The sequence below is a fragment of the Diuraphis noxia genome, unplaced genomic scaffold (genome assembly GCF_037042655.1).
Source record: "Diuraphis noxia isolate RWA-SAM2 unplaced genomic scaffold, SU_Dnox_SAM2 contig0001, whole genome shotgun sequence".
Lineage (NCBI taxonomy): Eukaryota > Metazoa > Arthropoda > Insecta > Hemiptera > Aphididae > Diuraphis > Diuraphis noxia.
In genome coordinates this window covers 43447355-43591533 of record NW_028301711.1, presented here as the reverse complement: position 1 = coordinate 43591533, position 144179 = coordinate 43447355, and the positions used below count along the sequence as shown (strand labels likewise).

Here is a 144179-nt window from a genome sequence, read left to right as displayed (position 1 = left end):
GTCAATTTATTGTCTATATAGACACCGTGTTGTAAAATTTATTATCATGCTTCTATATCAAATATACGACGCGTGTTGTATTTGATATTTATAAAATTAATATTGCTAAGTAAAAAAACGAATTTGAGTAGAAATAAAAAAAAAAAATACATTCAGTTATTCTATCATTATACGTAATACGTACCCACTAAATAACTGCGCACTGGACCACAATGCCTTATCCGTAAACATATCCGATAAAAACCATTATATAAATTATGGCTAATCAAAAAAGAACATACCGAAAAAATATATAAAAAAGTGCACCGTGTAATTCACGTTTACATTTAATTCGTAAAATATGTCACTGAGAGTAGTGAGAACGGTTCGCAACACGCGTTACTATTATGTATGCATTCGGTCTACGGATAATGCCCCGGTACCTGAACGGAACTTTATAAATGTTTTAATTTTTATGCCGTTTAATTTTTGTGAAAAATACTAAACTATAATATGTTTATATTGTGGCACATACACAATACACATATTAAAATATGTATTTGATTTTAATTAATTTCGTTATTCCGACGAATACCGATAGTATGATATAGGTAATATAATTCCTACGTCCAGGCCGCACGTATAGTGCACACGGTATAGATACACAGACACACACCGAACACTCTTTGCTTGATACATCATAAGATTTTTTATACGTATTACTTTTGTAGCTACAGATGAATACAAAACGCGATTGTAAACATTGAAGCAGACGGCGTCGTTTTCAATATAGGTATTTAGGTATACGTATTGAAAATACGTAATATACATATTATTATGATCTGCTGCAATCATCAACGGCGACCTCCGACCTAGATTTTTGATTTTCGGTAACATTGAGTGCTATCCAACGTCGATTTTCGATGTGGAAAATATAGCCAATCTACACGCATGTAAGCAATCACGTACATATTCCAAAATTAATTTAACGTAATATTATGACGGCAGAAAATATTTTTTGAAACTTTTTCCTATTTCGACAACGATTCCTGATTTTTACGATAACAAAGGACAACTGAATGTTTTGTTTATGAACAATACAGGCACCTTTTAAAATATATTATTAAAAACACGATGAGCGACGCACCTAATTATATTGCTATCTATTATTATAATATTATATGTATACATTTGCTTTATGCACGCCAATCTCGTGCAGAATAACAGAATAAGTGATAATATATATAATTATTACATATGATATGATAATATGATATGTATGTATGTATTGTATTGTGTAAACAAATATAATAATGTGGCGAGTATCGTCAAAGTATGCGATTACGTTTCTTCAGCAAATTGTTGTAGGACTGAAAACCGTATTGTGATAACATCGAAATACTATACACACGGCGAAAGAAAACGAAATGTTTTTCCTATATCTCCGTCTATATAATAATATAAGGATATTATCACATGTATTATAGGAATATCATATAATAATAATAACATAACGTATACTTATACTTAGTTTATCGATATTACCTTACATTTAAAATAAATGAAGTAAATGCGGTCTTTCTGCGGTTTTTATAATATATAGGAATTCCCATTATCCGCACTGGAACCCGACGTAAGATATATAGTGAAAGGTATTATTTCAATGGGGTGGTTCATATATATTCCTTTACACTGGACTGTCTCAAACAGAGGTCGTTCAAAGCTCTCAAAAGGACAAAGGTCTTAACAAGGTTTAGTCGTATCGTATTTTATAAACAAAAATGCGTAAACAACATTCGATATTTATTTTCCCGCGAGTAAAAGGGAAGGTATAGCTCGCAAAAATTCCATAAAATTCCACTTAAAACCGTCAACTTAAGCATTAATATGTACCTATAATATATTAGTTAATACCTATATGTATTATAAATATTAATACTTACCAAAACAGTAATAACAAATAACAATATTATACAATATATACTTCACTTATAATATAGATATAGTTGGTTTATATAATAATAAGGTATAATAATTTATAGTATTATACAAGGCTGGGCAAGTTAACGATTTTTTTTAACTCGTTAAGTTAAGTTAATATAAGAAAAAATAAGTTAAGTTAAGTTAAAAGTTAACTACAGTATTTTTTATAACTTCGTTAAGTTAATAATTAATGAATAAAAAAAATTAACTAAGTTAAAATTAACTTAATTAAAAATTTAATTTTTTTTGAATTTATAAGAAAAATAGGTGAAATGAATGACAAATTTGGAATTTGGGTCAAGTTTAGATTTCTGGGCTCACGTGGACAACCATGTAGTATGCTTAGCAATATTTACTGAGGATTTAGGGTGGGCAGTTGATGATTTATCCAATTCACTCCCACCCATTAAAGAAAGGGGGGGGAAGTTAAAATAGTATAAATACACAAATGATACAAGTTATACTATTAGGCATAAGCTGCTACACATAAATATTTGGGATATCCATATAAATTATACAGTATAAACACAATCAGTAAAATAAGAGACAAAAGTATATTGGATATGACTTACATAAGCACATAATATAATTTATTGATAAATGCATAAATGGTAATATTATGTTTGAATAAATAAAATAATAATTTAAAATACAATTTTTATTTATATTGATTGTTGTTTTTTTATGAATAATTAAAGGTCAATGTTCTTTAATATGTTAATAAAACCTTAGTAAATAAATAGTAAATATTGTAATAATAGTAATTACTGAATTACAACAAATAATAATAAATAACTGTGTTAACCGAACTGCAGTACCTACTGCACTCGCACTTTAGTAATGAAACAATGGCTAATGGGGAATGAGCAGTATGAATGAGAGGTATAGCAGTCATCAAAATAACATCACCGTGGAGTTTATTTTTATATTTATTTTTAAATATACTATAAACCCTGGAGTATAAATACTTTGAATCGGAGCGTTAACAAATATTTTGAGAAATTATTTTTTCCCCATGAGTTATTTTAATAATTTTAGGTAATAAGTAATATTGTAATGACGTATTTCTCGGGATGTGTGGCGTATGAGTTAAAATGTCATTAGGTTGATTTATGCCTTGGTTTACAAGAAAACTAATTGAGTACACAAATGTCGCGACCCGTATCGTGTATACAATTATATTATTATTTGTTAATTAAACAATTTCCCATTTATTTTCTATTATATCTAATATTTCTGAAGTCAACAAAGTTATAAATGAATGAGTTGTATCAAATTTAAAATTTAACTTAATTTTAAGAAATCTGTGTATAATTAACTTGAAGTTAACACGTTAAATATGTATAAAAATTAACGTATTAAGTTAAAAATTAGTTTCAAAAAAAAAGTAACGAGTTATTTAACTTAGTTAATATTAACTTAACGTTTTAACTTAATTTTAATTTTTAACTCGTTAATGCCCAGCCTTGGTATTATAATAGGTATCACAAATTATAAAAAAAACAGTGATAGTAATGTATAAAATACAATACTAGCAGATTCAATTATGGATTATGAATTATGGACAATACAATTTTTTTAATAATTATAATACAGTTAAACCTCTTAATAACGGAATCGCTTGAGACCAGGCATTTTTCCATTATAAGGAGTTTTCCGTCATGGAGTGGTAGAAATTGCATATATTATTTGCACCGGGACTATTGACATTTTCTGTTATAAGGAGGATTCGATTTAATAAAGGGTTTGTTATAGAGATGTTTTACTGTAATAATAACGCAAAATTATCGACATTTTAGAACAAAAACTAAAATATAAAATGTCTAAAATTGATTCAACTAGCGTCATTATATTTTAAGAACTTAACCATGGGCAGAAAAAGCTAATTTAAATATTTGGTGAATATTAAAAGTATCAACAGTTATTGTTTTTAACCAAAAAAACAATGATGATTTAGTCAAAAATTGGTTTTACATAAATATCATTGATTTTCCAAAATAATTTTATTTCTGTTTCCCAATTATATTGTAAAGTATGTACTGAAAATGTTTTACTTTTGAACTTTCAAACCACTAACAAGATCTAATTTGCTAAGAAAAACCGCTCTCAAAGTTTTAAATCTAAGCATTTTTACTGCTAACTTATGACAGAAAAAAAAATTGACGTGATTTTTAAAAACTGTGCAATACAATTTAAGGAATGAAACTGAATCATTCAAACATTTCAAACAAAAAATCACAATTATAATATAATATCCAAAGTTGTATAAAGTCCTCTTAAATTTGTATCAACAAAATAAATTCAATTTAATTACTATCTATATTTGTTTAGGTATATACTATTATAGCTGTTCCGGCCAACACTGTTCGTAGGTACCAAAAATTAATTTAAAATATATATAGGTATATATTATATTTGTTAAAAACAATAAAAACTGTATATGCCACGGAGTAGTAGGGAATATGCTTTGTAATAAGCACTAATAACGTATAGGTATAAGTAATATGCCGCGGTTTTTTGTAACTAAAAAGTGTAACGTCGGAAACCATATTTAAACTTAAAGCGTTTAATAATAGTTAGTTACATAATGTAAAAATTGATTAACGTTAATTACCTAGGAAGATATAACGAATTAACGACAGTCTTTCAAATATTTTATTAAAATGTTGTTATTATACATAATCTAATATCTCTTTCTGTACATCAAGATCAAATGTTTAATTGGTCTTTCGGTCTTTACAACTTGAATTCGATCTGCTTATTCAGAAAGTTAGTTGTAACTCTAGTATAGTAGTATATGAATAATGTGGCATTAAAAAAATTTTCCTGAATCTGAAACTTTGATCACTACCTAAAATTCTTAACTCCTTGAAAAATTAATAATTCCATTTTTCTCATATTGTTTAATAATGTCCTCAATTCACCAAAATAGTTTGAAAAAGGTAAATTAACTGAAAAATATGCCTTTTTATGTTTGTAATGGATTTGTATAAACTCTGATAAGTAAAGTCATCAAACTGATATCTTAAATATGGGGACTTTATTAAGGCATTTGAAAAAAGTTAAACATTCGATTTTACTTGTACGCATATCCGCAGTGGTTTATGATGTTGATTTCTAATCATCTGATGTTAACTAGGATTAGGTCATATTTAAGTGACAGGTTTCCAATAGTTAAAGTCAGTAGAATTTTGTATAATCCTTTTCAATTCCGTCCGGATTCCCTTAGGGAATAAGACATAATCTCTATCATTTACTTTATTTAATAGTTACTACGGATTGTATGTTTTGCTTTAGGTTTTACAAACATTAATTATTTACTGATGATTTAAAAGATAATGCTATAGGTACAATAGTAGTTAGTATCAGTAGTACCTACATCGCTTTGTAAAAGTGATATAATATCAGGCAGTATAATATGTTGTTGTACGTGTAATATAAGGTACCCTTCTACAACAATAATAACTAAATTTAATTATATTTTATAATACCCCCAAACAGGAATAATTTTCAGTCCTAGGTAATAGTTATACAATCTGATTTGTTATCTTTGTCTCAAATTCTACATAATTATACACTGCCCAACGCATTAAAAACCTTAAGGATTTATTAAAAATTCTATAAATCTCACTGTAATGCTTAAAGAATGAAGTTATTATGTAAAACATCGATCAATATTCATAGTCAGCGGTCATCGTGCAAGAGTGTTATATTCTTTAATACTATATTATTATTAAGAACTAATACATTACATTGTTATTTTATATAATATGTACAGAAAATAAATATAAACGTGGCTCGAACAAAATAAGATACTTTAATATTTTTCAACGACCCCGTCATCGGTAATACCATATTTGCATCCTTGGGGACTGTTACAAATCCAAAATCGTTTTATTGTGTTAACTTTTTTTTCCTCTCGGTGGCATTCAAAGGATATTGGACAATTTTATTTTTATACTTATAATAGTAAATATACGTCCTGCTCAATACATATATTATGTATATTATATTCAATATATAACATATTCGTATATTAAATAGAGTAAGACAGGTAGTTTTTGGTAAAACGTATTTAAATTACTTATCGTATACTATTCTAGTATTCTAGTTACATAACCCGATTTCGCCCTGAAAAAAAATAAACCAAAATAAAAATAAAATAAATAAAATATGTAAATCACGATTTTAGTGTACCAACCTATCTCAGTTCATCCGTGAAAATGTTCGTTGGCGTAGGTAGATTGCTTTGTGAAATAATTAGAACGAGATTGGCAATCCGTCTGTGGTGGTTTGGATATAGCGAAATTGGTCGAGTAGTTTATGAATTTATAAGCTACAAATATAGTACATTCATTTTTATATGTATATATTGTGTGAGTTACAACAAAGTAATCATTTATATCTGTGACCAACAGCAATCCTTTAATGCAATATAAACAAAACAATATTCGTTTGTCGAGAGCAAAAATGGAATGCACGTGTCAGTTATAAAATGAAGCTATTCGGGTCTGGAAGAATGTGATAGTAAAATTTAGTGTCAATTTCAGTAGTTTCCAAAGTCTATAAGTCTCAATCAAATGTACTTTCATAATCATATGTATATAGATAAATAGACGGACAGAAAATAGTTTTGTATTGTTTTTTAAAAGAGTAAAAAATTACTTTATGATGTTAAAATGGTTTTAAATCCATAATGGATACTCGCATTCTTACTGATGGATGGTTTGAGTTATTTCACTGTTATGTTTCTATAGTAAAAATACAAGTATTCCATTGATTTGTAGTTCTAAAATCAATTTTAACGTTCAAAACGCAGTAAAAGTTACATATTACTATTATATTAGCAATTAATAATTTCACAAAACTGCAATTGTAATTTTGAAATTACAAATCCTTACCTATATAACGACTTTGTTACTAAATAACACACCGATAATCCAACTAAAATAAAAATGCAATTAGGTACCTACTACATCAATTTTAAGTATTGAAAAATCTATTCAATATAAACAATGAAAAATATTTTAAAAAGTGTTTGAAATACATTAGATAAAATTACAATATTGCATACCAATATACCTACTACAAAACGGACAAACGATATACATGGCAGACATACAAATTATGATGGACGTAAAATAATATGTGTATATGCATTAGATAGGTTGGTCAAATATTGTTAGTTGGATACCAAACTTGTATAAGAACAATACTCTGACCAAACCAAACTAATGAAATACCGCACTACTCAACTAAATCTAAGACTCTAGAAAAATGGCATGATCCGGGCAGAACCATAACTATATTATAATATTGTACAGCTGAAAGCGACGCACTCGATTTTGGAAGATGCACAAAAAAAATATCATCAGGGCAATAAAAGAAAGATAATAATATGTAAATAATATTGTCTTTTTAAAATACACCAATTAATTTATTGTTACTATAGGTAGGTATTCAAAAAAACAAAATAAATAAAAATATGTTAACTATTTCGGTATACCGATAATTTAATATAATATACCTAATCAAATATGTAAGGCACTCAAGATAGATTTATGGAGAAAATATTATTAGCTCAAAGCGTGTCGTGCAAATTGAAATACTAGGCTTTCGAATTCGCGCTAAAAAAAATTATAAAGTTATATGTCTGGTATCTAAACTATAACTATATAAAAACAATTTTGATTTTATAACATCCAATATTTTAACAGATGTTGTTAGTTATTGAAGATTAAGTTAGTTTAGCTGTTTTTTCAATACATTTTTAAATGATATATTTTATCACCCAGATTATTTTCTTATTACTATATTCTTATGAGTTATTTCATTTCACAAGTCAAAATTCAAAACAATAATGTTACTGCTTAAATTATAATATATTTTCTGATAATCTTATTGGTAAAACTACTAAAACCTAATACATAAATAAAGATACTGTCGTAGAAATTACGTTAGTTTATTAATTTGACATTTGATTGAAAAATTATATATTTTTTCTTTATTGAGATTTTTACAATAAAATTATTATATCTCGATACTTATCTTGTATAACAATGTAAAATGTAGCTCAGTAAAAACATTTGTAAAGCTCACACTCCATTTTTGAACCGATCCTAAAATATAAATTTAATTAGTTAGGTATACCTGTGCTAATGCTTTTATTATATAGGTACTGTCTGTCTGTCTACAAGATTAGTAGGTAGTAGGTGATAATTTAAAACCATGAGTGGAAACTGCAGGAAAAAAAGATCTTTAATTGATTCCTTTGCTAGGAAAGTAATGAACAATTAAGTAGTAAATATTGAAATTTCAATTTCAAAATAACTTTAAAATTATATTACATAAAGTGAGATTAGTTTAAATTGCGAAGGGGAGTGCATAATTAAAACTTTTCTTGGAAATGACAACTTTACAAAACATATAATAATATAAAATTACATTTTCGTCAAATTATAAGGTCAATACTCTCATTCGATTGATTGACACGCATAAATTAACTCAGGGAAGGATCTTTGATATTTTTATAGCGAGAGGGAGCACATATAAATTGTATAATTTTAATTTTAATTAATAGCTAATGGTTATAACTTATAATTATAAATAGGTTTCGATAAGACACTAAAACTGTAAATCCTGTTTTATCAGTTTGAACGCGGATAATGATTATAATAATTAATAGTTAATATTATTCTTATTAAGTGCATTTTTTTTTTTTTTTATTAAACAACTATCCGCGGCGTCTATGGCCATTGGATGTAACAGTACATTATCTATTAGTATATTTACATATTACATTAATATTTAAAAAGATATATACAAAGTAATTTAGTATTTAAAACAAGACAAAGTAGTAATAATTAGGAGTTAAGTGAATAGTACCTATTATTTACAATTTAGAGTTTGTTTATAAGATTAGTTTGTTTGAGAAATAGTATGATCTTGTGTATATTGTTGGGGTCCGGGTTGAGTGCTTCAGCAAGGTGGTTGGACATTTGATATAGCCTTCTCTCTTTGTCGTATATTCTGCATTCGGTTAAGTGCATTTTTCATTTATATGATACTCGTAATTACTTTAAAAAGTTGTCGTTGGAAAATTTACAGTGGAACGTGGCAACGTGCCCCTATGCCACTCCCCTGAATCCGCCACTGAATCCATACGGTCCGTGTTCAGAATTTTCTTGTTATTCGGCGAATGAAATAATATTGTTTGAATAAAGCGATTTCACTGTCATTAACCTACGGTTGAGTAGTTGAATATTTTCAACTATTTAGTTTATATTATGGTTACGGGTTATCCACGAGCAAGATTTATACGGAGACAGTGATGTAATATATAGTATGTTTATGTTAGTTGGACTTTTACGAGACTAATAATTATCTGATATAAAACATTTTCGTATTAATGTCATAATTTACCTACGATTTTCTAAACAATATTACACTAAAATGGTGTGGTATAATGTGGCTCACGTAATATTTTGGAGTATCAGAAAGCCGTGAGTCATACACAATTGGACGGTTTTAATTTCAAATAAAATCTTATTATTGTGTTTCACTTATGGCGAGGGCCGGGGATACACCAGGCTCCCATACAAAGCTTCATCTTCTTCTTTTTTTCTTTTTTTTTTTTTGATAAAATAGCGATCCTATATTATTGTATTGCTTCTTCGAGCACTTGTATTGCAGTTATATATACAAAAGCGTATTCCAACTTCTCACGCAACTCTGAACGTAGTAGCGGATCGTAATCGCGAGGGACGCACATCTGCTCACTATACTAAAAATGCCGTCCGCCATGCACTCGTCGTATTTTTTTTTTCACCCTGAACACGACTTTTATATCTAACTAATAGAGATATATTTCAAGTGGCAGCGTCGCCTTGGACGACATATTATATACACCAATTATTAAGCTCTGTCGCGCGAGAAAACATTCGAATTCAATCACCTCTGATGACGAGTTTGCTATTTTTGGCGACCCAACCACGTGCAGGACACAGATCGATGTAATATATATTATTATTGGACTCTAAATATTATACACAGTACACCAGCTATATCGTATAGTATATATATATATATAAATATATTATATATATATATATATATGTGTGTGTGTGTGTGATATTAAACGAATCGCATGGAGACGCGTATGTCTGCAATCGAAAGATATTAGGTTATTACTTATATTATATACTCGTCGTCGTCGTAATAATGCGCGCAGACTGCGAGCGACGAGACTATTTGGATTCGTATAAAGTATATTATTATTATACTTACGTCGGCGAATAGGATTCAATCGTTGGCGATTTCGAGGCGCGGACTGCTACAGCTGCAGCATTGTATAAATATATATATATATATATATATATCGTTTTACGGTCCGCTGGAAAAGCGTCGCGGCGCGGAAAAGATGAAAAAACCACCCTCGCGCGTGGCCTAAATATATAAGTACGCTTGAAAAAATAAAAATATATAATATAACTGGTGGCGGCGGCCATACAATAAAAATCCAATCTGCCGCTGTCGTCGCCGGGTGGAGTATATATATATATGTATATACGCACACACGCACACTGCACACTGCTCACACATGCAGTCACACAGAGTGGGCCGCGAAGTGTTTTCTCGACCATATAGCTTTTAATATCACGTATGTTGCGTAATATCGCGTATATCTCAACTCGTCCTGTACACATAATATTATATATATATATATATATTTTTTTTTTGTGAGTGGGTGTGTGGGTGTGTGGGTGCGTGATGTGTTCGGTTATAATATATAATGACGACGGCGGGAACTGCTGCCACTGCCACCGCCAACACCGCCACCGCCACTGACAATTCAGGCCAAAGCCAGTGACGTCCGAAACCATATTTTTGTCGTCAACGCCATTGCCATTTGCCACTACTGCGTTCGGCCGCGAGAGACCTGACACGTCCCGTTATCGCGTCGTCTATGATGGTATATTATATTATACCGCAACAAGACACGCATAAAGTGTATAAAATATAATATTATTATTATGCATATATTATCATATTATACTACGGAATATATCGATCGACCAACCGTATGACATTAGGTATATATATATATATATATATATATATTATTAGTGTGGCGGTCGAGCTGTATATAGAAACACGATGCGTACAGTGACGCCGAAAACAATATATACATATATATATATATACATATATATATATATGTAGACGATAAAATATCGTACAGAGGATAACAGACGGCGGCGGCGGTGAGAAAACATACGACCGATCGCGTGGCGGCTGCAGAAACTGCGGCGGTTGGCGGCTTGCAAGAGGGCCCATCACGACGACCGCCGCCGCCGGGTCGAGTTTATGGCGGTTTACGTGTATAATATTATATTGCAGGTATGAGGTATGACCGTATCAGTGTTGAGCCGAGACGAGAAAGGCTGAAAAAATAATTTACGTCCGATATCATGACATCGACGACGACAACAACAATCACACCGACGACAACGATCGACCGGGAATGTATAAATATTTATCATTAATATAATACACAGACGTTGCTGTCTACCGGCCATCGTATTATATAGACCGAATATTCGTCCTGACCCGAAGAGTTTTTGTTTAAAACTTCAGCAGTGCTTATTTTCATATTGCGTATAGCTATATTTATTATTATTGTAGTATGAATAATATGATTGTTTTGCTTTCGAAAGGCCACTGCATAGACACTGCAGACCTGTTTAAAGTATTATCCGCTCGGTGTGTTCAATTCCCAATGTATTACTGCCGTGTGCCGCGTATAAAGCTTTTTGACCTTTTTAAATATATACACACATATATATATATATATATGTAATCGAAAAACAGTAGCACACTGCGTCGTTTTAAATGCAAAACCAATAGCTATAGCAGCTGGTTCGCACTGCCAGTATAATTTAAAAGTTAACCGCAAAAAAACAAAAGCACAGTCGGCGTGCAATTGGGATGCAACCTCACTCCTATATATATATATATATGTGTATATATTACTCGCTTTCTCATCTCTATACCAGTTACCATCATTCAGACCAAACGCACTTCGTATATGTATTTATAATATATTTTTGTCTGTCGACGTGAATAATTAACATTATCAAATCTTTATGTAATACTATAAAACATGTAGGCGTATCATCGACGTATATGGATTATTGAAGTTCGACTTCTTCACAACGCAGGTCTGATGTGAGAAAAATAATTAGATCATGTGACCGTTACGTTTGATCGCGTCTGCTTGTTCGTCCGTTCATACCGGTAGCAGAGATGTATTAGGTCTAGACGAAAAGATTCAGTCATGCAAACTGTTTTGACGACAAAATAAAATAACCAATACAATTTCTATGCTGCGGAGAAACAGAGCAGATAGACTCTCATCACATGGTGGATATAATATTATTATACAGGTAGGTACTGCCACCTCGTGCGCATATCATGCCATATAATATACGAATTTATATCATTATCATAACGACGTCCGTAAATTATGCTTACGAGTTTTTAAAAACGCTGTTTTATAATTTTGTTTTTATTTTCCATCTAATTTATTCTCATTTCATTATCATACATAATATGCAATTCCGCAAACCCAACAGCAGCATTTTATCCATGCGTACTTGTCACACGCACAATTTTTGTCCATAATCATCTCATTGAGCACCTACAAACACACCATTATAGCACTAAATAATCATCTATGAATTATTATTGGTAATATCAATGATTAGGTATAATAATATAATGTCGTTAATGGTCGAAATGTCTACAACTTCACTACTTGTAATGTATATTTAAGCAGTATACTTAAGGTATAGTTTCACATTTCGTAAACGATATGCAAAATAATATATTACAGTACGTATATAACATAGTCAATTATTCGCCGTTCTCCGTCGATGGGAAAAATAAGACCTAGCAAATCAGATATATTGTATAAACGCTGTATTATACTACTTAGTACTTAAAAATCCTAATATCAAGTGAGTAAACCAATATTTTGCACATTTAATGTTATTGAATTGTACATAATATATTATAATCATTGTCATTATTGGTAATTTATTAAATTTAGTAAAAGATTCAACCATATATAGGGAGACAACTGATAACCTGAGAGCCTTTTATCCGACCCGCGCTGCTGTGCTAAATATAATATATATATTTAGAATTTATATAAGATTTAATAATGAGTATTAATATTATAAATCGATAGCCGCTGCAATGATAATTATTTTGTTTAATCTACAAAAATATGATTCACCTATTATGTTAGACCATCAGTTACTGCTGTCAGAACACCAGCCTTTGCAGTAGCCTTGTTAAACCGTCGAGTGATTATGCCGTTCATTGCGAATTGTATGGAATTTAACGCTAATAATAATATGCGCGAAGTCATACCAAGGAATCTGATGTTAAAATTGTTTTAATCATTATTATTTGATTGGTGCATAATATTTGAAAATAATAGGATTCCATTTGTCCACGTGCTTAATGCCACTCGTCAATCGTCATTTGAAGTAATCTCATTTTAGAAGAAATTGGACAAACATTAAATAATATACTAACTGTATCGAAATAACGGTTTCAGAGAAAACGATCTGCAGCGACAGAAAGCGCAAAATTGCAGGATAAACTGCTCGTTCGGTACATCAGAACTCAGCTAGGTGCCGTCCTCTAAATTTAGACGAACGAATCCCAAGTTAATTATAAGATTCGTTATAAATTGTTATATAATATACTGCAGATAGACGATAGTTATATAATATACAATATGAGTATTCCTAGAGTACCTTCGTGGTTATGTTATGTTCATAATAAATATAACAAACATTTTTAAAACAAATATAAGTAAAAGATCAAGACTAAAAGAGTTGAAAATAGTAATTAACTAAGTTATAATAATGAACGTTTTAATTTTCCTATATGATATGCCTACAGTGACTCATAATACTTCAATAAATTTTATTTTCAGGTTAAGAGTTTAAGACGGTAAGTAAATTTATTTCCTAAAATAAAGCACATAGATTTCAAATATATGCTGTTTTGTTGAATTTATCGTTTAAAACAAAAAAAATCATAATAATGGGACATAGATATTAATATTAATGTTATAACGTACGTACAACACAAGGCTCGGAAGCTGTTGCATTTGCATTTATTTTTCAGTTAAGTATTAGATTTATTGCTAAATAAGTTTGATTTCGACATTAGTTTCAATATAACATGGAATAAAATATTCATAGTTTATAGTGAACATACTTAGTGATTATTTAGATTTAAAGCCTTAAAGGTATTTATTTCTTAGGCTTACAATTTTCTAGAGCGTATTTAATAACTAGAGATAAGACCTACAATTTAAAAATTCATAAATTAAAAAATATTCATTTATTTTGATGAAAGACCTTAGTTATCATTCTATTTTATTAAATCATGTTTTTCAATTGCCTAATAGCTAGTTAAAAGAAAAAACAAATAAATATTATAGTTTTTACATCTCCAATGTTTAACTAATAATAATATTTAAAAAAACAAAAAATTAAGGATATTTATAACTTCACAGTTATAATATACATAATATTTAAAATTTGCAATCTTTGAAATAGTTTGAATTATACCTAGATATTTATTTTATTATTCATGTAATTTTATGGGCGAAATAACTAAAAAGCAACATTAAATTAATTTAATCTTTCTTAGTATATTAACTGAGCTTCACTGCTTAAAATTTTACAGAATATTTCTAAATTTTTAAGCGCATAAATACATGCATATTTAGTTATTTTTAAGAGCATTAATTTCCAAGCCCTTCCTTTTATACTTAATATTTGTAATGTAAATACATTATTACTTAATTGAAGATTTTCGAAATATATTAAATATACACTAGGTAAATGAATACAACTACTCATATCAGTTTATGTATACAATTATAATCTCAGTACCTACCTATCTCACCATAACATATTATTCATTTCAAATCTTACAACAATAGCAATAGTACTACCAGTCAGCTGATAGTACAGTTTGACGTTTGAAATGACGCTTTCGTACCACGATCATATAAAAATTAACTAACCAATATTAACCTGAATAATTTATAGCTTCAATTGCCTGGTGAGGTTTCAATTGGTATAGAGCTCTATTATTGGTAACGTCTCTTTCGGACGTATATAATTGTTTCTGTTATCTATGAATTATTCTCTGTGTATATTATTTGCACTACGTATATTATGTTAGTGTTTTGTTGTGTATATCACCGGTGAAGTAAATAATTTACCTTGCGTGAGTAAAAACTTCCAATTTTACAAACACATAAATGTAAAATATTTATGGAAAAAATCAAACGATTAGGTATACTATAGAAACATGCAATGTTTTTATCAAAACATAATTACTGATTTACATTTACGCATTAAAATTTGATCATGAAAATTTTAACTCTGGAGTTGATGTTTATTTTTGGAAATAATGGTCTATACCTACATGATAATAATTATTAAATGTTCCAGATTTTTTTCCAGGAGTTATGGTGGGTGATTCATGAGGCGTAAAACACTCATTATTTATAAAAACTATTTACTTTTTTTTAAATTTTAGACACATGTTGTTCTAAAACTATATAAATTTTTAATATTTTTCACCCTTATATTTATTAGGTAAACCACTATCAACTTTTGATTTTTAAATGGCAACCTATATTAAAAATATCATATTTAATAAGGCTATTTTTTAAAATAAATTTTCACGTTTAAATTTTCATTTTTCGTGAATCCGTTAACGAGATATAGTCTCCCAAAATTGGATGGTTTTGGGGTAATGTTTGTGTATACATGTGTTATACCATGTCAGTACCGCGGTTGCACCAATTGGGATTTTTGTACTCTAGCGTAAAACATAATACACTATTCAAATAAATTCAGTAAGTACGATAGTTAAGCCTAAATTGTACCCCAAAATAGGTAAAAAAATTTACACAGGACAAACACCACCCCAAAACCATCCAACTTTGGTAGACTACCCATATCTCGTCAACGGATTAACGAAAAATGAAAATTTAAACGTGAAAATTTATAAAAAATAGCCTTATTAATTTATGATATTTTTAATATAATAATATGTAGGTCGTTATTTAAAAATCAAAAGTTGATGGTGGTTTACCTAATAAATATAAGGGTAAAAAATATTAAAAATTTATATAGTTTTAGTCTTTTAGAACAGCATGTATCTAAAATTTTGAAAAAAAAAATTTAAAAAAAGTAAATAGTTTTTATAAATAATGAGTGTTTTACGCCTCATGAATCACCCTGTATAGGTCAGAATCAATTTTTTTTTTTTTACAAGATATGTATATTTTATTGTATATTTTACAATATATGTATATAAAGGTACGTACTTTTATTCAAGCATCATATAGATCAATTCACTCTAATATTAAGCTTTAGTTTCTGCTTAACCTGAACTCAAATTTCCCTTGTAGTGCATGGATCAGAGAACAGAGAATGAAAAATATAATGCGTCGACATTATCTTAATTTATATTAAAATTTATATGATACTATTATCATACCATCCATCACGATCTTCAACAATGACATTTATATTTTATAAAGACATTTAAAATTTAACATGGATAAAAAAAAGTATTAAAAATATTATTAAATCGAAAAAATCAGATTTTAACATTAAATTTGACGCTTAAAGATTTTTACATAACGTATAGCGAGTTGATTTCGCTGTAGTTGGGCATTTATGAAACAGTACAAATTTATAAAAAGTAGTGGAAAATTACTCATTTTAAATAAATTTTTATATAATATTGATGAATCTTATAGCAAATTTAATTGTATTTTTGTTTACATATATTACCACTAAGCCTCACTATAATAAAATGTCCAAATAGTCTGCATATAATATTATACAATTTTAGAAGTATCTGCATGATAATAAATATATTTTTGATTCAGCTAGGCCTATATGAAGTCACATGCAAGAAAATTGGTATACAAATATACGTTCTAGTATAAGTTTGTTAGATATATTATTGTATAATAATCGATAGAACTGCCGATTTCGATTGAAAGTCTCTTATTCTTATGTTTACTGAAATCGAACCACCGGTAGTAACTTGAATATGGTATTTTTTCAGTGCATTCACGTGGTATCCACTATCCAGTATCCATATTACAGCTGTATAAATAAATTATATACATTATTCAAATTATTGTGCGACCGATAAGATGTATTCGACCATCATCGAATCGGCTTTTACTTTATCATATTATAACGATATAATGTAATAAATATAATAATATTATACGATCTAAAACATAATATTAATATCGTCGAAAATAAAAAATACGAGTGTTAGGTACTGTTAAATATACGGCTGGATTCCCACATCACGACTCGTTTACACAACCTACCGTCGAGTGTACAATTTATTATATGGGTACGGCCGTATGTGGCGCTTCGATGTGATTTTCGATGGTGAGGAGGTTAAAGGGGGTTGAGCATCCATTAAAACGGTCTGAGGGCCTCAGAGCATTCCTAGGATTTATTCGATTAATTTTAATGTATTTTTTTTTCGGTTGAACCTCCGACCCCACAACGCCACAACCTAGCTATATCATTTTAATTTCGCAGTGGTCTCGTAACTACTTTCGGTCGATAATATCGCAGTTAGTGCCACCGGTGCTGCTGCTATTATATGTGAACGTCCCCCGAGATTTTGAAAACCCGACGTGGCTGCTTGCATGCGCACCGCTCCGCTGGTAATCGGAGTCTTGAGGCAAAGACGACAATTTAACGTAGGTATGAGTATTATATTATACAACATATAGTTATATAGATTATACGACCAAAACTTATCATATATTCATATATATATGTATATAGATTAGTGTCGCAGTATTTATATGAATGACATAATTACTATGTTTATTTCAGTCATGTAGCCACCTGGTTTTAAAAAATGTGATGATAGTGGCATATTTTGGGATTTTTTTAAAGGTTGTCCTGATTCCTTGGAATAATTTTTCTCCACATACATTAACATAAAGTATAAACATTTTAACTGAATATTATACAAAAACTAATTTAATCCATAAATTTTCAATAATAATTTTGTATTCTATGAGAAAAATAATAAATAACGATAGCCAATAATACAGCTGTCCCAACACGATAATACAATATTCTATAAGAATTACGTACCTACCTAGTAGTTCACCATTTACTGCAAGTTCAAATATCATTTTTCTAGTTATAAAATCAACGCTAATTCCTATTATCTGGTATAAGATGAAAAATACATTATTCAAAATTAAAAGCAGTTTTAAAATATTTTGTCATTCGTCAATCGTCAACAATATTTTGCGATACTTCAGTAATGAATAAAACTAGAAAAAAAATTGAGGGGAGTAATAACCCCCTGGACACACCCTAAATACGCAACTGATTATCCTAGATGTCGTAAACTTAAACACCTCCGTCTTGAATAAAATACTTTTTCATATGATGCCTTTAAATCGATGGTCAACTAAATAGTTACTTTCCATAATTGACTGATTATAACCACGATTCGAGTGATAAAATAAAAATATTAAAGTTAAAAATTACACTTACCAATATGAAAAGCCGAACTATTATTGTAGAAAATAAAAAAATAAAATTCTTCTGTCTATAACTCATGAAAAGAGTTCGATCGGATTTTAAGAAAATTCATGAAACCTTTACATGGCTGCAAACGTAAAATTAATAATCTATAAAATATTTGGTAAACTATCTTCAGGAAAAACAATTGTTGGAGAAGGATTTTGTATCGTTATTGTTGGATAAGTTTGAATACTTACCTCAAGAAATCGTAGTAAATATGATTAAAAAAATAAAAGTATAAAAAAAACTGATTGCCGGTATACTAAGACAATTAAAGAATTTGCTTTAACTTTGCATTTTTATTCTCCTAAAGTTTATGAATATGCTAGATTTGTACTTTATTGGTATATTAATTTATACTTGTTTCGAATAATATTTTTTTTTTATTTATGCTTCATAAAGATTTAGCATAAATCCAAGATGGTTATTTTATAAAAAAGTATTTAAAAACATTTCGGCGTTTAAAACTTTTGATTTGGTAACGTCATTGATTTTTAAAGAATTTTCGATATTTGTTAAAATTCAAATTTATTTCTTGTCAATCAGTGTTTTGTTATCATTAAAGGTAGGTAATCAATAATAAATACATATATTTCAACATGACCACGTGATGAATACCACCAACATTAGCCAAATAGACCTGTTACGCACAGTACATGCGAATATGAAAGGTATATAATATGTGAAACAGTCGCCAAGATCAAGATCAATAATGAATTATTTTGGTACTGAGATAATGATTATTGTTTTTAAATTTCATTAATTGTTTACATTATAGAATTGACATTTTAACTGGCGTAATAAACAACAATCATATTTCCATCATTTGAAAATTCGCAAAATTAAATTTAACAATAATTGTATAGCGTGAGTACTGATGTAGTAATCACCTACTCATATAGTTGACAATCGTTCAGAAATGATGAACATCATCGTTTCTCTACCGTTTTAGTGTCACGACCCCCCAAAATAGGTATAAAATATGGCCCCCCTCCATCTATACAAGGTAAAAATTTGAACAGTAAAAATGTCCTATCATTATCAATATCAATTTTAAATCAGCGTTTTATTATTTTTGACCTACGCGACCCCCTGGCTGAGAAACGCTGCAGATGTACACGTGATCATAGCAGAGGTCTAAAGTCGTGGAAATAGGCGAATCGGAATTTAAAAGTAGTACACAATATATTACATTAGGTATATAGTATATGATTTAATCTTGGGCTTGACGATTTCTAGCCAATCGATGAGTATTCTGTGGACGGTGCCGTATCGCTTGATTCGCTTCTGGAAACTGGATTGAGTGTTTAATATGTGGAATGTGTAGTTTAAAAAATGCAGTGACGCATGCAGATTGAATTAAGCCACTCTCAAAATTGATTCTAAATCCTAAAAGAAGTTAAATTTAACCCAATCGATGATGTCCAGTCATCAATATTAAGATCAACAAAAATGCACACTTCAAATATCTAATGTTCATGAAAATGTAATATTATGTGACAAATAAAAATCCGCAGCTTACAGCGGGAGCAACTATTACGGCCGTATAGGTTTGCATTATATTATATGGTTAAGGTAGGGTTAGGGTTAGGGTAGGGTTCATTTTTCAAATATATAATATATAAATAAAAATATACCATAATAATATATGCATTTTTATAGTTTGAAATTCAAAACAATTCATTACTAAAAATTAAAACGTGAAAAATGGTTTTACCGTTACATGCGTATACGTACCTAACTATACATAACACAAACGAAAAAAAAAATGTTATTAATTAACGTCATTTAAAACAATTAATCATATTTAAGATTTAACCAATACTTCAATATGTCATAGTGCAAATTAAAAAAAAGTACCAGTTTTACCAGATGATTAGCCTTACTTATAAATTAAACACCTAATATATTTTTTCTGCAAATATACAAGTAAATTGTACGTATCTGCCTTGGTCCATGACGAATTCGGCAATCGACTTTCTATTCATTTTTTTTTTTTAAGTTCACGACGACGTCTACCGATTATCAACGGTGATTCAAAATATTAATTTAGCCAAAAATATACTATCTCGACGTGTGTACAAATTTACTATTTAGAAGTGCAGTAAAAAAAGTATTTCAACATTTAATATTAAAATATTCACTGAACATGACTAAACGATAATAATATTATAATACAATAAGAGTAGTGTAATATTATAATGTTCGTCAGGGCAAGTCTCCATCTTGACTACAAACGATAACGTTCACAAGGGTTTTTCAACTTATTATGATATATGGTTGGCGGTCAATAATATTGGGCCCAAGTAGGATTCCTAATTTAAAATTGCAATACTAGTAGTTGTGTGAGCGTGTTTAGTGTTTGTGTGTATGCGTGTACTACAAAAAAATTGAGTAACACTGACGTACGTACAACAAGCATTGTGCCCCGAACACGAGTGTACCTATAATGATATTATAACCTTTGTAGTGTGTACAGACAATTTTCGCGGAAATATGACACGGCACCTGCATGATATATGTGTCATACGACCCACTTCACACATAGGTGCACACCGGACGTCTGCACGTACGCCCGCTGAATATTATATATATTATTACATATTTTATTGAAAACTACTATTGTAACGCATCAGACGGAAAACGTTTCGCACCGCGCCCTGCTGCAATTATAGCGTCTGCGCGACTCCGTCGAAATTACAAATATAAAATAATAATTGATATCGGAAAGCGCTGGCAACTTCACGATAACGTCGGCGCCGAAACGGTATAATAGTAATAATAATAATAATAACATACTAGCTATATGTATATAGTGTAGAGGAAATCCAGGGTTAGGTGCCCCCGCCGCAAACCCCCCACCACCAACAGCTTCGGCAGATCCGATGTCAACAATAGGGTCGGCTTTCGCTCCCGCTGACATTTTGCGTAACCGCACACGCACGCACACACACACACGTGTGTGTGTGTGTGTATATATATGTACATAAGACTCGACATTCCCAAAAGCGACCTTTGTCCCGGGCCGATATATATATATATATTGTTCCAATATCTATATCAGCCGCTCACACGCAAGCACATAATATATATACTTACACACAAAAGCACATTTATACGTACACGCACACACTTCATGTGCAGTATCCCATATATACATAATAAATAATATATACCTATATACCACGCGCTCGACGACGTCTCTGGCCCGCCTCCTTCCCCTCTTTTCCCTCGCTGGCCTCACATCCGATATCGAAATGATATGCACGATGAGGTGCCGTAATAATATAATATAACGTATAATATATGACATATAGATACTATATATATGTCATTAAATTACATATATGTATTGAGTACGGCGTGAATGGTGCAATGTGACCAAACGTCGAGACGAACACGTATTGTAATAATTATAATGCATTACGAAGGTACGGCATAATACGCCATGTCTATACGTCATGTTCGTTGTACTATATAGTCCATCATAATATAATATAATATTTTATTGTACGGGACAAGAGGGCCGTTAATATCGCATTATTTTTCGTTTGACTTCAATAACATACATATATTATTATTTTTATTATATAATATGTCCCGGCACACCGTTTTGACTCTTGCCACGCGTACTTGCGATTATATTAAAATAAGAATTTTATTATATTGCAGTGATACGGTTCGCCAAATCTAACGCCACAGTGACAGGCAAAGATCATTGCTTGATTTGGTTACAAATTAGAAGTGGGACACAAAAATGTGTAAAAAAAATAATGAATATCTAAATATTTTATTGATTAGTATACCTATAATCATTAATAGGGATAAGCAGCTCGTACGTATACATTTTTATCCACGCCCCCTCAGTTGAAGCATGTGCACGACTCACGTGATAGACCCTGCAACGAGTTACTATAGGTACTTACTGTCGTAACTAGTGCAACACACCTCCTTCGTCTATCAAAACTAAGTGGTTGTCGATATTTATACCAAATCCTATCCAGTTAAGGAGTAGTTGGTTAGCTATTCTTACTACACGAACCGGTCTTGAGAACCTGGTTGTTGGATCGATACAAATAAAGTTTCCTAAGTTATATTTTACAGGTCCTAGGAATTTATGACCTGAGTTCGTAGACTAACACAATGGGACACGATATAGTAACGCAAAACAAGATTTATTAAATAACTAAATAATAAATATATAGTATATTGTACACTATCACCTGAGTAACCCTGTTCTTGAGGGTAGTATATTGAAGATCACAGGAATAGCGGAGCACGAGCTGAACAATTATTAAATGATTTTTACAAGGTAGGCTTCAATGTGTGTTTGGACACGACCGTGGTTTAGACTCGACTGTCTGGCTATATTTTATAATATACGTATATGCTCGTACTCTACGTTCCTGTGTTCTGTTAACCTAAGCTAAATCGGCGAGCGCGACATAGATGATGAGTCAGTAATCTGTAAATCGTTACACTAGTTTGACTAGATTTTGATAGATAATAGTAATACAGTTAATGAATTTCCAAGCGCATCTAAATTCTAAAGCAGTTAGCACTGAGCGTCCTGCGTCTCCGCGTCTCTGCGGTCGTTTGGTGATGGAATCGCATTTTCATACTTCTGTATTGAATCAGTCGAATCAGAGCTACGTTCACAACATATACATTATAGGCTCATTGATTATAAAATTATGTACTTAAAACACTATTTGTCCGTCAGCTACAGTTGATGTAGACTAAATAAAGTTAAAGCAATCAATAGCTACAGTATAATATAATAAGCCTCTCCACATACGTTGATATTATATATAACAAAAAAATAAAATGTTACAAATGTAGGTAAAATTAAACTAGGCCTTATAAAAATCTAATTCCGAATCAATGGTTGAAGAAGATATTTTCAAAACCCGTTTGAAGGTATACACCTTGGACCGGCCCAAGTTAGGTTTGCACTATTACTATAGGAGTAACTTTTATGTAAGAATACTAATTTAAATATTTTTAGCATTATAGTTGGGATTAATGTTTAAAACAAACATGAAATTGTGTAAATATTTATATTTTAAACTTAGCGATGTCTAATGGTATAAAACAGAATGTAATAAAAATAGTATAGATTTGTGAAATGAAACTGAGATACCTAGCATTAACTTAGTTGTTGAGGCTTTAAAGTAAAAAAAAAAAAAAAAAAAAAAAAATTAACGTATTACATTCAAAAAATACATCTGCTTAGTATAATTGTTGTTATTTATTATGGATAAATAATTACAAAATACTTTACCAAACTTCTGGGTTTGCTTTAACAATCATGTTGATAACTACTTTAACGACTATACAAGCTGTTAGAGAACTTTTAAAAAGTTAAAGTTATTATAAACGTACTTATAGGGTTACAATCGACTATTTCAGAAGAACATTATCAAGCTTCAGAATTAAATCAGAATTGAAAATTATATTGATTCAAAATTGAATGTTGACAAAATTATAAAAAATTTTAACGATTTAAAATTACGAAAAAATATTTTTAAGATAATTTAGAATAACAGCTAACTATTATCTATTAATGAAATAATAATGAAATATTTAATAACTATGTTCATACATGATGAATATCACCTAGACCTAGTCTGATTTAAAGATCATACTCGTATATATGAATTAAATATACAGATTCTGATTTGACCGTGACCGCTAAAATCAAGATACCCCTATAATCTATACATAATTCATATAGTATACTATATTTTATATTTGTTTATTCATTATTTTCATAGGAAAATTTTGGTAACAGCTAATAATTATATTTATGGACACAGTTATAAAAAAATGTATTGAATTTTGCATTCTTGCACTTACTAAATATAAGTGATATATAAACAATGATTGTATGTACCTATAAATTATTTAAAACAGAACAAAAAGTATAAAAAGCCCCTTTTAATAGGTAATGTTCTTGGTGTTTGATAATAAATACAGCCAGCTCTGTAACAATCCCAAATAACAGTTTATATACGGGACGAGTATATAACAGAAAAATAGATGATTTGGTAATCAGATCCACGCATGAGCTTTTTTATAAAAGCGATTTTATGAAATAATTAAATAATATTATTTTAGAAAAAGCTTAAAAATATAATACTGTTGTTCATATCCATAAAAAATGTATTTATTTAATTTTAATACATAAATGAATTTAATATAGGTAGAACAACAATAATATATATTAGCTCTGTATAATATTATCACAATAGTATACACAGGATTAACTACATCATAATATAGATATAATTACCGATCTCATCGTTACTTGTTAAAAGAACATTAAACCGATAATTTTCAGCTGTAAAAACATATCCACGCAAAACAAACAAAACAGCATTCGCCGTTAGTAACACACACATGGGGTAAAAATATATCCATGATAGTTATATATAACTGCTGGTATTATTGATATAATTTCATCGAAACGTACAAATATTTTTTTAGCTCTCTGAAGATAGTTTATCAGTAGGGCTAGGATAGTAGGTATAGGATTTTTAATTTTTTTATGATATACAGGATTATATAGCTTTTCAAACACAAAATGTGATTTGGTCATCTACCAGTAAAAATGAATAGTTTTTATTTTGTGTTTGTTTGAATTTTTTCAATTTTTAGAGCATTTCTTATATTTATTAAAATCAAGGTATTATTTTTATTTATTTTCATCTACGCTCGTAACAGAAATAATATCGTAATTTTCATAAAAGTGGTTTGTTAAAAAAATACTCGCTATCAATAATAAAATGAATTATATAAGTAATACCTACAACAATGATCTTCGATACTGTCAAATGAATAGATTTTATTTTGTATTTTTTGTACTTTTTGAAATTTCATGTAATCTTTTTATTTTTTGCTCGTTTTTTTAAAAGTAATTTTTTTAGATCATTTTATAGGTTATTTTATGGTCAGTTTTTAGTCATTAATATTCTTAGTCCTACGTTATTAGTTACTGATAAGTGTCATTGATGCCACTCGTAAATATATGTTTATAAGTTGTTACATGTACTACTACCCCTCGTACAGGACCTTACTCGCTGTTCTAGCTTGTTGTAAAACACTGGTTACGCGCAAAAAAATATACATATAAAATAGACATAACTCTAGTCGAAAATAATGTGGAGGAAAATGGAAACCAACCTTTTTTTTTTGTGGAGGAAAACGGTATCTCGATTTTGGAGGGAAATGGAACCACCCGAAATATACTGTGTCCGCCGACCACCACCTATAAAGACGGCATAATTCCACGTAAACTCGACACTTTTTCAATCCAACTGAAGCCTGAAGAGAAACATTATGGCTGTGTCATTGACAATGCTACTTCCTCGGACATGTATATCCAAACTGAGTTCTTCCAAGACAAGTGTGAAAAACTTATTTTTCTGGGGTGGCAGCGTGAGTATATTCTCGACACAGTATCGCGCCGCGGGGGCACGCTTGAGTATTCCGGCGTAGGTTTTCGGACAAAATCCCGCCATAAAGTTTATAAGGAATTTAAAAAAACAAATTTTACAAAACAGTTTAACGAACTTATTTCTCTTGTGGCGGTATTTTGTCTGAGCCGTACCGCGTTTGACGGAATTTTATCCTATAGACTCTTCGTGCCATAATTATGTCTGTCACGGCCACCGCATATTCGAGCGTTTGATATAGACGCGACACCCATTTCGGCTTCGTAAACATTCTTCAGCCTTTAAACGCACACATTCGCCAACGGTCGGTCCTTCTTACCAGTCTTTTTCCTATCTTGCGTTGTATTCGGTTTATCGGCGTTTTTCTTTGTGCTTACACTATAATACCGGTGTATATAGCATAATATCGTATATAATTATGCATAATTATATAGGATTGAAATTCATGAAATTAACGATAGTAATATATATTTGGATTTATGGTTTCTATCAGAATAATATGAAAACAAACTGTAAGCGAATATAATATAAATAGGTACTATTAACCATTCATCGTAGGAATGAAGTTGAAAAATGCGCTATGCTAATCGTACTCGTTTGATGTAGGTACTGGCCCTGAGCACTTACTTCAACCGTTATTTTATGCGCATATTATGCACACGATGCATGACGACCATAATATTATATTAGGCGGCGCGTTGTGCCGTAATTATAACATTTCGCGTACACAAGGGATATAGGTACCTTCTGTACCTAGGTAACCTCCAAGGCTGCAACTATATACCTTTTAATCATACCTGCTGGTAGGCTGCTGCAGCTACTTGCAAGTTGCAGTATAAAATGTAAATGTAGCACAGTACCATATGTGACCATTGACATCGGGCGATGAACACGACGACGTGTACACCTATAATACTATATACATACATAATATATGTAAATATATAATGCTAACTGTGCGCTGTATAATAATATGTGGTGTGCGCATAATAGGTATAATATCAACGGGCGAGGCCGTTTATTATTACGGTGTTATAGATAAGGTGTTTAAATACGTTAAGTAAATTGACGATAAATTAAAATGCCACCGACGCCTACGAGGAGCATCGCTGGTAAATATTATTCGCCCGTCGTTTTTGATAAATATTCAATTTCGTTAGGTCGTTGCATCAACGATCAACCTACAACGACGACGACGGCAAAGATATGACATATATGTCTATAGACGAAGCGTTCTTTACACTCCTACTGTGCGGCGTCTGCGTACAGACAAAATATTGTTATTAATATTATTACTATTACTATCCCGCCTACATTAATTATTATTATTTTTCTCCATTATACGTTTCCATCGAACAATATTATAATATACATATACGCACAACGAGAATAATATATTTGAGTACACATTTTATAGCATTGGCCACGTGCATAAAATATAAAGAGTGTGCAGTAAATGTATAAGTTAGATCCGTGAGACGGTTTATTTGTCAATAATAGTTGAGCTTTTTTTTTAGGTTTTTCTAAAAAAATTTTTTTTGTTTTATTATATTTTATTCAATCTGTTTCAAAGGAAAACCATAAAAATTATTGATGATAGAAGCTAAGATAAATATAAAAATAAAAATAAAAATAATATATACAATGGCAGATTTGGCGGATTGTAGAGGCCTCCCAGTGGAGGTACTACGACATGAGTGAGATTTTCTTAGGCTAGGTTATTTTTCTAAAAATTAAAAACATTTTATTAAGTTAGTTTTAACTATTTGACTCGACTTTTAAATATTTAATTTTTACTATCTTTTCCGATTTTTATTGATATAAGATTAATAAATAACGAGTTACTTTTAATCAAATCCAATTTCGTTAATTTATAAACAACTAAATAATAAATATAATATAATTATTATGGATGAAAATTTACTTTTAATTATTTTAAACCATATAACCATTAATTTTAAACTTTATAACATTTTTCTATCAAATTACCTTAAATCAATCATACATTATTATTAACTTACCCAGGTTTGCTAAAATACATATGTATATTTAATAACCAAATATAATACCTACGTATAATTTGTATTTATTTGCAGTTATATTTTAACAAAAATATAACTATTTAAATATTATATTGTGTAGAATTATTATTATATGGGCACCTATATTGGTTACATGAACGGTTAATTGATTTTTTTAACCTAATTAAGTCTTAATGTTTTTATACTAACAGATTATCAATAAGTATAATTAAGTATATAACTATTTTTATTTTATATTTGGGTGTTTTTGTATTTTATCATGTGGTGCATTTCCTTATACTGTTGTCAGCAACGATACTTCTTTACTTCATGCATGTCCTGCAGAATTAGATATTTTCTAGTTGGCATTAATGGCATTATCTTTCACAATTTTTAAATACCTCTGAATTTTATATTTTACCGTATTTCCCATCTTCTTGTAATTTTGCACTTTATTTTTTTTTCTTTCAATCTTATTTCATATAGAACAAATATTTATAATTTATATATCTTGTGCTTGATAAAGTCTATAAAACATACTTAACATCCACAAAATGTAAGCTGATTTCCATTTTTCGAGTCTTAAAGCCATAACACTGTCCTTAAGACATATAATTATTAGAAATATATACAATATACATGAACCTTGGTTTTTGTACAATGGAGGATTGTTAACCCACAGATCAACCCTCAAATCGTAGGACTTTACCACGTGGACCACTGAAGGTCAACCTACCGTATTAATATTAACAAATTAATTACTTATACCAATTAATAAATAGATATATAATATAAAATATTTCTTAGAAATATTGACTGATAGATATCTATATATATAGTCTTTGCTCAAAACCATTTTCCATACCATTCAATGATGTATCTTTGATTTTAAATTGGACGTATCCATTACAGTTCCTTGTTCAATGACAAGGTATATACTCACACTTACTGCAGGTATAGAAGGTAAGCTACTTTCAAGGTTTTTCATAGGTAAGGTCATTCAAGTTCTGGTTTTACAAGCAATATTTAGATATCTACTATATGTATTATTTATTTATTATTTATTTATTTAGGTATATTATTTTAAACATTGACTAAAATGTAGCACATCGTTGATTATTGAATAGATTTTCAATTATTTAAATTTTTAATACCATTTAAAAAATATTGTCCAATGACGATACAAACTGACAAACTGTTTTTTTCAAATGAGAACTGACATTTTGTTTTTTTACCAGGACTATAATTTAATAGTATAAAAAATCCAAGTATTTGAAAAGATATTCTATTTAACAACTATAAGCTCTAAAAATCAAAATTTGAATAAATTCATCGTTAAAGGAAAAATATAGATAAAATACTGTGTACCTATAATTTTGTCTCCGTCGTGAACTTCACATGTAACTATACTATAGCTGTCATACGATTTCATGCAAATTTAATTATTAAGTGGAAACTAACAGATTTTTTATACAATATAATGTGATTGACGTGTTGAGGACTTATTAAAATAACAAATCAGGATTTGCAACAAATAAGTAAGTTATTTATAAACCTGACGGCGAGTGCACGATAGAATATAGTCATTGTCAACGTCTTAGCTTGAGAAACGCGCAAAGTATATTTCACCGAATTCGTGTTCTCAGCTACTCGAATGAATAAATTCAACTTTTAAACTATCGTTCGTCATTCGTTAATGAGAGAATCGTCAGTTTATTCGGTGACTCGTGTAAAAATCACAACTGGATAAAATACTTGTTGCAATCTGCTCTCCTAAACTTTTCATACTTTATGTATTCACAGAAACAAACAATGATAACGGTAAATAGTAAAATAATGTTTCAAAAGTATTGTTTTAATACTATATCAAATACGTAATTTACGTAATTATTAAAAAAACTTTTCGATAGATAAACTTTATAATATACAGTCTAAAGAATTAAAGACATGTCCCTATTTAAGTATCTGGATCCTATACTATCCTTATCCTATTCCTCTCTTGGGAAAAAATTTAGTTTTTCAATGTTTTTGTTGCCAACCATTCGTATGCCATTAGTGTGACACGTTTTACTCGGAAAAATTGATTGTTCATTTTTTCGAATTTACCCTGCCATAGGTATATGAAAAAATTAACATTTTTGGAATTTATTTTTTTGTTTTATGCATTTAAGATTTTTTATTTAACTTGGCTTTTCTTCTTTTGCTATTAGCTTTTTTTCAATTTGCCTTTTTTATTCAACTTGGAATTTTTTGTGCAGCTTGAATTTTTATATTCTTAAAATTTTAAAGATTGTTTCAAGTATAAGGGTGTCACACATTCAAATTCTGAAAATAATCACACAAATTCACACTAATGGCGCACTAATGTATAGCAGAAAAATAAAAATTCAATGTGTAACATTGGAGTGTTTGTTAGAGGTTATCTGTTTGATAACATTAGGCTTTTATTGTTTTTTCGTTGAATTACTAAAAATTATTAGTTATTTCTATAAAAGAAATAATAATGTTTCGATACTGATAAAGTTCTTCCCTATTCCGTTATGGAGTTTTGATAATTCTATTAAAAATACTAAGGGAGTATTAAAGTTGTTCCGCGCGAAACAGTTTTTACTATAATGTGCATATTTTATAAGATAGAGACAACAAATTTCGGTGTAGGCCATAGGGTCCTCTTGAATGTTTACAAAAAATATTTATTAAAGTTTTAACTGTTTAAAAAATATTAATTTTATATTATTAAATTTCATCGCATAACAATATTTAAAAAAAAATATTATACTTTATAGGTACTCACTCATGTGATACTATTCTCTCTCATTTAAACTTTAAATACTATTCGGTGAAACCACTAAATACCGGACACTATTTGAAAGTGTCCACTATTGAGAAATGTCCATCAAGGGAGGTTAATCTGCAACTATTAACTTTACTATAACATTCAGTTAAAAAATTTGATTTTTATGCATAAAAGTATACTCCAAACAGTCCAAACCAAACAATATTTTATTTACATTAGGATTATAAAATTAATTATAACACGTTAATCGCTGAAAGATTTTCTCACGATCTGATGAACATCATAATTAATAATATAATAATATACAGTGGGTTTGTATGTTGTACCTAATATCGTGCACATCACCGTTTGCCGACTATACATAAACTATAGGTAACACATATTATACTTTTCTACGCCTATCAAATATGCATGTGAATTTATCTATAACATTTTTATTTGCTAATAGCTTTAAGTTTAAATAGTAGTCAAACAAATACATAGACTTAATTTCTTCACCGCAAGTTGGGTGTCATTACAAAGACGTGGCTGGTTTATATTACGCAACATTATGATTACTGATACGATTTTTAATTGCATATTATGAGGTGGTAATCTAGGCAATTTTAGGGAATTTAAAAACTCCATTGGATAGTTGACAGCATATTCTTGATTAGTGACGGAATCAATCGATTTTTATGTTATTAATTCGCCAGCTATCTTATTTTGAATCTGAAAATTCATTTCTTTGACATCAACGTTTTTTACATCCAATACAACTATTTCGATTAACCATAGATAATCTTTGTAATTTTGAGCAATTTTTAGAAAAACCTTCTCGATGAATTCGGTCTTAGTTTCAGTAAAGAGACTATACATAAACTATAGGTAACACATATTATACTTTTCTACGCCTATCAAATATGCATGTGAATTTATCCCACTATTTGAATGCAATTTTGAAAAAGAAAGTTATCGACAATTAATAATAGGTAATATGAATAATGAGCACCCTACAGTACACAAATAATAGGTATATTACGAACACAAATTTTCATCGTATATACGCTATTAAACCGCACAATTATTACCTCAACCTGCAGCTGTTCGTGATTTATTGATATAGCCAATAAAGGTATTAGATATGGTATATACCTATAAATTATAATGTTGTAAATTGTAATGTCGTCGTACGATTTACGTTTAATCGTGAAATATCGTTTATGGTAAAATGGAGAATCGTATTTGCATTCCTGACGTAATGTAATTATGGGATTTTTGTTTCTAGTATAAAAGTACAATTTTAACAAAACCAATCTCACTCGGTTTTCGACAGTTTGTTTGTTTGGTATGGATAGATAATAATTAATTTTTATAAAACTTTCTCGTATTATTATTATTATTATAGGCACTAGACACGGAAAACGCGGAATAAGACAGACTGTCTTAGACAGTCAATTTTATTTGAAACAAATGATTATGACATGCATATTTACTGCATGTCTACATATACCTATATATTATAATAATAGTAGGTATCATGATTCATGATGTGATAGCTATATTATTTTGAAATATGGTCGATCCGCGATAACTCGAAAAACTTAACAACTTGAATTTTTTCTTATTCTCATAGAAAATTTTTCCCCTATTAATTAGTTAAATATCTCTAATAATATATATGTCGAAGCGAGTTTTTATTCCTCTTCAACTTCGAGTTATAGCGACTAGAATCTATAAATATGTTTATAGCCATTTATTTGCGAGTACATCGTTCTGCATGTGTCATTTAAATACTTTATATAGGTTCGTTCGTAGTTATTTCGTTAAATTATTCTTATTTACTATTGCTGTGGGCCTTTTGACATATATTTGTGGTTCATGTATATATACTGACCGTAACCGTATACATAATATTACGCGGGTTGGTTTTCAGTACCTATTTAAAGCGGTATAAGTCGATGGTTCTTGTTGTATTATACAACCCAAGTATTTATTTTGGCAACGTGGCGCTTTCGAAAATAACTGGAAAGCTATTGAAATGCTAGCTTATGAAAATAATATCAGGCCTCATTTGTTACTTCCATACTTGTTGAGCTGATTGGTTGCCAGTTTTTTCCGCAGCGAATGGGTCGTTGAAAAACTTCTACGTGCCCCTTTCCGTGTAATAAAATTTGCTTTAAAACTCTGTTATTTTAGAATAAATTAACGATATGATTTTTAACCATAAAAACCCGTGAAATTGTTTTATCTATATATATAAACATATGTTTATTGTTTATATATACCAACGAATAAATTTAAAATTACAAAAAACTGTTATTATAGTATAATAATTTCTTTTGATGTACATCATTTCCACATTCATGAAATTAGTTCGCATTAAAAATAACTAAAATGTGTCCTCTCTGATCTAGCTTAATATATAATTACCCAACTTTACCAAATATGCGATTTTTAGCTTTATTAATGCGTAAAGGGTATGTAGTGTTATAGACAATATTATATATCGATAATTGTTGATAACAATTAGCCATGAATTTCGACAGTCCGGTTGGCAATTATTACTCGGGTTATGGTTCCTACATTCTTTATATAATATTATCTAGAATATAAAATTTGTAGAACAAACAACGTGTTTGACATTTACAGTGTTTGTAAAATACCCTAACCTAACCTGGAAGTTAACTACCCTACAGCATCTATAAAGTGAAGAACAGAAGAGAAAAAAAATGTTAATTGCCTCGTAGATGAAAAAAAAATAATGGGTTCTGCACGACTAAACACCGATAGATTTGACATCGAAAGAATGACGTGTGCTCATAAATTATGAGGTAAAAAGTAGAAACTCGTTAGAAAAATATTCAGTCTACTTGACTAAACTTCAGTGATAAAAACAATAATATAATCATGATTCATGACATTTTATTTTATTTGTAACGTGTCAATTGTTGCATGAGCAGCATCTATATAGTATTATATTATAGTTCCACATATATTAAATACATGTACCTTATAACATGTGTGTATACAAAGTATATAGTCAAGGGCGTTAACAAAAAATTGTCGAGCTATCCTTTTTTATTATTATTATTATTCGACGTCACGATTAGTCAAGTTGAATATTATAGCTGCAGGCATATAAAAGTATCCATATTGTATATTAGATAATGAGATAAGTATTTATTATTTGCATTACCAGACCTCCTGCAAATGCTACAAACTACAAACAGCCGCAAACTATAAACGAATTCGGAATTGACAACTTTGTTAAAAATATTTTACTTTTCCCGAAGAACATGTTTAATGACCGGACAAAATACATATAATAAAAAGATAAGGGAGATGTGAACTTGAACAATCATTAAGGATATTAACAAATTAGTTAATAATAGGTCGGTATAAAATCAAAAAGAAATGTGTTTAAAACCACAATATACCTACTTAACGAGAAAACACAACAAGCATAAATATTGTTAAGCTATAAGTATTATAAGTTCTGCTAAGTTTTGGTAAAAAGAAATTATGATATAATATATTAAAATTATTATTATTATTATATTACCGTGTAAGTAAAAATCACGATTTAAAACAATAAATAAAAAATTACGATTATAAGTAGTACCTATCAAACAAAATTGAATCAGATAATATAAATAGTTTTTTTTTAAATATTAATAGCTAATGTTTCATTGTACCTATATGGCTATATGTATTATTGTACAATTTCAAACAGATATTTGAATCTGTCTAGTTCACAAAATATAATTATAAATATTGAGTGAATGAATTGTTTGGAATTCTTATTACATTTTTATTTGCTAATAGCTTTAAGTTTAAATAGTAGTCAAACAAATACATAGACTTAATTTCTTCACCGCAAGTTGGGTGTCATTACAAAGACGTGGCTGGTTTATATTACGCAACATTATGATTACTGATACGATTTTTAATTGCATATTATGAGGTGGTAATCTAGGCAATTTTAGGGAATTTAAAAACTCCATTGGATAGTTGACAGCATATTCTTGATTAGTGACGGAATCAATCGATTTTTATGTTATTAATTCGCCAGCTATCTTATTTTGAATCTGAAAATTCATTTCTTTGACATCAACGTTATTTACATCCAATACAACTATTTCGATTAACCATAGATAATCTTTGTAATTTTGAGCAATTTTTAGAAAAACCTTCTCGATGAATTCGGTCTTAGTTTCAGTAAAGAGACAAAAATTGGTAGAAAATATGATGTTTCCAGACGATGGTCAATAGGTATTTTGCCATTACCAATATAGAGCAATTGTTCTGACGGTACACGTGTTACAACAGACCAATACACACGTGTATTACAGTCTGACACTTATCACATGTTTAGCTTCCAATAGCAATAACCCGAAGTTCACCGCAATCAAGGAGTTATGTCTTTTTGATTAAGGCCCCTCACCCCCCCCTCCCCCCCACACACACACACAACTAATGTAGGCAACAGCATCCACGAGATCATCCGACATGACGGATGATCCTGATACCAACCCCCTCTCTACTCGTCCAGCCTCAGACAACCAAACACACAAAAAAACCTTTGCAAAAACCACTACAAATGCTTCTTTCCCCAAAAAAGACCAAGCTATAATTTTCAACACGATCCAAGATGTTCCACAAATTGAATACATTAAAACATTCAGCCTACTTACGTCACCAAATAATATAAAATTCGCATCACGTGTTTCGAGCAATAGGTTCTGCAAATACTCCTCAAGCAAAAACCTCGTCGATCAAACATCACTAAACAACCTTACACGACAATAAATAACACAGAAATACCGTATCACCATCTTATCATCCTGGCCAAATGCATAATTATATCTAATGTTCAGCCGATAATTCCAAACAACATAATCGCAAATGCAATTAACAACCAATCCATTATTATGTTATCCCCAATACATCTATGAACGCCAGATTCTCTAATGACGAGTTCGGTCATCATATAGAAAGCTACAGGCGACAAGTACAGATACACCCTGAGCATAATGACGAAATTCCGAGCTCTATTTTAATACAATTCGACCAAACTGAATATCGTATATTCCTGTCCGACGGCTCTGTGGCATGTTTTTCATGTTAACAAACGGATCATACATTGAACCTCTGCAAAAACACAATAGAAAATAGAGCCGTATCAATCCTCTTTAACAATTCAAACACCTTTCTGATTAAAAATTGCACGGATAACAACGAACAGAAAGCACAAAACACAGATAGCGCCCTCGAAGATATAAATATCGAAAAAGTTCCAAAGTAACAATTATTAACTCACCCGCCACATATAGGAACCAGTCGTCCAGGAAAAAAGAACCTCGCCGCCAACATCTAGTTCTAGCTGCCAGGATAACATCTCTAACGCTAAAAATAACGACAACGCTAAATGATCTACCTAACCAACATCAATAAAAACATGAACAATTAAAGGTGCACTCCCAAACAAATTAAAAGACTCCGCCAAAACTCCACACAAAAAAAAAAAACCAAAACACTCAAATTCGACTGAAAAAGTAATAATGATACTAGATGAAGCACTACTACCTGCAAAAAATTATTTTGAAAACATACCAAACTTAAAAGTTAACTTAAACCAACTTAAATATATTATCGAAAAATTACTTACCGAGCAAAACACCTCCAATATCTTAACACCATTCAACTTTACATCCATGGAAATGATCGAGATTATTGAAGCATTCCGCCCGAAAATTAAAACCCTATGCGTCGAGAATAGACTCAAGACTTCAAGAGGCTAGCCTATTTACTTCATCAAATTCATTGAAAATCAAAGCATTATTTCTACTAATTATTGTGAAGACATACACAAAAAAAATACACACAAATCATTCTATATAATCAATACATTCATTGCTACGCTCATAATCAAAAAGATAATGAATTATTAAAGTCTCTTTTTGTAATTAATCAATAGATACACTCGTCATTAACAATTTCCCTATTGGAATATTCTGTACATTACAACTATAGAGTGTAGACAAAATTGTCTTTGGAAAAAGTAATGTACTATTGTTTTTAGATTTCTATAAACTATATAGATATAAAATGCTTATCATTAACTATTAAGTTAATTAATTGATTTGGACCAAACCAAAACCAGATAATATTAAACTATGGGACACTCAAAAAATAGATAAACCTTTAAACGAAAGCCACACTGTCGCCGCAGTATAAATCTAAAATATATGTACAGATAAATAAATATATATAAATATTGCTTATATTGGCTAAAGAAACCAGATGTAAAAAACGAATATAAATATATGAAACAAAATAAATAATTTTAAATATCTTTAAAATTAGAGTCTGAGAGGTTATCATGAGTAATGTTAAAATGTTTGTAAAACAAGGTGTAAGAAATATGTTATTATAACTGGTGTATATTATTTGAATACTATTAATTTATATATAGTAAATTAGTAAACATATGTACATAATATGATAAGCTTTTTAGCACATTATTCTATATTATATTTGTGTCCACTTTCCAACACATATCAATATATCACTCATGAGTACTTAGTGTGTCTATAAATATTTTTCGATTTTCTTTTTCTACATTATATCCATATTATGATTTACAAATAATAAAAATGAACTATATTGTTTAGTTATAAAAATTATAGAAACCCAGAGAAAATTGTTTAAATTCTATATAAATTCTACGAAAACTTACAATGATATTGGTAAAATGACACTCATATTTTGAAATAATATGTTATGTTAACATTACATGTTGATCTACATAGAATGTCGCATGTCTTAATAACATAATATTTTGTTTTATTTCGTAGTTAGGGTAGTAATCGTTCCGATTATATTACGGTTTACACCTCACCCTCATCGCCAACGACACAATGTTGAATATCTGATATTGAATATTTTATTAGCATCATATTATTGAGCAGCCCAAATTGTATTTTTTGGCCGTAACTGTTGTTTTCTGATGCAACCAACACACGCAGGTATATGAGTAACTTTTATTTTATAGACTCGTTAAAATGTACGTAGATATTTAGGTTATATGCACTATTTATAGAGTTTGTGATAAACACTCCAGAAACATTGATTTGGTGATTAACGTTTTAAGAGCTTTTCATCTGCCATACTCAGGACAGTGTTTTTGGATCAATGTTGTTCGTTTCAACGTCAATCTCACCTGCAGCCATATTATGTTGTCCTCGCAAATCCCATCGTCAAAACCTTTCCCAATTCCATGAATTATGTTTAATGTTATCAGTCGTTACTTGTTTCACTACAATATTATCGGTAGGTCAACCGTATCTATCTAGATAGCCATTCAATTATATTATGCCATGCGGCATGCATCTTCTTATTATTCCATACAAATTATTATGATATAATATTGTCGTCACTCGTCAGATCTCTCTCGTCTTGAATAAAATGCTTTGAGTTAAAATTATTTGAATCATATTTGCTGACTGTAAATCTGTGTTGTCTTTGGATGCCTATAGGTACTATACTGATCTGATTAAATGAATATTATCATCAGTTAAAAATAAAAAAATAAAAATAAAATTTATAATTGTTTAATGTCTAATGTTATATTATAGATAGGTATGAAGAGATCTAATTCGCAAAATTCATTTTACCTCACATATTTGATGTATATACTATTGCAGTGTGTCATGCACTCCGTCGAATTTTCATTTCGTTTATTTCCATGGATTTTTTTTTAAAGAAGCAGGTCCGGACACCTGGACCTTCCCTCCAGCCTTGGCATTGGCTATAAATAATACATATATATACTTAATTATAAAAGTTAATGGCGAAATATGTGTAAAAATATTGTGATCAAAAAGACGTAATCAAAGTCAACCCAGGCATCGTACTTCGCGCATTGTTCTCCACATCTGAAAAGTCATAAATGGATGTTTATTTTTTTTCCTTTTTGCAGTCTGAAACTTTTTCAGTGAAAACTCTTCTATTAATAAAAACATATCACATAAACGAGTGCTTATGACATATTATTGCATATTCTTATTAGCCGAGAAACACTAGCTGATATATGTATAATATCTCTAAAGACTAGTATTATACTCATGTCCGTATTATAATAGAGATAGAGCGAATAAGATAATAATATAAGGACGTGTATAGGTACTATGTATACTATACAGATTACATCAGACTTTTTTTTGATAGATAATTTTTAAGTCTTGACTGTATGTTATACATATACCTATATCATTTATACTTATATATAAAACAATTAACCAGTCGCGTTTTTCATAATATATGTGTAAAAACATGTTTCAACAATATTCTTACTCTATTTAAAAATTTAATTGTTTCACTTTAGTCATTTGTTCAACCATTTTTCACGTTTTTAAAAACCACAATTTTTCAGCTGCATTTATTATAAATCTTAGAATAATTATAGACAGCACGTAAAATTAAGGTCATCATATCTGTACTTATATAACCAACATTTTTCTGCGAAACTGATCACTAATAAAACGTTCTTTTTAACGATTTGAATGTAGCAAATGTGAATGGTATGTATGGTTACAATGATTGAAAAATGTCCAAAAGTTTTTTGCAGCACCTATCTATAGTTTGGAAATTGAACAAAAATTGTAATTTAGCATTAAAACTTTCATGTCATCATGTCGAATCAAAGTTGAAAATGTTCGTAGCCAAGATTTTGAATATTTTTAGTCCCAATACATATAAATATGTAATAATATAGGTATAATGTAGGTAATAATAGGTAACATAAGTAATAAAAAGAATAAAAATATCTAATTTTAAAATTGTATATAATTGTACAATATATCCTACAATTAAATTAACATTATCATAGGTAGTGTTACCGATATGAAATTGCAATTGCAAATCAAACATTGATTTATTAAATTCAATAAAATTTTTAAATTCTTAGTACTCCGTATAAAATTTTACGATTTAATAATTAACACACATTTCCCACTGTTTTCCATACTAAATTTATAAATAAAAGTATTAAATAAAGATTTACAAAGCTAATTAAATAATAATTGCAGTGTTTTAAAAGCGTGTTTGTTATTGTGAATCTTGTCAATAACCGTATTCTAAACAATGCAAACATACAAATATATAATTGTATTATTCTATCGGTAACAAATTATAAGTATTCACTTAAAGTAAAACTTAAATTAAGTTATTTACAGTGTTCACTGTTCACTTTATTTGTCCTCTCCAAATTTCCAACATTATAAAACGTGAGAACGAAACGTCTTAGACACAATAATTATTATGATATTATTCTTGTATGAATAGTTTTAGCTAATTTTTGTCATTTCAATGGACCTTGAAGCATAGTAGGTATATGATAATAATTGTTATAATATTGTTATCTACCCATGTCTGAAAGTGATAATAAATTTATAGAAAGAATCAATGATTAATGTGTAAAAATACAAACAAACGATTCGGAAACCACATGTAAACTAACTAGTGTTTTGCACTTTTCCTATATTCTAGAATTCCAAACAGTATTACATATCTTAACATTACAAATTAATTACATAGGTACTACATTTAGACCTAAATATTATAAAATGCAATATTGGTACCTAAGTACCAATTTAAAATCACTTGACTTATTGTTGAACAGAATGTAACTTAGTAGCTTCTAGTAAAATATTGTCGCATGGCAAAAATAAAGAAATCGAAGTTAAATTTGGTTTGGAAAAGTTTTCGCCGTGATATCACCAACAAATTGGTACGGAAACGAAATAAGTGAATGTTCTTAGACGTCGATCGAGTTGCCTACATTTTACTCCTTAATCAAATATCAAAATTCCATTGTACATACTAATCATAGGTGGACGAGAAATAAATTTAACAAGCAACACCGTCGGACGACGTGAAACATTATAAATGGAAATATTTAAATGAAGGTTGATTGAGGTAAAAGCTCAAAAGTTTACCAAAAATTCAGTATTACGAAATAATTAGAATATATAGTTGGACATTCAATTACGTATCGAATTTTTGTATTTAAAAAAAGGTACTTTTGAAACACGACATCAAAAATAATATCACACGGTGTACAAAATATTAATATTTTTATGGAGGCGACCAATAATACACTATAATAATACGCCGCACAGAGACTGTGTTTGTCCCCGTCGTCGTCCGCGCATCGCATTATATTATTATTATATTATTATGTTATGGTCGCTAGAAAACGGTGGACGTGTGATATTATATTTTAATATTATAATATTTATTATTGTACCAGTCGAGTCAATAAGTCTAACGATTTTATTGTTTCGTTACGTCGCAATAAAGCCACTTCGTATAATATCGCACGGACGTCGTAAAATTATTTTTATAATCACTATTGCCGAGCGCGCGGGTGTGTGTCCATATATAATAACAACGGCGGCGGTGGCGTTCGGTGAAACGCGATTGTGAAATACGATTTAAAAAACGAGATGACGCTGAAAGAGCGTCGTTTCGCGTGACGCGCTCGCGGACAGTGTTAATTAAAGGAAAAAGTAGACCTCAACGGCGGCGGGTGCATCATGATTCGCGGGTGACGGGGTGCGGCGGCGGAGGGGGTGCCAACTTCACGTACGTACCGGTGCCGCGTCGATAATTTATTTTTGTTATTATTATTATTCCGTATGACCGAGACCGTCATAATAATGAGATAAAAATAATAATAATAATAATGATACAACGCATATAACGTCGACGATGACGACGAGACAGCGGTTGGCGTGTTGGTCGCGTACTCGCGCCGATAACCGATAAAAAAGACGACAGTTGTTGTTGTTGTTGTTGTTGTTGGTATATTCCACGCGGGTGTTGTATACTACACAGAACGTGTGTAATAATAATAATAATAATAATAAGCGATCGGAAACGCGATATTACATTCGCGGTGGCGGCGGACGGGTATTATTATAATTTTTTTCGGTCCAACAAACACAAAAACGACGTTGACGAGTCACCCCCCCCCCCCTCACCCAATACGCGTTATATGCTATACTATACACGTATATAATGTTATTATTACTATTATTATCGTCGTCGTAGTTTGTGTATTATACTATTATAATATACGATATGGCGCAGCGGAAAACGAAACTGTACGCACGAGACGACGACAAGGCGATAGAATAATAATAGTGCATCATATATTTCGGAATATTTTCGTCGGCGGGCGAAAATATAAAATAAAAATGAATAGAAAGGAGGGAAAAACACAGAATTCCTCCTGTATACTCTACCACCGACATTGACATTACCTACGACGCTGTACGCGCACCTTGTCGGTGTATTTCGCGGTAGATACTTGTCTGTTCACTATTATTGCAGCTACTTCTATTTACTAGTTCTACTACTAGTACTACTACTGCTATTACTGTTACTACGACTACTGCTGCTACTGCTCCGACTACGATTACTATTATTATTGTTATTATTATTATTATTATTATTATCATCATCGTCGACCGAGCCATTTTTATTTTATTTTTTTCGTGTGCGTGCGTGTGTCGTACGTGTCTTGGCCGTGCACACACACTCGTGCAAACAGCCGCCGCGCGTTTTATCGTCGTCGTCGCCGTCGTTTCTTTTTTCCTCTCTCTTTATTATTTCTTCTTACTTTATTTTTCCCGTACTCGGCACCGATCACCGCGACCCACACATAATACACACACCCGCGCGCACCGTAGGACGGCTGCGGCCGCGCCACCGCTCCGTCCCGCCGGGCCCACACGGCCGCCGACGGTCGCGTCACCCCCACTGGCACCGTCGGCGGAGGCCGTCGCGTCGTCTATCGCGCGAGACCGTTCGTCCGGACCTAAAAAAAGAAAGAAAAAAAAAAAAACCTCTACGGCGCGTTCGATACCGTCGCGTTGCATTGTTTAGCGGCACTCGAAGCGCGCGCGCACCCGCGTACGTGTGCGTCAGCGTGTGTGCGTATGCGTTCCGCGGAAAAGGAGGGGTCCGTCCGCTGACGGTCGTTTTACGACGACCAAGACGTGAGCGGTGTTTTTTCGAGTGGCGACGGCGAGGCAGAGTAATAACGTGCGACACGGTGGTGGACGGCCCGGTGCGGGTTAGGTGAGGCGGCAGGTCGAAAGTCCTCGAGCCGGTAGCGAAACGAGAGAGAGACAGAGAGAGAGAGAGAGAGAGAGAGAGAGAGAGAGTGAGTGAGAAGGAGTGAGAAAGGGCGCGGAGACAGACGAGGATATTGTCACGGTGACCATCGCGGGATAGGGACCGAGGGATCTCCTATATTATGCCACGCGCGCGCACGCATATACATTGTGCAGTATATACGTTTATGGTGCGCGGCCGCGCAACTTTGGAGGCTATAGCGAAGGCCACAGACGTCGGTCGGCACGATTGCGACCGTAACGAGGGTAGCCCTTAGGGGGCCACTCCGAGGTCAGGTCCCAAGATGGGTCGAAACGGATTTTAATACATTTTTAAATCTCTTATCGTCCTTATTCCCATGTACGACATTCGGGCATCTTAATCGCGGACGGGTTTTGTGTGCAGTGCGTGTACTCGGTACAATATAATATTTAATAGGATCAGCGTCCGCGTGGAAATAATATTTAAGGCCGCATTAACATTTAACGGCTATAATATATTATTATATACTAAAATAATGGGCGTGTTTTGGCAATGCAGTTTTACGCAACATGGTTACCAGCTCGGCTGACTATAAGTATTCGTTTGTTCGCTCAAACTAGTACACACTTTGCAGCTCAAAACTGCATCGTCAAAACACGCCTATATGCTATAATACCTATTGAAACTGTTAGATTATTGTTTTACGACACGACATCGACCTTCGGGATAGAACTTCAAAAACGATTATAATAATTATTAATCGTTAATTATTATTGTTCAATTAAATATCGTGAATCTTAACGTATCGTTTGATCCCAGAGATTACACAATTTGTATGCAAGTGCTACGTTGGATGTTTAGTTAAGTGATTGGAAAAAATTAAAAATAACTTCTAAAGTTATCGACATTTCATAATGTGTCTAATGCAAAGATATGATCTCAAAAAAATACCATTTACAATCACTTTATGTAAAGTTTACAAAAATCGTAGTTTTGATATCAGTGTATTATATTAATTAATTAATTATATCTTTGTAATTATAACTCCTTGTGTCATGTGACTGAGTATCATAGGCATAGAATGGGTGGACTAAGGGTGCTATAGCCACTCTTGAATTTCATTAAGCCCTCTCCATACATTTTTTTTTTAATTACCATTTTTAGAATTTATGTTATATAGATACCCAAAACATTGTAGGCGGCTATAAAGTCTTCCCATTAAAACTCATTACGTTTCGCCTATGCTGAGTAAACCATGAATGACATAATAAATTATATATTTGGAAGAATTTTTACCAAATAATTTATATAACATTTAAATTTCAATAGATTCAATGAGTTAAACATTTTTTTCATCAACAGAAATCAAAGATTAAAATTTGGTTTTAATATTTTTAATCTATGGCTTTTATCGATCAGTAAAATGAATATGAACAATAATGTTATAATATTTATAAAATGATATGGTAATAAACTGGCCAAGCTCAGGGTGTGTTTAACAACAATTGAAGTACCTGCCTATATCATTTAAGTTAGTTGCTTTTGATAATTATTTATAATATTATTAAGCCGGTATAATTTTACAACGCGTGTGTCTAAATCAAAAATTTCAATGGATTTACTTGATACTTTAATAATATAATCCAAATGGACATGCCATAGTAAGGGTTATAAGTTGAAAAATAGTGAATCAAATAGCCCGAAATATCTGTTTCCCCTGAAAGAATTTTCGACGAGACTCTGCGGGTATAAAGACGTTGACGTTTGTTCGTGTAACCGTTGGCACGTCTACTTATCATAATATTCCGTGCAACCACCTGGCAACCATACTAACCATCGTTCAAACGTCATCAGATGGCCGTCCTAGAATATCCCAGGTATACGGTGCACCATAAATACATGATAAATATTATTATTATTATTATTATTATTATTATTATATTATATGGCACATTTTGCCTGCGGCAGTAATACGAGTGTCGGGCGGCAGCCGGTGCAGTGTACCGAGGTGACGGTGGCGGTGTGCGCTGTCGAGACAGATCGCGTTCCTCTGCCAGTGTACGTTATATAATAATATGAGGAAAAAAAAAATAACGCATAATATGAAAAATAATAATATATATAATATAATATAACGAGAGATGCGCGTCTGCGACGTCGTCGTCGGCCCGGTTAGGTTAGGTGAGTGAGAAAGAGGGCGACGTGCGAGCGAGAAACACCGATGTGTACGGCGGCGGCTCGTCGATCGTATACAATAGTGATAATAATATTATATTATATACTTGGGGAGCGTCGTCGTAGTGTACATAAATATATTATATTATATATTACATCAAACATATATATTAAATAGAAAGGACGGCGGGGCGCGGCGGCGACAGAGAGAGAAATAAAATGGAATACGCACGGACGCACGGTTATATATATATATATATATATATATATATATATTATAACCCGTCGACGCGTAATTTTCTCGGTGTCGGCGGATATTCAAACGAACCGGTGGACGGGCGGAAAGTGGGAGGGCATGTGAGTGGCTGCGCGCGCGGACATATAATAACGTGTGTGCGCTCATCGTCGTCGTCGAGCGGGTGTGTGCGTGTGTGTGTGTGTGTGTGTGCCCGGTGTCGGTCGACGGGGCGGCGGAGAGAAAGCGGCGCGTTTGTTTGGTTTTTGTTATTCGTCGCAGGCCGCGGGACAGAATTATTTGTGTGCGCGACGAGGGATAAAATATAATAATAATATACATATGGGGAATAAAAATAAAAATAATAATATTCCGAGGTTCGTTCGCCGCGGGCGTCGTCGTCGTCGTCTTTGGTTTAACGAGCGCACTCACCTGACGACGAAACGGCAGCGGCGACGGACCTATCGCCATAACAATAATATTATTATTAATGCACGCGGACCGCGACGTGCGCCGGCCCGCGATATTTTTATTAACTCCTTCGCTCCCACTCGCCCCCCCCCCTCCCGCAGCACCCGCCGGCCGCCAACCAATCATACTCGACGCGCAATCCCTCCGATTATCTTATACAATACTATATTCTATCGACGTAACGCCGCCGCCGCCGCCGGGTCACAGCCGCCACTTGTTGCATTGTTATTGTTTTTGATTATCCGATGAGATATGCGCACACGCACACCGCATATCATAATATTATCATCCGCATAGTATAATACTATTACTATTACTATTTTCATTATTAATATATTGTATTCGTGCCATTATTATGATTTCTCGCCCATTTCAAAATATTATTATTTTATACTGCACGTCAGCGCCTCAACCGTGCAGATGATCGTCGCGAACGCGATTCCGTTCGTCGGTGGTCGGTCGTGCCGCCTGTATAATAATATCAGACTTGTTTAATATTATAATGCATTCGATGTGTACGCGACGGCGACGGAAATCGCTTTGCGTTTGATTGGCGCGACGACGACGGTGCAACGGTGAGCCCAGCGGTATGATGATATATTATAATAATGATATTTCCGCCGCCCATGTCCCTCGTTCCGCTTCGGTTTGGGCCCACCGTATATACGCACGCACAATATATTATAATATATAATATCACGCGAGCACGAAGACGAAAATCGTCGCCCTCCGTCGTCGTGTAACGTTATAGTATCATATTATATACGTATATGCACACCGCGTTAATAATAATAATGCACGCTACGCTATGTCGCTGTACACCGCCGCCGCCGCCTTCGATAATATAATAGAAGCTACACACATTCACGTATGCAGTAATAATAATAATAATAGTACGTGTGTGTACCCATATAACATTAATAATAATAATAATATATAACGCACGGTAGGTATAATATAAGGATATGTATACCGGAGTGCAAGCAGGACGTTACATCGGACGCATATATTGTGTACGCGCTCAAAGTTAATTACGCAATATTATCGAAAACTTACAACGCGAGCGCATAATACCGACCATGTAATAATAATATTATATTATATCCGAGTGGCCCGGAACCGCTTGCAAAAAAAAATATAACAATCTCGTAACGACGACGTTTTAGAATATTGTGCGTGTCGTTGCGCGAAAAATGCAACGGGCTCTGCAATAACTGAACGCTTATAATATTATTATTATTACCCAGTACAATATTATATTTTACTGTTTTCCGTCGTAGGAATAATAATGATATTGTATTATATGGGCGGGTACAACACGACACATTACACATTGACGTGTGGAACGAATATTACTATCGTGGTATATCTGAACTCTACATGTACCTATACAGCGACGACAACGAGTCGTTGATTTTTATGGTCATTTTTATTCATTTTTTTTTTTTTTTTTTTATTAACATAAAGGCTTCAATTACTAGGATTATTAGCCTATAATTACAAAATGATAGTTATACAATATAAAAGTTGACATTGTCTTTATAGATTATCTTATTATTATTATTATACAATGTAAAATATTCTAATATTTACAGTTTTTTGTCTATATCTATTTGTTTGAAAAATTTAAGAATGTTGTCGGAGTTATGTTGATTGAGAGCTTCTTCGATTGACCTTGGATTGTTGAGAATAAAACGTGCGGTTGAAAATGTGGGGCAATCCTTTTATTCATTTATTTCCCCGATAAAAACACAGTTTCGTCAGCATCGCTAAGCAATATATAACTGAAAATTACAGTTCATGTTAATATTTTCGGTGCATTTATTATTGGATCGATGTACACGAAACACTGTCCGACGAGCCGCACGACAAATGTTAATAATTGGGTGAAAAATAATAAATATGCACATCAATTAATAAGAGTAGGTAAGGACGAAAAGGAAAAAAAGTTGAAGATTGATGTCCGGTTTTATTCAGCTATTTGTGGAAGTTTCGGTGCATAATACATTTATATATACATATATGCCGAGTGTGTTATAAATTATAACGGAAACCGGTTCGGGCCCGAGTGAAATATACGCTCGGAGAACATCGTATATCCAAATAATAATAATAATAAAAATAATATTATGTGCATTATATGCACATTATATTATTTATATTATATTATATCAAGTGGGTATTATAGCTATATTATGGCTTGTGTACGTGTGTGCTGCACCTTCAGCACGGTTAAAGTTTAGGCGACCGAAACGATCGAGAAGCCGATAACCGCCGCCACGCCGTCGCGCCGGTCGACGACTCTGACGCGCGTTGTCGTGTATATTATATTACAAATAATAATAATAATAATGTTGTGTGCCCGCAGTTTCGGTCGTCGGACATAATAATATTATTTTAAATTCGGTAAAATTATAAATATTCCTCGTTTCTATGCTATTATATTATCAGTATATATGATACGGTCCTGTGTAGTAAGTACCGCAGCATAGGTAATAAAAAACCATTCGGACAAGAGCACAAACGGCCGTTTGCATGTCGTCGACTGTGGATGCATCGCGCACGATGATCGCGACGATAACGCCGAAACGCAATAAATAATAACGAAATAAGAAGATATATGAATGAGATTCTTTCAACGAATGGACGAATAATAATGATTGTTTTACGCTCGCGACGACGTCGATTTAATAATAATCATCAGTCACGACCGAATGACCGCGATGAGCTCGCCGCTGGGCCATCTCTGTTATTGCTGTGCTCATATATTTTATATAATAATATGGCGACGGCTGCACGCATGACCCCACACTCGCAAGCCCCTCTATTTATATTAATATTGTGATATTTTATTTCGATCACGATCGCGGTCGGGGTCGGTCATCGCGACGAGTTTCGTAAACATACCGCGGGGTACGTCCTTTGCAGGTCCGCGCTTACTTAGGTTCCATAATATAATAAAATAATATTTATTTATTTCCATATTCGATATTATCGTAGACGGTACTGCTCAGCAACAATCGTCAGACGCCGTCTGTATAATATAACATCCACCCCAGCTATGATTTTGGAAACGGTCGATTATTGATTTTGAAAACTATCCGCCGACCAATAGACATTTTATTGTACCGCAGTTGTTAATAATATTGTCGACGCAATGACAGCTAGGTGTCATCAATTAAGAAAAAAAGATATTAAATATCTTAATATTATTATATACGGTTAAATAATTTTAGTGCGCACTGCACTAAATATATTTGTAAATGGACCGCGTAATAGTGTCCGGTCATTATTGTTGATCCCTGATTATTCCGAGGAGCATTTATATTTTAACGGTATTTATGGTCGGGCGTACTAGGTGTTATGTTTTGACGACGATTGTATTATTTTTATAGCATAATATAATAATTTTCCCCGAAACTTACTTCAAAAACGTGTTTGATCGAATCGCGTCGAGACACGATTTTTACGGCATTGTACCCCACGACGCGTCATAAAACAATTTATGTGTAATGTGTCGACCGGTGCGCGAAAACCGCTTTTCGAGTACGCATCTGCAGGCTCGCCCCGGTTGTACATTATAATAATATACGCCACACAACGTGTTCGACTGCACTTAAAATCGATCTAGGCCCGAAGGTTCATTCGTTGTATGTATTTCACATTCATTATTTTTATCTGCAACCTCCCCTGCCGGAGTAAAACTCGCGCCCGAGGTACGCTGCAGCAGACATGCGATGTATATTTATACAATATGTAAACGCGTGGTACTCGTACGTATATAATATGCACATTTTATTATTATGATTATGCGTACCAATGTAAAATAGTGCACAGTTGACGGACGAGTGTAGTGGCTATAAAGATATCCAAAAATAACGATTCTGATTGAACCACCTGCTATTATTTCATGTCAACCGCGTACAGGCGATCCAGGAGGTAAATAATATTAATATGTTGTTCGAAACAAACTATATCGGTCCTGGTGGTATGTTATTGCGAAGGTACCGCACCCGTAGCCGACCCCGTTATTCTGTTTATTTACTTTACTTGATATCTTCCAACAGCCCTTTTCTCCAGGCAAATATATTAAATAGTCCATTGATGTGGGAGTATCCACAATATTACGAATTAATTTGAAGCATGTTAACTTTTATTCTATATTATATTAACACTGGATTACCTTACCTATATGGCTATATACATACAATATATCGAAAGAATAATGGTATTAATCGCGCGAGTATAGTTTTTGCGATCATAGAAAAAGCAATGCTTGTTTAAAAAACGATGAAAATAAAAATTAAAGTTGTCGTGAGTTGCGTTATAATCTCAATATTGCAGTCCAATAATTATGCTACTATATTAGAGCAATTATTGTGCAAATACAACGACATTGGGAATATTTTAACACGGCTCAATGGATATAAAATAGTATATAAACCTACATAAAATTTAATATTACATTGTACACCTAACCAATTATACGCGTACGTTACCCCAGCCCCCCCCCCCCAATTTGATTTTTGCGAAATTGTGTTTGATGTTTAATTAATTATCGTCATTTTCAATATATAGCTAGGTTACGTGAGGTACATTATAAAACATATATATTATATGTACGAAATATACACGTTTTACATACTCGTTTGATGAACCAAATAATGAACATTTTATAATGACGTACCAGATCCCGATCGCGGTATTATATGTATGCATGGCCTAAACACAATTTTTAGCACCTTTGCATAAAACATACCTAGCAAACAAAAGTTATAATATATTATACAGGCTTATACATAATTTTGGCTCGACCATTGGGCCAATCGAAACATCCGTTTTTACGGTGCGTCTAAGGTCTAAGGTGTTGCCGTAATAGAATCGTAAAACATTGGGTCAATCTGCCGATGCATATATTATTGTGCAAACAGGTCCCCACGTCGGCCGGTGTTAAGTATTTGCGCCGGATTTCATTGAAATTATGCACACGTGGCAGATTGATCGTTTTCTCAATTTCTAATTTTATTATTTTATTTTTATTTTTTTATTATTAATATATATTTATTTATATATTTTTTATTTTTCTGTGTAAGTCTCAAGGTTCAAACACATGCATACGATATATAGAATGCGAGTGCCTCAACTAACTCTAAAACTTAACCCTAAACGCTTTGGCAAACGTGGAATTGGTTCCCGGGTCAATTAAAGTGTAAGAATTGGTTCCCGAATACTTTCCAGTAAACAACTGTTCGAATTGGTTCCTGAATAAAATTACCTATCAGTTTAACAGTATACAACTCATTGTTACAAGATATACCTACGTGTAGTATGTACAATCGATAATCTTATAATATATTATTAGGTTCTAGGAAAGTTTATACATAGAATTTTATATTTAATAGGTAGATTATAGTTAATTAAATTAAAGTAAAAAAAAATTACTGAAAAGGAAAAGTTTATTGATAAAAATATTTAAAAATTTAAAAAGGGCCAAATTTCGAACCTATAGTTAGTTAAAAGTGTGTGTTGTAAATTCATGTCACACTAATTTTTTTCTAATATTATTTAGGTACCTATTATGACTTATTTATTATAAGCACAATTATTATAATTGACAAATACGTATGTATCGTATATTATGTATATATATATATATATATATATATATATATTAATATATTATACTGAGCAACATTTTTAAACATACCTAGGTATTCTAGATAGTGTTTGAAGTATTCGAACTTATTTGAATTCTAAACAGTCCTAAGTCGGAAGGAAATTGTTTCTGGTTGAATGTATCATAATAATTTGAAAATAGAATTTAACAAGGTTGCATTATCATGCAAGTTTGCGGGAACCAATTCATATGTTACCTACAGACAACCCGAGAACCAACTCCTATACGTTACCTGTAGACAAGCCGGGAACCAATTCGTAGTCGTTCGACGCTTTTTTTAGCGTTTTGGCACTTCCGGATCAGCAAATACGTACAATACTGTGAATATGCAGTAGGTACTTCATACAGCCACATGAAAAATAGCTACAAAAACAAATTTGATGGATTTAATAAAAGTGATTATCACAGTGATATTATTATATTATTATAATGATATTATAAAAATTACAAATACTCATTAAGTATAGACACTAATTGAAAAAAAATATAAATAGAAGACGCTGAAAACCATTCGTAATATATACACGAATAGAAAGTACGGAGAAGTGGAGAACGTAAGTATTAAAAGTCCTTTTAATTATTTTAATAAAAATCTAACAAATACGTGAAATACATAATAACTTCGGTCGACTATCGCAAAATATTTTGTTCAAGTGTCATTGGCCCGTGCTTGCTCGAAATATAATAGAAATATAATATATATTATGGTTCCGTTAAAAGTTACAAAATCTAGTTTTATTAACTTTGGCGGAGCTGCAGCTGCAGAGGGTTGAAAAGCGACAGGTCTGCAGGGAATTACAAACTTCGTTTCCAGACCAGTAAACCAACGCTAGAATATATTATATTGAAAATCATTCTAATAAAAACGATTCTTATACAAAAAACCTTTGCTATATTTGACCCCTTTTTTATATAACAACTAACAAGATATCTACAATTTTCTAAACTCTGTTTTCAACTGTAACAATCTGTTAAAATGGTATATATACATTGGTTTTGTGGACAATTTGATAGCCCAATACTCATAAATATTGAAATTACTATTGCTTTTATAATTAAATATAGGTACCTATCATCAACGCACATAATATTATGATATTAATCAGTATCGATTACAAATGGTACAGTTTAGGTACAGCTTAACGGTTATAAACAACGTTGTAGAAATTTAAATTCAAATAATTAATTAACGCAACTCCAACTCCTCTCATAACTGTAATCATAATCGTAAGAGTGCTATAGTTATATTATAAAGTATTTCGTTTTATATAACTGTTAAAACAAAAGCCATTGCTAACATTTTAGTAATAATTCTATAACTGTAAAGTATGTGTTTGATTTTCATATACGATTTGAAGTTGTTATACATAAAAATATTCTTTTACTATTTTTATCGTAATTTTGTTTTAGATTCTTATAATAAGCAGAACGATGAATGTATTGATTTTAAAATTGTGTATGTATACAGTATGCAGTATACACTTTCTGATGGAAAAGTAAATTTAGTTGGTACTTTAGAAAAGTAAAAAATCAATGGAATTTCTCCAGAAGTTTTCAAAAGCGTTGGAAAAAAACAAAAAAAAAAATTAACGAAAAATGCATGTGTTTTTACGCAAAACCACTTTTCGAAAAAATCAATTTAGTTTTTTTGATATAACTAAACAAAAAAACAGATGTTTATATTACTAATTTCTATACCCCAATAAATGTTCAAAATATGTAGACTATTTTTGAGCTATGAGAAAGTTTCAGTTTTTATTAGTTTTTTAACTATAGTCCATGAACAATTTTTCGCTCCTTCAAAATACTTGAAAATTTAGTAAGTTGAGGAGTTAAAATTCGTCAAAATCACGTGTATATTTTGAATTCGTAAAATTCGTTCGATTAATATTTAAGATTTGCAAATTTAATACAATATTCCTCATGAGTTTTTCTATTTTTATAAAAAAAAATTAAGTATTATAGAAGCTTATATTTTTTCGACATTTTCATCCATAATTCAACGAATTCTAATCGAACGATTATCTTATTTTTTGTTGTAATTCAAAAATGAATTACCGTAGAATACCTACTAAAAATGTTATATTATATTTTATGCATTATATGTATATACAATACATACCTATATGATATTATATCATTGTTAAGATTAAGCTAGGCTCTACATGTGGGAACAAAATTGGTTCGAATTAAAATGAAAATTTTTATAAAATGTTCAATTTTTATAACCAAGTATTTAATATTTAAGTCACGATTCCACGAAAGCATTTCAAACTGTTCCCAAAAAATCTTCAAAATCTATTAAAAACAGTTTTTTTATTGCTATTTTTTGTTCAAATTTGAAATACAAATTTTTTTCGCTGGAAATCGATATTACCTAACGGTAGTGTTTGTTTTTTAATCGTATCTTATAATTTTAATTTCTGAGCTTATCCAAAGGTTTTTTTCCAAATAATTTTCCTCGACTTAAAAACTGGTATTCGATTAGTTTATTAAATTGCAGCGAATTTACAGTTCTAGAGTGTTATTCTTGGAGTCCACTCCAAATTCGACTTCACGTCTTAAATAAGGTGTAGCGATGATTGTCAATCTACTGCACAGGCAGCCGATTAGTGTAGGTCAAATTTACAGTAGCCTAGTCATCTATTTTTGAATGAATAAGGATATTTATATAATACTAACAGTTTATTGTTACTTTTAGCTTGAGTTTATGTCTTGATTCTTATATCGTATATTCATACGTACTACATACCGCTTCTTATTATTAGTTGCTAATTAATGTTTGTATTACTTATAACTCATTATACATACGATTTGGAATGGTAACGTTAAATCTGTAGTAACATATTTTTTTAAGGGTATACGCGAAGATTTGAGCCAACATAGTTCTACGACATAATTTTCATGAAATGATGATTGGATTTCGCAGAAAAGCTTGTTGTAAATATTCATTAGAAAATAAATGGGTGATTTTTTCCGAAACAGTCAAATTTTGGAAAATTATTATAATAGAGTTTAGTTATCAATCTAATAAACATCTCAAAAAAATAAACTTTTGATATCATAAAAATTATATTTGCCCGAAAACTAATGTTATTTCCACAACTGAAAGCGCTACTTGTGTACTTCACATCAAACCTTTTACCTCCCCTCCTCCAATCGTACGCGCAAGCAATCAGTAAAAACACTATATAATATATGCTTTTACCTTCTCCAGTTGATTCTTACAATTTTCCCTTTATTAAACTCACCCGTTCTTGATGAATTGAAATCTTTGATTAACTTAACATATAATTGGCTTCTCTTCTAACCACTGTCACCATACAATCAACTATAAATGTCAACAAAGGTTTAATATCAATATCAATATACACTTTCTTGAAATGTAATTTATAAAAAAAATCTAATCCAATCAGCATGAAGTAGTAACCCCTTCCACCATCACACCCAGGCATTGTAATTCCCACAAACAGTTTACTCTTATGTTATTTATTGAATTACATCTTACATTTTATTTATAAAAGTTAATATAAAAAATAAAAGATAAATAATTATAAACGTACGTACTTTCACAAGGTTTGTGCTGTGCAGACCGTACAGAACCTTGTTAATTGTATCCAAAAGAATAAAATTAATTTGACACTGCGATTTGTTGAAGATTTTATGGAAAATCGACATAAAGCTTTTTAAACACCGTGAAGTGTTTGGCGTTAATAACCTAGCTAATTTCACAACTATAAATATTCAAATATATGCATTATACTTTAATAATTTTATGATAAAATTAATATACTTAAATGCAGGGCAATAAAAGATGAAAAATATCAATAACGCTATAGAAAGTTTTTTTATAAAATAGATGATTGTCCCGTTTTCAGTTTTTGTTAATGTTTATATGATCTCTGAATATATTCTAAAAAGCATTTTTCTGTTCTTATTTTATTTTTGTTTCTCTTTTATAATAATATATTTTTTTTGCCTCCTCCATGCAATATTATATAATATCTATATTATAATATGATCATCTCATAAATGGCAGCTGTTTGTGGTGGTCGATGGACACCACGGCTGTAAATAGTTATTTTAGCTTATATATAGGCTTTATACGTTCGTTATGTTCGTTAATTTTCCCCTCTATGAGCAAATTGCTTGTTAATATTAATAGCGAGGGACGAAAATACCGACTCCTCAAAATATCGTGTACACTAATGGCAACTTCATCGTAGGAAAATTAAATTTGAACTTGGACAATAATATATGTATATAGGACAGCTGCGTTCACTGGGGATATGGCGCATTTTCTTTGTTGATTTTATTATGTGCTGTATATACTGATTTTATTTTACGCGATATACTAAAAATTATCAAGAGGTTAACTGCTGCAGTTGCGTATAAAATAATATTAAATTTGAAGTGTTGCATTGTTTAAAAAACACATATATTTTTAATCTCAGTCTGCCGACCACTTTAATTTTATTATTTTGATGAATAAATGTCACGTTTTCGACTTGTGTTACGCCAATATAATATCAGATTCATTGATGGTTCAAAATATCAGATCCTTTGTCCGAACTTTTAGATTATTATGAGTACCATCTTTTGCGATGATTGTTATAAGAGTTATAACGTATAAAGTATAAACCTAAACACAAATTCCAGATTACCATAAAATGTGTATGAAGAGAAAAAATTAATATAATAGTTATGCTTAAAAAAAAACCTATAACAGTAAAATGTTTATCAATCTAATTCATATTAAAAATATAACGAATAAAATGTTAAAATAAAATATTATATAACATCGTGTACACATACACTATTAACATTAAACGTAAAGCATAAACATATTGACCTTGTATTCAATTTTAGTTTTTTTTTTTTTTAAGTACAGGACAATTATTTAATAAAATAAATTTTCAAATATCCCGATTGTGTTTAGATAGATTTAAATAGACATAATATGCCACGTCGTTTATCAACTATAGGCATTTCTTTTTTATATCTTCGAATTAAAAGTTGCCAATTTTATAGATGTTTGTCTGATTAAGTCTTTCATTTTTGAAATGTAATCATTACATTGTTCGAATGAAAGTTAAAATAATATAGTATTTAACTGTAGGCCCCTAAATATTTTACATTTATAATATGTACATATTTTAGAGGTTTTGCAAGAGTATATAATTATCTTTCTATGATCTGTAAATTAATATTCTTTTTAACAGAGATTACGTAAAGTAGATATTTGAATAAATAATGTAACATTTATTTTTATATAGTTTTAGCAATGACTATGAAAAATAATTACAATAACTAAAAATATTTTATACTACTAACTGGAGACATCTCATAGTGCATATTCTGCTGTTACCGCTGTTTTAGTAAATTTTACTGTACGAAGTTTTAACTATTATAATATGTATAGTCGTACAGATATTAAATAATTAACCCAACTGTTTATTAACACTTAACACACTTAACACACTTAACACTCAGTTGATGTTAGCCATTTCTAGTTCTATATAATATTATATATTTACGCTAAGGCGATTTTTATGATTACCTAAACCTAACTATATATATTTTTTAAATCTTATTGATTTTGACACTGAAAATTATTTATATTAAAATGCTAGTGTAAGAATAATTAAAATAATATCTACTTATAAATAACAGCATTTATATAATGTAGTACCTACCTAATCGAAGTATTATGTACAAATAAGTTGATACATTAAATTGTGTGATAAATGTCATATTTATATAGTTACGTATATTATATAAATTTATATTATATTAAATTTATACACCAACGCTTTATTCAGATTCTTCGTACATTTTGACATTTGTTGAAACTCTTGAAATCGTATTAGTGTTTAAAAGATCAATAAATAATATTGTAGAATGATAAACGTTACCTGCGAAATACATATAAGAATCATATATTAACATTATACACATTTACATATAAATATAGATAATAAAATATAAATAAATACATAATACATGTAGGTAATAACTAATAGTCAGTACTCTACAGTACAGCGATACAGCTTCATAAATATACAAATAACTCAAAATGGATCTGTTTATAGTTTTGAAATTTTATTAAAATACATTTTAATGAGATTATGCGACTGTTGATGTTTTCTTAGCGCATCTGCTTTAAATTAATATAAATGTATAATCCTCCAATTTGCGTGCTTTGAAAAGTTCTCCATAGTATTTAGCAATTTACAGGTTTTATATTTCTATAAACTATAATCGATATTAAATAAACTAATCAAAATATTTCAAGTTAAATCGACTTTTTTCTAACTATAATTGTCAAATGAAATACTATAATAAACTAAATGTTCAACACTAGGCATAATATTGCTTCTGAATATAATACAATATAAAAATGTGTATTCATTTGTTACCTGTGTATTAACTAAAAATTTGTTAGCTTATGAAATTTAAAACATTTACAGATACCTACTTATGATGTGTTTATATTTTTTAATATTAATTTGGTGCAATTTAGATTTTTTTTTAAAATAATTCTCCTTTTTTTCTTTGTAAACAAATGAGTAGTTCTACATTTTAAAAAATGAGCATGTTACAAAAATGTTCGTTATTATTATTATTTTTTTCAACTGTGAGTTTATTAGATTTCTGAAATATTATTTAGGTTTATATTACTCGATCTTGTAAAGTTGTTTTACAGCTCTATGACGTTCTTAGTTTCTTCTGCTATTTAATTTAACTTATTACATAAATTATAACTACGTTTATTATTTTTTACTAGTATAGAAACAAATAAATATTTCATTATCACATTTTTATCGATAACTAATAGATCCAATCAGACTAAGTAATAGGTACATTGAAGATGAATTTCAGGATAAACTCCTAAAAATTAAAATATAAAGTAAAAATAATTCAAATCGACTAGATTTTGCTTCAGTGTTGCCTGTTATGTTAACCAAAATATCTCATAAAAAAATTTTTAATATTTTGTGTTACATTCATATTCTAAATAAAAATAATAATGATCAGCCAAAATTTAAAAATATATTAATGAAAATGTACGGACAGGATATATTAGAGCCAGTTAACTAGATGTGGCATCACTATTGTCACGCTTAACTCACCTCTCGTCAGTTATGATATTAATACGAATGATAAATTGTTTCAATTCAAATAAACAATTCTGATTGGACCTCTATTTACATTACATTCTTGAAAATAATTAATCTGTTTTTCATAATAATTTAATATCATCACTTGTATTATTATTTAATTGTCATTAATGTAATTGCGTCGAGTAAGAAAATAATTAAACAATAACAAAACTATTACCTATATGATATTTAAAAAAAAAAAACACCATTTATACGATTCTTTTAAAAGACTTTATGATGCATACTATGTATACGTTTTTAACATGACATGTGGTCTTAGAAGCAAAACTGTATCAATTATCAACCCTCAAAAATGCTCGGATGCTATCAATTGTTAAAATATAATGATTTCGAAAACAACAACATTTAATAAACAAAATTAACATTTTCCAAGAATTTACAATCATCATGTCATTCAATCGATAAAGTTGTACGATTCTAGAAATAACAGTTGGTTGTAAATAGTTTTTATGTTAAAAAAAAGGGATGGAAATACATTTATGGATACATTTTTTCACTGCCTATTTGAAAACGTTAAAATATAGTTTTATGAACATTTGCTACTAACCTACGAGAATAACGTCATTATAATACAATTCTTCAATATGAGACCGTTATAACTTATGTATAAAAAGTTTGTAGCTTTCATTTCAATTCATATAATATTGAGTATAGTATAGTAAATATGTTTATCTCGAATTCAAGAGAAAGTAATACGTATGAGTGGAACCTGCAGTGACCCGTTTTGTTATACTCCCTTGCATATTTCATCTTTTTTTTGAGCGAAGAAAATTGATTTTGTTTTATTCGAGTGTGACCAAATAGGACCACATGTGTTTTCAATTGTAAAAGTGTCTTCGCTGCGGCATCGGATAAAAGAGTATAATAAAAGGTCGACCAATGAGTATATGATGCATATTATAATATCGTAACATATATAGTGAACCTTATACCCAAATGGTGTGGTACGTGTGCCAAAACGTTTGCTGGACATTAAAATGTGTATGCAATATAATAATATTATTATGGTATGAATAAAAACCCGAGTTTGATCCACGCGCAGTGTTACCAACTTGTCGCGAACACGTCTCGAAATTTCCATCCAGCTGCAACGACACCTAATATTCTGCACCAGCAGGAGCCCCCTGCACCGAAGAGCACTGTCTACAATTGTGCTAAAATATTTATTGAAAAACTAAGCAATCTTTTGGATTTATTATACATATTATTGTTAATGTTGTATATTTGACTTTCAACAGTCTTTTCAAAAAATTGTTTAATAGAAATTTTGATTTTTTTTTTTCTAGTTAAATCATAAGTAATATACTATCACAATTTATGTATTATACCACTTAATTTAAACAAAACTTTCATTGTATATTATATTTTCTTTATGTTATTAGATGTCAAGGTTATTTATCTTCTTTTGTGAAAGGGCTTGTCCCGTAAAATTGTTATAAATAAATAAATAAAAATCGATGTGCACACTGAAAACACACTGTTGCAGCTTTGAAGGTTAACACTTTGAACTTTGAAGACCTTTAAAAAAAAAATATTTAATCGCTATTTTTGACTTTCGTAAATTTAAGTATTCAAAATTATTTAAAATTAAATAAACATTGAATTATTTTCAAAACGTATAATAATATTTTTTCAATTAATCAATAAATATATTTTATTTATCAATTAATATTGTATTATTTAGCTTTAAAATAAAAGCTACGTTTAAAACGCTCTTGGATTTATATTTACATTAATCATTATTAGTAATACGGTTATACTTACTCAAAAGATGAATAATATCAATGAAATAGATCAAAATGAAAAAAATGTATTATACTATATTATGCTCTTTAATTTGTATTTTGTGCATTATTCTAGTGATGGAGGTGCGTATCATACAGAGTATTGTAGTCCTGCTGAGTGCGATGTTGATGTAAATATTGAAAAGCATAAGAGCACAAGGTACAAATAACCAAGTCTTTTTTAAAGTGCAGCTGAAGATATTTTGGAAACCTACGTATGCAGTCTGGAAAGCTAGATAAGCGTACCTACTTCAAAATTAATTTGTCCACAATTTAAAGTGTTTATATATGATTGTATCGTGCCGGTTTCGTCAGAAATTGTATTACAATATGTTAAACTATAACAATATACTTATACAAAACTATTTTTTTTCATCAATATTTAAAACTGATAAGTACAAAATGATGATTATATTATATATTATTATATTATATTATATATACGCATATAGAAGTATGCAGTGGTATGCAGATAAACATTATAAGATCCGATTTTATGGTTGACAATTAACACCCGAAAACATCAGGATATTGGTGTCTAGTTTAATTTGAAATTATGGATCACTTGAATTAAAACAGAATTCATATATTGTAGCATGTATATACAGGGTGATTCTTTTATCAAACAACACTCATTATTTCAAAAACTATTGAATTTTTTCAAAATTTTGGAACCATCTTGTTCTAGAACTATATATTTTTTAAATATTTTCACCCTTATATTTATCAGGTTAACCATTATCAACTTTTGATTTTCAAATGACAACCTATACTTAAAATTTGATAAACTAAAAAGGCTATTTTTTCAATGAATTTTCACGTTAAAATTTTCATTTTTCGTCAATTCGTTTACAAGATATAGCCTCCCAAAGTTGGGTGGTTTTGGGTGGTGTTTGTGTGTTATAGGTGTATGTTAGGTGGTATTTACACACAAACACCATATAAGTGTGTTTGATAAAAGAATCACCCTGTATAAGCACAAATTGATCTACTAGATTTTATGGAATACATTTTGGGAGGGAGGGAGAGAGCTTAGCACCCTTATTAAAAGTACAATGAAAATGCCTTTATACCTTTCAGCTACTATAATGAATAAATCAAACATCGAAAAAAGTGCTCACATTATTTTCAATATAAATGCGTTTATAAACAAATTTACCATAATTACCAAGTTGAAAAAAAAATTGTATTGTGGACATAATTATTATATTAACTTTATTATTATTATAGATGGTAGGTTACAGGTTAATATCAGTATCACTGATTTAGGGGTGGGGGTGTAGGGGCTCTATCCTCTAGTCTAAACTATCAACCTTACAACTAAAATTTTAACAAAATATGTATTTCACCTGTCTTGGAAACTATTGGGAATAATAATAATTAATATTGATAATTACTGTTATTGATTTGAAAACAGATCAAATTCTAATATTTATATTGAGTAAACAATATTTCATTGTGATAACTTATTACATTAGTGTGTAAAAAAAATAAATTTTACTTATAATTCATAACATCCGCATGAGTGCATAACCACACAATGATTATGTTGAATTGTAGACATAATGTTATTCTATACTAAATTATTTTTAGTACCTATAACCATAATAATAATTACTAATTTGCAGGGCGAAGTAACGTGATTACTTGGGCTTTATATTAATTGTCATTCGTGTGTTTTTTCAAAAAATATTTATATTACATATCCAAAATGTTCGAATGATTGTTTCATTATTTACTTACTCCGTAGAAAAATATTTATATTTATATTTAATCATCAATAGAGCAGAGTGCTTGGCTATTCTTATAATATAATATGTACGAGTGTACGATCAACATTTCATCAGATATATTATATATGATTTGAAAAGGTATAGGTAAAATGAAAAATTTGTACTATCTTGTCTATCTTATAGTATTTTTTCTAGACCAGCGGTCATTGCTGAAGTGAATGACAGTGTATCCTTTCGAGACACTATGTATAGATAATACTGTTGCGTCCAGGGACTTAATGAGATTGAGTTAATTAACTCCCGAAGACATTGATATTCTCATTAATTGGTTTTATTGACGTATGAAATATAAAAGTGATTTTGTGTTGTTTATTTCATTAAGTGCTTTTCGTGTTTTTCATTATCTTGCAGTTATAATGTGTGACTCACACAGTGTGAGTACTTATACATAATTTATAATGAGGAAGAAATATCTTATATAGGACGTATAGGACATAGGTACATGAAAACTTCTCATTTCACATAAAATGTTTTATATAAGTTACAACACATATCATAATATTTTCACATTTCTGGATGGATAAGTTATACGATGATGTATTAATTTCTTTATCTTACAATTCTGATGATACTTTTTGACAAGAAAAACCCTGTCAGTCGGTTTTATGAGAAAACTGCGTACGGCAATGCTGTTATTTGAATTCCATAATTTATTCAAAATTAAGAGACAGTCTTACATAGGTACATTTTAATGTAATTGCATGGGTTAATTTGTCATCCGTCACGACTCACGCAATGCACTAACGGCGATTCAAGCATCGGCAAATGATGACAAACTGTTTCATCGTAGCCGTCGTTGCGGCTTAACTATATAAATAATCTTGTACATTACGGCACGCCACAGGCGCAACTATGGTCTTTTTTTTTTGGGGGGGGGGGGGAGGGAGGCTAAAATTTTATAAGTTACACAGAACCACTAGTAAAAAAATTCGTAAGTCATGGCTTACTTTGTAATTTACATTTGTACCTATTATGTGGAAGGTGGACAAATATTTGTGAGAGCTAGACAAATATTTGGGGACTAAGCTCTCCCCCCCCCAAAAAAAACCTATACATTTATTAAATACATAATAAATACAAGGATATATGTTATAATTATATGTATATATCAGATAACGAGAGAAATAGAATGAAATTTACGATCATGTTTCAAACTACGGGCAGTTTTATATAATATCATATACATAAATTTATTTCTTATTTGTATATAGTTGTAGAATCGATGTAGTATTATGCAAGTTATAAGTTGACTTTTTTTTTATTACCTATTTATATATTTTGTTAAGTAAATACATTTGAATTCTTTATATCATATATATAATTTTAATTAGTAATTATAACTATATAGTTATATAAGTACCAGCTAGTAGGCACTCGAACATACTATACAATATTTAAGTGAAGTTGAAATTTTCAAACGTGTTTAAAATTGCCGTATACGCTGAGTGAACTTTTTGAAATTGAAAAAAAAAATGAAGTGCAAACAATAACAAATCACACTATGAAAGTACACAATATGAATTTTTTTTAGTATTTATAGTTTTAATTATGTATTAAAGCGATTTTTATATCTTAATGTCTTATTAAAATAATTAGCATAATAAAGTACATTTGTAAAGAAAATGTGTCTGATCGGTAATTTGTTGTGCACTTGATTATCAAAAACATTATTTCAACACGTGAAATACCATGCAATATATCATTATCACTTACAGTCTTCGAAATTGTTGTAACTAATTTGATCGTTTAAATTAGTATCATTATAATGACGCCTGAGGTAGGGGTGTTAAAAAAACCACTTTGTTTTCGTGTTTAAAGTTAAACGAAATTTAAAGTCGAAAAAGATTAGGGTGAGACGGGTTGAAAAAAAAATAAACAATAAGGAAGAAGAATGTTTTCCCATTCACACCGACCCCATTTTCAAAGTTTAAACGTAATTTTACATAAAACTTTTCAACCGACTGTATAGTTGTATAAATATAAATAGAAAAAAAACCTCGGAATTCGTAATATTCGTTTACAAATATAAAACAGATTATTAAGCACATTATTATGTTTTTTTTTTTTTAAATACCCTCACTAAATTTCATCACTTTAATAAAAGATTTTATACATTTAAAAATGTTTTTTATTATTATTATTATTATTAGATTATTAACAGAAGAAAAGCGTATTCATAAGGATAACAACTGTGCATTAAATGTAATTGTAAGTGGGTAATGTTATATTATAAAGCTATTATATTTATTAGTCAATTCATAATTTTTTTTTTTTAAACGTTAGAGATATTTTGCGCATGAATGGAGTTGCATAATATTATAAATTAAATATCCAACCTAAGCGTTTTTTATGTTGTTTATTGTGTAAATCAGTGGCGTTTTTTACCAGTAGATTTTTTGCCGTTTAATACGACACTGTATAGGAAAGCCACAATGAATGCCGTATACATATATAGCTCGCTCAAATGTGTGTACGGTTGTATGTCCATGATACAATAATTTTCCTATTATACGTTTATAATACGGAAAAAACGACAAATTTAATACACTCGTCAAAATTGTGTTACGTCTTGATCGATTTTTATTTTTTTTTTTAGTTTAAAACTACGACAAGTGATAAGGACGTATACAAAATATATACATTCATGATTGTTTCCGGTATGAAGAGATAGTTATGCTGCGGTATACATCGTATAATATGTGTGTGTCACGATATTTCTGGGGGTCGTAAAACGACTAAATACGACGGCGAGTATAATATGTAAGTACCTACGGGGTCGTGATTAAGGTCGTGCAAAAAAAATAATTCAACAACATTGAACAAATATATAACCACGCTGTAATAAGCAAAAGAAACATCGGCAATATGACATAGTCATCTGCAGAGTATATCCGTATATTAGTACGTATTATGATGTAATCATGTTTTTCGACGACGATATTACACTAAGTGCATCGATGACATTTTCTCTCATATACAACACACACACAGGATTAGACATAGTCTTGCATAAATGATTACCGTAAAATAATCGAGTCCAATTTAAGGCATTTTTAAACTTGTGGCGATGAAAAAATGTATTATTTTCAAATGAAAACCTCAGCCACTGTTTTTTTTTTTTTTTTTTTTTTGGAAATTTATAATGTATATTATCGAAGATGACAAATGAGACGTGAGCATGATGGTCATTGGTCGACGAGTCGGTCTGTGCACAATATATTTTTATATTTTGCTTGCGTTCGTTTTAATTCAAAAATTTATATCGCATTGTGGGATCGGTGAAGTGGTCCCGAATCGATGCGAAATGCATAATGTTACGGGTTCGTTAAACGATTTAATAATAAATTCACGACGGCCCGCACGAGAACGAATTTACCACCATCGCCCGCGCGGTACATAGCCACGCCTGCACCTGTACCAATATATATGTATATATTATACGGATTATTACGGACATCTTACTTATCGTGATTATATCCTAAACATTATGTCACGTATTTTTTTTACCTATACACCTAATTGGTATTTTTTACATTGTACTTTATAATGATATTGCAGACCATTATTATAATATTTGCAACTGCATAATATTTACGATTTATTTCTGCGTGGGGTAGTGATGATCAGAGAAAAATTCAGCCTGTGTCAAACGGTCGGGGGAACTCAACTTTCCTCTAATAATAAAAAAAAGTAATAAAATAAATACATCGTCGCAAAACCGCAATACATTCATCGCTTCGCTTAGAATCTAATAGGTTTTTGGGGGTAGATATATATCAGTATATCACCCGAATCGCACCCCGTAAAAACACGCCTGCAGCAGCGTAATATACGGAGCACGGCCGTGATTTCCCGATTTTCCGTTCTCCTGTACAGCTCAAATGAGAAAATGCGACCGGAAAGCACTTTATAATAATAATAATATATAGGCTGGCGCTCGCGGATACACATAAGTATGAGAGTATATTACCCACCGTCAGGCGTCAAGACGATGTTATATATATACCACCTATGCGCAATAGTTTAATACTTGGCAGCAGAAACTCGTATTTAGGTAGTATTATATATAATAAAATCATAATTCCGTATACTTATCGGATGTCAGTCGTCGTGGATTAGGTAAGTCATGTATACGTATAATATATAAACGCGTCATATTATATACATACATATATATTATTATGGAATTTGAATTCGAATATCTGCACACCGCGTGCTGCAGATATATATATTATATTATATTACGTAATGTATGGACTACTGGACCAGTTAAATGATTGTAATCTGTATTTTTCCACTCCTCCCCCCTCATGGTATCGCTTACGAATATTTAATATATTTCATAATACTTATAAACAGTGTGCATATTTTCAGTTTCGAGATTATGCGCATTGCTATCTCGCGAATTCTCGACGATACGCGTAGGTTTAATGCATTCCGATGATATGCACTTCTTGATGTACAAGCATCGTTTTTATAAATCGTCTAAATGGATAATATGTCTACACGTCGCATATTCCTTAACAGCTATATATTTGTGCGCATATACGATAAGCGATTTGAAAACCATCACGCGCGATAAAAGTCACAGAATACAGAGCGCGTATTATTCTGTGAGAATTTTTTATGCTCGCAATAACACACATATAGAGATATTATTATTATATTATAATATCATAAAATTCATAACTATTATGTGATGCGTCTGCAATGTAAGTGTGTAACCGAACCCGTGGACTAGAGAGCGGAACGCGATTCATGCTATATTATAATGATATGATATTATTGTAACGCGGAAAATAATCGGAGAAAACAAAATTTAATCAAACGGCATATTATCATACAAATCTGGTACATGTATATCAGACGTCCTGTTGAAAATATTTTTATTTTTTATTCATTTACATTAAAATGTCTCAGCATATTACATGCTATTACAAGTCAGTTTACAAATTACGATTACATGATTCTATTACTAATTATAATTAGGTTAAGATTATATTGTGATATATATGTATACAAAAACTATTAAATTATTGATTTGTATTATGCGTATGATGTTTATTTTTATTGTATTTGAAAACAAAACAAAAAAATACAGTACATTCGTCAATATTTCCCATAGCAATTGAGAGTATAAAATTGATTAACATGTTTCAAGCGGGAAAACTATATGTATACGAATGAAAATTTTAAAATTCAAAGCGTTTTATCAATTCATAAAATGTTTGTTCGACATTTTGAAATTCTTTATTTTCTCTCGTTTCGATTTTTTACGATATCTTAATTTTTAAATGAGTCATGACTCATAACTTATGATATGCCTAATGTATAAATATTAAAAAATGCACATAACTCATTTAAAAATTTAAAAAAAAAACACACACGAGAGAACACAGAAAATGTTCTTACCTAAAAGTTTGATTATTGGTCAGTTTACTCTAATATCAAAACTAACAGCATACTATTGAAACTAGTGATCGAACATTTGTTATGTAGTACCTGCAGCGTAAGACGGAGACAACACTGCAATATGCGTTTGCAACGTATTTTTGATGAGACATATCAACATAAAGTATTACATTTAAAACATTATGTATATAATAGGTACCTGTGCAGAGTGACGTTGTATTGTTTTTATCAACACTTATTATTTGATTCACATCATACTTACGCCGTATTGAGTATACGTATATCGCCATAAATTTACACCACAAAAACCATGGCCCGCTACTTAGGGGGTGGTTCCGCCCCCACAAACATCCGTCTTAATTACTCATCACACATATATGCATATTATAATATGTGCTATTACCACCAACGATCATTGTATATTAACTGAACGATCCGTAAATAAATCGAACAACTAAATATATTATACAGAGACAGTTTAGGACGTTAAGCTTCGGTACGGCTCGTCGACGCGTCACCAATCATGCATCGACGCATATTATACCTTTAATATTGTGTGTTTATTGTGAGACGGTCTAATGCAATTAACAATAACATACGTCACCGCCATATTATAAGCTTCGTTAATAACAATAATTCTTATTTCGATTGCGATTATTGCTGTGCTCGCGCGTGTCGGCGCCTGTTAAATAACATCAACAAAACGTACATGTTTAACACGGTTGCGGCGTTCGAATATACATATTATAAATAGGTACAATATATACCTATGTGTATATATATATATACGTATTTGAGTGGTATATTTATATAATATTATAATAATATCCCAACGACACGCGTTCAGATGACGCTCATTATTATTACGTCCAAATTGTTATTATATTGATTTTGTGTATTAGGATTTTATAATTACAGCGACGACTAGTGCAAATATTATCATACAACAGAAATAATGGTGAACAAATTCAGTTCAATGCATTTCACTCAACCGGCGCCGGCGAGAGACTTCAAGTACCTGCATAAGAATAAAAAATAATAATAACGCGTAACCTGCGTATATGTATAGTGTTTATCCGTATATATATTTATTATAACGTCAAAAACGGTCGGATGTATAAAAAATCGTTTTTTTTTTTTTTTATTTAATATTAAAGTGACGTTGATCTATCCACCGGAAAGTATAGCGGAATAATAATAATAATATATAATATTAAATTCAAAATCAACGTAGGTGGGTACACGCCGTCCCCGAATAACGAAACTGATGAAACTATAATATAATAATATACTGTCAAAAGAGCAGTCGTTGCATTCGTATAATACACACAAATATAATGTAAATTATATTTGTGTATGGGGTATGTCGCTTCTATATAGACAAATAAACTTTCGGTAAACGAAGTTGCAGATTCTCATCCTATATACATTGCTTTTGAATTTCCATATTCATTTTTAAAGTTTCCCATCGCCAAACGAATACCAATTTACCTTTCATGTTCTCTGCAGTTTTTCATCTACTTACTAATTATTACACTCTCCATTAAAGCGTCTTGTGCTGCGCATTCCAAACCCATGCCGTTTTTCTTTTTGAACTTTTAAATTGCACTTATTTCAATTTCAAATTATTAGCTATTATAATAGATGTATATTGTCCATATTATCTTATATATTATACTTATTTCTTGTTTCAACGGGTTTTGGTCAGTTCAGCAGTTTTATAATAAATTACCATGTATGTACGCATCGTCGATGTTACAGGTAATTTGAATTTCTCAAATTCTTCGAGCGCCGTCCAAAAGTTGAAGTATGGACTACTGATTAGTTATAGACTTAATAATGTGTATTGTAGTATAGAAGAATTATTCTAAGGAGAATTTAGATTGATATCAGATACACATCAGTGACATCACTAGCACACCAATTCTTTCACACGAAAAACTGTTTATACTTAACACTTATTAATATAATGATACTACCTTTGACTTTGGCTTAAATCACATAATATACCTGTATCATATAGGCTATATATGTATACATTACATATACATATAGTCGACCCTCAAATTTAAATCCCAACTTGTGCTTAGTAATTTTTTTACTGAATACGACAATCGAGTTTCGAGGAAATTTGTTTTTCGTTATTTTTGTCTTTATTTTTGTACTCGCTATAAAACGACAAGTGAAAAACACTTTACGATTAGATTTTATGGCGCGCACGATCTATACTACACAATATAATGTATATTATTTAATGTATTTATACTGTTTTTGATGGATGAAACTCGGAGCGTAACACCCTTTGTCGTCGTACATGACACAATAATAATATAGAACGAAAATCTTACGTAATAAATATTAAACACTATTATAATAGTTGTGAGTATTATACAAGGCAGTAAAACTTAAGCGTCGCGATCGATTACTGGATCGACAGTCGTGGGACACAGACGAACTGCTGCACTGGTCGTTTTGCTGGCGAAATCCTAAGCGCTACGGTAAGTAAAATAAAATAAGAAATTTTAATATTATGTATAATTATATAGACCAACAGACTTCGGGTTGCCAGTTTATGTCGACTTTTTCTGCTGTTATTTCTGGAACAGTTTTCTCCCAGTAAAGTTTTTTTTTTTTTTTTTGTAGTTGGCTGGCTCTTTTAGTATCTGCGCTGGGTTTAGTTAATTTAAACGATCGCAAGATGAATGTATATATCATATATATGCATGAACAAGGAACAGTAAACGCCAATAAAATTACCGTAGAAATATTAAATCCGTTATACGCTGCTGTTACATACGGAACTGCAGTTAGTATAATATTATTTGCTGCAATAAGTAAAACGCCAGCATAAAATTAGACTGATGATTCAAATATTATGCATAGAAAGATAATATTTTAATACGTTTATGAACCGTTTATTATAGCCGCTCAGACGACGAGCAGAAAAAATATTGTTATTTTTTTTGGCAAATTTATTCAAAAAACTATAAAAGCAGTATAATATCATAGTCAAACAAAACCTAAAATGCGTTAAATATATGTACCACCACGTATTAAGCTATTGTAATAATTAAGTTACCAACTTATTTTCGAATTCCTGTCCGTATTATAAAATATATGACACGGCAGTTCAGGGACTCATCGTATATAAACTATCGACTATCGGCATGGATATGATGATAATAATATTATATCATAATACTTTAGTGATAATAGGTAGTCACGACGAGTGACGAAAGTCTCGGATACATTTTAGAACAATTCATTGAAATAACAACGAACGCGCTGAAACGTTGACACTCCACAGATAAAGGAAATACAGAGTGTAACAGAAAGATATGACAGATTTGTGTAAGATTTACATGAAAATCTGTCATATCTTTCTGTTACACCCTGTATAAAAAAAAAATAGACGATCACCGTCTGACTTTTACCCATATTATACTCAACTATATACGTATACTCGTCGTTACGTAATACCTGCACTATAATACCATTGATTATAAATTAAAGGATTTAGAATCAATGGTAATACGCACAGCAATATTATTGTCGACTGTATTATAATGTAACGATAACATACGAGTCGACATATAGCTATACAGGGTGTCCCGCGAGGATTTACCCATTGCGATATCTCACGAAATAATGGAGATATCGAAATTGTGGTTTTATAATATGATTTACTAGGATAAGAACTACAATTATTTCATTTTTTAATTTATTTTAATGTTTTTGTAAAAAATGTAAAAAATATATTTTTTTATTTAATTATTTCCAAAAATATTAAAGATAGCCATTTTGTAGAGTTTATTTTTCTGAAAATATTGACGTTTCAAAATTTTATTTTCATTAATTTCCTGATTTTTAATATTTTTTCTAGTTTTGAAGAAATAAAATATGATTATAATGTATGACTATTAGGAACACGGAAGGTATTCGGCCGGCCGTATGGGAATGTGCGCGGCGCGGCGGGTTGATAACATTACGGTGTTAAATGTTAATTATAATAATTCGAAATTTTTCTCAAAACTAAAAAAAATATTAAAAATCTGGAAATTAATGAAAATAAAATTTTGAAACATCAATATCTTCAGGAAAATAAACTCTACAAAAATGGCTATCTTTAATTTTTATGGAATAATTAAATAAAAAAATATATTTTTTAACTTTTTTACCAAAACATTAAAATCAATTAAAGTATGAAATAACTGTAGTTCTTATCCCTGTGAGTCTTATTACAAAATCAGAATTTCGATATCACCATTATTTCGGGAGATATTGCAATGGGTAAATCCTCACGAGACACCCTGTATATATAAGGCGTAAAAATAATAATAACGAATACCAGCCAAATATAATACCTACCTATATAATGCATGATATTATAGTGATCGGTGGCGGTGGCGTAGGCTTGGAATGCATATATATATATATTATGATAATATTAATTATTATTGTATATATAGGCAATGCGTATTATATATACGAGTAGGTCGTCAATACTGGTGTAACGAGATCGAAATTCGAAAAGTATAAATTACATTGGACCACGTATTATGTTGTCCTTTCGTCATTCGTCATGTGCAGTATGGCCAGTATGTATATATATATATATATATATATAATGAACTGAATATTGTTACTACCTATCGTGCCGGGACAGAGGCGATGGCTCGCTGCAGTACATAGATTTTACAAACTTTAATAATATTATACATGACAAATAAGATAGGTTCCATCACAGTTATTTTATACCCTCGCTCAAATATTTCTCCACTTCACCTATATATCGTATAGTTCTCCACTTCTTATTGATTGACATTGTCATTGACGCTTATAAATAGAAAATGTTATAAATTTATCAATTCAGTGTAGATCAAAAGATAATTTACTTTATCACCGTAATTCGTAAATTATTACAGATTTATTTCGTGTAACTACTTAGCTACTTATGTCACCGAATAAAATATAATGAGGTTGAGGTGTATTGGAATGCTTAGTTTGTTCAAGAACGTTTATTCGGTTGAATAATTTAAATGTAACATTTCTCTGTGGCAAAAAAAAACACCGAGTAAAAATAAACTTTTTAATTTTCTTATTTATGCAGCATAGTACACAATATAAATTAATAGTTGTTATACTTAACATTTTATTGAACGATCTAAATGCCTAATAAATTATAAAATAAATATAATCCATAATAATTATTGTGAACTCAAAAAATCAAAATTTTATAATACATTAATAATGTCTGATGATGAAATGCGGAAAACAAAATCAACCACGGAAGTGGAGAACTGATACGTGGGCCGGAGATGAGGGAGATGCGCATGCTGCGCAAAACTAGTACAACTGTGATGACACCAATCTAATTTGTCATGATATTATATAATATATATATATAGTATATTTAATATTATAGGTATTATGTTGTACCTTGTACGTATATAAACACGGCAAAAATAAACCAGAACGCCGTCGCTATTATCTTTGGGAAACTCGCTCGCCATCGCGCCATGCCAATTATACGTGTAATTTTTACAATATATAATGATATAATATAGGTGTAACATAAGTATCACTATCGTTATTCTTGTTATTGTCGTTTTGGACAATACTTATCGTGTGCCGACACTATAGGATACGAGACAAAATTTAGAGTACACGTGCGATCGTACAGGCCAGGGAAGCTGCGTGCGGAATACAGTCATATAATATGTTATATACAATAAAACGATGGCTGTTGCATCATAAGCCCAACCGACGGAATTGTTCGCTCTCGACAGTTTTCGACGTGTACCTGTAGAGACACGCTTGTAATAATCTACATTTTTTATGATGGTCTAGAAGAATACTGATGGAAAAGTTAACCGTAAAAATGTGGTCCATTAAAAAGTCACGCTACCACCGCATTCGAACTGCATAGACGAACGTAATATTAAACTAACCTAACCTTATTCGTGTCTTCGTGTTGTACAATATTATTTTCTCGTGTTCATCACTCTGTTCCCGTTTTTAGGCGATGTTTCGTTGATTCTGACAAAGTCGAAGACAACCTGTATACCTAATAAGCAGTATCTTATTAGTCATCATAATTTTGAAAATTTAAAACAACATAGGAATAGTTTGTCATTGTTTCAATTTAAATTGATTAAACATCAATTTGTTGTATTTCAATTTAATAAAATATTTTTTTTTATTTTTTACCACGAATTATTATATTATATTTAAATTAAATTAATTAGACATAAAAAACAATAAATTGTATTATTCAAAAATGATTTAGAATCGTATTTTAATTTAAAATTTTAACATATTTTTAAAAATTTTCTTAATAAGTACATATTTTTTATATTATACTACATATTTTGGAAATTTAAATTACATATATTATGTACATAATTTTGGTTTTTATTACATATAGATCCCAGCCCTAGTCATTATTATATACTACGTTTATAATTTGATGGCGTTAAAACGGCTTAAAAAATGTAAACCGTTTTAAAAGTTAAAGCGTTCGCATTATGTAGTTTAAGAACTTAAAACCGATTTAATTTCAAACCGTTTTAACTCTATCATAATATAAACGTAGTAATAATAAGGAGGATGTAATAATATAATATTCATTTTAAATCATTTACAGTTGCACCAAAGTAGTATTGTGCAGGACGCGATGTATTACAATCGGTGATTAATCAAACCGAAATAAATTCCAATTAATAATCACAGTAATACGCACACCACACACACACACACGGACGCGTGCACGAAAAAAGTGATGCGATTCTTGTACGAGTGTTTCAATGTAAGTGAAAAAAATTTAAGCCGTTAATCCATGTGACAGAGATAATGACGGAAGAATGGAAAATAAAAACTAAGTGCCACGAAGTCCACGACAAATGTGTTTTGTCTTAGAAACTCTCATTTTAAAAAGAGTTTGATTTCTGAATAATATATTATAAATTAAATTCATAGCGAATTTAAAATAAAATAAATTCCATAAAATGAATAATACATCGTTTTATACTTCTAAGTTTCACAACAGAAATGTTATGTTCTGATGAATAATTTCAACATAAAAATAAATTTTTTACATTCTTTGATTGACGTTTGGCGATGATAAACATAATTTTCAATAAAAACTATGTATACCTATTGACTGCTCAGTGAAATAAATAACATTTCTTATAGTATTATTTTAAATTCATAGAAATTTTACAAACTAAAAATATGTTAACAATTTGTTAAAGTATGTTTTAAAACAAAAACACAAAAAATATGTATGAACATTACATTTCATATTAAAATATCTATAAGTAAGAAACAACGCGTAAAATAAAATTATTAATATTATCCAGAATAAACGTACAATTTCAAACAAATACCTGATATTGAATTTTCAGCTTGTATTCGGAGTGTAAACTAGTAAAAAATAATTGTGAAAAAAAATTAAATGAGATAAAAATACGCAAGATGTTGAAATATACGATTTTTCATTGTCGGTTGTATACGAATTTTTTCATTCTTATCAAGAATAACCCGTGTCGATGTGAGGGTATAATGAGTGTCGTATACACTTGGCGAATTTTGTATTTTCAACGATTCATTGGTGTGGAAAAACGTTGTGTTCATATACTACTTAATATATTATTATTTATTACGCGGCAGGCCACCATATAATATCTCTATCGTATCATGGGCACCTGAGTTGCAGACTTGCAGTATACAATCGATATACGCGCGGCATTAAAGTGATATTTTTTTTTTATTTTTATTCGGTTATAGAAGAGCGTTTTTAATCTCCGACACCCCACAACGCCCTCCCCGTCCATAGACTTTTCTCTATAAATATGCCACACACACACACTCGTGCGTGCACATAACCTAAAACGTGTACGAGTGGTCCGAAGATTTTCCGCTGTATATGATATTATTTTCTCAAGTCCCGTGGAAAACCATTATCGCGGGAACAAATTAAATATTGTCACGCGTCCACGACGGCGGTGGCGCGCAATATTTATCTAAAAAACAGATTTCAAATCGAACAGCGTTGTATAGAAGAATCTATATTGAATTCGTTTATTTGGATTGGGCGACGGCGACGAGTTTTCGAAACGTGTGTCACTCGAGCGGCGCAAATATTATATTATTGTTATTATACATTATACGAATCGCGTTCGTCGTCGCCGCCGCCGCCGCCACACCGACGCCTACGACAATAATAATATAATAATATAATCTTCGCGAAACGAAAATAATAATAATATAATAATGTTGCGTACGCGTTTGCGTTGCACCGTATATATTATTATATACAGTACAAACTTATATATTCGAACACATATATATATTCAAGGTTTAACTGATAGAACTGACATTTGGACTAACTTTTTTTCACATTAAAATATTTTTTTTTTCTTCATTACGTGAACCTAGCACTACATGTATAATACATTTTTTACGTTTTATTTTTTAGTAGGTACTGAAAATAAAAAAAAATCAATTTAATAAAAACAATGTTGTATAAATTCAAAATAGCCTATTTGTGAATCTGATTATAAGAACAATTTTGATGTTAAAAAGAATTATCTAAATCAAGCAGTTTAAGAATTTTTTTTTAAATTCAATATTGTTTTGATAAAATTAATTTGGAACACTATAACATTTAAAAAAATATGATTTTTGAGAATTTGCTGACATGAGTATATTTCTAGTATTATATTAGTATTATATTATATTTCTAGTATTATTTATTTATCATATAATATTATTAATTTCTAGTCGTCATCTCCGTTGTATAAAATATATAGTATAATATGCCTAAACCCATCTCCTTCAATCCACCACAATACGCGTTATATTATAATATTGTCATTATATCGATGGTCGTCGTGGGTGAAGTCGACGACGCCGCCGCCGGAAGAAAACTAAAGCGGCGTGTTGCGGCGGTAAAATCAACGTAATTTCCATTTTAAATTCGTATACGTGACCGACGTTTTAAAGTCGAGCTTAAGTGCGCGTGAAAGGTATGTGCGCGTATAATTTTACGTGATTTCACGGTGGCAAACAGTATCACTCTTCGACCCGCCGCCCATTAAAGTTAAACGCTAATTAAACTATATTATATACAAGGTGTCACAGATTGAACCGACTTTTGGAATAACTTTTGTTCAAATCAATATTTTTTATTTTATTTTTTTTTTTGTTCATTAAGTGACCCTAGCTATATGTATAGGTATGATAATTTTTTTAGTATTGAAGATAAAAAAAAATTTTAATTTAGTAAAAAATTGTTTGGATAAATTCAATATAATATAGTCTATTTTGTGAATCTGATTTTAAGAATAATTTTGACAGTAAAAAGATTTATCTAAGTCAAGTAGTTTGCTTTTTAGTATTTTTTAAATTCAATATTATTTTGGTTGAACCAATTTGGAACGTACCTAATAACTTTTTTTAAAACATGATTTTTAAAAATTTGCTGACGTGAGTATATTTCTTAAATTATTTACTGATCAATGATCATATAATATTAACAATTTTTGTCATACGTTTAATTAGTATATATTTTTTATTCTATCAGGTCTTTCTGTTACACCCTGTATATTATATATAGTATACATATTGTTCATGACGCAGGTTATATAAACAATATATACTATACATAAGATTTTGAGAGTGTATATATAACTCACCCCCGTAAGTATACACTATATAGGTATATAATTATATATTATATACCTACGGTCCGTCGTCGCTACCGTAAATCCTTAATTTACTGATTACGAATTCGCGCCACACGAAAACCGACGAGTAATTGTTTCGATCTCTCTCTCACTCACACCCGCACAAAAATGTTCGGTGCCAAAATGCCAATTATTCGTATGATTCCTGCACAGTATTATATGCAATCGTTATTAAATGAATTAGCGACCGTGACTGTGTAGGCACTATCTGCTGCATCTGCCGCAGTGGTGATGTCCCAGCAGCAGTGCACAAACGAAATGCAATAGAATAATAATAGTAATATAATAATGACAATACATCGGACTATGTAATGCGGAAAAATACCTTATTAGATCGCATAATACAATCATATGTATAAAAGTAAATAATAATGTCATATATATATAAATTGGCAGAGGACCACGGCACGCACGCTAAATATTTATGTATATATTATACGTACCTGTTACAGATTTCAGCGACCGGTATCTTTTGTTTTTTTTTTTTTCGTTTCCGGTTCTGGTTCCGGTATCTACTTTATTATTTCATTATTATTATAAACCTGAATTTACAGCTATGCAATGCATCGTGTCCTGCAATCAATTAAATTTCATTGTGATTGGATGTTATTACGTTTTTGGTATACCATGTAATGACACTAAGTCACAACTGAATATATCATGCAATAGCTGAATGGACTGTACAGCTCAACTTCAAAACCAATATGGTTTCCAGTTGTAACCATGTTACCAAGCCCTCACACGACTGTACCACACACGACGTAGCTGTGAATCCGCGGCTTCAGAGATTCTGGTTTCGGTTACTATTTTTGAGAAATATAATTTAATAAGGGTTTCTACTTATTATTAGGATTCTGAATAAGACTGGTATTAACGGTTCCAAACAGTTTTTTTAACGTATTCATTCAAGTTTCCAATATTTTGAAGGTTTTGGTGTTCTAGAACCACAGTTTAAGCCACCAATTCAGCGGTGATTGTACTGTTTCTAGTGTAGACTATATATACTCCCCCTAGAATTGAATTTTTAATGATATTTTATAATTTAAAAAGCGTGATTTATATGTTTATCATATATATAATAGAAGTTGATATAAGTCACAAGTTCTAAAAAGTATTCGCGTTTTTTATTATGACTCAAATAACCAGATAAATCTTTAGTTCTGACTAACTTTGTCAAGTAGTAGAGGGAAAACTCGAATCACACAAAACGGCCTCAACCCACTGATCCCTAGAAGTCTAAATTATAATAAGAAAGTCTAAATTTCTAAAAGCCCCTATTGAACCGATTCAGTTCCTGTCACAGAGTGACGATGGCATCACGATGTTACTAATACTGGTCAGAACAAATGGCTTAACTTTAATTCATGAATAATTCAACGATGAAGGTTGAAACCGTTTTACAAAAGACAAAAATACATTAACCGCACTTTTAAGACTTTCGCGTTCCTACATTTTTTATTCTTAAATAAATATACTCCTTGGAAAGTTGTCGCACATAACGTCGGGACTGAACGGACCAGCTGGAAAATCGATGACATTAGTTTTAACGGTAAGTAGGTACTCCGCAAATTAGTTCAGATCGGTTCCAGGCGGATCGTAACAGACGTATAATTTTTTTTCAAGAATATTTTTGTAAATTCCAAATCGTTCCGCGCAGCTTTTGGAACACTCAAAACGTATTGGCAATACCTGGATGACCGGTAAAATATTTCTGCTTCCCTCTATATATTATGATTCCATAATTCACTTTTTATGCCAACTCACATTCATTAAAGTCTAAAGAGATTACCAAATTTTCTATTCATATAAAATAGGTATTTTTAAAAACTGTTTCATACATACATATATTACGTTACGTTTCGGTTCTAAGTATGAATTAATTTAAAAAAAAATTAGAAATTATCGTAATAGATTATACGAAATACTAATCAATATTTTAATATTATACCTTTTGATATAATATTGTCTACTACTCATAACACGCGTGATAAACGCATAACGTACACACCTGCGGCAGAGTCACACGAGATGGTCCAGTGGCTGCTATTACAGCCGACAGACAGAGATATATCCATCGTCGCAGTGTAAGAAATAATAAACAGGTGTGGGTGTGTGTGTGCAGGTAAGTGTACGCATATTTTATTATTATATTATATATCACCACGAATTGCACAATAAACTATTTTAGTGTAGGTAATTGATTTAATGTAAATAAAACGATACCTATGGGCTATGTTCAAGAGCCGAGATAATAATACCTCCATCCCTCCATGTTATTATTATTGGAGTGACGGTTCAAAGATATCATAAATTAGTATTCTTATAAAATCAACAATGGTGTATATCCATCACGACAAAGATCGAAGGACGGGCAAGACGGACTTTTTTACATAATAATTATATTATATTATATGAATTTGGGGCCTTATATACGCCCAGACAAATCTTACCGATCACACTAATGTCCCTAATCATGAACACTCTCTTCACTCTGAATACTTTAATGAGCCCGACTAGAGCGTATTATTATGATATAATTTTATATTATTATAATATATAATTATTAGAAGACAATATGTAGGAGTTATCAAGTAAAAGCGTTATGATCGATCTAGTTATGCGTCTAAGTGGAGGTCTAATTAATTGTACTTTTATATGATTCACAACACCTGAATTAATAATTATTATTTTTTTAAGCCTCGGTGTCTATGGCCATCGGCATACTAGGAGTTTAAGGTTAACAATTTTTAAGGGTACAGTATTTACATATTACATAAACAAGAACAGATTATAAAATATTCATAAAATTGGTTAAAAAGGTCATCATAACGTGACTTACATGGTATCTGGCTGGAGAACTTCCGACATGATACTAGATACCCCTGCAGCTTCTTGTTTATCCGTTTCATGGAAACCGGAAACAGCATTCTGATTAATATTATACATAAACATTAAATGTGATTGTAAACGTGCAGTTTATGTGTTGTTGTTTGAAACATTGAAAATTGTTATTTCTTAACGCTATGCAGTTAATTAACATCAATTGTCGATAACAGCTTAAACAGACAATTATTAACTTTTCAATATTTTACTGATTTCCAGAACAATTATATAGAATAGACAATGTTAGTAATTGTCAAATAATATACATGAGTATTTTATTATTATAATTTATAGGTTAAATCCCTACAGATTAAAGCATTAAACTTAACATGGACAGAGAGATAAATAATATTAGTACCTCGAATACCTGCACATAAAAGAACACCACATTTCTCTATTTCCATTTCCCATCTCCTTTTGTGTTTTTATTCTAATTGTTTCGGCTTATTTTTCTTTTTTCATCCGAGCACAATGCCGAGTAATTAATTTTATTATTTTAACTCATTAATCTTGTCCGTGAATATTTGTCAAATAGGTAGGTACCTACTTTGTAAACAATCGTAATTCGTATATCAATATTTAAGTACCTATACGATTTTACGACCAAGTTTTACAAGACTGTATTTTTTGTGTGATGGAGTGTAGACGGTTTTTAAGACATGTCGCTACATGCGAACGCGAATGCGTTTAAATAAGTTTACATAAAAGTGTATATATTTTTTATTCGGTCTTAGGTCTTAGTGGTCTTAAAAAATAATATTATGTAATATTTAAACGAAATTCAAAAACAAAATTATTGTCATATGACTATGATATATATATTTTTTTAAGTATCAGCTAATAACTGCAAGTCGTTTTTATTTTTGACTTAATGTCTAGTGGCAACATTTTATCCGAACGTAATAGAAACGACTGCTGCTGCAGCTTGCACTCTCGCGGGGTTAATATTTAATAGGATTTTTTTAATGGGCGTTCCGATGTTGGACGATATAAAATTGATATAATCGTTTACGTCGTTCATAATCTTTTCCGATTGTTTGCTTTCTTCGTACAAATATCACACGAAATATAAAAAAGTAAATCGTTTGACAATTTACCGTAAATGAGTATCAATTTTAAATTAGCTGTTGTTGTAATAATATATAATAACACCATTAAAAATATTATTACTATGTATATATTAATATACGAGTAATTATGATTTACATTGTAGCCAAGATGCGTGCCAGAAACAGTGATTTTATATATTGAGTTATTAATTTTATTTAAACGAAAATCATGTTTGAAAATGCATCAAAACCACTGTTTTTGCTCGTTTCGTTTGGAAACCCGCTAAAGACAAACAAAAGGGAGGGGAACATTTCAAAGGTTTGCCGGAAAAATATCGCATGACCATCATGTTTGTATATCGACACTAAAATATCGCGAAACCAATACACAAAGAAATATAATCACCAGAATTGCATGGACAAAATGTCACTTGCAGTAGGGCAATAGCTAGATATAGGCAGGTAATAAGCATATAAATAAAATACAAACAATTCCTGAAAATATCTGAAAGAATTGTATAAAAAAATACTTAAATATCTATTACCTATATATATACTCTTTGAAAAATCATACTTCGCTTTTCTGGCTTTTATACCACAAATAGATGTTAGTGGTGTAGATAATATTAGGAAATATTAAAACACAAAAGTCTTTTATAATTATCAGATTCTCTTGGTATAGGTATTTTGGAATTAAAAAACGTGGACGACTGTTTCCTAAACCACAATGGAATGTAATATATAAGAGGCAATAAAATGCGACTTGGATAAACCCAACAATTATTGTGAAGGATTTGAACAAAAGATTTGGTCATTTATTTTCTGCCGAACGTCCTGGAATTTCAAAATTTATAAATTGTTTGAAACACCATCAAAACTTAACTGGAGTTAAAATGGTTTTGAGTACTGTTAGTAACCTTATACGCATATGGTGTGTCAACAAATAAAAATAAAAACTATAATGTGTCAGTTGGGATGAAAAAAGTAAAATTATACTGCTACTCTATTGTATTAAGACGTTATGTTTTTTCCATGCGATAATTCACACGCGAAATTATTCCCTTGGGATGTATTGGTTTCGCGATATTTTGGTCATCCGATACATTGTCGTTAATTTCGTTTCAAATCGTACTCCACATAATATGGAACGTCCGACGATCGTACACGTACTTATATATATTATATTAATAATAATAACATACATTATACGTGTATGCCTATTATCCTCTGATGAGTCTGAGTCAATACCCATATATATATATATAATATTATATTTTGTACATAGGAATTTGTATACAATATTTCCTACGTGCAAGCTTACATGTTTTGAATATAAGCTGTGAGGTATATCCTATTCACATACATATATATTACATACAGTACCCATATATAATATAATATTATGCCAAATGGTTATTCGGATGCGAATGTGTAGTCTATATAGAGAAGACCCCCGGGAATGGCAAAAGTGGTTAGTGTACAATATTATTATTACATACCTCTGACATCCAAACCATATACAGCATCTATATATTAAACTGCAGGGTGTCACACCGGTCGCCAGGTACCTACGTTCTCGTCGTAGCTATTTTTTTCTCAAACCAATAATTAATGTAAATATTATGTATTTGTATTTAGAAGACCACAAGATGATTGAAAGTCATTTAATCGGTTGACCTGCACTCAAAATAAAAAAAGCGGGTAAGTCGTGGATATCGCTCTGCTGTACAGCGTATAGGTTATAAGTGGGTTTACTGTAATGGATGGAATTAAATTTAAATCCAATAATATTATATCATTGTATATTTGTATACGAAAAACGATTCTGAGCGGAGACGGTTTATCTGTCTAGGATAAATTATAGATAATTAAAAAATTTTAACCCTTAGATTTAAAAAGAAAAATTTTTATGAATTTTTAGCTTACAATAATTTGCGAATTTACGTGATTTTTACGTTTATTGCCTAGATTCAAACTTTGAATACTTGTAAAATAAAACGGTGACTACGCATTTCTTTTATTTTTCAATTGCTATTGTAAAAATATGATAGGAGCTATGTATTAAATTTTCAAATCTTAGGTATAGAAGGAACATTTCTTATGAATTTCTAGCATAAAATAATTTATGCATTTTCGTGATTTTTACGTATGTTGTCAAAATTCAAACTTTGAATCCTTGTAAAAAAAAAATTGTGACTATGAATTTATTTTATTTTTCAACTGCTATTGTTAAAATGTGTTAGAAGCCTTGTACTAAATTTTAAAGTTTCTCTACCAACCAAATACATTTTTATCAATATTTATAGAAAAAAAAACTAAAAAAGTTGAAAAATTAAAATGTCAGTAAACAGCTCAAAACAAATCTAAATAATTTTGATAATGTTATCGAATATATAAAATGTCTATATAAACATTCAGAGAAATTTTCAAGTATCTGCGGTCATTTGTTTTAGACTTTTAGAGTTACACCAAATTAAGATAATCACTAAATGTGAAATCCAGTGGAAATCCAATGTTGTAAAAATTTAAATTTCAAATGCTCATAAAAATTTAATTTGAATTTCCGGTGGACTTTTTATTTGTGATAAAGATTGACAAACTGGTAAGGAAACTTGTATTAAATTTTCAAATCTTAGATTTAAAAAGAAAATTTTTTATGAATTTCTAGCTTAAAATAATTTGTGAATTTTGGTGATTTTTACATAATATGTTGTCAAAACTCAAACTTTGAATGCTTAAAAAAAATTATGACTATGTATTCCTTTTATTTTGCAACTGCTATTGTAAAAATATGTTAGGAGCCTTGTATTAAATTTTCAAATCTTAGAATTAAAAAGAAAAACTTTTATGAATTTCTATCTAAGATAATTTGAACATCGCCGTAATTTTTACGTATTTAGTCAAAATTTGAACTTTAAATGCTTATAAAAAAAATTGTGCCTACGAACTTTTAATATTTTTTAACTGCTATTGTTACAATGTGGTAGAAGCCTTTTATTAAATTTTCAAGCTTTTCTACCGAACAAATAAATTTTTATCGATATTTATAGAAAAAAAAACTAAAAAAGTAAACAGCTCAAAACAAATCTAAATATTTTGAAAATTTTATCAAATATTTCAAATACCTAGATAAATATTCAGTGAAAATTTCAAGTATCTGCGGTCATTTGTTTTAGAGTTACACCAAAATAAGGAAATCGCTAAAAGTGAAAATCCAATGTTGTAAAAATTTAAATTTCAAATGCTCATAAAAATGTAATTTGAATTTCCGGTGGAATTTTTATTTGTGATAAAGATTGAAAAACTTGTATAGAATCTTCTATTCAATTTTGAAATCTTAGATTTAAAAAGAAAATTTTTTATGAATTTCTAATTTAACATAATTTGTGAATTTTCGTGATTTTTACGTATTTTGTCAAAATTCAAACTTTGAATGTTTATAAAAAAAAAATTGTGACTATGAATTTATTTTATTTTTCAACTGCTATTGTAACAATATGTTAAGAGCCTTGTATTAAATTTTCAAGCTTTTCTGCCTAACAAATAAATTTTTATCGATATTAATTTAAAAAAAAACTAATAATGATCGAAAATTTCAAATGCCTATGAATAGTTCAACTGAAGTCGAAATTTTTTGAAAATTGCATGGTGGATAGAATATACTTATATAAAAATTCGGTTAAAATTTCATGTATCTATGGTCGTTTGTTTTAAAGTTACATCAAAAACCAAAATCGATTTTGTCGAAAACTGATAGTGCGTAAATTTTTCCGTTTTTACCTAAATTTTTAGTTTGTTTATCCCGATTATTTATAGAAAAATATTGAGAATTTTTCACTTTTGATCCCCCGAAGTACCAACTAGGTTCACTTTCTGATCTTACGAGGTACTGAAGTCGAAAATGGAAGCATTTTTACTGCCCCAAAACGTGATGACAGAAAAAAAAATTAAATATAAAAAAAACACACATCATTGTAAAATCAATACGTTCCTCGTTCAGCTCAGAATCTAAAAGATAAGTTTACGATCTTTTTAAATGGATGGTGATAATATGTGAAAATATTTTAAGGAATAAATTATAAATTAAATAGTCTTGCAAGTTTTAAAGTAGATATAGTGGACGTAGATATGTTAGAAGGGTTATGGATGACTGCTATAGACATCCGGTATACACCTATACTATATTAGAATGAACACAAATCGAAAAATATATGAAATTTTGTCGATTCCGGAAACTCGAGAGACACCTTCACTGATAAAATAAATTGGTCTATGTATATATATTGTAATAATATGTTTCAAGATCATGTGGGACACGTCGCGTAGTACCTATAGTGTATAATCGGTATAGGTATGTACCTATATATTATGTATACGACCGTATAAATAATAAAGTTTTTGATGTAAATAATTTACAAAAATAAAATTGGAACCCAATGGCCTATGTCGCCAAGGGTAAATTTGTGTTAATAAAACAAAATAAAAATATTTATACAACAATATTTATATTATGTAGTATTCAAATTGTGTGAGGGGGACTGAGCTCCTCTACTATTTTTCGTACACCTCAACTACATTTTTTTACAGGAACGGAGAGGCCGCACAAACTATTATGTTCAATATAATTTTTATTAAAATGTGGATTTCAATTTACCAACGTTCAATATAAAACTATAAAAAATCTTGCAAATTTTAGTATCAAAATTATTTTTGATATTAGTTTATTAATTTATTATCATTTCTATGGTCATACATTTTTATTTTAATAATTTGCTTTTCATTTAATTATAAATATCACACTGTTTTTTCCTATTATTTATTGTATACCTACATATTATCTATGGACTAGCGTATGTGATCAAAATACTTTGCAATTAGAATATAAATATATGTGTAGCTGAAAAGTGGTATTCAAAATATAATTAATGTTGGCGAGGGGTAAGGTGTGTGAGGGGCAAAGTCCCCAACGGGTCTGTGTTAAGTAATCGTGCACTATTGGAACGCAGTTTTTAAATCTTTGGATTGAGCTCCTCACAATATTCTACTCGCGTAGCCATTATTAATAGAGATAATCAAAGGACAACTCCTATAAAAATATTTGATAAAAACTAGAGATTTAGATGAAGAATAAATACATCAATCATTGAAATTTTAATTGCATGAACTTATCAAAGAACAAGATCGAAAATCGAAATCGAAATTTATATTACGCGTTTGGCGATTGGGTAGACTGCATTTATAAGTATATGATGAATTATTTTTAGTTGAGGTAAAGCAAAAGAAAAATTATAGCTGGAATTTATGGAAGGTACATTCCATAATAATTCAGGGCAGTCAAGATTTTATATACAAAAAAAGTTAAAAATCGTTCATCAGGTTTAAAGTGACTTTAATTAATTTCATATAACTGGCAATCTGATTAATATTACCACCTTGATATTGTTATCAGGATGAAAACATAAAAAACTTCTTTGAATCTTTTCTTTGTTTATTATTTAAACAAGGAATGCACTAATACAATTATTTATTGATATTACGGAAAAAATGAATCAAAGTAAAGAAACAAAGACAATACATCAATGTAAATTAATAATAATTGAATATAGGCCTCATAACTTTGACTCAAAATCTTAAATATCATATATATATATATGAAAACAATCATTAAATAGGTAATACATTTTATAGAATTCTCCGAAAGTTTATATAACAATAATGTGAACATAGGAAGATCGTCAGTTTTTATGAAAGTTATTAATAATAATATCATAAATATTTAATATAACTATTATACTGATCAATGATGTTTGATTAAAAAAAAGGTTATTTGAATAATATCTTTAGAATATTTAGTATTGTTTCCATAAATTAAAAACAATAAGTACCTATAGTTCTAATAATTTTTAAAGGCCTCGTACTTTCTATTAGTGGTAAGCTTTAGGTATATCAATAATATGTCTACAAAAATTGATCGAAAACTAGTTAGGGTAGGTATTTAAGTTTTTTAACATTGTAATATGTAGCTATATTATTATTTATAAAATCAGTTACAATACAATTAAGCTTGTAAAATAAATATATTTTGATTCGAATAATTCAGATAGGTCAAGATTAAATAAACCTCTAGCAATTCACTCATAATTATAGTTATTTTAAAATTAAAAATTTTTAAAACCGAGAGCCCTTTTAATGGGGATATTTTATTCACAGTTAATAAAAAGGACTGTGTGAAAGACATCCACGAGGAATAATGCTACAGAACAATGGGATAAAAAGTATTAATTGAATTAGAAAAAACTAAGACAAACTATGACTTTTTTTACTCGGTAGTATTTAAAAAAACCGTTTTCAGCAAAAAGAAAAGCGGTAGGTATAATATAGGTAGGTACACTGAATGAATGTTTTGTAATTATTATATGATTATTTGAAATCAATAACAAAAGATAATTGTAACAAAAAACGATTCTGAATGAAGATGATTTGTAAGCCTATATATTATAATAGTATATGAAATATGTAAATAACAAAACTAAAATCGTTCTTTTCAATTTAAATATAAAATTTCATTTGAACGCTATATAGGTAAATTTGCATCTACAACATGATTTACAAATGTTCGTATAATTTGATAAAAAATTAAGCATAATTAAATGCTTTAAAAAAATATCATACTTTATATTTTCACAATATTCTAAAATTGACATTATACCTTTGGGCTTGGATTTAATTTTCAGGTTATTGACCCAAGCGGAAAATTATAAATCGATAATTATGGAAAAGAATACTAAAAAATAAATAAAAAAATTTTAATTAAAAACGTCTATAAATAAAGTTCAAACGATTCAAAATTATATTAAGTATATTTTATGTTAAAATAAACATTTGGTGAAAAATTTAATTAGAAATAGATTTAAAATAAGAAAATTATCCGATGAAAATTCGATAATTTATGGGTGAATACGAGTCCAAAGTCGAAAAAAATAGAATATCATTAAAACATTATTTGACTTTCCAGAATTTTTAATTTTGTAAAAGTTCGGTCAATTTATAATAATCATCAATTAAATTTTAAAAACTTAAATATAAATAAAAAATTTTTATGAATTTCTAATTCAAAATAGTTTTGGAATTTTTTAGTGATTTTTATGATTTTTGTCAAAATTCTTACTTCAAACGCTCGTAATATAAATTACATTCAACTTTTTTTTTAATTCCTACTATCAACAACTTATGAGGATCCCTTTATTAAATTTTTCAAGTTATTGCTTGACCAAACGATAAATGTCTCAAATAATATAAGTATAAAAAGCTCAAAAAGAGTCAAAACTTAAAAGGTGTATACTTATTAAAAGGTGTATACTGTATAATGTATATAAACTATCATAAAAATGCATATATTAGATCTACAATTTTATTTTTTAGAATTCCGACAAAAATCTACCCAAAATCGATTTGGTGAAAACTGATATTGCGTAAACATTCACGTTTTTCTGTTATTGTTTTGTTTTTCCCTACGTTTATGAAGACTACAGATGTATGAATACAGATGTACTCGAATGCACCAACTAGATTCACTTTTGCACCAGAAAAGTTACTGAAGTTGAAAATCGAAGCATTACTTCGACTACTTATCGTGTGAACAGATACAAAAAATAAAAAAAAACTCTCATCATTGTAAAATCAATAGATTCATATATTGCAGCACAGCTCCGCTTCGAATCTAATCAACATGTAAAAGTAAAATAGAATTTTCAAAAGTGAAAATAATAATACTAAGTAACAGTATACAATTTTAAAGATTTTTTACTGAAAAACAAAATTCTTTTTTAATGTAAAATAAAATAAATATCAATAACATACTATTAATTCCAAATACCTATAAATTTCTTAACACCAAAATAAATTTTCGTTTAATTTAAATTATCATATACCAATTTATTTATAATGTAGCAAAGTGAAATAATCATCATATTTTAATTTTTAAAGAAATAAGAAATTTGTATAGGATTTTTTAACAACTACATTGTGGAAATAACTGTAATAAAAGAATAAATGTAAACTTTCATAACTATTTAAAAATACGACTTAAAGCTGTTAAAAATGTTTTGAACATTTTACAAAACATTGCAAAATAAGTAGGTAACGCTATATGCTGTACAGTTAGTAGTTGTTAAGCATTTCACTGTAATATATATTGTTATGTGTTATATTTGAATTCAATAATAAATTATTGAGGTACGTGAAGTTGGCACTACAAAGTACTCAAAACTTTTCAAAAACATTCCAACAATTCCTACTCGGACTTGTTGGACGTTGTTGGACATTTGTTGGAATTTGTTGGAAAAGTTTAGAAAAGTTACGAGTCTTTGAAGTTTGTAGTGCCAAGTACATGTCCAACACTACAAAGTACTCAAAACTTTTCGAAAACATTCCAACAACTCCTACTCGGACTTGTTGGACGTTGTTGGACATTTGTTGGAATTTGTTGGAAAAGTTTAGAAAAGTTACGAGACTTTGAAGTTTGTAGTGCCAAGTACATGACCAACACTACAAAGTATTCAAAACTTTTCGAAAACATTCCAACAACTCCTACTCGGACTTGTTGGACGTTGTTGGACATTTGTTGGAATTTGTTGGAAAAGTTTAGAAAAGTTACGAGACTTTGAAGTTTGTAGTGCCAAGTACACGACCAACACTATACAAAGTGATCAAAACTTTTCGAAAACATTCCAATAACTTCCACTAGGACTTGTTGGACGTTGTTGGACATTTGTTGGAATTTGTCGGACAATATTAAAAGCCCTACAATATAAACAAAATATAGTGTTGGAACTTGGCATCACATATAACACTTATAAATAAAAAAAATCATATCAAATTAATTTTGGTGCTCGCACTCCCAAATAACCATATTTTATCGATATCACTGATAAAATGTATTAGTGCTACATTAAACTAATAGGTAGAATTGTTTTTACTTCCCTAAAATTATGTCTATAAATAATTTAAATACATTTATTAAAGAACTATCCATATCAAATTCTTACTTCAAGTATTATTATTGTTAAATCAAGTATATATACAGGGTGATTCTTTTATCAAACAACACTTATTATTTAAAAAAGTATTGACTTTTTTCAAAATATTTTTTTACATAATTTCAAGTTGTTAAAAACCAACGCTTTTATTAAAAAATTATATTTTTAAATATTTTTTATCCTTATAATTTTTTAAGTTTTTTACTTTTTTGAATGGCAACATAGTTTTTTAATTTCACGTTCCAAAGCAGAATATTTTTCTAAAAATTTTGATACATAAAAATCGAATTTAGGACGAGTTATTTATGAGTTATAAGTATTTAAATTTTAGACAAACGGAGCAATGGACAAACATTTTGCGTGGTTACCACTCCACTTTGCCAATCTAAACTTTAAATACCTATAACTCATAAACTACTAGCGCTAAATTCGAAATTTTAACGTAATAATTAATAAAAAAAATAGCTTTATTAATTTATAAAATTTTAAGTATAGGTTACCATTTGAAAATCAAAAGTTGATAGTGGCTTATCTAATAAATATAAGGGTGAAAAATATAAAAAAAATAAACAATTCAAGAAGAGTGTAAATCTACAATTTTGAAAAAATAAAATTTGAAAGAAGTCAATACATTTTTAAATAATGAGTGTTGTTTGATAGAAAAATTCAACCTGTATATTCATAGGCGCCCGCAGGGAAGGGCAAGCTGGGGCATTTGCCCCCCTGGCTTTTTCAAAATATTTTTATTAATTGAATGTTTTAAGATAAATATTACTATATACTAAACAACAAATTTAAATTATAAAATAAGTTGTAATATAATAAAATATAATATCATTGTATAAGAAAAACGATTCTGAATGGAGGTGATATGTCAGTCTAGGTATATGAACAACAATATTTTAAAAAAAAATTGAATTACACATTTTTTAGACTTTTCGGTTACAATATGAATTATTTATGAGGATCTTTGTTTTAAATTTTCAACCCTTAGTTATAAAAACCTAACATTTTATAATTTTTTAATTACAATGATTTATAATTTTCGAGATTTTGATAAATGTTGTCAAAATTTGAAATTTAAATGCTTATAAAAAAAAAACTGAGCCTATGTATTTTCAATATTTTTCAACTGCTATGCTATCAATATATCTGGAACCTTGTATTAAATTTTCAGACTTTTTGGCCGACCAAATAAAATTTTATTGACAATTATAAAAAAAAAAAAAATAGAAAACTGAAAATGTCTGTAAACAGCTCAAAACAAAAATCAAAATGTTTTCAAAATTTTATGGTGTATGGGAAAATGAAAATATAAACATTCAGTACAATTTTCATGCATCTACAATTATTCGTTTTTGAATAACAACCAAATGAGAAAACCTATTTGGTCAAAAACTGATTTTGCTTAAAAATTCCCGTTTTTCTGTCATTTTTTTTTTTTTGTTTTTCTCGATTTTTTTGAAAACTGTTGGAAAATGTTTACTTTTGACGTCCTTAATGCACCAAGGATATTCACTTTTACATCAGAAAACTCCCCCAAAAGTTTGTAATTGAAGCATTATTTTGAGTAGTTATGCTGTACACAGACACACACAAAAAAAAAAAACACATCAAAAATTATTTTTTTATTCAGTCGATACCTAGGGATTCCCACTCGGCAGAGAGTCAACTGTCAATAAAAAATATCGGAAATAAGTACATCTGAGCAAATTTTTTTATAGATATTTTAAATAAATACATACCCATTATCAGAACTATAAATTGTTTGTATAAAAGTATAATATTATGATAAAACCCTAGGCTGTCTCCCATCAGAATCGTTTTTTGTATAGACGAGGTCCGTTCGACTCCTATACCATACGCCAGAGCTAGCTCCAGTTTTTACGTACCAATGGTTCACAGGAAAAATAATAAATCATTGGGAGTTTGTACTTCAAAATTAATTAGAGATATAGTTAAATGGTCAATAGTAGGTATATGGTTAGTATATATGGTAGTTTGAGAAATTTTTTATTTTTCAATAGACTAAAATAGGTTTGTTGGACGATTTCTAAAAGTCACTGGGAGTGCGAGCACCAAAATTAATTTGATATGATTTTTTTAATTTATAAGTGTTATATGTGATGCCAAATTCCAACACTATATTTTGTTTATATTGTAGGGCTTTTAATATTGTCCGACAAATTCCAACAAATGTCCAACAACGTCCAACAAGTCCTAGTGGAAGTTATTGGAATGTTTTCGAAAAGTTTTGATCACTTTGTATAGTGTTGGTCGTGTACTTGGCACTACAAACTTCAAAGTCTCATAACTTTTCTAAACTTTTCCAACAAATTCCAACAAATGTCCAACAATGTCCAACAAGTCCGAGTAGGAGTTGTTGGAATGTTTTCGAAAAGTTTTGAATACTTTGTAGTGTTGGTCATGTACTTGGCACTACAAACTTCAAAGACTCGTAACTTTTCTAAACTTTTCCAACAGATTCCAACAAATGTCCAACAACGTCCAACAAGTCCGAGTAGGAGTTGTTGGAATGTTTTCGAAAAGTTTTGAGTACTTTGTAGTGTTGGACATGTACTTGGCACTACAAACTTCAAAGACTCGTAACTTTTCTAAACTTTTCCAACAAATTCCAACAAATGTCCAACAACGTCCAACAAGTCCGAGTAGGAATTGTTGGAATGTTTTTGAAAAGTTTTGAGTACTTTGTAGTGCTAACTTCACGTACCTAAATTATTGCGTACGAATAACAATTCTGAGCATAGACGTTTGTGATGTGTTCTCATATAAATTATTTTATGCATTTCTGACTGCAAAATAATTTACAAAATTTGAAAAATTCTCATGGCTATAAATAGCTAAAAAATATGTATAACATTTTAGTATGTATTAAAAATGATAGTTTTTTCAATTTTGATCTCTCAAATGTATCAACTAGATTCACTTTCTATCGGAAAGATGACAATGTCGAAAATTGGAGCATTTTTACAACCCCTCGGCCCACATGTTGATGACAGACAGGAAAAAAAACAAACACACATCATTGTAAATGCAATACATTCATCACTTCACTCAGAACCTAAAATATATCATGAAATAAAAATAAAAATTCAAATAATAGCTGAGCGTTAACTGAAATTTGAGTGTCGACAAAAATATAGAAAATATATGTTATTTTGTGAACTAAGCGAACACCAACGATAACAAATAATTAATGTAACCAATACCCATGATATACGTGAACGAAAAAACCAACAGAAAATAGAGGCTAAAATTACGAAACGATATGAGGTAAAGGAAGTCAGACTAGGTACATAACTGCGATACGATGAGCAATGTTGATAAAGATTTTTATATTTATATAATGGAAAAAATATAAATAGAATAATGTACATTTATAAGAATAATTCCAAGTGAAAGAACAATTTGAAAAGCATCAAAAACTGGAAGAAAAAAAGAAATCACAACATTTTATACTTTTTTTTTGATAATTATACTAATAGTTATATTACGAAATAAATACTTAAGTACTATGAAACGTTTCTTGAAAATTTAAAAAAAATATGTAAATTCTAGTTAATCCCCACTTAAAAAAATAATGAAAAAATTGTGAACGCATAATCACCCTATAACCTATCACTACGTGTGTCAGAAATAATAAATCGACAAAAAATGAGCGAAAATGAGCATCAAGCATAAAGATACAATAGTTAAACTCCACACTTTATACGAATAATAACGATAAGCCATTAAAACTTATTTATTACGAACTATCTGAAGATGTTCTTAAACTTTATAAACTCACGATTTAACTTTAACTCTGAAAAATGTGCATCGCGTCGGAAAATTATCAATTCTCAAGTTATGCCACGACAACGCTAATGGATTTACAGTTTTTTGACGACACAAAATATTAAGGCTAACACAGAAACGAAAATGTGATAATTTTACGAACGTTGATGAAAACATCAAAATAATATGAAGTTAATAGTGAAAAATAACTTTTTCAACAATTATTAGGCAACTATTTTTGTTTAAAATTGCAGTTAAGGAGATTGGAAGCGGTGATTTTCTGTTTTGTCCAACATATGTAGGTACTACCTACGTAGGTACAACATAGGATTACATCCTATTTCTAACGTACCGACTTATAACATGTAACGATAAGAAATCTGTAGACAGATTTTAATTTGTCATCAAGTCTTATTCTTGAGATCGACTTTCCCACATTTTTGATATTATCCCTTAAAATCCTAAAAACGACATATTAAAAAAGAGTAATTAAAAAATTGACATATTTTAATTTTAAAGAAGATTATTAAAAAATAAAAATTTGAGAAAATCGATCTTAAGAAGACTTGACGACAAATTCAAATCTGTTTTCAGAGTTCATATTGCTTCATATCAATCAGTACGTTGAAAATAGAACACATCTATAATCCTATGTTGTACCTACATGTATTAGACAAAAACAGAAAATCATCACTTCCAATCCCCTCAGACTATTCAATACGATGTGACATTTGAAGCTACAGAGCATTATAATCACACACACATTTTAAAATTCACCGGAAAACTCTCTCTCTTTCTCTTTTGCATATGAACAGTGTCTTTTCCCTTCTGAGGGAATAACCTACAGTTATTAAAAAATAATATATATTATGTATTCCCTGCAAAAAATATTGTACGATACGCCATAACATTTCAGATGATAGAAAAAAAGTGTTTACCATCATAATATATTGTAAATTATGATTTAATATTATTAGTTGACAACAGTGTTCTATATAATAGTATGTACCTATATGTATAACCATTTTAACACAAAAATCGGATGTTTAAAAAACACACTGCAACAATTAAAATATTTATTGTTTTCACTATTTACTTTAAATCAACTATAGCTCGCTGACGATAAAAGTTAGGGACGCAATTAATTTTAAACTGGATAAATATTGGAGTCCGTTTCTTTAGCAGCGGACACAAACCGTCACATCGCGGATCATTTAAAGTCACAATTTTCTTCGAAGTTCAATCACGCTGTCGGTAATATCTGAAGTGTAAGAGTTTCAAAGCTACAACCCTACATCACATCAAAACTTTGACTTTATGAGGGAGGTACCAACTTGGCAGGTAAGCAAATGGATAGAAATGCTCACTGGGCCACTACTCAACGATATTATATATTGCCGCCCATAGTATAGGTAACAATTTACGGAACGATGTATTGTATGGGAGCCATTTGCTTATTGTATTGCCTTCGACAAAATGTTCCAAGTCGTACCTATATATACGCGTTTTATCTGTTTCTGTAGTTTTTTTATTATTATTTCGAAGATCGCATATGGGAAATATCCACACGACAAGAAATTGGGAAATTTACAATTGTATAATATAACAGTGTGGATTAAACTATACGACAGCACGGACGCACGATTTACGATTTCGGATGAAATGTTGACAATTTGACACTGTCCTGACTCTTGCTGGCATACATGATCATCACGTTGAAACAATATTGGAATCGTCTGCTATATCATAGTATAGTGAATTTGTTTTCACTTTTGAAAAACTATCACGCGCATATATAAGTCAGACGAAGCGTTATTGTGCTCACTTGCAGGACCCCCTCTGTACACCCAAACAATAATATTATAATATATGACAAATTACCGTATATGTGCTGCCTGCATTGTATTATCTCGGTGTGACATATTTAAATGTGTTATTCAAAGGTCAAGAGTAAATATCATATATAATACTCGGGATCATTATATATTCATTTATATACATGTCTACATACATATTATGCATAATATATCAATTATGTATGTCGAGAATCTTATTATAAGTGCAAAAAAATGAATGACAAATTGAAAAAAGGTGGGCAAGTGTCACCGCTCCGGGCGGTTAGTATTGAAATGTGTCATACCTGTTCAATTCTACCCTCCCTCCCATGCTGTACGGTTGGAGTCAGGACTCTAAAGGGGGTCGTCGCTATAATGGATGAGTTTAACTTGATATCAATGATATAAATCATTATTATACCTAATAACGAAAAACGATTCTGAGCGAAGACGGTCTGTCAGCATATTGTATATTAATATATAATATTACTTAGGCAGTATATTTTATTGTTATTAAGGTAATTTATTTTACTATTAGACGTTAGAAATACAGCATAGGTCAAATTTATTTTCACCGAAAAAATAACGTATAAAAAATATAACTGTTTGAGTACGATTTAAAAAAATTAAAAAGTTTCAAGTACCCATGAATCCATCGTAAACTTGACTTGAATAAAAATCTCCGTTTTTCCCTAATGTTTTTTTTTTTTTTTTTTTTATCTGACGATTTTAAAAACTTGAGGAAATCTGTAACTTTTTTCTCCCCAACTATACCAACTAGATTAATTTTTCCAAACAGTAAAAAATCTGAAGTAGAAAATAGAAGTAATTTTATACTGCCCTAAAAGGTGTTGACAGACACAACAAGAAAAAGAAAAAAATACAAATCATTGTAACATCACACATTCATTACTCCCTGCAGAATCCAACATCACACAACCATTTTTAATTAAATGTAACTTACTTATTCGTAAATTATTTAATACATTTTATTAAATTAATAAATTATTTAATGGAAGTCACTATATCGAAAATTATTAGGGACTTTGAAGGACTTATAGCGTCATTTGATTTTTAAACGCGTCACCGAAAGCTGATTACAGTGCAGCCTACCGTTTATGTCCTATAATACACATAGGCGCAACTAGAGGCCAAACACTGGGGGTGCTAAAGTTATGTAGATGAAACAGACCCGTGGGGGCTATGCCCCCACACCCCAAGTACCATATTTCAATTTTATAATAACTATAACCAATCTTAAATGCATTATAAAAACATAAGCACACTAATATTTACCTCATAAATACATTAGATATATTACCTATATTATTATTTAGGTGATTCAAATAATGACCTAGTATAAACAGATAAATAATATTATTTTTTTTAATAACTGATGTCAAAATAATTATACAATTTACATTTTTAGCAGTCACTTACATGAGGCACAATCATCTCAAAGGTTAGGTAATAATAATACTATGTTAGAATGTTTACATAATAAACAATATTATACATGATATATAATATACTATTTTATACTAATACTATTTTTCTTTTATTAGTGGAATTGGAATATATTTCCAATATTTCTGAAGAAGTAATTTTATAACAACATCTCATTCAATATTTAAACAACCTTGCGTAAAACAAAAAAAACTTTTTCATATGATTTTTCCATTTGTGGTGTTTTTGATCTGGGGGTGCTTCAGCCTGGTTGCGCCTATGATAATACACGACAAAATATCCATCAATACAAGACGTATATACGCAAGTCTAACAGACAAATTATTACGATCGTATAAGATCCTAAATCGATATCCATAAGACCACAACTTTAAAAATAAAGAAAGAATGGTTTATCGCCTTATATCCTATAATAACGACCGTAGAATAAAAATTAGCTTTTTGTCCAAAAAAAAAAAAACATTTGCGTACAGAATCGATACGATATGAAGAGACGGTGTTTATTATATAGGTACACATCATGCCAAACACCTGATGTATTAATATAATATTATTATTCAGTACCTATACGGTTCCGAATAAAGTAGATGATGCATAATAACATAATAATTATATTTTAAAATTGCAGTAGACGCAATAGCATTGTATAATAAAAGAGGTGTGTTACCCTGGCGCACAAACGTAATCGGGCGAGACGGGATAATGAGACTTTGTTGTGAAGTACGTTGGTGCAATTAGGGTTTCAAATGTTGTAGGGTACACGTTCCTGCAACAGCAGCCACGTCAACGCCGCCATATATAATGTATATATATATATATTTTATAATGTATAGGTATATCGTGTATAACCTACGTATATAAATATATGGACGTCGTTCTCTCGTATTGGTCGAGCCGAAAGCCGTATCTTTGATTGCACTTAAAAATCAATTGTACAAGTTTTATTTCCAAGCAATACACGCGAGCATATTAGTATTCATATCAAACGTAATATCGATCGTAACCTCTTGCTAATAGGTACCTGCTATGATGTTATAATATTTCTATTATAATATATTATGACTCATGATTTATGAGAAACCCTGCGCTGTAGTATACGCCACACACCCGCCGTCGTGCAGGATCTATATAATAAAAAAAAAAAATAATTACGATTCATTTAATTTAATATAATGATGTATTAACTAGGTATATTAGGTATTAAATTTTTTGACGAATGTCGAGATCGATTGTAAAAAGAAAACTTTTAGTCTACGAAATACTTTTCGGATCGTCCATTGTTCGAATAGTTCAGTCTATCGTATAGGGATAAAATTAGGTCCAAACATATAACTGCCGAAATCTAGAATAAACGGGAGGGCGGGTAACTTTTTACAATATTTTTTTTCCTCGAACATCAATTATATTGATCCATCGGTTCAAAAAGTTAGAAAATGGTGTGCTTCAATCTGATGCCCATAATGCAACCTCAGCAATGCCGATGCAATCCGCATATGTATATGTTGTGTCCGTCTAAAGCAGGGCTCGGCAACCTGCGGCTCTCGAGCCACATGTGGCTCTTTGGATCTTAAGTCGCGACTCTCCAGTTCCCATGCAAAAATTAATATTTTATGTTCAAAAACAATATTTTATAATATTATAATATAATTTAAATTGTATTAGTTTTGGTGTTTTTGAAAATATGAAATAATATATAACAATAATTTTATACTTAAAACAACAACTTATGAGCCAGACTTAACAAAACTTTCAAAAGACATGCAAAACCAATATTCCCGTTGATGTAATACTCTTTATATATTTTGATCTTAATGTATACCGCTCTTTATGTAACCGATTAATTAATAACTGTGAAATTGTATTATTATAGCTATTAAAATTTAAAAATAAAATTATTTTAAAAATATTATGAACATTTTTAGTGGCTCTTTAAAGTCAGAAAATTTTTGTATATTATAACTTTTGGCTCTTCCGTCAAAAAAAGTTGCCGACCACTGGTCTAAAGTGTTGGCTTATTTTTGATATCAGAGTGAAATGTGCGACAACAAACGGCGCGGTCGACCAATTTGATGGTACGAAAATCATGTGTGGATTTTACAATATATTTATGTATCTTTCAGTTTTGTAGTAAAGTAAATAAGTTGTAGTAAATTTAAATTTCACAATTTAAAAATACTCAAGAGACTCGCCTAGAATCAGGGACGGTTTGCAAGGCCTAGGACAATAGTACACTATTACGATAGACCCTAAATCAGACGTGCGCTGAGTGAACGAAACGGATTGGTCGCGAATAATAAGTAGCAAATCCGCTGTCCATCAGCGGGAGCGATCGACGGACCAATCGCTCCGTTTGAATATATCTATTGGAAATCGAGTGTTTAATATTAGCAATTAGCTAACGGATGTGGTCGACAGCTTAAAAGCTAAACTTCCGAGGTTAGCGACTGTTGAGCCGAGGCAATAAGAGGCGAAGTTATTCTCGTGATGTTCGTGTCGCAAACTGTTGAAAACGTTTAATCTCTTCATATGCAATTATGAATGGAAGAAAAAAGTCACGATATAGATTTGACAGGATGGTGGATGGTGATGAGTAATTGATTTTAATCGAACTCGGTTCCACTGCAGCACTGTCTCCGCCTCTTTATCATTTACTGCGATATTTAATTAAAATACATACACATTAAATAAAACGACATCAAAAAATAAATTACCTACTATACACTTGAAGTAAAAAGAAAACTTGGCGGTATTATTATAGCTGAAACTGAAATAGATCAATTACAATTTAATATTGGTATTGGAGAATCGATATCTCGTTTAACAATAAAATTAAATTTTTAATTAATCAAAAAATAAGAAAACTAAATGCATAAGAAATATAATACGTATGTAAAGTATATTTTGAATATTGTTGATGTAGCAAAACGATACTTTTAAAAATATTTGGAATACCAATTGCGTCTCTTGCAATGTTATAAATCTCGCCTCTCATCGTGTAAATAAATATAATTAAATATGAGTGTTTTTTATTTAAGACGGTTTTACCGCCCGGAAAAATCTACGCCCACGCACGGCTGAACCGCTTCGTCGATATTGTGTGTACTTACGTCAAATTCAAATAAAATTTAAACTCGTTGCTACCGCCTGCCTGCCGTTGTCGGTTCAACGATTGTTATTCAGCGAAAAGTGATATTTTGCTCGTTTATGGGTGTATACGTTTGCCATCTGAAAAAAGAAACAAGATAAATTATAATAGAAATGATACATGCGTGAACCCTGTTTATAATTATTTTGTATAAGAAGCTACGCGGTTACGGCGACGACCGGATCGATGGATGTGTCTTTTTCTTATCTGCTACCATTGATTATAGAATAGACAGATAGCCCATGCAATGTTAATATTTGGTGACCATGCGTAGGATGCAACCACTATGGAGCGCTAGTGTAGTTGGGATGCAAGGAGGTGGTACCCCCATCATAGATGTTTGCCATGGATATGCGGGGAAGGGAAGAGGTGGCTTATCGCGAAGTGCCGATCTAAAAATAGAGTAATAATAAGAAACTGAAGATATACTGAAATGATTGGAAATAATAATTTTATTATATTATCATTTATTACTATCTTGTTCATTGTGGAACAACCGCTTTCCGAATTTTCTTGTTTTTTGAGTTTTTAGTTGCATTTGCATTTACAATTAAAAATTCTTAAACATGTCTGGAAATAAATGCCAATATTTAAATTGTGGAAAATCAAAGAAAATGTTTCCAAATTTAAAAATGTATCGTTTTCCAAAAGATGATAGAAAAGAAGTATGGATAATACATTCAGGTGAGTAATTAATTTTAAATTTTAATTTTTCTGTACCATTGCGAATATTTATAATTTTTTTTACACATATTTTTTTATATCTACACAGGAAACACAAGTTTGTTTTCTGTTGATCCAGATAAACTCCACAATAGGTACATTTGTCAAGAACATTTCCCACCCGAAAGCTTTGTACAAAATTTTACTCAAAATCGTTTGATAGATACTGCTATTCCCTATAATTATCAATCTAAAACACAGCCATCTACATCATCAGGCATTAACCAGAATGATGAATCTCAGCAGGAGTATAATATAATGTCAACCCCAACTAAAACATATACACACTCAAAACCAGACATGGTAGAGTTAGTTTTTCCGAGCCCCCCTTCAACTTTTTCTACACCTCAAAAAATTAAAATAACAAATATAATTGACATGCCTAGCCCAAATTTAAAAAGGAAATCTGATTTGATAGAAATAGATACACCTAGAAAAATCAATTTAAAACAAAAATTAAAACTAAAAAACAAATTAATTCATAATAAAATAACTCAAATTTCAAAATTAAAAAAAAGAGTCAAAACTTTTAAAACACATAATAATGCTAAGAATTTAATAAATATGCATAACTTTCCATCAATTAATTCTAAGGCAATGGTAACGATGCAATTAAAAGATAGGAGTCGTCCGTGGACATTAAATGAAAAAAATTTAGCTTTAAACTTATATTATAAATCACCAACAGCATATAAATTTTTACGTTCACAAAAAGTTAATTTACCTGGGCCATCAACTATTCGTCGTTGGATTGGTCAATCAAAATTCTTACCAGGTTTTAGTAAATTATTTTTCAGTCATATACAAAAAAAATTTGAGTCATCTGATTATAAAGAAAAAGCTTGCACTGTTTGTTTTGATGAAATGTATATAAAAGAATTTATAGAATATTCCAAAGAATTTGATTTTATTGAAGGTTTTGAAGATTTAGGTCATTATGGGAGGACCAATAAAAGTGCTAACTGTGTTTTAGTATTTATGGCTCGAGGTATTTACTCTACATGGAAATTTCCAATTGCATATTTTCTTGTTCATTCTGGAGTTAACAAAACAATTTTAAAAAATTTAATAATTGATGTTTTACAAAAGTTATTTGAGGTTGGGTTGTGTCCCAAAATTATAGTTTGCGATCAAGGCACAAACAACCAAAGCACTTTAAAATCATTAAATATTTCAGAAGATAATCCATTTTTTTTTATCAACAACAATAAAATTTTTTCTTTGTTTGATGTTCCTCATTTACTTAAAAGTATTAGAAATAATTTAATTAATGCCTGTTATATAAAAGATAATAAAATAATCTCATTTGATGATATAAAAAAAACATATGAGTTGGACAAACAAAATCATAAAAGTAAGTCTCTCATCAAAATAACAGATGCACATATTTACCCTAATTCTTTTCAAAAAATGCGTGTTAAATTAGCAGTACAATTATTAAGCAATTCCATGGCCGCAGCAATCCGAACTTGTATACAAACAGGACAACTTCAAAGTAACACTTCATCGAATACTGCAGATTTTATTGAGTTTATTAATAACTTATTTGATTGTTTAAATAGTAAATCTTTATATAGTCATAATCCATACCTCTGTGCATTAACTGATCTAGGTACTGTAAAAAAATTTTTAATAGAAGCTTCACAATACTTCACAAATTTACAAAAATTAAAAAAAGGAAAATTATCTCAACCTCCCTGTTTTAAAGGGCTTACACAGACCATTAAAGGTGTATTGCAATTTTTTGAAGCAGAGAAATCTAATGATATTGTATTTTTAATGACTAATCGTTTAAATCAGGATGTTTTAGAAAACCTCTTTAGTATTTTTCGACAAAATGGTGGTTATAACAAAAACCCAACAGCTAGAACAATCAGAACTTCCATAAGAAGTAATTGTATTTTTTCTTTATGTACATCAAAAGCGACAAATTGTGAGGAAACCCAAGAAGATGATAATCCAATTATAATTGACCCAGTTAGTTCACTAAATAAAATAAATTTTAACAGTTCAAAATTATCATCTGATTCCGACACAGAATGTAATTCTAATTTATCTCTCTGTTTTTTTTCATCTGACGAGGACTCAAATAATACTGATAGTAATATTGATGTCACTTTAGAAGACTGTTCTGTAACATATTTCGCAGGATATTTGGGCTATAAATGTATGAAAAAATTTAATTGTAACCAATGTCAACTTGAACTATTTGTTGATAAAAACTTAAATGATAAAAAGCAGTTGCATCTTCTTAATAAAAATTATACTTCAATTGATAATGAAAGTGGACTTAAAGCACCATCAAATAGTTTAAATAATGTAGTAAATAAAATTTTAAATATTTTTGAAAGCAATTATAAAAACTATTTGCATAAAAAGAAAATAAAATTTCAACTAATTGAGCGCTTAAAAAATAATAATACAATTAAAAAATGGCTTGATGAATCATTGACAAACTGCATAGATCATAAAATGTACATAATTGAACAACTTTTAATTTGTAAAATATTTAATAAAACAAAATTATTTTCAACTACCACAAAATTAGCAAAACTTTCTAAATTAAAAATATTAAACCATATTTAAATAAATTAAATACATTTTTTCTTGTTCTGACCTTGTACCTATTTGCATAAAACAATATAGAAGCAGTCTTAACTGTCCTTTTTAGGACAATTCACATCAACTACATTAAATAGTTCTTTTCAGGACTAAGGATCAATTACATTAAATAGTTCTTTTCAGGACTTTGCTTTGATTTTTAAATAGTTCTTTTCAGGACTATTTGCATCAATTACATTAAACTGTCTTTTTTAGGACAATTCACATCAACTACATTAAACAGTTCTTTTCAGGATTAAGCATTGATTTTTATTATATTAAACAGTTCTTTTCAGGACTTAGCATTAAATTTTTAAATAGTCTTTTTTAAGACTATTTGTTTCATTTTTATTAAACGGTTCTTTTCAGAACCAACAAACATCACAATTTACTTTTATTCTAATAATTATGCTTCAATATAAATGTATAAATGTATTTTACCCTTATTTTGTGTTTTTTTAATAATAAAGACAATTTTTTTATTCTTTAAACCTAGTATTTTATTTCTAATCCAGTTTAGCAATCTTGGTATATCTTCACTTAGAATCGTTTTTCATCATATTATATAGACTTATAGTTGGTTTCTAAACTTAACACATTCAGTATGTACTTATAATAACAAAACACAACTATTATTTTATTTATAAATTATATTAATAATTTAATTATGTATATTATTTGTTGTTATTGAGTTTTTATTCATTTTAAAATTTGAACACAAAAATACAAAACAATGTATTTTATAAAGTATGAAAATACAATAAAATTAAAAATTACAATATGGTTAAAGATTTGCTTTATTTTTAAAAATGGTAAATCTAGTATAGTATGTAATGTTCAATTAAATATTTCCGCCCAAAGCAGATTTTACTGAATCGTAACATTCCAAACATCCAAACAAAATTGATCTTTCGTAATGAAATTAATTAATTGTTGCTTTCTGTAGTAGAATTCGGCATAAAAATTAACAATTTTGTGAATATACTATTTAGCGATTGTGGCAATCATAGCGCAATGCTCAGAAAATAATAAATATAGGTTTATCCATGATAAAGTCATTAATAGGCTTATCGCTTTTTCTGTCACTACCTCAAACCGGTCTAGGAATAATATTATATTATTCGCCGTCAGTAGTAATAATATAAAATTAATTCATACAACGCTACCTACCGGCAGCTATCATAATTAAAATTGTAGTCGCCGAAAATCCCTATAGCATGGTCTATCTGTCTATTCTATAATCAATGCTGCTACGGAGAAAACCCAAATAATTGACAACTTACAATAATAATAAACCAAGTCTACCAAGCTTAATAAAATTATTTTCAATTCACAAAAGCACATTTTACTACCAATAAAAAAACGTAATTTTATGATACTCTAGTTTACGTATTTTGTGTTTGAATTTAGTTTCGAGTGTTTTTTTATTGGGGGCAAACACGAAACCTTGGTGATATTATCTAAACCGCTGGGCCCCAGATAAATGCACAAATATCCCACTTGTCCTACCCTAGCACCGTCCCTGCGGCTAGAGTGTGTGTACAAAAAAAAAAAAAATATCGTATACAAAACCAACGTTATAAACACAGATAACGTTGTTACCAGCGATTCGACACTGCCACACTGGGTAGTGAATATTCACTCGATAATAATAATAATAATATATTATCATTAAAGCTAACAACACAAAATTGATTGTACTGAACAAACATTATGCGCCATAATAAATTATGTTGTACGTCTGTAAGACACAGAGACAACACGTCACGTCATGTCGTGTGGGTTTGACATCCTCTTCGCCTCGCAAACACACACGGCGGTGCTGATCATTATTATTCGTCTCGATGAAACGCGTTGTAGGTATATTATAATGTTATATGTATAATATTATGATGATGATAATATTATAGTAATCGTCGAACAATCGGAGTCGTACATAAGAGAAAGGATAAAGAGAAAAAATAAATAGCGATCGCGCGCATTCAACGGCGGCCCTCGGACCCATTGAAATAGAAACGATTAATTTAAACGACGGCAGACGTATCCGACACGTCTGTTTGAACACGTGTCGTTCGGCGTGTATTACAAAAACGGACGAGGAGGAAACGGCACTCGGACAAGTCGTCGGCGTTGGGCGGCCGTCTTCATTAAACGTCGTCGAACATAATAGCTGTTAACGAGGCGTTTTAAATTAAAGTAATTTGGTTGAACGAGACCTTTAGTCGGAACGGAATAATTAGATTGTTTAAGTGTCCGATATAATTGTTTTCGGGATTCCGCGGTGTGGGCCGACGGTCGGACGAGAAGTGGAGAGAGGCTACTCTCCGCCGCCGTTTGTTTGCTCCGAGCGCCGTGTCGAATGCGATTTATTACAAAAACAGAGCAGACACCGCAATAATTACGACGCGAACCGATGTCACGTTATGCTATTACCGTGATTATATTATTATTTATTATCATTGTAATAGGTACATTATTATACGGTCCGGTCGTATTGTTTTTTAATTCTTTATAATTTTTTACATACCTACATAGACAGTGTCGTGTGGTGAGTGATGTATTAATTACTGCTCGAAAATACATAATTTTGGGCCCTAGCCCCCATCCCGAAAAAAAAAACACGAGTTTAAGTGTCAACATTTTTCCAGGCGTAGACCGTTTAGGCCAATGAGACCAAATTATATTTAGTCCGTTTCGGGTGAGGATTTATTAAATTAAAACTACAGTTAGGGGGAGGGCCCAATTATTTTTAAGGTATTAAAAAATATATATTATAATAACTATTAATAACTAACATCTCAAATAAATAAAGACATTACCAATTGTAATAACTAATAATATACAATGTCCAAAACTGCAAAATAAAACACAAAAACTGTATAAATAATTTATTAAATTAATTTGATTGATTTGTTGATGTAAATAATGTAAAAAAAAAAAATGTAACCCAATGGTCTATGTTGCCAAAGGTAAATTTTTGTTGATAAAAAAAAATATACGATGTGTTACATAATAATAAATCAAAAGTTTCTTAATCAGAAAAATACATATAATGTTATTGTCTCATAAAAAAAAAAATATGTAATTAAAAGGTCATAATATTTTGTCGATATAAAGTTATAACTTAAAATAATTGTGCATAGGCACATAGTTATAATTTATAAATCACAAATCATAATTATACAAAGATTCATAATATTTTGTTCATTTAGAAATAACTTAATTACACATACATAACGCGATGTTATTTTATTTTTAAAATCAGCTATATAGTCTTACTAATCCTATCAGTCTATCACTCGTCATTTCAATAAAGTGGATTTATATTATTGAATAGTATTGTATAGCTAATGATTAGCAACGATATCATCAGTGTCTAGGACATAGGTTTTTACCTCGAGCAGCTAAAAATGATTCCACTCGACCAAACAGACTATTAATGTTTTGGTAAAAATTATTACCTTCGTCCAAACGACCAACGACCTTTTTTCGACATCTTTTGGTATGGTATGTTCAAAGCGACCAACATTATCTTACATTATTAAATTATTTAAATATACATTATAATACAGTAAACAGGAACGATGGTCCACAAATATATAGTGGTACCGGATAAGGATACACCCACCTCAAAATTTTACGAGGGTAATTACCCGTTTGGGACTTATATGTTCCGCACACCACTGACTGTACACAGCTCGAATTTCTAGTCTTAATCCGGCCAATGACGTTTGAGCATGGTTTCTTCTTCGCACAAAAACCGATAACATTTAACGCAGCGCCTTTGTTACGTATAGAGCTGCACAACTGTAAAAACAAATTTTTAAAAACGTCCTCGTTTAAACACGTTTCGTCGTTTTCGTATAGTTCCACTCGGAACTGTTGCGACCGATCGCCATGATTTATCATTGCAACTTTCTAATCTGATTTATCAATATTCGATCCCCGGCACGATGACCCGTTTTTATTTTTGTTAGTATACGAACAGTATTTTTTTGAATTATTGATGTAGCAATCTCATAACGATAGGTATGTAAATAATGAGAGTTACGAAAATAACCACTTAAACGATGTCGAAAATTTGGTAATACAATAATTTCATTAGATATATATGTAGATATATACACGTTTTTTAGGTAACATTTAAATTTTGATTTCCGAGTAGGTACATATTATACACATGATGGTTAATTTTGTTTTTACCAATCATTAGTTTCAAATTATAATTCAAATAGTCTTAAGTTAACACTTATGACTTATATATTGTAAAAAAAAGTTTAATAGATGCAAAACTCGCTTGGTCACCTGCTTGGTTATCTACACGAAGACCGTAGTTCCCCTGCAATCGCATGATGCGATATCGTCATCACGATAACCGAAACTGACAATTTGTTAAGAAAATAAAAACATAAATTTATCAACTATGTATTGTAAAAACACGTCCAAAATAGTATTGTTTGTAATTTTAACAGCCTTATACCTGCTCCTGCTCAAGCGTGAATGACTTTATTAAGTACATATATTTTATTAAAATATTAACCTAAACAGCGTTAATTTTAATCCATAAATCACTATCTTTAAATGTGTGTGTAGACAATTCCCAAATGGCCAATTTGTACGTTGGAATTAATAGCCAAAACAAAGTTCGAAGTTCGAACGACTTTAAAATTAAGCTGTTACTAATGAACTTTAATCGACACGATAACACCCCAAGACAATATCGATAACTGCATAACAGCGACAAGTTGGAAATTTAATTATATAATATCTATATAAGTGCAGTTTCAAATAAACGACAATCGTTTTTCGTTCGTATAGTGTTGACATGGTTACAATACATAATATACTATTCTTTATTTAAATATTGGCACAACAAAACATATTGGTACCGGCCGATTTGACGTGTACGGAGAACACCTATATAAATATGTATTATAATACGGGTACGGCGTATATACCGCGACGGGGGTACCAAAGTATACTACCTCCAATTCACCGACTCACAACCCCCGCACAACCACAGTGTGGCACACCACCAGATTTAAAACGCGTCGATGACAATATGTTCACACTTATCTATATATTATATTATATTATAATAATACACAATTCAACAATAATAACGATATATAATATAATTCGCACTGACCTATACACTAGCGATCAATCATCCCGCGATGATCGTGCTATGCTTGTTCACAATAATAATAATAATAATAATAACATATAGTATGTTGTGTTATTATAATGGATAATAATAATAATAACATAATACTCATAAATATCTCAAGACGAATAATTACAATATAATAATAATGACGACGACGCGAAATATAACATAATAATATTTTAATATAATGAAACCATCTCGCGGAATGGACCTCGCTAAGCACTCTGCCGCCAAGAGGAGGCCACATTGTTGTCGTAAAACTGTATGGGAAATATATAAAAGAAAAAACACTTGAAAGACGATTAACCCATTTCCGTCGGGGCAAAGCGCGCGCGGTGTTCGATTGTCCTACTGCTGCAGCTGCAACACCGGCTTTAAGGTTACGCGCGACGATTTTATTCGTATATATAGACGACAACACAATCGATGTCGGATCCCGCGAGGTCGAATCCAGTCATTATTATTATTATTACGAGTCGCACGCGGCGACTTTATAATGTTACCATCTCGTGTATTTCCCCGCCCGAAGGATTTTCAGTAATTTTTTTTTACCGCTCGGGCGATCCCGCCACACACATTATTGTTATTTACTATAATTATTATTATTATCATTATACCTGACACACGATATATTAATACGAAATATTATGCTACTGTTGTGTGCGTGTCCGATCTAGTCGCAGTCCCGCGGCGTGCAACGTTATAATAATATTATATTGTACACATTATAATATGGCAGCGAGATCCGCCGTCGCCGTGTTTTGATATACGCCGTGGAACAATGCTCTCCTAATTAGTAACTACATATATGTATAGAGTCCCTCTACGCCCCGCCCAGCTACACGTCCCCTGCACCCACCCACTCACCAGCCGTCAAATCATTCCCGTGTCCGTCCGTCGTTTATCCCGCCACCACCATGCTCAATGGTACATTTTTGTCGCAATGGAACTTTTTTCCTTCCTACTAGATTTAGCGAAGGCACAATGTGTGCGTATGTGTGTGTGCGTTTGTTGTAGGTACGTGTGTGCGTACGTTTTCCACGAACAATGAGAATTATATGTTTCTTATCGAGCGCACGCGACGACGATGTTGATGGCCAACCAATATTATATAAATTACAATATAATATAATATATTATACTATAATATGAGGAAACGCAATGAGAATACATCAAAGGGGGCACGACGCGCCTGTATATTATTATTAAATACGATTATGTTATGGTCTTTGATTTCATTATTTCATTATTTCCGTCTAGGACAACCATATTATAATGCTATATCAATTTAACACGACATTCGATCGCCATACATACGTATAATATACAATATAACCAAATACCAATTATAGTTAATAATTTTAAACGCCTACGCCCTACACACTACGCGTAGTAAGTTACATTGTAGGGAATAGGGGTACTGCAGTTGATATTAATACAAAGTCGCAGCAACTTAAGATTGTTGGCGACATTTTCACGCTGCCTATTTCCGCACACTCCGTTATTAAACAAAAATTTGCAAATTTAGAATGTATGTATAAGACTATAGTTATCCGATTTTAAAACTGAAAAAATAAAAAACGTTTCTTGCGGAAATAAGTTAATCACAAGTTTAAATAATTAAGTGATAACGTAAAAAGGATAAAGTTACAAAAAAGTACCTAAATTATACTACTGTAGTACTCGAAAGCGTGGAATTATACATTAAAACGCATTATAAATACCGCTGTAGGGGCAATGTTTATGCACCGCGGGGAAATAAATAAACGAAAACCAATTTGTCTTGCTCATGACAACGTGTATAATAAGTCAAAACGTAGGAAGACAAATTATTAATAAAATGGTTGCGTTAAACAAGTTGATATAAATGAGAATAGACTCCTTGACAATGTCCCAACTCCTAAAACACCTCTTTTGATAAGTTTGTGTTAATTAGGAATTACGATGGAGAATTTAAAAAAAACAACATGAGCTGAAATAATAGTGAATAATCGAATTTCGTGCCAAACGCGTCGCGATGCTCAACGTCAAATTTATAGTATATTTATTTTGAATGAATTCATGTATAAAATAATAATCTATGTCATCTTAAATATTGACTCTGAATGAATAATTTTTTCGAGATACCTAAACGCAAAGGCGCTAATCGCAGGGGGATAAAGGGGCTTACCCTCCCCGATTATATTATTGTCCAACAAGCAAATAAAAACTCAATTTATAAATAGTCGGGGCTTAATCCTCCCCCACCAAATTTAACCAATTTTCACCTATGCCTAAACGCAAAGCTTAATAACTCAAGTATAATTAACCGTAGGGTGGTAGCTGGTAAAATAGGTACTATTGTAATAAAACTAATAATTCAGTCGAATTTAAAGCTATTATAAAAACAACCAAAATTGCCTTTTTAACGCAAAAATAATATGTACTTTAAAATGACTAACATTGTATTATAGGCATGCAATGTCTCAATTACTCAACCAATTTGAAAACGACGGTTTAACTGTTGACATTACTTACACATCGTTATCTTAATTTAGTGTAACAATAACACAAAAACTAAACACCAAATTTCAGCACGCACAATAAACAAACAGTAGGTAAACTGGAAAGAAATGCAATCGCGAGGTATCTCTAAATTCTAATTGACCAATTATTTATTCTTTGTCCCACCAAGACACCACATCCGATCATATCGTTGGAGATAAATATATATATATATATATATATATATATATATATATATATATATATATATATATATATATATATATATATATATATTTATTATATATATATATCGCTTTCATTATAGGTATGTAACAATGAAAAATACCTAAACACTAGCAAATATTAGGTATATGAAAAAAACATTGCTTTATGTAATAATATAAATTAACTAATTATCGCAATATTGCAACATAATTACAAACTAAAAAGAAGATGTAATAACTACACTAAACACAATACCAAGGAGAAGAATTCAAATTATTCTTGGTGATATGAATGCGAAGGTTGGAAAAGAGATCGCATTCAGATCAGTTATAGGTAGCCATAGCTTACATGACACAAGTAATGACAACGGACTAAGACTATTTGACTTGGTAACTGAAAGAGGTTTGGTAGTAAAAAGTACTATGTTCCCACACAAAATGATACATAAAGGAACTTGGAGCTCACCGGACGGAAAGTATATAAACCAAATTGATCATATACTAATAAATTTGAGATTCAGCTACTGTATTCAAGATGTTTGGACTGTAAGAGAGGCGGATAGTGACTCCGATCACTTTCTTGTTAAAGGAAAAATTAAAGTAAAACTTAAAAATCCCTCTCTATCTACTGTGACTATATGCTATATAGATATGATGTATCCAAATTAATTGTTATCATTTTTATTTTTATTTTTTGATAATACATACTATGAATTTTGTAGCATATATTTATGCACATATTTTTGTTCAATAATTACATACTATAGTTGTATAAATACATATGAATCCTGGTCCCATAGTAATAATAAAGCAGAGCGCCGGTGGCCGATGTCGACCGTGCAGTATGCGTTACGACACCGCAAATTGTAATTCTCCTTTAGTTAGAAATGAATTTATGAACTGTATAATTAAAATAGTATATAAAACTTGTATATTGTATGACGTGTATAATGTATTTATACAAACGAAAAACATTTTTTCTATTATAATGTTTCAATTTGAAAACCTAAATTAAAAAATGTGAAGTTTAAAGTTGAAGATTAAAATGTTTTATCTAAGTTGTTCAGGAGGATAATGTAAATTAAAATATAATTTCAGTGGAAGGGGGTTTGGGGGCGAAGCCCTCACGGGTATGTGACAACACAAAAATGAATATCCCCCCTTTCAAAAAGCTGAGCACATCATTGTAAGGTACCTATGGAAGAATTTCGAGTTGAAGTTAACCCGACAAGCGGGTGACAAACGATAATATAGGTAATACTACGAGACAAAGAGTTCGAAGTGACAGTGAACATAACACATAGGTAGCACTCCACGTCGACAGGGACTATTGAATAGGGCAGAATTTTGCACAATTGCGAGTGCTCAGGCACAATCTCGTCGTATATATATATTGATGTATATACGTCACGCATTTAAGACCGTCGATATAATAAAAACGTTTTTGCGAGAGCCAAGTTCACAGTATAAGACGTGTCACGACACATGCTGACGTCCTAAAGTCGAAAATGTCTTCGGTGTCGATTAACAGGCACGTCGACAACGGTACAACAACACAACGTCGGTAGGTACCAACACGATTTATTGCGAGAGTCGAATAATTACGGTTTTTAAAAATCGCAATAAACCGGACGGCCGTAAGGCGAACAGTGTAAAAGTGCGAACAGAACGTACCTATTACGCTGAATTCACGTAGGAATAATATTTACGACACTTGAAGTGCACATACACTACATCAGATTTCGGACTCAATTTTAAATGAAATAATTATTTAAGTAACGCTGGTAATTTTTTTTTTTTGCCACGCCTTGTTTACTTCCTGATATATATCGACCAAGTACCAAACCCATTTCTTTATACAAATGAATAGCATTTTGTACATGTATAACTTACAAATTTCGGTATTATTTACAAGAACCTTAAACTTCAAAACCAAACAACAGAGAAGTCAGTATATAGTAACAATTGATTGTAGTTCGGTATTGAGTAAAGTCTGAATAAAATTGGTAAAAAAATTAATAATAAAACATAGGTGCATAGGTGCTTCGAAAAATGACTATGCAGAGAAGAAACATTGAATCGCATCTTTTCTAAGGATATTTAATGATATACATATTTATACATTACTACTAGTCATTTATTACGAGTGTATTAAGTATAGATTAAACAATATTTTCCAAAGAAAAAGCCAAAACATTTATTTATTTATTTACTTCATATATTTTATTCTGACATTAATTATTATTATTATTAATATTTAACTTAATTACCGACTTGCGGCGTAGAACGTATGAATAAAGGGTGGTTCATGGTGTAAACTATTTACAATATTAACAGGTTGTTTAAATTAAATTTAAACGCTTTTTAATATTTTTATTTTGTATACCTTTTTAATTTAATATATTATCATCTTATATACTTATCTGCTGTATATAAGAGCGAAAAGTTTCAAATCCATAATAAAATGTTTTTTTTTTTTAAATCTTTCAAAATTCACCGAAATTTAAATTTGAGACGTCTATATAAAATATTAGGTATGTCCATATATTTAAGAGATTTTTAAGTTGGTATATGAAAGTTTTATAAAGAATATTAAACGGACTTTTCATCATCAATACTTATACAAAATGTTAATGTCTATAAATAACTCGATACTGAAAATTAAATTATACCAATCTATGAAATGTTAATACAAAATAAAAATATTTTGTGAGAATTTCAAGTATCTACGGTTATTCGTGTTTGGATTACAACAAAATTACTAAATTGATTATGTTAAAAATTGTTATGGTGTAAATATTCCTGTATTCTAGTAATAGTTTTTTTTTTTATAGTTTTTATCGATTATTAAAGAAGTTCAGACATTTTGAATTATATAATAAAACAAGAATAATTGAATTATATAACTAAGAAATAAAAACAAAAACACGGAATTTTAAAATCAACACATTCATCGATCAGAATCTAAAATTAATACATAAATGTTTAAATACTATATATATAATATATATATACATCATTATTATCGTCGTTCACCAACTAATTACCTGGATCAGACACAATTGTATAAAACTAAAATAATTTCAGAAATTCAAGTATACATAATTTTTTTATTATTAACATGAAAAAGTCGAATGAAAACAGTATATGATAATGTGTTTGTAATACGATATGTTATGGATAAATAGATTTTAAGTCATTATTATAGAATAATCAAAAAATAGGTAAAATATTATATTGTGTTTAACTTTAAATTCTATTGCAAAACAAATAATTATCTTTAAACTTTGAAATCAATTTCGGATTTTTGCTTCATAAAAATATATTATTTACAGACAACAAGCTGTATTTACAGCACGAAGCTATAATAATTGATATGCTAATACAAGTAATACATAATTGTCAATAATGTTAAAAGTTTTTAATCATTTTGGCTAGTAATGAATTTTATATTTTTAATAAATATATGTATAGATGGAAAAAATATAGTTTGATCACTTTAATAAAAAATATGTAAAGTGATAACCATTACCACATACACGATATATGGTCACGATGGGGCAGGCGCGGTTTTCCCATGAGTGAATTACTGTAATAAACTACCTATAGAGTGCTTTAATAGACAAAGACAATAGACATTATATAATATCTATATAGTTGATCATGATAAAAAAAAAAAAAAAAACCAATGATATTTCTATATCTTATTAACGACCAATGTTTTATTTGACCAATCGTATAAAATGATTTTATTTCTCACTTTTATAAGTTCATACGTTTAATATATAGCCTTCCTATTAACCTATTATAAATCCTCATCGTTGTCTTAGTTATCCTACTTACTGATTATACTTATGTATTGATGTATTGTATAGGTTGTAAATAAATTCATAATTCATAATTATATTATATTATTATATTTTGTTTGAAATATATGAAATGAAAATATATATGAATACTCTAGTATACAAGCTTATCAGTTATCACTTATCAAATTATTGGTTAGTTGATACTTGTGATAATTTCAAAATTGTTGGTATCATATAGTGAACGAGGTTGAATAATTTTTGGAAATCCATATGAAAACTTAGTTTAAAAATATATCGAATAAACAAATGTATTAAATTAATAATAGATTTATTAAATTTCTATATTAAATTTTATAACTTTTCTGAATTTAAGTTTTCAGAAATAAAAATCGTCATGAATATGTGGCTCATTTGCTTTTACAGTATAGTTTTCATGGTTTCTGTTTTCAAAAGTAACTATAGGTACTATATAGAAAATATCGTCGAAAGGTTATTTAAAAAAATTTGAGAATACTTATTATATCTCATTATTTATAATAGATATATAAGGGATGGAAAAAACAATTATATTGAGGCAAATGACAAATTTTTTTACACAATAAGGTTTTTACATGCATTGACACCCACCTGCATGATAAAGGCGTGAACCCACACGAATATTGTTGGCAATACATCACTCTCCGTTAGTATAGTTGGGTATAGGTGCTATAATAGGTATACATACTTTGTATCTATCATTTAATAATAATTACAATAAACGTCTCGCCTGCAATATTAATATTATTATACGTCTTTCATATTAAAGTCTTAAATAAAAATCAATTTAATGCGCATTTCCGACAGACGCGCGGTAACGTAATGAAAATAATAAATAATATTATACCTATACAATATAGGTAGGTAATGATAAACAATAACCGTAACTAAAAAAAAAAAACCACCGCTACTGTAGTTTGAAAACGCGAGTTTGTATGTTTTATTATTTTATACTTACCAGTTATCTGTATTATACATTATTAAGTATGTTTTATTCACACTTTTCGGCCTGCGCAGGAATATGAGTATGACACCACTACGTTTCTCCTGTCGATGTATTCTTGTTTTTTTTTTTTTTTTGCAAGTATTATTTACGCACTTGCAGACAATATTGATTAGCTCGTCCGTCCGTCTTCATTAAAATACAACTCAAGCCAATACGGTTTTTGTCTGCAGTCACGGGAAAGGGGAAAAATTGCAATCGGATACCATAAGATCGAAAAACGATCCGCGTCGATTACTTCCAGTAACGGCGACGCGCGGTCGCATCTTTCTGCTAAATTTCATTAAAAATAAGACACGTCTGTTTGTGCATATACGTGTAAACACACGCACACACACACACACATATATATGCCCGTCGCCGTATAATTACGTTATGTTGTTTTTGTTCTCACAGAACGAACCGAGACGAAATCGTTGCGTGAACAAAATATTACAATGCTGCAAATTGTGATTATTATTAGAAACTGTTGAGTTCTTTTTTTTTTTTTAAATTACATCGAATTTTTGAATCTGCAAAATAACGCAATCGTGATGATAATAATATTATGAACTGGAAGGTCAAACATCATGGAAACTCTCGGAAAATTATTATTTTCAGTTAGGTTTATATTACCTATACTGTTTAATGTTGATGATCGATGGTCATATATAGCTACTAATAATAACATCAACGATAATATTATCGTCTAGCCGTCGTTAGAAATCTAAACGGCGAGGTGGAACACTGGAATCGTCCAACGACAGCCGCCGCGAAAATGATGACGTTTTCGAAACGCATTCATGGCCGTCGCGGTTTTCACAGATTGTCGTCTTTTGACTTATACAATTATACTATTACACCGAATTTAGGAGGATATATTATCCCTCGTCTATATTATAACGTGAATCGATTAAGTCTGAAAATATATTATTATTTTGTATTTATTTTATTTCGTGAGCAATGAAAACAGTAGAGATTACAATAAATTTTTAACGCGACACGTTATTTCATCTTGCAGCAGCCGAGCAGTTTTTCCCGTCATTTTTTCGTCCAACTGTTTGCATAGCGAATGGATGCGAAAACTTTATAAACGAAAACGTTACAATATGTCGATGTTATATGTAACGTACATTATACGCATGTATTATATATTATAATATTATTATCGTATGAAATTAGGAAACCACGAATTGTGACTGACAAAAATCCGAAATCGTAACATATTCCTATTATCGTCATACATCGCGTATTCGCATTCGACAGGACTTGCAGAAATGTAGATATATGCGGCGTAGGCACAGATATAATATATTATGTAATAAAAACCACTTTTTTTACTAATTCTTGCAGGCTACCCGTGCACTTGCAGAATAAAGCTCATATACTGATGATATGCGAACAAGTAAGTAAAAAGTATAATACAGACGTTACTAATAGAATTGTGACTTTAACGCTTAAATTAATTATTTTTGTTTAAATATCTGTAATGTTGGGATTTAGTATACACTTTCGTTGAAATACCTATTTATTTGTGATTGGAACAGTGTAAAAACCATAAGAATATTTGCAAATATCGGCCGAGTAACAAATGGCGCTTTAGACATCATAATAATTATTCGCGTTGTTCAACACGGACAGTCATCTATCTGGTAAGTTATTACACTTACACATGTGATGGGGGGTATGAGTTATGCGTCATTGTCAAATTCCAGATAGTTCCGCCGACGGACACTGGCGGCCGGATAGACCGACGAATCGATGTATCATGATATTATTATGGTTTATTTTTCCCGAAGATCCGAATTTCCGCCGAGTACGCGTAGAGCAGGAAGAGGAAGAAAGATTGAAATCGATTTCCGGTCAAATCGTTACATTTTCGGTCGCGCTCGCTGCTGCAGTCGGTCGGTGGTCCCGCGAGAAGAAACGGAAGGGAAAAAAACCCGAAGGAAAAGAAGCCAAAAACCCGAGCGCCGATGAGGATTTTCAGCTGAGGCGACTAAAATCCTCGCGGGGCCCTCTCGCCGCCGCGTTATTATCTTCGGTCGCCACCATCATCACACCGCACCGTCATCGCGTCAACCCCGCCCCATCGAAACCCATCACCGCCACGCCGCTCCGGCCACCGCCGCCAACACACACGTCGCGGCACACACAAAGAGGGGAAACTCGAAGAGTATAAAAAAAAAAAAACCTAGAGAAACGAAAAAACGAGGGAAAAAATCGCGCACAATGCGTTTTACGACCCAAAGCCATTTGGGCCCAGTGGGCGTTGCCCACGCGGCAGTAGCAGCGGCGGTGGCAGCGGTAACGGCAACGACGACGACGACGACGACGACGATGACGGCGGCGGTGGCGGAGGTGGACGACGTTTTATCGACATGTGTCCCGCCGACGGCTGGATGGATTTTACCCACCGCCGCCGTCGTCGTCGCCGCGGGCCGAGCGCGACGCGCAATTAAATGTCACGCGGTGCGAGCAGCACCACACTGCCGTCGACCATCCCCTCGCCCCCCCCCACGCCACACACACACCTTTCACGCCAACGCCGCGTTCCGCCGGAATTGGTTTTTATCTTTTCATCTCTCTCGCTCGCCCCCCCTTCCGCCACACTACCGCCTCACGTACCGCCGTCGTCATCCCTCGGTCTATCTCTCACGCGCGTCGTCGTCGTCGTCACCGCACTATATTCCGTGTACATATAGGTATACTGTATGCGGCAGTAATAGTCGTCGTCGTAGTTCACTTCAACCGCCGACGACGTACGTGCGCGCCTCTATCTATATCGGTCGGTCTCCGTCGCACTAGCGCGTAGCACCCCCCCCCCCGCCGCCGCCGCCGCCGCTCATCCTACCAGGCATCAACGCACACACACGCAGCACCGACGCGCCGACGGGGACGCCAGTCAGTGTTATGTGTATGTGTGCATGTGTGTGTGTGTGTGTACTATACTATATATGAGTGTGTTTGAAACGTGGTGTGGTGTGTGCGGCAGTAGAGAGAAAAAAAAACCGTAGCCGTCGTCGTCAGCGACTGTGATGGTCGGCAGGGAAAGTAGTGCGGGGAAAACGCGTTGATATACACTACACACGCATGCACACACTCGTATAATATATTATATATACGAACGGACGTGTATATATATATATATATATATATATATGTGTGTGGTATAGAGGATAACGACGCACGTAAATTACACGTATCACACGTCCGTTTCCCCCCTCGACCGCGCACGCCCTTTTGCCACTGTCGTGGACCGCACACCGTACACACATACGCGCGGGCGCAAACGGGCACGCACGCATATACATACGCACACACGTCGTAATGCCGCCGACGTTTTTGGCCGGATCAGCTGCCCCGAACCGCCCTCCGACCGCGCGCGCGTCCGCGGGACAGCTGCCGCAGCCGCCGCGGTGGTACCTACGGCGCGCAGCGAACAGACCGACCGGCAGCAGCGCGACGCGTTCTCTCTCGCCGTCCTCCGTCCCTCCGTCCGTGCACCGCTGTCGTTCCCTCCCCGTCCCGCGGTTTCTCTGATGCGGGTCCGTCGGAATAAAAAACTCGGTCGCCTCGTCCCGGTCAATTATTATACATTTTTTTTTTTCACTCCCATCGCGTTTTCGATTATGTATTGTATATATAATAATAATATTATTATCCTCTTCCTCCTTTCGCGCCGCCGTCGTCTCCCGAAGGGAATATTAAAAACCGTACACCGAAACGAATTGTCTGCGCGATCGTTTAAAAAAAAAAATTTTTTCGTTCATTTGTTTTGGAACAGTTTTTTCGCCTCTATTCTACTTATATATATATATAGCGATCCGTCGTTTTTTTGTCCCACGCGTTAAACTTTTGAAAATTAAATCCGATAGTTTTTTTATTATTATCATTGTACTATTATGCTATTGCCTTAAGGTTAACCCGCGACACGAGTGAAAAAAAATAAAATAGATTACTCGTTTTATTTATAAGCAAATACTTTTACGTACCTATATACATATATGTATATATACAGGAAACAGGATATATTATATAAATACCCAAGAGAGGCGGTGTGGTTTGATTATTATTGTTTGATTGATTATTTGGAAAAAAAAATCCGACGGTCGACATTGTATCCGTGTCCGAAGTAATAATATAATATTATGTCTATATTAAAGTACTCGCAGACGTGGATATACGTCAGTCGCCATTCTTCGCGTCCGCAAAAGGCACAGACTAATAATAATTAAGTAAAAAAAGTAACGTAAACACAGTTTATTCTTTACTCTATATTGAATTGAATCTATTATTCTATATGAACACCACATAAATATTCTATTTATGACTATTGGCCAAATCACGTTGCTGGTAACAGTATAGGTAATATTGCGATGTCTCGAAAAAAGAAAACATCAATCAATATTTAAAAAAAAAAGTTTTGTTTATGAATAAAAATAGACTTTAATGATATTATAATGTAATAACACCTAACCTACATTTCAGACGAGAAAAGGATTCACTCACATTTTTATGCGCGTAATTATGGTCTAGAATTATGATATAGTGGCCTAGGTAGACCGTATACATCAGGTACTTATAAAATATAATATCTGCCGAGTAGATAACATTGTTGCGGGCCGAGGGTTATAATAATAATGTATACTTAAACGTTAATAACTTTACAGTTTTTATGTCTTATTTTTTAAACCTTTGTCGCGTCGGTTATAAAAATAATAAACGTCTCCACCAGATTATATCTCGTCATCTCTGATCGTATACATTATACATAATACATAATATAAATTATATTCGAGTTACTTCGCAGTTTACACACATTGTTCGAACAGTCATTAACATTTCAACCGTTTCATATATTTATACGGTGCGCATGTTGTTTTGAAAATATCGTATGGCCTTAGTTGGCCTCAGAGCCTTTTGTAAGGGGCAGTCTATAGGCAATTCATTATATTATTATTATTATGGAATATAGATGTTATCTGATCGCCCGGTAGGTGTGTGGGAGAAGTGAGTAAACGTATAACGCTATATAGTGTGTGTAAGCCGTTTAGGTATAGTCGCTCAATTCTTAGAATTTCCCATCGACCATGAAGTCCCGTTTTATTATGGGGATTAATCCCGCGATACCAATAATTGGTTGCCAAACATAATAATTTATAAGCGTAAAATAATAAAATATTTTATTATTGGCACTGGCCCTAAACATGAAATATACTCATAATCATAATGTTTTATTGTGTTTCTTATCGCTCACTCCTGACCAGCTCAATATTACGCATCATAACGCAATTTATTATTTTTTGTATTTTATAAGAACGGTTATTATTTATTATACAAAATTATCCACTAGAAATATTCTTATAATACTGCCACAAAAACGCACACATATCCCAGATTGTTTTTTGCTCTCTGCATGGGGTTAGTTTAACTGCTTCCAGTTGTCGCGGGTATTAGTTTTAAAAATTTATTACATCCGCAGACCTTTTCATTGAGTTAGATTTGGAAAAAATAATTGGTGTTTCGTGCCTTTTTAATTTGTATGTTTATCTTAAAACAACATTTTTGAGTGTTTTACTGAAAACATAATCTTTTATTAAAGACTTATCAAATAAAATTATAACATTTTTCGTTTCCAACCTGCTGGATTGTCTAGAAATAAAAAGACCTAACAATTATGTGATGTGCTCCAATGGTCACTTACGACAATTAGAATCGACATGAATTCCGTTGGCACTGTACTGCACGATGAGGTTTGATTCTATTATGGGCCAGTGTTTAAATGTAATAATAATCATCTTAATTTTTCATACATATTATTTTATGATTTTTTGTAGGAAAGTTGAACAGACAAACGAAGCTAGGAGGTCAGGTTGAAACGTTTGAAGACGTCCAAACGCAAAAAATTATATTCTACATATTATTATTATGTACGAAATATATTTTCGTGATAATCACTTGTTCGCTAACCTAACCAATTCGTTCGTGATATTCATAGAAAACAATAATCAACAGCGCTGGAATTAGACTCGTGCATGACATAATAAATACTGAATAATATACTCAAAACAGTCGAGCCATCATCTAAACGGTCCGGTCAGACTGTATGTGATATTATATGCATATAAAATAAATTGTTAAAATAATAACATTGTATAATACATAATGTTATATGTAAGTACGCAAAACTTGTACAACTGCAGCGCTTCAAAATCAACATCCGGTAATGTGGTGCGTTCATCATGGTGTTATCAGCACACCCCTTCGGCCTTCCCTTCCATACTGCCCGCCCAAACATCCGCTAGCCCGTCTACGATTGATAACATTGATTTGATATTATATTTTGTGTTATGAAAAGTTGCAGACGCTTCTGCAATACGAAAGTCAATCATCACTGCTGTAGCAGATAAATGTGGCAAAGGCCGATCCCGCAAGATAAGAGCAGACTGCAGACTTGAATAATAATATAAGTAATGACATTTAACATTCTTATTAGCAGTTAACATTTGAGTAAAAAAAAATAAATAAACAAACGAAGAAACGCGGCCGCGATACCATTGTCGATTTACAACGAAAATTTAATAATACATATACCATCACCCATGGCCATTATCCAGGATTCATTTTTGTGGGGGGTATTATAATATAAAACTACACCATCATTTTATGAATTTTAATTTAATATAATCATGTCATTGATTAAGGTACCAAGAATACAAGAATAAATTAACCTCATTATTCTAAATACATAATTTTTATTTGTATTTATACTGTATTTAACAACATTTTTTAAATTAAATTTACAACAAACCAGAATTTTTCAAAGTAACATCATTCTCCTCGACTGTTTTGCAAATCGATTTAGCACCTCTTCTGGATCAACATTTACTTCGGTTGGCAATACGATAACGTCACATATATTTTATTATAATTGTATTCTATTTTTAATTTACGCGATGTTTAAGGCCCGGGAACACAGGACGTGGTTTGTCGCGAAGGGCTGTGATATCGTGGCGGCCAAGGTCAAATGTTGTATTCAATTACAACTGTATCGCAGACCGCCGCGACAAGACCGCGTTCTATATGCCAGTAAGTGCCATCTATATGATGCCATCACCTATATAATGTTATAAGCTATATAGACTCGCGTTTCAATCGAAATATTCACCATAGTCGGAAACGATCCGTTTATATATATTATATCCATATATATATATATAGGTGACAGGTGTATATTTTAAAATTTATATATGACATACTGCACATGGTAAACGCGACACGTGGACCGATGTTTTATATTAAACGTCGCCGAGAAGACTACTCCGGGACAACTTTTTTGCCCCGTCACCCTTTTCTCGCATATCATACACACACGACACACGGGCGGTAAACGAAATCCATTTCAATAAATCATGTAACCTAAATACGTATAAATAACTTATACGTATACACACCACACACGACATACTTGTACCTGTATATCACACTCACGACCAAACAAGATAATATCATAATAACATAATAAAGGTATATAATACACAACTAAATACAAGTATAAATGGGGGATGCCGGCATACAATAGAATGTGTTCGCTAAATATCCACGCACACAAAGGAAGCAAAACACAACACGAAAAAAAACATATTAATATACTAAACGGAAGGGAAAAAATCAAAAGGACTTGAAAAAAAAAATGTTTACGATAGTTTATTATATGACAACGCTTTCGCGACGACGTCGATTGTCACGGTATATTAATGTATATTATAATATGTAATATTATTATTATTATTATTATTATTATACTACAATGCAAACACGGGCGATAAAATATTTTTAATATCGGCCATCGAAATATTGTATCGATGATACGACATATTATACACGACAAAAAAATACATTATTACTATATACGTCATATATTTAGTGAACGATGACGATAAAATGTTTACCCCGCGATCCAAACGGTCTTTTTCTAAGGATATAAAACGCTGTTTGTCGCACGAATCCTTACTGCCGACCCAGAGGTCGTCGGCCGACTCGGCTACACCTAACAATATTTCAGCAAGTTTTATTGCCCCACGCTCCGACTAAATAACTATGAATGCACTAAGCACCGCAACGCAAGACTCACAGGAAAGTAGGCACCTTATGCTTAACTTAAAAACTAGGTGTCAATGAATAACTACAAGCAATACGTTATAATGACGAGCCAGAAGCACCGCCTTACTATTCATAAAGAAAACTACAATATTTTTATATTTCTATTATAGAATAGATGGGCGCCCACTAAATAATATACATAGATACACATACAATTAATAGTATAAGTACAAATTAATATATCATGACATTAATTCACATCATCAAAAATATGATAGACAACCATGTCAATACTGATAAATGATAATCGATAAGAAGATAGTGGTATAATCACCGGTCGGAAGTCTCCTCGGTACCCGCTGTTATCATTACCAAACACTCCGCGTGACACAATGGCGACCGCCAGCGGCCGCAGAACAGTGCTAAACACGTGCGCGTAAACCACGGAACAAAATTGGTCGCTTCAGCGTGCGGTTGATGGAGGATTAATGCGTGGATTCTCTAAAAACACTCGAAACCGCCACGGCCGATGACTAACTCGGCACAGTAAATAACCGATCACGTGGAAGGCGTCTGTCGCGCAACACCCAGACGTACCAAAAATGCTGGGGATGTTGTTGGCTTGTTGCAGAAGTTGCGACGAACAGACGGAAACGCACTGACGACTTGACGAGACGGTGACGGGTTCGCGGTGAGACGGCAGACGGCGATAAAGATTGAACAGGCGGGGCGGGGGGTATGGAATATTCTCGACGTGGAGTCGACCGTAATGACCGACGACAATTTTATAATTATTGTCGATAACGATACGGCGGCCAAAATACGTTATTGGATATTTCTACAGATATCCAACATTGTTTAAACACTATATAATATTTTATTTTATATTATTATATAGAGCATTATTCTAACGCTAAGGTTTAACAATATTATTAAGTGATCCTCTTAAATTGTTACGTTTGAATATGGCATTTTGCACACAAATATACAATATCTCACTTCATCCCACCTGCCGAAAAACCGACCATTCATCAATGATATAATGGTATTATTATGACGTTACAATTTATGAAAACTGTCTTATAACATTATCCACATGACGTACATAATATATACGATACAATAATAATAAAGAAACCGTTTATAATGACGTTCAAGGGACCAAAGAAAATAGGTCATAATAACCGGTTGTCATTATAACCAAAATGACGAAAAAAAAATTGTAACTTCAATACATATTATTATTGTTTATGTATTTATGCAATGTACAATATAGAAAAAAGTAAAGATAAAAACATATAATTTTGTACATACATATTTAAATTAATTAGTTTAATTATTACTTAAAGAAATTGTTAATTTAGATTGAACTTTGTTAGTATAAAAATCACCCTCTATTTTTTTTTCTAGTTCTTAAAAATTTATCTTTGGACTTACGTTATTCAGAGCCATATAATTTGCTAACATTTTTGCTGCATTGAACACTGCATTAATAGATAAATCTCCATTGGGAGTATCAGCTTCTTCACTATTATCGTCTTCCTCAGGTTCTTCTGGTTGGTTAATCAATGAAGAAATAAGTTCTTGATCACTTAATGGTTCTGAAGTTAGCACATCATTATCAAAGTTAACATATTCATTTATGTTTGGGAAACTTGTGTCTTCTTCTTGTTCTCCTTGGACAAATTTGTTGTGGTATTGCACTATTGCATTATTGAAACCAGCGTGACGAAAACAATTTCGAACTGTAATCTCTGATACTTTTTCCCAAGCTTTAAAAATCATTAATATACCATCTAATACACTGATATTCGCTTCAATTTTGTCTTCAATATTATTGATCATATTTAACACCAAACTTTTACGAAAATAAGTTTCATACATTTTATTACGCCTTGATCCATTGGTTGAAGAACAGACGTACAATTAATGGGTAAAAATACAAGTTTAATATTGCATAATGCTACAGAGCAATGTGCTGGACAGTTGTCAACTAAGATTAAAATTTTTTCTTTTTTTCTTCCTAACTCTAAATCCCAATTTAATACAATTTTAGACCATAATTCTGCAGTCATCCAAGCTTTGGAGTTAGATTCATTTGTTACCGGTAGACAGTCACTTTTGATGTTTTACCTACGCCTAATTCATTAGCTATGTCGGAATTTTTTTGACCTTTTTTTAAACGAAAAATGACATTTGCCTTTTCTTCGATGGTGAATTGCTTTCGTTTCCTCATTTTACAATTTCACAATACAATTTAACACACGAACACAAAACACATTTAACCGCACGACGATTACCCGTACATCGCGTCGGGCGTACACTGACCACTGACGATAAAATAAAACTGATGAAGTGACGACTAAGCAACGATGAAATTATCAGTATGAGGGGTATTGTAATATTACCTTCGATAAAGTAAAGTCATTAGAGATAAAATATTTTTCCAATATAACCAAAAATAACCCTCATAACATCCGTATTGTCATTATATAGACGTCATAATAACCGATACAAATTATTAGTACATTCAATATAATATGAGTTTTGCCGGGACATTTAATCTATAAGGCCATTACACCCAATATGTCATTACAACCGAAGTCATAAACGGTTTCTACTGTTTATACGGATCAAAATATTATTGTTCATGATGTTGAGACTTATTATAAAATTATTACATCGTATTTACTTATAAAGATTGTGAGTTTGTGACGATTGTTTTACACGTAGAACTGTGGAAGTATTAGTTTCCTAATTAAGACACGATAATAATAATTATTATAACGAACTTTAATGCGATTAATGCGTTTCTGTTAACGTTTCTTGTAACTACGTTTAGGAAATTAGACGTGAAGCCAACCCACGCGCAATGCATAGTTAGTAATAATGAGTTTAGTTTAATATAAACACACGAATCGTGAAAGCGCATAATAAACAACCATAATAAATGCCATACGTACGGCCGACCAAGTATAGCAAAATATGTTTAGTATGAAAAATGCCGCACGTAACGTATCGTACCTTTTTCATTGTTACTGTGTCACAGCATAACTCGGTTAGTTCACTATCTGTTTATGCAGTGTTCGGACGGCGGCGTACGTCCACGATGCTGATCGATGATTAATTGATTCGTCTCGACGTGTCACAGTCGTGGGTGTATTTTATATTATGCACTATTGTAAACACGTACATTATCATTATAATATATTATATATTATTGAAAAGGTACCTGCATGGATTTAACTCCCATAATTAAAACCGTTTATATTTATACATATATTGTGTGTGTACGTGAGTAATGGTTAATATGTTATATACAGGATAATTGAGGATATAAGGATACTGTACAGATGACGCATACACGATATTACATATTATATAGTGTTATCGTATACAATAACGCAATATTGCGTGGTGTGTGTGTGTGTGTGTGTCGTATCTATCGTGCGTGCATTGCAGTCTGCAGACAAAAAGTACCATATTATTCCAATCCAGCTGCGGATGAACACGCCGCGCACGCGAGAAACGGTAATGGAGATCACCACACACACATAATAATAATAATAATAATATATGGGTCACCGTTTTGTGGCAGGGGGGGGGGGGGGGTGCCCACATACACCCTCGGCACGCTATCCAAATTGCTCTCCGTCTTGGAAAAAAATCGATCCACGCGCAGTATATATATACTTCCTGCCTGCTTATACGCGTTTCCCCGGACGTCAGACAGCCCCGGTTGCTGCAGAAAACTCGCGTTTTATACTCTATACGCGCGTTATTATATATTTATGCATACCCTTAGAATCGCGATTATAAGAACATAATATTATATGTTATATGTATCGACGGTCGCTTTAGACGTGGGTACATATTATACACGACGGTGTGTACACGATACAGCCTACCCACGAGGATATATTATATGAAGCGGAGATTATATACGTATCATATACATATATACCTATATACAGCTCGGTCCACAAAACCCACGGGAGCGTACCTCCGCCGCGGGTTTCTCCTGCGCTAACCAAACGAAAGATATCTTATGCTTGAAAAATTCAAAAATATAATAAGATTTCAGTGGCTTTATAGAATAGTGTGTTTCATTGCGCCGAAACGGATTTCGTTTATAGTATTCGTATTCGCATATATATATATATATATATATTCCTGCATGCAGCCAATGCCAATATGCATATATATATATATATATATATTTATGTATGTGTGTGTGTGTACACACGTATGATGGGTAAGTCTATATAGCAATATATATACCTACGTTGATGTTTTACACATCCGGGTCGACGACATTTATATATAATATATAGGTATACGTGTGAGCGACCATAAGCACTGCACGGAATCCATCCCTGCTGAGAAGACGCGCTTTATTGTGAATGGGAGCGGAGCTCCATTTCTTTATTCGTGAATTTGATGCGGTTAACAGTGCTGCAAGAAAAAGGACATGTACGGTGAAGATGCAGAAAAAATGTGTTCCTATATATATTATAATAGGTGCACACCTATTGAATGAAACGGAAATCAGTCTCTATGTTGTATATAATAATACCTATATATAAATTGCATGTAAGGGACGTGTATTTTTCGTTCTTTGCCGTTGCCGATTTGGACAAACTTTATTGTGCATCGTATATTATATTAAATAATGACAGATGAAAATGGCCGAAATTCACGATCGATATATTACTATATGAGTCCATATTATAAACCCCGACACTATATATATATATGTTTAGGTATACACTTAACAATATTATTATGTGTGTGGTCACATGGTCACACTATAGTCGGTCGTGGGTATGTGCACATATATATATTGTACATGTGAACAATGGAAATAAACTGCGCACATTCGATTAGAAATCGAGCTAAAGGTTCACGTATATTATTGTTCGATAATGAACCGAAAAAGATAAAAAAAAATCGGAGCTCAAGTATCGCAGGGATATGGGATTAGGATTACTGCGATTTGGTCGCGTATAGGTAGTACTTTTGTATGTGCCATTATAAATTATGTTTGGATAATAATACAATGACATTCGTCGGTACACGATATTTTTAAAGGAAATATATTTATTTTTCGTTGACTGCGGGGTGTTCAATGACTTAAACATACCGTTTACATTCAATAGCCAAAGAAAAATATCTCAAAATAGTGTACGAAACCATTTCCGTTGTTCAGTTGTAAACAACGACCATTATATTATGTATTATATTATCGAAACTACACGACTTTTTGTGTATCTTTGTTATAACATGCCCTAAGCTGATCCTGCATGGCATTGTCCGTGACAAATTAAATCCCCATGAATAAACTCCGTTAAATGTAAACAGCAAAGACTTTTAAAACAGTTATTTTGGGATGTTTCGACCGATTATAAAAAAAGGTCTAAAATTATATCCAATCATAAAATTTACGTTATATTCTGTTACCAATACTAACAACATACAAACAGACATAGGTGCAAATAGGGGGGGGGGCTTAACTATAGGTCTTACAAACATTTCCTAAATGTTGTTTTAAGCTAATTCAATATTATTTTATTAAAGTTGGGTTTTAGTCCCCCTCCCCCAAAAAAAAAACCATTTGCGCTTATGCTAACAGAGAAATTATAGATTTCGTGAGTCAACTGGATTCAACATTTATGGGATGAAAAGAAAAAGTGAGTAGTAGAAAGTACTATTTACGGATCTTTCTGATTATATTGACAAAATGTTTTTAAAAATTGGTCAAAAACTGTGGATTTTGAACACATTACATTCGTTCTAGGCGTTTGATTTTATACAAAGATATATTTAATGCTAACCGACTTCCCTCCAATTTTAAAAAAATATAATATTTCTATCTTGTATTCCGTTTAGTTTTAGATGAAATAATAACACAAATACTAAAATTAACACAAATATAAAATACACAATATTAATATACTAACACAATTATTACAATGAATAATTTTATGATCTTCTATTTCTTAATTCTGGATATATTTTGATCTTAGCACAAAAAACTGAAAACAAACTCAATAAATGATTAAAGCCGACGTAAATTCAACATCGTTAAGATTAGTTTTTGGCTATAAAGCCGCGGTCACACGATGATCGATGATAGTAAAACGCGATACTTACTATATCGTGAAATCAATCAGGAGAGTATCACAGTGTGAACAGGTTGATAGTTACTATAATCTGCACACTATCTACTTATTAACTCTCACACTATCATGCATGCATGATGGTTCTTTCACGACAGCAACTATCGCGTTTTCTATATCATCGTGTGACCGCAGTTATAACATTTACATCAAAGATATGTTCAGAATTAAGAACATCATGTCATACAAGTACACAAACATTGTAATGATTATTGTATTCATAAAAGGTATTTGATGTAAACATTTTTACGTCTCATTTTTCTACTAATTATAGTATGGTAATGTGATCTATAACCTGCAGCAATGGAAACAATCAAATAAATTTAAAAAATATACTTGGCTTTGGATCAATGACGTAGCGAAGTGAAATATTTTATCGGGCAATTTATTTTTTGAATCCTTTTTTACCATCCTTTAACCAGTGGCGCACACAGGATTTTTTTTTGGGGGGGGGGGGGGGGGGTGTCAAGGTAAAAATATAACACATTTTACAAGTAACAAAATATTTACTTAATAATTTACTTAAGTATATATATAAATAGTAATATATTTATTTATAATTGAATATAAGCTAAAATGCGTTAATATAATTGTTATAATAAATAATAACCTTTAGCCTTAGCAAAATATATTATCTGTACGCTAGTTAAGTGTTTGTTGGTGATAACTCAAGCTATATATTGCATAGGACAAATTTAGATAGGTACTTTGCATAATAAGCATTCAATATTTCAACTTTATATAAAAAATCTAAAAAAATACTCATCCTCTTAATATAGGTATAGATTATAGAATATTTAATGTCTTGGCTCATGTCTTGGTTAACAATAGACAATTAGCTTATTACGTAGGTACCTAAATTAACCTATGATAATAATTATTTTATTTTATTTTTTATTTTATTATTATCATCAATTACAAAAATACAATTATAATTATAGTTTTATCAATATTAGAACCTTACTGAATACTCAGGTATATTGGTAATAGAACCAGATTCAAGTATCTCATTGTCTTCATATTCATCTTTGGGTACTTCAGTCATTGTATTAGTATAAGTATCTGGATCATCAAACAATTAATTTAAAATACAAAAGTTAAATTTATTGTTTTACCTAATGCTGTTTACTTCATTAGTATAGTTAATGTAGTAAATAATTTAACTGAAATATAAATTTGTAATTTAATAAGCTTGATAGTTAGATAAATAAGTTATAAGTACTAACAGTTTCATCAATTTTATTCTTCTTTGAGAAAAAACAAAGAATTGATCCGTCACGTTTGGCCATTTAAAAAAAAAAAACAAATCACAACTACTCTCAAAATCACAATAAATAATTATATCCACACCACAGGGAAAATTACAAAATTGAAAATATGCTAAAAACTCAAAAAAGAAAAAAGAAATCAATTCAATAGTTATATTCTTATTACAATTATTTTTTTATCAAAATTATATTATCAAATTTATGTTTATCTGTTATCCATGTAAAGATAGTTTAAAACCACAGTTTATCACAGAACAATGGTTATGTATCAGTGGTAATAATTATATTATACCTACCAATAAAGATTAGAACTTCATTTTATCATTTTAATAAATTCAAAGACCATATTATCACAGATTATATAATTTTATATAATCTGTGATATTATTAATAATGGAGATCAATGATAATGACATAATTATTATTCATGTATCTACCGCATTGATAATAGAATAGACTATTATATAACTGTGGTGACACGGCGCACATGTACCACATAACCAATGATAATAGGTATTACTCGATATTAAAAACTTGTAAAATTTGTAAATTTTAACCTAATTTAGGGGGGGTACCCCCCCCCCCCCGCGTACGCCACTGCCTTTAACTTCTTAACATGATTCTTATGATTGAAATAAATTATTATTCTTATTAAGAGGACGTGATACCCGCATGTGTTGTCTCTGTCTTACAAGTGCATTATATAGTAAATTTTACGTTCAGCAGATCACGTGTAGCTCCGTTTGATTAAAAATTAGAATGAATTGACCTCTTATGAAATTTAAAAGTATGATTGTTATCTAGTCAACCTCATATGCTTTTTAATATATTTAAATTTTAAAGGAAGTTATGAGTATTTTAAGATGCACAAAAAATTCACAATTTTAAAATACTCATAACTCGCTTTAAATTTGATATAAAATAAAAAGCATATGAGGTTGTCTAGATAATAATCTCACCTTTAAATTTTATAAGAGGTCAGTTCACTCTAATTTTTAAGTTAACGGAGCTACACGTGTTCTGCTGAGCGAAAAATGTACCATGTTACGCATTTGTAAGACGGAGACAACACATGCGGGTATCACGTCCTCTTAAGTGTCATATTCAGACGAAGTTAATCTTGTTCACTAGAATTTCTCACTGAATCCAGAACTCAACCACACCTTTAAAATCATCGAGAAACTGCAAATCAATATCATGGTAAACGAACCATTGGTATATACACACCCTGAACACAGTCACACGCCCACATACGCAAACATCTTTTTTTAATATAGATAGTAGGTACGTATAAGGTTTATTATAGGTACTCGAATTTTGTAGTACCTATTACTTATACCTAATAATAGTTGAGCTTACGTGTAATGCGTACTAATTTTTTTATTTTTTTGCTCTGGTGCTCTAGATCCAAATCTACAATGTACTATAGGTACAGGGGATTAATTACGGATCTGTGATAATAATATTAATTATAGGTAAAACTATAATCGAACTAAAATCCAGCGTAATGATACATTTCAATTCATGATTTTTTCATGTAACAAAATATCTACTTCAAAAGTGAAACTTTTACTTTAATCTCTTTTAGAGCATATTCAAGTTATTTAATTAATTTTTAGTGCATATAATATAAATATATTGTACGAGCTTTTGGTATTAATTAGGATTTTAGGAAATTCGAAATATTTTTTTAACGAATAATTATTGTTTTCGATGTTTTCACCATATTTGCTTTAATAATTTTTAGTTATTTTTCAGCCGTACTAAACGTAAATCGTTTTATATGTATAAAAGCGTTAGTGTCTGTATATTACATCCCCAGTGTTTATCAGATGTGGTGTCTTACTGAGAGATACATTACGATCGCATTTATTTCTATAAGTAATAGCAGTAGCTATATATTGTGCATTTTTAGCACGAGCCTAAGTTTAATATATTATAGTTTTTGACGTTTTTGTACTATTGTAAGTTTAATTTAGATATAAAGCGTTCAAAACTTATCATTAACCATCATTTTCCTGTAAAAAAATGTTGATCATTTTTTAAGGGTAATATAATATTAAGCTTAAAAGGCATTTTTTAGTTGTTTTGTAGAACATTTGTTTATAGTTTTTAGAACTGTGCTCTACTTATTTGTGTATATTTTACTACGATTGTTCGTAAATAGGAATATTCCTTATGGGTACATACCTATAATGAAGTCATACTCATGAAGTCATGAAGATTGAAGATATGTAGAGAAATGGGTGAAAATCACAACTAAACATTTATTATAACGGTTGCTCCATTATCGATGATTATATTTTGATTTTTATCAAAATGCGCATCGTACAACTAAAAAGTGTTCCCATTTAGAAATTCTTTTATAATCTTAAAGTTGAGGGTGTGACCGTACGTCTGTACCTAATTAATAGTTTTAAAATTCGTTTGGACAAATAATCGTAAATAAATTATAAATGTATAGTGCAGTACTTATTGTTTACAAAAAAATAATAATGATAACAATTTGAAGACATTTCAATAATAGTTGTGTTAGTTCAAATAATTTACTCGTCGATATAATATACTATATGATCTAAATCATTATTAAATTACTATCATACTAACTGTGCAATGCTTAATAGACTATATAGAGCAAATAAACATTACAATGCTAAATTTTAATACTTATTATTTTTTGGCTTTCTAGCCAATATCAAAGTTATAACTTAATTATTCAGGTATATGTTACAGAATTGCAGTGTTGTTGTTATTTCTACGAGTTTACGATATTAATATGTTTTACATACCTTTTAGACATATGATCTTTATGGAACTGAACATTTTAAAATGATCATAACTTGCTTAAAAATAATAGTACCAATAAAAACCTACGTGGAGTCGTGGACTCCTTTAAATCTTACCTTTAAATTGTATAACAAATCAATTATCTGTAATATCATAACTAACAATACACTTTTTTTTTCCGTTCAAAATACCAGGAACAGGTGGGAAATGTTTAGCACAATACTGCCACCCGGTCCCGTATTGCTTATTCGCCGTCAATTATCGTAGTTAACTAACAATAACCTGTTGAAACTGGTAAGCTGGTGAACAAAAATTTACGTGGACAAAAAATGTCTAACATATTGTGTAAGGCAGACTATTACAGAGAATTTAGTTTAATTTCATTATTAATTAATTAAATAAAAAAATAATACACATTATTTAATCACTGATATTTGCGGCTCTGCATTAATTTTGGAATAAAAAAAATTTTTGGATGTTTTTTTAACATTTATAGATAATGAACCTTTAAGAATTCGTGTACATTTTTTTTACTAAAAAGAATGCTGTTTTCGAACACGACACGTCCATGTGCTTTGAATATCCTCTTTAATATCTCATTTTGAGACATCTAAATACAAAAATATATAAATATTATGTTTTCATAATTATTCGTACTATATTAATTCAATTAAGTTCAAATTTCTTAATAATTAAAATTGCGAAAAAAATATGACGTGTATATTTGAACAATAAATAGTATATACATAATTGTCATTGCGTTGAATGCAGAAAACAATAAACCACCATCCGCGTCGTCATCACTATAGCATAGCTAGTAGTTACACGTCATAGCGTTGAATTAAAATCGATTTCGGAGGGAAAAAATGCAGAAAACGCGTATGGACCCAATGCGCTATTTTCTAGAACATCGGGTGCAAAAATTTGAACGAATAATAATATGTCGAATAAGGTATCTACACAAAACTGGGGTAACCGATCCGACTACACTTTATGATGTACTGATGTAGTGTTGGCAATAATACACGCGCACAGTGTTACGACGAAGTGTCGGACAAACGACTGATCACACGTGTACACGTGTACCACCATCGTCCATCGGTATGTCGAAAAAAAAAGTCGAGTGACTAAAATATAATAAGCGTTGCTTTGCGATACCGCAGCCGTTCTAGAAAACGGGACACGGGTTCATATACATAATATATATATTATATTATATACTTTTTGTTAACTATATTATATAAATATGTTCTATTGTTGCTATTACTATTACTATCATTATGTCGATTGATACGTGATAGGGTAAATTATGATGAAAAGTGAAAAGTCAATCATTGTTGTCGAATTGTGCGAGAGCGGTGCGCGCGTCCGCGGTCTTGTGCGCCGCCGTCGCCGACGATCGGATTGACGACTATGCATCAACGTCGTCGTGTGACTGTGTGAAAAAAATTAAATAATAAAAAATGCGGTCCCGTATAAAACACGTAGCACATCATAGGGGCCGTCAGATGATGATGATGATGATGATGATAATAATATTATTATTTTTATTGCACCAGAGTGTATAATAATACGCATGTGTGTACAACAATAATATAACACTGCAACCGTGCACACACTCATTGTTGTGTTATAATAATAATAGTACTATTATAGTCACCGGCACCACGCGATGTAGAGCGAACAGCACGAAGAGAACCTTGTCGAAACGGCCGACGTCGCATTGTTATAATTATTATTATCATCATGAGGCGATCGCGACGACGACGACGACGACCGCGACGGCGACGCCCGAAATCGCGGCGCGGCCAAATGTCATTATCGGGGCCGTGTAACAATAATGCCAGCGCCGCGGCCGCCTCCGCCGTGCCCGCTGCTGGTTGTCAAAATCGTCCTCGGCGGCCGGCACGGCACAAGTGGCCAGCTCTCAATGGTTCTATGGAATTCGAGATAGATTTTTTTGTCATATTGTTATCGTCGTTTATATCATTGTTAATACCATTATTATGTGTTATTTATACCGCGCGTGTGTGTTACTCATCCGCCGTACGTACCATAACGTTATTATTATTATTATTGTATTATTAGGATGACGCACGCACACACACCGGACCAATACCATTGTGCGTACGAATATATAATATTATTATTATTACTATTATTACATTGTGTGTATATTGTAGCGACCGTGTATCGCGAGCGCGCGCCCCTGTAATGCACATTACAACGTACTATATTATATACCTGCTTGCCTGCCTACACGGTAGGTGGCGTACACAATAAATTTAATACACCCATGTTCAGTATTATATTACTAATCCTGTTGACCGTGCTCGTCCTCGTCGCCACCGCCGTCGCCATCGCGGTCGTCGTCGTCGTCGTCGTCCCGGTGTCTGATAATAATAATAATAAACAATGCGACATTAGTGTGTTCGTTATAATATACGTCATAATACTTAATACTATAAATATATATTTATTATCTTAATCATTGTAATAACAATAATATTACATAATATTAATATATTATTATGATATTTTATGATCATACGCGACCGGTATACCGTTGACGATCGACAAAAATGATAATACTGATGCGGTTCTATTTTTTATTTTACTTTTCATACGTATTGTGTCACGGGCCAAAAGCGTTTCCGGTCGTTACTTCCGTCGGACGCGGACGGACGAACGGACGGCCGGGAAAAAAAAATAAAATAAAAAATAAAATACCCGAACAATTTCGTCGGGCACGCGCATCCACTGTACACATACACACACACGCACAGACGCCGCGTGTTTTGTCCCAACGGTTTTTGCCGCCCGCCGGCTTCCGGTCGTTTCGCTTTCGATCGGCCCCAAACGCGTATACTTATATATATATATACACGTATACACATATAATATATATTATATAGTATTATATATTATACGCCGCGGTGTGCACATATTATATATATATATATATATATATATACATTACACAGCAAGCTGGTGTATGGGTGTGTGTGCGTGTGTTGTGCGTGTGTAGGTACGCGTACACGGTCGCTACTGCCGCCGCGCTCAATCCACCCACACCTCCGCCGTCATCGTCGGACCGACGTATATAACGTTATTTCGCGTCGTAATTATTAAACCGAACCCCTTTTTCCGCTGCGTACCTACGTTAAAGTACAAAATATATATATATTATATTATATTATATAAAATTGTATTTTTTTTCACAAATATCCCATATATATATACATATATATGTTATAAAATTATTATTATATAGGTACGTATCGCGGGCACGACAAACACATTACTCTCTGCACACGCACACGCACGCACGCACGCACATGCACACGACGCTCGTATATAATAATATAATATTATATATTTTTACACACGGTCGCCGTCGTTTTCCGTCATTGTACGCAGTAAACGCAACCGCCGCGCCGCCGAGGAAATGGCAGAAAATATATTATTATTACCCACACACACACACACACACACATATATATATATATATATATATATACGGTTGCTGTGTAATAATGATCACGCTGTCGCCGTCGCCACCACCACCGCCGCCACCACCACCGACGCCGCTACCGCCCGCCATAACCGCCTCCGGAAGTCGAGAAAATCATCGCCGTTCAGCCCGGGGGGGTTTTTCGGATGAGGAAGATGAGCGTTTTTATATATGTTCTTTCCCCAATGGAAATTCACATCCGTTTTCTCGCGTCGATATATTATGTGTGTGGGTGTGCATGCGTGTGCGCGTGTGCTCGCTATTACGGGTCGCCGTTCGTCGGGGGAAAAGAGACGTCGGCGTCGGCGATCGAGTAACCTCCGCCGAATCCGGAAAAATGCAATCCTAATTCGATCCGAGCGCAATGGACGTCGACAATATTCGCCGCCGATCGGCGTATACAGAGGAATGAAATTGCGCAGATACGTCGTCGGCGTCGTGTTAGCGCGCTTGTACACGATGTGTAAATATATTACTATAATATTATGTTGAAAAGAGTCCATCTCAATGGAAAAGAAGAGAATAAAGCGTTAATTCAGTGATTATACTATTTTAAATACTCGTTGTTAACGCTCGTCATCCGGAAATGCCGTCGTTTGCACACGCGTAATAATATTATTTAATGACAATAATATTGTAATAATAATGTACGCGCTGTTCGGATATAGGAAGGTAATTGAATCACATACACACGAGACCATGTCTCGATCGTTAGGGCGCGTGGGGGAGGTGGGAGGCGCACTAGTTGTCAAAGTCTATCTACTCTGTCGTAGCACGGTCGCAGTTCCGGAGAGTCATTAACAACGCTCACCGCCAATCTCGTTTGCGTAATAATTGTTTCCAAACAAGCCGAGCGGATTACCGGGTCGCCGTTTCCTTTTTTTCATCGCGGGTGTACGTGCCTCGCCGCCGTCGATCGAATAATCCGACGCGTCAACGAAACCGCACGCAACGATATTAATAATGTACTTAATCACGTGTGCAGCGCGTGCGTGCACGTCGATCTGAAAAGTTTTGGTAATAATTATTTTTGTCTATCGTCGTACTGCACAGTCTGTGCGCGCGACGTCGGGACGATTTTAGTAATATAATAACCATATACAATGTTAATGTTACTGTGCCAAAAATAATCTGGTTGCCATAAATTCTTTGAATTTCAAATATTTGAAACTACGATTTCGGGAAAGGCGTTTTTTAAAACTATTTAATGTTCAATCAATTCGGAATGCACAAACCTCGAATGTACATCATATTACATGAAAACAACAAACCAAGAAACTACATAATCTGGAATGTATTAATATGGAATATTCATAATTTGGAAAGATCGATTTGGAATGTACGGACCTTAAATATGCATTATTAATGTATAGTCCAAATTTATCGTTTCCAAGTAAAGAAAAATGAAGACTCAAAGTTTATAGATTCCAAATTATGTCAATTCCAGACTAATCGATTCCATGTAATTTCGAATTGATGATTCAAATTGTATTGTCAACCCATGTTCATCGTTTCCAATTAATGATGCTTCCAATCAATAAAGATTCAAACGTCCTTAGATTCAAACAATTGTATATTCAAAACGATATTATTCAAAGTTCTTATGTGTAGTTACCCGCGAATAATCTAATAAGAGGTCAAAATATATTCAAAATGATAAATTTTTCCGAAAATATAAGTTATAAACGTCTCATTCACAGAGGTGCAAATTCGCTTCATTTGTTATCATGAGGTGGGAGGTTTTGTTTAAAGTTATTCATTCCCCTCGAATATTGAAAAAAATTATGGTTTTCATAATGTTTGTAGATTTGTACGATATGTCGTTAAATAGTCTTTTGGCCTTTTGGGAGATATTTATTTCTAAAATGTTGACATTTCATACTGAAAGTCACTAGACCAAAACGTAACTTATGATTTACCGAAAAAAACGTAGCCAGCGATTTGATTTTATAATGTATACGGTAATATAATAGGAAATCATCAATCGCATTCATCACGAATATGAAGTAGTTATTACTGTTAACTGAGGCTACAGGACTTTCAAGACCACTGGAGGCTCCAGTCTGGACTCTGGAGCTTATACAAAATTCGAAACACAGGAATGAACTAAATATTATCACCATCCCCCATTAATCTACCCTCGACGATATTATTTTAATGCATAGTACATTGCATAGAATATCGTACATTGGAAATTGTTAAAAATGTGCAGCCGTTTAATATTCGTTATCTATTGATTAGTCATAGTAACTTTTATTGTTTTATAATCAGTGTATATAGTCCTATGGGTATAGGTATAATAGGTAAACATATTATATTACGTATTATATACCTTCGTTAGGCATGGGGTAGTAATGTTGATACAAGGAGGGCTGAGTTATGGAACAGCGTTGAAAGTGTTAAAACCCTAAAATTTAACTTATGCACGTACAATATATATTAGGCTTTAAGCTGGCCCAATATGCATATTATATGTATATACTGCAGAGCTAATATCGATATAACTTGTCTAGTTCCGTCCGTGAATATATACATATATGATACCATATACAAAAACATCGCATAAGTACCTATATATATATATATATATATCATATTATTGTGGTATGCATATATATATATATATATATTATAATATACGAGAATATTGTTGTACGAAGCAGAAAATGTATTATACATCGTCGCCGTATAATATGTATCTAGGTCTCGAAACGAACCCTCTGGCGTGGAGGGCCTCATTGCCTGAATGGTTCATGAGCGCTTATATTACGATGGTAGGTACATAATATAATAATAAAATAATATAATGTTGACGGTATTGCGAGTTGCGACACACACACACACACACACACACACACACACACACACACACACACACACACACACACACACACACACACACACACACACACACACACACACACACACAAACACACACACCGAGAATATTGTGTGTGTGCATAATATAATAATAATAATATCAAGTTTTCTGGCCGGTATAATTTTTTTTTTTTTATCAGTAATCTTCGCGTGTCGTCCTCGCCGATCGCGGTTTTTTTATAGTTAATATCTCCACGGCGAATCGCAAATTCTACAGCGATGGAAAACAAAAAATATATATTGTACGCACTCTCACTAACGCATAAAAATACGGTCGACGGGATATAATAATAATGTGTACATATATATAGGTAGATATATTTATGCACTTGCCAGTCGCCGTGGTTATATACATGTTTTATTAATATTATAGGTACGCCACACGCATCCCGCTGCATTACGCCGTCTGCACACACACACACACATATTCACTCGCTTATTATATTATATCCGACGTGTGTGTAAGTATGCGTACCGGCGATATTGTGTATAGTAATAAAATAATAATAATAATATTATATTTATTTATACGTGAGAGTGTATGTACCAATGAATTATCATTTTTCTCAGGGCCCAAGTCGCGATTATACGTGTGTGTGCGTGCGCGCGCAGTAGCACACGCGGCGCGCAAGACGTGCAATGTCATCAGTCGCGCATTATAATAATAATAAAAATAATAATAATAGTAACGATAATAATATTATATGCCGTCGCCCGTTTATATATAATATATAATTATTATTGTACACGGACACACCCAAATGCAAATCATGTGTGTGCGCTATATTATGTGCAGTGCGTGTTGGTATATATATGTAATTTGTGTGTGTGTGTGTGTGTGTGTGTGTGTGTGTGTGTGTGTGTGTGTGTGTGTGTGTGTGTGTGTGTGTGTGTGTGTGTGTGTGTGTGTGTGTGTGTGTGTGTGTGTGTGTGTGTGTGTGTGTGTGTGTGTGTGTGTGTGTGTGTGTGTGTGTGTGTGTGTGTGTGTGTGTGTGTGTGTGTGTATGCACCGTGTGTACACTTATGACCCAACACCAGCCTGCATAATATTATATACATTATTATTATATACACGCGCGCGTAATATAATATTATTTATACACGACGTGCGTACCTGCAACCGATGATTTTAGGCCCTCGCGGTATCGAATACTACTTATATACATTACTGCACCGCCGACACAACCTCCGCCGCCGCCGTACACGTATAATAATATTATTATTATTATTATTATTATTACGACGTACGTATATAATAATAATATAATATAATAAATATTGTATTACGTACGCCTGCGGTATAAAGGCTTTTGCCGTAATGCACTTTTAATACCTATATAATAATAATAATAACATCGTCGCGGTATATTATGTATTATTATATTATTATTATTATTATTATGGTTGAAAAGAAAATGACGGCGAAAAACCCGTTTTTGTTTTACTCCACTCTTTTTTTTCTGTATTCGATTTCACCGATTGGTTTTACGAAAAGCTTGAAACCGGCTCGAAATGCATAAACAAAAAATATTAGTCTATTTACCGCATACGGTCTGCGCTCGTTGGAGAATAATATTTTTTTTAAATCGAAAATATAAAATTCCGGTACACACCAACTATCGCGAATGTAGTTGCCAAAAAACATAAATATATATATTTATACCCACTAGATATATAATGATATATCTATATACGCCCGCCGTATAAGTTGACTGTATGGTAAATAATCGTTTACTACCGTTGTTGCATATACATATATATATAAAACTGTATAATATATAATATACATACTTATATGGTAACGCCTTAACGGTCGGATTTTTGCATACACACCCCTCGGTTTAACATTACGAATTGTAAATGATTTAAATGTTTATCACGCAGAATAAGTTTGAACATTCCCGTAAAGTATTGTAATGATATATATAAATATATAAATGCTATATACATAATACATGTATACATATATACGCGACGGAAAAGTTTTGAAAATCAAACATTTTCATATTACATCGTGTAATATACAAACGATCCAGTCGACTGACGAGTGCGTGGGTAGGTATATAGCCCGGTATACTCATAAATACAAGCTTCAGTATATTTTGAATGCATATACCACTAACATAATATTATTATTTATTATAATATAATAATGTTAGTACCCATATTACTATAAGCCCCATCACTGAGCTGCAGTATGCGGACACACTTGAAACGTAAAATACGGTTTTTGATGTTTAATATAAATCAACGATTCTATAATATGTAATCAAATATTTATTGTTTGGTATAAACGATACAACCCATCAGGTTTTTTTAAAATTAAAAATCACTCGAATCGTCGAATCCATTGAAGAAATTAGTTATTTAACTGTTTGTGTTCTTATATTGATAGAAGATCCAACGAATATATAAGCTATGGGCTATTATGGTGATTTGAAAATGTGAGCGTTCCTATAATGGCCCAAATAAAATAATTAAAATAAATATTAGTTCCAATATGATATCTATTTTATATATTTTTAAAACCATTTTTAAGGACTATATTATCCTCAGTATACGAACATTTTCATTAGTAAGAAACTACTCATTCGAATTTTGAATTAGATCATCATCAACATTTTCAAAAAAATTATCCGCTAAATA

At 31.2% G+C, this 144179-nt stretch overlaps 2 protein-coding genes and 1 long non-coding RNA gene across 5 annotated transcripts; 1 reads left to right on the top strand and 2 right to left on the bottom strand.

The window, feature by feature from the left end:
* Window positions 1–57466: 57466 nt before the first annotated feature.
* LOC149060728 (uncharacterized) lies at window positions 57467–80566 on the bottom strand. The gene is made up of 4 exons (XR_016189452.1): window positions 80395–80566; window positions 77999–78128; window positions 73758–73873; window positions 57467–57548 (listed from the first exon to the last, which is right to left on the bottom strand). It is a non-coding gene; the product is annotated as an uncharacterized LOC149060728 (long non-coding RNA).
* A 17547-nt stretch (window positions 80567–98113) lies between these two features.
* Window positions 98114–127225, bottom strand: LOC149060726 (uncharacterized). 3 transcript variants are annotated; one of them, XR_016189450.1, is made up of 3 exons: window positions 126343–127225; window positions 100730–100847; window positions 98114–98746 (listed from the first exon to the last, which is right to left on the bottom strand). XR_016189450.1 is itself a non-coding variant. In XM_089216145.1 (2 exons), the coding sequence occupies exons 1-2, from the start codon at window positions 126787–126789 to the stop codon at window positions 100785–100787; spliced, it is 510 nt and encodes a 169-aa protein (XP_089072271.1). In that variant the 5' UTR covers window positions 126790–127225; the 3' UTR covers window positions 100670–100784. The 3 variants fall into 3 exon arrangements, 1 of the variants encoding a protein (XP_089072271.1); XM_089216145.1 differs by lacking the exon at window positions 98114–98746 and having other exon boundaries at window positions 100670–100847; XR_016189451.1 differs by lacking the exons at window positions 98114–98746; window positions 126343–127225 and adding an exon at window positions 125240–125544 and having other exon boundaries at window positions 100681–100847.
* On the top strand, window positions 100988–104582 carry LOC149060727 (uncharacterized). Its single transcript, XM_089216515.1, has 2 exons — window positions 100988–101451; window positions 101540–104582. Exons 1-2 carry the CDS (start codon window positions 101334–101336, stop codon window positions 104074–104076), a joined length of 2655 nt encoding a protein of 884 aa, XP_089072641.1. The 5' UTR covers window positions 100988–101333; the 3' UTR covers window positions 104077–104582.
* Window positions 127226–144179: the final 16954 nt, after the last annotated feature.

Bases quoted from the DNA above. Each gene is read 5' to 3' on its own strand.
- LOC149060727 (XM_089216515.1), top strand. From the start codon at position 101,334: ATGTCTGGAAATAAATGCCAATATTTAAATTGTGGAAAATCAAAGAAA. The intron at 101,452-101,539 runs GTGAGTAATTAA...ATATCTACACAG, and splicing joins AGTATGGATAATACATTCAG to GAAACACAAGTTTGTTTTCT.
- LOC149060726 (XM_089216145.1), bottom strand. From the start codon at position 126,789: ATGTATGAAACTTATTTTCGTAAAAGTTTGGTGTTAAATATGATCAAT. The intron at 100,848-126,342 runs GTAAGTCCAAAG...TTCTTTTTTCAG, and splicing joins ATTATATGGCTCTGAATAAC to ATGGCAAACGTATACACCCA.